We start from the raw sequence: 144,179 nt of genomic DNA, 5'->3' as shown, positions 1-144,179 counted from the left end.
TAAGGAGCTGATGCCCTCAATAAAAATATGAAAATTTCAGAGAAGCATAAATTGTAGGGGGAAGATAATGAGTCTTGTTTGGACCTGCTGAATTCAAGATGGCTATGGTACATCTAGGAGATGTCCAGGAGGCAATTTACACTAAAAGACTGAAGTTCAAGAAAGAAATTAGGTCTACCCACATATCAGTTGGAGAGTTATCTGGGTAAAGTTAATACTTAAACCCATGGATGCAAATGAGATGAGAAATGTCCTTTAAATGATAAATTGAGACAATCTTTGAAGACAAAACTATCCTCCCTTATGGGTCATCGTGGTTGAGGAGAAAATTTCGTAGTGGCACAATCCTTCAGGGAATATTCTCTGGTGGCACCCTGAACCAATTTCATCATAAAATAGTATTCAGGTTGGAATTATGGCACTATGGTATCACATTGATTGGATTTAAATCTGGAAAAGATCTTAGATATAATTATCTAGTTCAATCAGGTAAGTTGATTTGGTGGAGCCATAAGTTGGTTTGGTTGAGATATTTTTATTTTTTACAAAGGAAAATGGCAGGTAATTGGGTCATCATATTGAGTAGTGACTGAGGTATTTTTGAGAAAAACAAAGGCAAATTTTTTTTTATTTGGCATTCAAGCCCAGTATTTAGCCTAAGTCCTATATTTACATAACCATTGATTACTTTTGCTAGAAGCAATTGTACTAGGGTTGTTTGTATAGCTTTGGCCTAGCCATAGATGTCTCAATGAACTCATGCCAGTTTGGAAGCCCCCAAAGGAATTTAGCCCCTGGTAAGGGAGGGAAATGAGGAGAAAGATCAACTAAATTTCACCATCAATTTGGTTAAAATCTTCCATTTCTGGGTTTTTTCAAATATTGGTCAATTCTATCAAGGCTAAAACTGAATACAAAATCAACAATTCCACTTTCAAACACTTTTGAGGCTTCTGGGGAGACAGTCTTTTGGATCAACCACAATGTACACATACACAATGAAAACATACAAAAGGAAGTAGAAGGCACTGTTCCTGAAATGAAGTTGCTTTGTTAAACACACACATACAAAACAAACAATAACTTAGTAGGAATTCATGACTTAATAGTAAATACTGTTTTCTATTTTGGGAGAAATTTCCTCTCAAAGATGAAGTAGAATGAAAATCTAGAATTCTACTGATCTATGAATGGATTGCTTTTTAAATCGCCCTTTCTCGAACTAAGCAAACAATATTATCTGGTAAATTGGCATGAGAATGAATAAGTTGTATGAATTATACCAAGCAATCATTCTAAACCTCTCAGCACCAATAGCTTATTCACTACTAGGGACTAGGTCACCAGGCCTAACCAGGAAATAAGAGCCGTCTTAACCAAACATTTCCTGAACCAGATGCCTAGGCTGATTACCATCTTGATTCAACCCTATCTTCCTTGGTGTTTCAGAGTATGTGCCCTGATCCTGTCTTCTATCACCATGGGTCCCTTAAGTGTGAAAGCACCCACCAGTTGATACTTCTCTAATCCTAGGGTTAGCAGACCTCCTCCTTCCTTAATCCCCTTGATTCTATCATCTGCTGAGATAAAAACAAAAACCTTCCTTTACTACTCCCCAATGTTTCAACCCCATTCACTTTAGCCCTATGGCCTCTCCAGTCCCTATTTTCCTCTACTCTTGCCTTCCATGGGGTCTTAACCTTAACTAACTTCTCTTCATCTTAGACTTCTTCTTTTCCATCTCCTTATGCTCATGGAAACTGGGATCCCTCTGAAAAAAAAAAATACTGTATCTCCAACTCTCTTCTCCACTAGTTGCTTCTGCCCTCACATTCTAACACACAAAGCTAAGCAGGAAAGTAGGAATGTTTCTTGATCTATTGTCACTGCAATTTCCGGGTCTCTATCTTTGCCACTTTCACTTAGCTATCTCTCCTGTTGTCAGGTTTATTCTATAGAGCCATATGACCTAGTCTAGATCCTTGTGACAGCTTTAAAATCAATTCTCCCTCTTTTCTCAAGGAGTTCACTACCTGGATCAGTGCTCTTCTGTAGTCCAGACCCCTACCCAGATCAGTGTTCCTCTTCTCTCCAGAACCCACTGGTGCTCCTCATTAGGGCATTCAAAATACAGGTTGATGTATTTTAACCTGTAAACACTCTGGTCCCCCAATTCATCAACTTCTTCATCCTCCATGGCCCACACCTTCTTCTCTCTGCAGGTTCACTCACCTTGAAAGGGTTAACTGCTCACAGGGATATTTACGTCTTCTATCTTATCCTCACCCAAACTGTGCTATCTTCATAATTTCAAACCTTGAAATGTGTCTCTTTGATCACAACCTCTGTCTGTCCTTCCTTATTTGCTTCTCTTGTGCTAAATCTATTCTTTGTCCTTATCAATCCCTCTAGCTCTTTCTGTTTTCCTTTCCCATAAACCCTTGCTTTGGCCTCATTTTCCTTAATAGCTTTTGACCTCTTGTTAGTTGGCCACTTCTAGCTCCAAACTATTCTCAATCTTTGAATCCCTGGTCCCCTTCCCCTGTCAACACTCACACTTTGTCAAACTCTAGTTTTGGTTTTCCCTATCATCTGGCTTCTCCACCCTTCCACAAAGCATCACATAACCATTCTACTGGACCCACAACAAACGTAGGTTATCTAATAGCATACCTCAAATGGGGCCTCCTGCTTGCAACCACTTTATTCTCTCCTTCTTCATTCTTTACCACTCCCCCAGAGCAATTATTACAAACCTTTTCCCAAGATTCCTATAACTCCTCCAAGTTATTCTCATCAGAAGACATCACCTCCTATTTTGTTGAGAATATAGTGGTAGTCTGAAAGAAATCCCTCCTCTGTCCTACTCCACCCTTCACAACTCTCTTAAAAATTCTCCATTGTACTCTTGAGGCAAAATGCCTTCCACATCCAGAAAAAGTACTATGAAATTGGATCGCAGAATGACTATATTCTCTTGTTTTATGTTTTGTTTTGTTTTGTTTTATGCTTTCTCCCATTCATTTTAATTCTTCTATGCAACAGGACTAAGGTGAAAATGTATTTAATAAAAATGTATGTGTAAAACCTATATAAGATTGCATGTCATCTCAAGGAGGGAGGGGGAAGGAGGAAGAGGGAGGGGGAAAAATCTAAGATATATGGAAGTGATTGTTGAAAACTGAAAGCAAATAAAAATAATTTAAAAAAACAAAGAACTATTTCTTGCCAAAAATTAATTGTGGAAGTTAAAAAAAATTCCACATTGTCTCCTCCTTTGTTCCATTATGTGAAGAATAAGTGTCCCTTCTTCCCAAAGTCATCTCCTCTACTGGAGCTCTTATTTCTATCCCCTCCCATTTCCTCCAGGAAATTGCCCCCTTCAATCATTCCCTTTCCCTCTCTCATCTTCAATTTCTTTTTCTATTGACTTTCCCTCTGCTGCTTACAAACATGGGCAAATCACCTCTATCCTCAAAAAACCTTTCATTTGACCCTGCCATCCCTTCAGGAAATTATCCTATGCGACAACAGAAATAATATCTATCATGTTGGATCTGTTAGTTTTTCCTTTAAACATATTGAACCCATCCTTGAGATTTGTTAACTGTTAGATGGTCTACTAGTATATTGTTTAGTTCCATTGCCAAACCTGAAAGTGATAGCTAGGTCTAGTCTATAGTATCTTGTGTTTCTTATCTTTTTTTAGCCCGATTCTTAGAAATGTCATCTATTCTCTGTCTCCATTTTCTATCCTCTCAGTCACAAACACTCTATTGAAAAGACTGTTCTCTTCTTTCTAAAGAGTGATCTCTTTATTGCTAAATCCAATGAGTGCTTTTTCCCTAGTCCTCCCCCTACTTGCTATTGGGACTTATGTCCACTCCCCCCCCCCCCTCCAAATAATTTATTCTCTCTTGGCTGCTCTGTCACTCTTCTCTCCCAATCTTCCTCCTATCTGAGTAACCATTCCTTGTCAGTCTCCTTTGCAGGACAATCACTACCTCCTGAGCCAAGGCTCTCACCTGGGTCCTCTTCTGTTTTTGATCACTATATTTTTTCCCTTGGTGATCTCATGAGATCCCATGGTTTCAAGTATCATCTCAATTCATATAACTCTCAAATCTATATATCCAGCCCAGATCTCATTGCTGAACTCTAGGCCCACATTGTCAACTGCCTACTGGGCATCTCACCTGGATCTCCCATTGGCTTCTTAAATAAAATATGTCCAAACCAAAATCCATTATCTTTCTCCATAAACCCATTTTCTACCATAAAGAACTGCCATACTTAGTCACCCACAAATTTAAGTTGTAATCATCCTTGACCCTCTCTCTTCCTTACCATTGTCCCCCAATCAATCAGTTGACAAAACTTGTTGATTCTTCCTTTACCACATCTGTCTTATCTGTCTTCTCTCCATTACCATGATCATTTCCCTAATTTGGACCTTCACCAAGACTAAGGCTATATTGGTCTTCCTGCTTCCATCTTCTCTCCTCTCTAATCCACACATATGTTGACTCAGCTGCTAAATTAGTATTCCCAGGATGAAGGTTTGATGATGTCACTGCCCTCCTCAAACATCAGCCATGACTTCTCATTGTCTCTGGCATAAAATACAAATTCCTTATTGGGCATGTAGAGCCCTCTTCTGCTGTCTGACTCCCATCTAACTATCTGGACTTAACTCTTACTATTTGCTTTCATGTATGCTTTATTTCAGTCTGACTGGCCTACTAACTGGCTGACAGAGTCCACATTCTAATTTCCTTTCTAGTCTCTGCACCCATAGGCTGTCCCCATATCTGAAAAACACTCAATCCTCATCATTTAACTCTTCCTTTCAGCTATGACTCTAGTGTCAAAATCTATAAGAAGAATTTTTTGACATATGCAAATAGTGCTTCCTCCCTGGTATTTACATAATGGTGTATATGTTTTATAATTCCCCTCTACTCCAGTGGAATCCTAGTTCCTTGAAGGGAGGGACTGTTTTTATTTCTGTATCTCCTCTACCTAGCACAGTGCTTTGCACATAGAAATATTTAATAAACATTTATTTAATTAATCAAATGTTTCTCTTTGGTTTTCTTCAGTTGTACACAAGATTTTCATCTTTTAATTTTCAAGAATGACATAGGACTGCAGAGCAAGAGAAAATAGATTCAATATCTTAAAGAGAGAACAAAGCCAAAAGAAAAGGACAGCAGGGTAGATTTCATTTTTTTGTCATTTTCTTTATATTACTTTTAAAGGTATTCTTCAAAAGGACCAAGCTAAAGAGAAGCTCAAGGTATTAGAGAAAGAGAAGCAAATGTGAAGCTTAAAGCAGGGAGAGGATAAGGGACCACAATTGAAGAAAGAGGACTGGGAAGCATTATTTTGTTTCAAGATATGCCATGGATTGTGCAAGAATGAAAGTGGGAAGAAAGACAGGGGAATAGTGGTATGGAGATATGACAGCAGAGAGTAGCATTGAAAAACAATAGACCCAAAAGTGGGTGGAATGGAGGAAGGGGAGGAAGGAAGACCGAACCAAAAAGTCAGCAAGAAAAGAATGGATTCAAATCATGGGGAAAGATTTGCATGTAAAATGGAACCAGCTGGAGATTAATAAATAGGCTTTTCTGACTGTAAGAGAGTAGAGACTGGGGGAAATAATGGTCTGCAGAGAGAATGGAATGAAAATAGGGAGGGAGAGAAAAGAAGCCATCTTATAAAAAATGGGGATAGGCAGTAATTAGGGCATTTTAGTGGAAGTTTGCGGCAACGACTTTCCCTACTTTAAAAGAGATTTGGCAGGCAAAGATGTTCAGAAAAGGACAAGGTGGTGAGCAGAAGTGGCAATAAATAGCCATGTGAGAACCTACTTATCAAAAATTTTTATGAAAATATATTTACCAAAAAAATTTTTGACATTTGACAGCTGTTAATTCTGGTTAAGTATTTATGAGAGCTTTAAAAATGTACCAATAACCCAAAAGATATAAATTAATTGGAGGCAATTATGAGGACAGTGAATAAAATATTGGAAATCAGTGGCTAAAGTAATACCCCTCAACTTCAGTTTCCTCCACTGTAAAATGAGGATGGTAATAGCACCCACTTCACAAGGTTGTTATAAGGAACAAATGAAAAAAAATATGTAAAGTGTTTTGCAAACCTCAAAGTGCAATGCATGCTATTATTACTAATAATGATTAACACTAATCATAATTGACCTAAAATCTTACTTTATGGAAAAACTTTAAGTTGTCCTCACCTAATTTTTGGCATTATTATCACCAGCAACTATTTATGAATAAGGCATTGTGCTTATTGACATGGGAGATACAACAAAGTATCAAATATGATGAGAATGTCATATAAATTAAATGAGAAGAGAGAGAACATATAAATTAAATGATATTCAGAAGACTTTGGCAACATTCTTAACAAGACTCTTAGCAAAGTCCACAACTAGTTGTTTCAACAACAGCATTTTATAGCTGTAACATACCCATACACCTCCCACTCCCATATAAAGACTTGTACTCTGTCTCCTGGAAATCACATTAATCCCCCTGGGGTCTTCTTAGATCTTTGTGGAGAACTACATAGCTAGATTAGGTTAAATTAGATAGTTATGATAGATTAGATTGATATGATATGGCAGATAGACATGACAGATTAGATTGATAGGATGCGATAGATAGATAGATAGTTCCAGTACCCACTACAGATTGATAGATAGATAGATAGATAGATAGATAGATAGATAGATAGATAGATAGATAAAGAGATTAGATATAAAAGAGATATAAAGAGATTAGATTTGTGATTTCATTGGTATAGAGAACTCCTGGATAAGGAAACTCCCTCTACCACTGTAGGTCAGAACCCTCTCTGACAACTAAACCATATGTGTGATAGACATAAATTCACATTCAGGAATCTGTTACAAGAATAAATTCTGAAGTGGTATACTAAAAATGGAGAGGCAGCATAGCACTCTGGATAAAGAGTTGATATGAGACAGGGAAACCAAAGTTAAAGTCCGTGTTCCAACACATGGTGACTGAGCGACCCTGGGCAAGTCATTTTATGTCTCAATGCCCCTAACTAATTCTCCAAGATTTAGATGCAGAACAGTTGTTAATCAGTATTGGTAGATGGAATTTCCTCACAGGTCTTTACCAAAAAATTAAAATGAAAATGTATCTGTGAAGCAGAAAATGTCACTCAACTGGTTTGATTATTTAAAAACAAATACAGAGCGAAGTCTTCAAAGAGTCCACGTGGATGAATTTACCTGACAGTGAAATTTCAGATTCAATTTTACAAAAAATTAAGGATGAAACTAAGTACGTTTACAAAATGGTAGAAATAAGAATCTGTAAAATAAAATTGAACTCCAATATATTTAATAATTACCAGATACTATTTATATACATCTCAGGAGTCCAAAATGTCTACTGTGAAATAGCAGGGTTAAAAATTTCTTTTTAAGCAACAGGTGTATTTAAAGTTGTTTGACTTGTTAAATGATATTTTTTCAATAGAACAATGATTCTTTAAATCTGTCTGATGAAAACAATTACTTCTGAACTTAGAACAGGGTGAGTAGTTCCTCTTTAACTTTCTTTTAAATGGATGAATGGATAAAATGGATGAATGGATGTGTTGAAAGATTTTTTCCAAATCAATTTTAAATCTCCACTGTAGAATTAAGTTATTGGAAACTTTCCCATCATGAGAGTAAACGCCAAATTTTTGTAAAAAGAGAAACTTAACAAGACAGCAACATCCTTTGTAGAATGTGATAGAGCCATGCCCAAAGTACCAAAAACCACTTGACACAGCTGAGGCAGGCTTACAATGGCTCCATTCATTGTCCCTCTGTCAATTTGACTCTTAATTATTTAAGAAGTTTTACTGCCATCATGTCTTTGTCTGAAAACTCTCCCATCAGAAAAATACGCTGATAGTGAATCCAAATTTGGAAGCTCAAAATTTATGGATCATATATCAAAACTTTGAAAAAGCCAGCTAGGCTTATCCACCACTGCTCAATGTTTCACACATTGGCATCACTTTGAAAACGAAATTTATTCCTCTCTGATCTGTCATTTGTCTTATTACGATGCCCTGGTTAATAATGAAAAGCCTGGCCACATTAATTATAAAGTAGAATTATATTCAATGAGAGACAAATAGGGTAGAAAAAAAATTAGAACTTACTGTTTGGGAGGAAAAGCTAAACAATGTAATCCCTCATGAGCTACGGAAGACATCAGATTCTGAGGGTTTCGTAAGTTGCAGTTTTATTTATCTCACAGGTTTAGAATCTACTACAATAAAATCAATTAACCAAATATTTTTTCAGGACAAAGCTTAGGTACTTTGTTTAATCCCTGGTGGCATGCCTTCAGGAAGCATTTCTGTATTCTTATAGCTACTTTTTATTGAGAGAAAGCATAGAATATTTCATGAAAGCTATCCAGTAAGTATTTTTCATAAGATGATTTCATCTAATATTTACATGGGATGAAGTGAGGAGGAACGTTTTGTCAGAAATGAACCTAGCTCTGGGTCATTAATGCTAATGCACAAACTAAATGAAGAAGCACAAGTTCTAGCTCCCTAAGCAAAAAAGAAAAGAAAAGAAGAAAGGAAGGAAGGAAGGAAGGAAGGAAGGAAGGAAGGAAGGAAGGAAGGAAGGAAGGAAGGAAGAAAGAAAGAAAGAAAGAAAGAAAGAAAGAAAGAAAGAAAGAAAGAAAGAAAGAAAGAAAGAAAGGAAGAAAGAAAGACACTTTTATCCATTTTATTCATCCTAGCAATGGAAAGAAGTCTTTTCCTTTAGAGTACTTTCCCCTTCCTTTTGGTGAGGGGCTTTCTGGGACAGTAGTCCTGGATTCATTTTTTAAGACTTGCTCTTACGCAGCTGGCTTTGTGGACAGAGCACTAGACTTAGAGTCAGGAAGATCTGAATTCAAATCCTGCATCAGGCATTTACTAACAGTGTGACCCTGGGCAAGTCATTTAACCTTTACTTGTCTTAATTCACTGGAGGAGGAAACGGCAAACCACTCCAGTATCTTTGCCAAGAAAACTCTATGGATGGCACCGGTGTGCTATGGTCCACAGGCTCACAAATAGCACACAACTGAACAACTGCAACAAATTACCCATCACATCTCCTCTAAAACATCTCCTCTAAAATTAACAACAGATTTCCTATTGGGAGGGGGTGGGAAGCAAGCTAAGAAATTCTTTCTGAATCCTTCTATATTCTTTGGCTTAGCTGATCCAATGCTACACATGGAATCAGGAAGACCTGAGTTCAAATCCTACCTCAGATACTTCCTAACTCTGACAAGTCACTCAACCTTTTTCAGTCCTAGCTTTTTCATCTGTAAAATAAGGATAATAAAAGCAGTCTGCCTCACAGGATCACTGTGAGGAATGAATAAGATAATATGCATAAAGTACCTTGTAAAACTAAAAGAACTATAAAAATGTTAGTTACTATAATTATTCCATACATAATAATAGACACTTACCTATTTGGGGATGTTGAATTTCCAGGGTTATTTGCCCAGAACCAACTATTCCCAACTTAGTGATGCTTTGACCAGTCAGATTTTTTGGGTATCAGCTTCTCTTTATATATGTCTCTATAGACAAAGAAAAAAAAGATGGAAATCTCTAGTTCAAAAACACCCTTATTCATTCTTTGATTAAAAAATTGTTTATGAGCAATTAAAAGTGCTGTTCAGATTAAAATTAAATGCCTCCCCTCCATACATATATGTGTGTGTATATATATATTTGTGTGAATGATATATTTAAATATAATGTATAGAAATATATGCATAAAGTCAAATTCTTTCAAGTGTTCTATCATACTTTATCTTCAAAGTAACCTTGTGAGGTAACTTGAGTAGATTTCAAGGGAGGAGAATTGTATCTCAACCAATGATTTAGAGAGTACAGTAAATTCCCTCTATCAGTGAAAATCAGCAACTGATCTGCAGCTATGGTCTTAATATAGTCTTACCACAATCTGCAGCTCAGCACATTGGGCACTGAAGTGAAATGACTTACTCAAGGTTGCCCAGTCAATAAGTGGAACTTGAACCCAGGTCTTCCTGACTCTGGGGTGGGTTCTCTTAAAATTATGCCACATTACCTTTTTGTGTAAATATTCCTATTCCCATTTGACATAGGAGGAAACAAGCTGTCAGTCAAGCATTCATTAAGTACTTGTATGTGCCAAGTACTGTGTTATCTTCTAGATACATGAAGAAAGGTAAAAACGTAGGCTTTATCCTGAAGAAGCTTACATCCTAGTGGGGGAAGATAATATTTAAAAACTTAAGAATGTGCCTTTAAGAATGGGAGGTAATCTCAGAGGGAAGGCATTAATAGGCAAGGGGAGGAAGGGGTTGGGTTGAGTCTTTTAAGGAAGTCAGGAGGCAGAGGCAAAAAGGGAAAACCTACTAGAGTTGAAAGAAAGCCAGGAAAAAGTCATGAAGTTGGGAAATGAAGTGTTTTATGTAACACAGCAAGAAGGCCAGTGTTGCTGGATCATAGAATATATATGACTTGCTTGAGGTCATAACTGGCTAGGACTAGAATTCAAATCTCCTGCCTCTTAGCTGGTGTGCTTGTCCTTGGGTCATGTTTGCTCATACCAAATTGTCATGAACATTTACAGATGGCACAACAGCCTGTTTAGTCCAGAAATCTCTCCCTCATAAAAAATAACTCAGGAAAATTGTACCATTGGCTTCATAGACTGAATAATCTCTTTTTAATTGTGTGTGAAGGCAACTTAGTTACAATATGATGAGCAAGAAATAAAGTTCGTAATCCCCGTGTAAAAAATAATTTCATACTGATGCAGTATTGGCAGTCTTAGGTCCAAATTATTTTCAGATTCATATGAGTCAGATGATAATCCAGATTCTTGTGATCTTGGACATGTTCCTTAAATTCCCTGGGCTTATTTCCTAATTTGAAAATGAGTGGATTGGACTAGAAGGCCTCTCATGTCCCTATGATCACAGATCAAATAATATTTGTAAAGTGCTCATCATAGTGCCTGGCATATAGTAGGCATTTAATAAATATTTACTCCCCTTACTTCCCCCACCTTCCAGTTCTACATCTGTGACCCATAATTCTATAATTTTGGCAAAGATGCTAAAAATCAAGGATCTGTTGGAGCCGGCTTGTACTGACTCAGAAGAGCTAATTGTTCAATTGGAGATGTAGAGGGATTGTTGGATCTTTTATTATTTTATTTATGAATGTATGAAATTAAAAAGTAAGCAGAGGAAAATGAAGGAGTAAAACTTGTTCTCATAATCCTTGCTACTTTGAACACAATGATTTTCCCTCTGATCCTCACCCTAGATGTCCCTGCTGCCTCAAGCTTTGTAAGGGATGCTTTGAATGTTAGATGTAAATGTTTATGTTTTAGGGAGCTCGATACCTCAGATAACTTTTTCATTAACTTAACACTTGCCAAATTCAGGGAATCAAAGTTGCATCCTCTAGTGGAGTCCAGAGACTTCAGGTCTCTAAACTGGAAAGACTCTCAGAGACTGTCTGAGAGAGCCACACTCAATCTACACCCAAATATGGACCTTTCTAGAAAAGCCCTAACAACCTGGAGCTTCTTTTTGAAAGTCTCAAGAAATAGAGAGGCAATGAGGTATAGTGGAACGGGCACTTAACCTGGAGACAAGATGACTTTAGTTGAGATCTTGGGATCTGATACTAGCTGTGAACTTCTCTGAGAATCCATTTCATCATCTGCAAAAGCACCATTAATTATACTTGCGTTACTTTCATCACAGGCCTATTAAGTATGAAATGCTTCATAATCCTGAAACAGTAATGCAAACATTTTGTTTCCTGAGGCCATTTATTCCACTTTTATTTAGCTCTGTTAGAAACTTTTTCTTCCAAATCAAAATTATCTATAGTCATATGAAAAAAAATGTTCTAAATCACTATTGATTAGAGAAATGCAAGTTAAAACAACTCTGAGGTACCATCTTACACCCATCGGACTGGATAATATAACAGAAAAGGAAAATGACGAATGTTGGTGGGCATGTGGGGAAACTGGGACACTAATTAATTAGTGGAGTTGTGAATTGATCCAATCATTCTGGAGAACAATTTGGAACTATGCCCAAAGGCAATCAAACTGTACATACCCTTTCATCTAACAATACCACTAGTAGGTCTGTATTCCAAAAAGATCATTTAAAAGGGAAAAGAACCTATATGTACAAACAAATATTTATAGCAACTCTTCCTGTGGTGGCAAAGAATTGGAATTTGAGGAGATGCCCATCAGCTGGGAAACAGCTGAACAAGTTGTGGTATATGAATGGAATGGAATGATGTTGTGCTATTGGAAATGAAAAGCAAGATGATTTCAGAAAAACCTAAAAAGTCTTACACAAACCAGTGCAAAGTGAAGTAAACAGAACCAGGAGAACAGTATACACAGTAACAGCAGCCTTGGGCAATGATCAGCTATGATTGATGTAATTCTTCTCAGAATACAATGACCTAAGATAATTCCAAAAAATTCTTGATGAAAAATGCTATCCAGGGAAAGAACTGATGGAGTCTGAATGACGATCAAAGCATATGATTTTCATTCTTTATTTTTTTTTTTGTAGTTTTTCCTTTTGTTCTGTTTCTTCTTTTACAACATGACTAATATGGAAATATGTTTTACATAATTGTACATATATAACCTGTATCAAATTTCTTACCATATTAGGTAGGAGGGAAGGAATGGAAGGAGGTGAAGGAGGGAGGGAGAAAATTTGGAACTCAAAATTTCATCTAAAAAATAAATATTTTAAATTGTCTTTACATGTAATTGAAAAAAAATAGAACACTATTTTTAAAAAGGTTTTCTTCCATATGAAAGTCCTTCAAATGTTTGAAGAGAACTCATTTTTTTCCTTTAAGACTCTTCTGAAAATAACTGCCCCAGTGTTTTCATCTCTAGTCTCCCAAGAGGTAGTTATTCCCTTCCTCTGGTCCTGCCCTTGAGGGCTTGTGGCCTCAAAAACTCCATATACTACAATATTTATATACAGTACCTTATGTCAGCTGTAGAATTGTAGAACCAAGCAATCCTTCCAAGGAAGTCACAAGCATTTTGTATTGTCTTTCTACTAATTTAACAGGAGATAGTTGCAGATATATACTGTATTATACATAAATGCTAATATAAATATATGTTGATATACATATGCATGCTGTATTAGTTTCAACACAGGCCCCATTTTCCTCCCAAATCTAACTTGTATAAAGCCTTAGTGAGACCTATAATTAGTATTATTTTTCTGTATGTATGCTTTTTCCTTTCCAAGATATTTCACTTTAGAAGTTTAATCAATACTCTAACATGATGCCCAGTTTGTGGTACCATATTACCGTTAGTGGTGCCCAGTTAAGCTAACCCCTCTAACTCAAAGGATCCAGCAAATGGGAGGACCTGAAACGTGTCTGTGGGCTACTCTCCTTTTCTTATAACTGACATGTGCCCTAACTGGTCATTTCTAGTCAATGTGACTCAGGCTAACTAACAAGAACATCCCTTGTGTTTGAAGGGACCTTTTGTATAAATGATTATGACAACTCACATATAATTTCGGATAGTGTGCTGCCATTCTTACAATGTGGGAGATGCTGCTATCCATGTTTCTAATCAGGTAAAATATATTATAAAGGGACAACCTAGAACAAAGAACTTTATCCAAGCCACATGTTAATGCTTTCTCATTCAAATGTCCTTACTGTCAAGCAAATAATTTACTAGAATGAGGCCATCACTGAAATAATTAGGCAATAGGATTATTTATTTACCCATGACATAATATCCATCTGATTTTAATATCTACAATGAAAACTTCAAAGAATTTGAGTCATATAACCCAATTCTTTGTAGAAACCAACACATATTTCAGAATCTTCTACAAAAACGGGAACAAAGGGAATAGTTACCACAACAGCAGCAATGGTCTCTTCCTCGATGTGTTTTGTACTATGGCTTCTGATGATAAAACCACAGGTTGGCGCCTGTGTCCTTATCTGATCACTAGTCTATGCTCTTTCTGGACAGGATACTCCAGATGTAGCAAAGAGGAGCACTTCTGCTGCTGGTGATACCTTATAATGGGTTTCTGACCACAGTCCCATGCCTCCTACTGCCTGTCTAAGCCACAGTCAGCTTTAGCGCTCCCACTCTTCAACCAGCTGTGATTACTCCTACCGTACAGCCACCCACACTCAATAGGAAATATAAAAATATAAAAGTGATCAGAGGGTAAAACATATTTGCACCAAAACCAGGCTCATGTCTATATTCCATGTGATGGAGCGGTTGTCTTGAGCTACTCAACTTTCTGGATGTCATATCCTTCTCTGCCTTGATTACTGAGACCCAGTTACACCTTCCCACCTTTGCCTTGACCTCCTGGTTCCCAGATCCTTCGCATATTCCTACCGTCTCATTCTTTACATTGATCTGGCCTCTGCTTTGGCCTTCTCTTTTCTGCCTGCTCTGCCCTTGACTTCCAAGAACTTCTGAGGATCTGTTTTTATAAAACTATCAAGAGAAAAAATACAAAAACAAACAAGTAAAACTCTATCAAATTGCATCATGACATTGAAAATTCCACATACTACCTTGTATATGTAGTTGACTGACTTACAAAATAATAGGGGTTAATTCCAGGGCTCAGATAATTTATATGGAAATTAGAGTTCCCTCTAGAGAAAATGATATAGTGATGAATTTCCATGAAAGATCAGGATTGATTTTCTCGTCTATGCCCTACTATCTGAATCTGAAGACATCCCCTTCCATGAGAAGCTAGACACTGGGAGAAAATTAAAGCGATATAATAAATATGAAGTCAAAAGATACCTGGGTTCAAATCCTCATGTATCTATTACTTACAAGCTATGTGATTGACAAGAGGCAAGTCACTGAGAGCTGAAGATCAGATTTCTCACTGGGTAAACGGAAATGTAAATAATGGATGATAACTTTTATTCTTAAAACTTCACATATTTCTGGAACCAAATGTTTTCTTTTGTAGAGTTTTTAGAGATATTTAGTGACACATCAGAGTCCTATTTGGACTTTTTCGTCATCATTTGAAGGGCTGGGGGAACATTGTAGTTATACAGAAGTAACAATTTACTTTGGTTCATCTTGTAAAAGCCTGTTTGTTTTAAATATGTCAGTCAGTGAATAGACATTTATTAAGAGACCACCATGTGCTAGCACTGTGCTAAGCACTAGGGAAATAAAAAGAGGCAAAAGACAGTCCCTCTCCTCAAGGAGCTGATAGAGGAGACAGTAAGCAACAAATATAGAAAAACAAGCTAGACGCAGGATGAAGAGGGAATAATTCAGAGGGAAGTTGATAAATGTTTAGCACTTAGGGTCACCAAGAGCAGAATGCAAGAGATGGAAACCTGATGGTTCAGGTAGATATTTCACAGTTTCTTTCTCATTTTGCTCTGACCTTAGGACTGGAAAGGAGACTGACTTTGACTTACACTCCATACTTGGATTTGGGGAATTAGCAGTGATAGAAGGAATGTAGCTAGAGATATAGATACAAGACCTTTGAAGCCAAAGCAGTGTGGACAAAGTACGTACAAGCTAAATGGAAGCCGATCCCATACTACTGAAATTTATTCTGACCAAGAACCAAGGTTGATGACCATTTTTCCTCTCCTCCTCTTCCTTCTCTCTATAATTTCTATGATACTTGATGTGTTTTAGGGGAAAAATCTGGGGGAATAGAGGAAGTTATGGGGCAATTATCTCTGTTTCAAAATTTTTTTCAGCAGATATGATAAAACTGTGTTACCAATGACTTGCTTTTTTTAAAAAACAGTATGTTATTACTCAAATGCACTTGAGTGAATTATCGGGAACTTAGAGAAAAGGAAAGTGATTTACATGCTCTTTATTTGCCAAGGTGAAATTTCTGACTGGTAACTCTGAGTTAAAAAGAATAATTATCGATATTTTTTTATAATTTCCCTTCAAAAAGAGAGTATATTCACAACGGTTTCTCTCAGTATGTGTTAGCAATAGTGCCTGGGCAGGTAACTGGATAGAAAGACATCGAGACAAGCATTCACTATTATAGTGGCATGACTTGAAAAGAAAATTTTCTCCACCAGAAGGTGAAATTTCATTCTATTACCCTCTCTCCAAGAGTCACCTGACCTGCCAGACTGGAAGGTTGAGAAATACCATTGCTTTATACTCCCTCCAGAGCTGCCTTTCTGGGCTTACCTGGATCTGACTACTGGCAAAAAGTATTAGTACTTCATTGAGCTTTCTCCATGTGTCACCTGGCCCCACCTAACCTCACATTGGTACCTATCTCCTCCCCTTCCAGCTATACACTCTTGCCTAACACTGAGAGGACTGTAATCTGAGGTTGAACCTCTGGGAAGGTTGATAATGACACATTCCTCAATGATTAACAAGCTCCTATCCTTCCCCATCCCATTGATTCTGAACTCTGAACTGTTACTAATCAAACCTCATTGTCTATTTTCCCAGTGCCTGCTCCATTATTCCCTTTCCTTCATGTCCCAGTTCAAAACCACTTATACCTTCCTCTACGCTCTCTAGAATGCCTGTTCCAAGGTAATGAACTTCCTTTTGTTTTAAATTTTTCCCTTGACCATTCCTTCAGTCTTTCGGTTCTCACTGAGACCTGGCTCTCTCTTGATGGCCTAGCCTCCCTGGCTACCCTTTCCAGTACCAGTTGCAATTTCACATTGGTACATTGGTCAAGGTGGCAGTGTTGGAATACTCCTTGCTCCCCACTGCAATTTCCAGATTTTCTCTATATCACTATCACTCATTGACCTCTCTTTCTTTGAGGTTCATGCAATCCATATCTGCCATCCTATCAAAACTCTGGTGGCTGTGGTCTACAGACCTCTAGGACACTCACTTCTTTCTACAATGAATTCATTGCAATGAGTTTTCTTCTTCACTACTGCTACTCTTGTAATATTAATAGTCCCTCAAGTATCCTAACCTCCCACTCCCTCAACTTACTCATTTCCCATGATGTCCTCTTCTACCCTTCCTCAGCCACACACAGAAATGGTCATACCCTTGACCTTGATGGTCATACCCTTAATTGCCCACAAATGCACCACTTCCACTTTCATGAACTCTGAAACTGCTTTATCTGATAACAATCTCTCCCTTTGTTTGGCAACCCATAAACCCATGTTCATCCTCATCGTGACCTCCTATCCTATCCTAGAATACTGAGGATACATAAAGAAAACTTAATGAGGACTAACCTCAAGGAGCTTAAATTTTACCTAGAGGTGAGGAAAGGAGATGACAACATACACACAAACAAGTAAATAAAGGTAATTTGAGGAAGAGAAGAATATCAATCAGTTGCTAGGGAGATCAGGAAAGGCTTCATGTAGAAGGTAGCACCTAGCTGAACCTTGAAGGAAGCCAAAGATTCAAAAGAGCAGATGTGAGGAGGGAGTATATTCCAGACATGAGAGACTAGCCAGCACTCCATTATGCATGAAGCAAATGTAATGCCAAGTCTGTGGAGTATCTAGTTGGCCAAAAACAAGAGTATGTGAAAGAGAATAATAGGAAATAAATCAAGAAAAGTATGTTGGATCCAGATTCTTGAGAGGCAAGCTAAGGAATTTGTAAATTATCGTAGAGGCAATGGGTAGCCACTGACAAATTTTGGGTAAAGGAGTGATAGAGTCAGAAATGTTACTTAAGCAGGTTATTTTAGAAGCTCTAATAAGAGATTAGAGAGAGAAGAGATCAGAAACAGACAAGACAGGATCAATTAGGAAACAATTATAAGGATCCAGGCAAGAGATGATTACTTGAACTAGAGTATTGGCCATGTGAGCACCCAAGTAGACCATGGTACCATGGTTAGAGCCCTGAACCTGAAGTCAGAAAAACCAAAGTAAATCAAGAAGTATTTATGTGCTAGGTGCTATACTAAGTGCTGGGAATACAAAAAGAAGTCAAAAGAAAGCACCTCCCTTCAAAGAGTTTACATTCTAAAGAAGAAAAACTGCATATAAAAGGGAGCTGAAAAAGAGATAGAGAGTACAGCCTGAGGAGAGATGAAACACAAATTTGAATCTAACTTCAAATCTAGCCTTAGACACCTACTAGCTATGTGACCCTGGGCAGGTCACTTAACCTCTATCTACCTCCATTTCCTCATCTATAAAATAGGAAAATAATAGTGTCTACTTCCTAGGCTATTGTGAGGAAGAATGAGATGATATTTGTAAGGTGCTTTGCAAACCTTTAAGTGTTCTATAAATGTTAGCTATTATTATTGAGTGGGAAGAAGGGTACAGATAAGAAAGACATTTTGGATGTAGAATAAAACAAAATTAGATCATTGATAAAATTTTGAGGGGAGTGGGGTGAGCATAAGAGAAGAGTGAATGAATCTAAGGTTGCAGACCAGGGTGACTGGAATGTTGATGGTAACTTCAACAAAAATATGGAAGTTTTAAGGAGGGATGGGTTTAGGGGGAAAGATAATGAATTCTGTTTTGAATGCACTGTTTGAGATGCCATCCAGGTGGAGATGTCTAACAGGTAACTGGTGATACAAGTCTGTTTAAGGGAGAGAACTGGTCTCTGTACACAGAATTAGGAGTTATCTGTATAAAAATCCTAGGTGAATCCTTGGGAGTTGGTGAAACCAGAGAGAGAATGAAGAGAGGAAAAAAGGGGGGATTCCAAGACATGTAAGGCTCCAGCATTACTTGATGGGTATAAAATGGATGAAGGAAACTGAAAGACTGAAAAGCAACATTCATCCAGAAAGGAGAACCAGGAGTGTTATAGTTGAGAGGACAAGGGTCAAAAGTTAAAAAGATGTCAAGTAGACTGAGGACTGAAGAAAGTTTTAGCAGTTAAGAGATAATTGGTAATCTTAGAGAAATGAATTTCAGGCAAATGGGACATGAAGTCAGACCGCAATGCTCTAACTATGCTGAAAATGAATTCTTATAAGGAGGGCTAAGAATGTTGGTGAGGAAAGAGAGAGGAAATGGAAGCAATGACTTATAGTGAAGTATTTGATAAAGTAGCTCACGACATTTTTGCGGGAAAGACAGAGATGTGGGCTGGACCACAGTACAATCATCTGGATGCAAATCTAGTTGAATGACTAGGTTCAAAGAATAGAGTTTTAGTGGCCTGCAAGTCCCAACAGTCAATAGTGTGACATGATAAGCAAAAAAAAAAAGCAGAGAGACAGAAAAAGAAACAGAGCAAGGCAGAGACAGAGACAAAAAGGGAGACATAGAGAGCAACAGAGACACAGACAGAGAGAGACAGAGAGGATAGTTAAAAGGGCAAGCTCTCTGAAGAAAGAGGAAGGGATGGCATCAAGGGAACAAGTTAAAAAGGTTAGCCTTGTCAAGATAAATGGATATCTCAAATAATAAAGGAGGAGATAATGGAGAAATGTTGAGTTTTGATGTATAAGAGTAATAGAGAAAAGTACATAGCAGATATCTCCAAGTATCTTAGAAGTACAAGAGGCAAGGTCATCTGCTGAGAGAGGGGTGGGAAAGAGTAATAAAGAAAGTTTGAGGAGAAGGTTTAGAATTCCCCTGAAAGGAGTGCTCAAGGTCAAAACTAAATAGAGGAAAATGAGGCCAGAGCAAGACTTAGAGAAGAAGGGATGGTGGGGACCAAAAAAGAAAAGGATAGGTTTCAGAAAAGTGAAACAGAAAATGAGCTGGAATAATAAAAGCTAGCATTTATAGAGCACTTTATAGTTTGCAAAGTGATTTATATATGCTATATATCTTCATTCTCACAACAATCTATGAAGTAGATACTTTTATTATCCCCCACAACAATCTATGAAGTAGATACTTTTATTATCCCCATTTTACAGATGAGGAAGGAAAAGAAATAATCCTTTATTAAGTCTCTACTATGTGCTAAGCATTATGCTAAGCACCTTGACAAATATTCTCTCATTTGATCCTCAAAACTACCATGTGCAAGGTAAGTGCTATTATTGACACCACTTTACAGCTGGCTAAGAGATGTTAGGTGACTTGTGCAAGGTCACACAGCTAGTCAGTATCTGAGGCAGGATTTAACTTCAGGTCTTCTGACTCCAATCCCAGCACACAGTTCCCATTCTAGGAGGATAGGTGGTTATGATCAGAAAGAAATCTCAGGACACAGGACTTTAGAGATAGCACACCTATGAGTGATGTTGAAATCTAAGGTATGACCATTCCTATGGGTGAATGGAGTGGGTCATGGGGTTTGAAGAAGTTAATGAATTGGGACAGGGGGTCTGAGATGCTATCAACATATATATTGAGGTTCCTAAATATAAGGGTGTGAATTTTGGTGGAAATAAAGACTGTGGGTCAGATAGAGAACTCCTTAATGAAGGTAAAGGTCTGGAGGTGGTACAGCTGAGAAATGAACTACATTAAAGTTCACATGAAAATGAAAATCAAGTGACATATCAAAGTAAGGTATAAAAATGTTCTTTTGGTTTTTAATCAACTCATTTACTACAAATGATTTTATTTTTTGCCATTAAGTAAGGGCCTAAGCTAATTGAAATACAACTGTTGATCTAGGGGAAAAAAATATAAAAAGTATATTGTGTGCCAAGCCATATGCATTCAGCTGCCAACTGAAAAAGGAACATATCTTTCATCACAATGACTTTAGATCTTACTGAGCTAGAATCTTCCAGATTTCTTAAAATAATTATGCCATATTCTTTCCAAAGCAACCACATGTTTTGAAAAAAGCACCACTAGACTACATTGGTAAGCACTTCCCAAATAAAATATTTGTTTTAGTAAACATACATTTTCCCATGTTTTGCTTGTAAACATTGGTTTTGATGGCAAATGAAAATGGAAGCGTCAAGGATTGTGGTGGGGCAGTTAAGATGCCCATGGGTTTTCAAATATTTCCACTGACCAACTGCCACTTATATCCTCGCTGTTGGCCATTGTCACCACTGAGGGAGATCTCAAAGGACGCTAGTCGCTTTCTGATAGAAATCTTTACCCAAAAATGTCTACAAAATAAAAGCACTACCCCCAACATTTAAAAAAAATATTGGCCCTCCTTACAAGTATTCATTTCTAGCATAATTAGGACATTGATTGAAAGTATACCAGATTTGGATTCAGAAGATTTGGGTGCAGTCCCTGAGGAGGTTGGGCTAGATTACCTAGAAGTTTCCATTGGGCTCTAAGTAAATGTGCCATTTATTTTTTTAACACCAGTTTCATGTAAGATTACATCTCCCAGTAATCTACAGACATCTCACATACATAAGGTTTATCTCTTTGGGAAAAGAAAAGATAAACAGTATTTTGTTTACATTGATTCATCATTGGATTAGTCTTAGTGTTGTGCAATTGACGAACTTGAACAGAAATCAAAATCTTCAATGATGAAGGAGGGGTGGGGATCTTATATGGAGGGCATCTTTCTTACATACTTGATGGAAGAATACTTTTAATACATTTACATATAACCATCAATGAGCCTGGTGCACTAGTCTGTTGACCAGAAAGCAGGCTCCTAGAAGTTCTCAGGTATTTGCAAAGGAAAGTTCTTTTCTTGTGTTCTCCTCCCCCAGGCTCCTGAGGAACATGATTTGAACAAGTGTAGTCCTGCAGCCCTAGTAAGACAGGGGAGGTAAGGGGGCATAAACAATAAGAGAGGGCACGATAGCAATTTGCACTCATGTTGCACTTCCCAAAAGTTTTGCATAAACGCTGTAGGATGATAGGATTAGGAACCAAAATGAAATTTAGAAGGTATCTAAATCATGCCTCGGATTTGACAGATGAGGAAACTGAGGACCAGAGGAGGTTATCTCATTTAATCATCATAATGTGTGGTGAAGTACAAATATTACAATGCTCATCATACAGATAAGAAAACTGAAGTTCAAAAAGAGATGAAGTCCAAGGTCACAGCACTAGTAAGTGACAAAAGCATGACTCCAATACTAGTTTTCTAAATCTAACTGCAGCATCAAGGGGCCAAGTGTACAAATCTCCATAAACTCCAGGCCATGCAGCTATGCTATAATAAGGTCACTAAACACTTTTCAGGCATGCTTACAAACCAGCCTCCTCTTAGGAGACTAGTAGTAACTACAGCTGAGCACCTCTGATAGAAGAAGAAAAACACAGTCTCCTCTGTTTTGTGAAGGTTCACCAACTGAGAACCTCAAGCTGAATAAAGTAGGTTTGTCTACACATCACAAAAATCAAAATAAGATTTAAAATAAATCATTGTCTCAGTATTAAAAAAAATAACACATTAGCTTAGCCTATCAAAATTATGTGAAACAAAGCTCTAAAAGTCATATTTTATATGTCCTGTCAATTTGTGTGTCAGGTCAACCTTTGGTATAGGGTTAATAAAATCAAATGGTGCGGGGGGAGGCACTCTAAACTTTGGTCTTTTTAATTCCATATTTTATTCTTATTTACTTTGACTAAATGCAGAAAGGTTGAAAATAGATCTGATATTAATAGTCAACTTTTGTTTTGAAAAATAAGCACTGCTTTACACATTTTTAAACTATTTAATAGCCTACTGTGTAGAAACAAAGTCCTGCCCTTGACAGACCATTGTATTCTGTTGACACAGTGAGCAAGCCTATAATGGTTAAAGATTTGACTTACAAGTTCTTCCAGTTCTCTTAGGAGGGAACATGAACTGAAGCTATTTAAATATCAGAACTCTAAAACTATAAGCATGCTTTCACAATTATGTCCAAAATTCAATATCCTTGGGGGATTTTTTTAAGGATTTCCACAGTACTTACTATGTGCCATAGAATGTGTGGAGTGTTCAGGAGGACTAGTACCTCTGGTGTGAAGCCTTCAGGGTTGCTCATCTACCTTTGGAGTTCCCCTGATTCACCCAAATCACCGGTGGCTCCAAGATGCTGATGCTACAGTTTCTTGTGCAGCTGCCACACCCCAGTAAACCATGTTGGCAGATGGGCTAAACCAGGTTGAGAGTAACCAACAGGCTTCAAACCCATTGGTGAGTTAGGGGGATGTCTACCCCAAAGCATGTGAAGACTTTCCCCAGCATAATGGGTGGATGAGAACAATTTGTTCCAATGGCCATGAACATGGCTGAAGCAGGTATGGTCAGACATCAAAGATGCCAAGGTTATCCACTACATCCCAGGCCATCAGCGGTTGTCCTAACTTTTGTCTTATCACTGGACCTCAATAACCCAGGAAGAGAAATTAAGGCTGGTAACTTCGTGCAACTCTGCCTCTCTTAAATTCAATTTACACAAGTCAAGATATCATCCCAACATATGATTGGTCCTCTTCAATAAGAAAGACAAGAATACCTCTGTCTCAGGTCCTGCGCTAATCAGCTTTTACAAATACTATCTCATTTGATTCTCACAACAGCTCCAGGAGGTAGGTGCTATTACAATTGAGGAAAATGAGCAAGCAGCGGTTAAGTGATACAGTTCATATGTATCTGAGGTCAGATTTGAATTCAGGTCTTGTTTCCAGGCCCAGGGTTCTATCCACTATGCCACCAGCTGCCTTGTTTTCTGTTGTTATTTGTACTGTGTATAAGCATTTTAAATGAAATGTATACATTAAGTAGTGATGAGAATCATTTACATGCAACATGAAAGTACAGGCCTTCTAAAGTAACTTAAATATGCCAACCTTAGTACAAAATCATAAAAAAAAAAAAAAGCAATGAGATGTGTTTTTATTACAATAGACTATCAAGGTCTATACCCAGGTAAACAAATGGTCCATATCTGAAACATCACCTGAGTCTTGCCAAAATACCACCAGTTACAGAAAGTTCTACATAAAGGTATTCATTCCCTTGCCAACCTTAACTTTGAAATGATAAATTATCATCTCACACAGGGGCCTGTGGAGCTGATCACAGATTCTAGCTGTGGACAATGGTGCCATGGCACACTATCTCTGTATCATGCATTCAAGTTACAAATGAGTTTATGTCTATAGACACACACTGCACCTAATTCAGGCTATCACTGGAAGTTGAGTCCAAAGACAGAAACTTGAGGGATGTTTTTCTTTTCCTTTAAGGTTACTTTCTTTCTGCTAAGAGTGACAATTTACCACTGTTTCTTAGTTACTACAAAAACATTTAAAGGAGTTTGTAAATGTTCTTTTTTTAAATCAGTTGTAAATACTTCTTGATAATTTTTTTAGTTTTTAAAATATATTTTTATCATTCTATATATCTAGGGGCATTGTAAAATGCATTTTTAGGACATCTCAATGCACAACATATTTTGATCACGAAGTTGATTTTGGTTACTGAGATTTATTTCACAGGAACAACTTGCCATGTATATATCAGACTTTATTTGTCAACTTTAAACTATCTTTCTGTGAAGAATGCAAAGGTACTACATACTTGCTCACTCTCGTTTTGGTCTATCCCAAGGAGGGGTCATATGATCACACAATTGGAAGGCACATTAAAGACCATTCATCTAGTCGAAGCCTTTCAGTTTTACAGGTGAGGAAAAAGAGGCTCAAGTAGGTAAAGTCCAAAGTCATGCAACAAGGTAAGGCAGGACTTGAACTCAGGTACCCTTACTCTGACTCTACTACACATCAAATCCCTTCTCTGAGTAAAGTGTTGTATAGATATTTCATGGAAAACTCTCAAAGGAAAAAGCAGGGACTAAAAATCATAGATAGTTCTTTTTAGCTTATGATAATAGCTACCACAAGGCTGGGCACAAGAAGGGACTGTAGGGTAACTATCATCCTTCCTTCTCCTTTGTATTACCCTCTCTCCTACTGTTTGTAGAACTACTTCTAGGGCTGGAGAAGTAATCAGGCTCACCTGTCCATTCCTGAACATTTAGCAGCAAATGTTGTCTAAAAAGATGGTTTACCTGTAAATGTTCATTGACTGCCACTAAAAGATGAAAAAAAGAACACAACTTGTGAATATTCCAGCAGTGTTTATTATAGACTATAAATTTACAGCTGACTAGAGCTCAGATGAACAGTGAAATAAAGTATGAGAAAGTGACCAAGACACCACTGGGTACTTCCAGATAATGAGAACGCTCCACTTGGCTTGTAGAGGTGCTAGTTCTCCACCTTCTTTTTTCACATCAACATGAGCACCAGTATCTTTGTGCAAATTTCATGCTAGGACTTTGGCAGCAATGCAATTAGAGACTGGATTGTTCTTCATACTCAAGAAAAAGTTCTGTTTGTGACATATTTTTTTTTAATCAATAGGACCCTGCTTTTCAAGTGTTGTTTAAATTTTATTATTACTAATTGGTCAGGATGCCCATTCCTGAGCTCATGAATACTTACTGTGTGCCAGGTCCAGGTTGACCTGGGGGTGTCCTAGTTAGTCTTTTTCATCAGTCAGTTTCCATAGTCAGTTCCATCAGTCTTATTTTGATGACCATGTCCCACCTCATGGTTCAAGGTCCATCTGAAGCAGGAAAATTTTTTCTACAGAATTGAGGCTAAGTGGTAGATCAAGTTGTTGTAACTTTTTGTAGACTGGTCTTTGAATCAGCTTGATCTCAAAACACAGTCAAGACCTGTAGCTCCAACTACTGGCACCCCCTGACGAGGGAAAAAACTGCAGTAGGCTAGTTCTCCTCATTAATCTAAGGATGATACACAAGGAGTACACTTGGGAAGTGGTAATTATCCCAAGATGTGTAATCTGTTCAGCTAATAAATATCCTGAAAATGACCTTGAAAAAAACTATTACTATCTTGTGGGGTATCAGGTCTATGTATATGTGAATGAAAGGGAGGTGAGAAACAGAATTTTTTGCAGGAATGAGAAGGAAAAAAAATCTGTTCAGCTTTTGGCATGCAAACTTATGAGGTTACAAGGAGCTTGACCTCAAAGAAAACTATTAACTCCTAACACACAAGTAAAAAAAGGGGTGGGGATTACAGTAAACCATACTTAGGAAAAGAGTCTTTCAAAATGGGGACTACACTTGAAATTTCAGTCTACAATAAGTTATAATAACAACTTGATTTATCATTTAACCTCAATTCCATAGACAGAATTTCCTACTTCAGTAGAACCTTTAGACCATGAGGTGGGGCATGGCCATCAAAATAAAACAACCGATTAATGAAAAAGATTTCCTAGGACACCCCTAGTTCAACCTGTTGATGAGTCTGGCACATAGTAAAGAGATGATCATTCCTTGATGTCGCAAATCAAAATCCATGTCTTCCATGAAACTTGCCTTGATCATTTAGATTTCAGTAATCTCACAGCTCCTTTGAGCCACCATAGTCCTTTGTTCCTTCCTTGTTGCCCTTTGGTGATTTACCTTGCATTAGGATATTTGTGAAACATGGACAGTCTACCTGCGCCATGCCAAAAAACTGAATCACTTCCGTTTGAACTGTCTTAGGAAAATTCTGAAGATCGCCTGGCAGGATAAGGTACCAGACACTGAGGTCTTTACTCAACTAAACTGCCAAGCATTCAAACTGTGCTTCAGAGAGCACAACTCCAATGAGCTGGCCATGATGTTTGAATACAAAATGTTCATTTGCCAAAAAGACTATTTTATGGAGAACTCACATGGAGCAGGTGGTCACATGGTGGTGAGAAGAAGCAATACAAGGACACTCAGGGTCTCTCTCAAAAACTTAGGATTTGATTGCGTGACATGGGAGACACTGGCACAGGACTGCTCAGCATGGCATGCCCACATCAGAAAGGGTGCTGTGCTCTATGAGCAAAGTAAACTAGGATGCACAAATTTGGAGTATCCACCCCAAATGTTCACAGGGACTATTTGTACCCAATCTGTGGTAGAGCATTCCAAGCTTGTCTGATCAGCCACAGTTGGACACGTTGAAACTTGAGTTTATCATGATGATGTCATTTTGATCCTCTTTGGGAAGGAAAGACAACAAATAAATTATTGATAAATTAGGATCATGGCATATTCCTAAAAAGGGAGGGATACCTTGTGTTCTAATCACACTTGGGTGAAGACAGATTCTTTTGTCTAGATAATGGAAAGGCTGGGAGTGGCTTGGCCTGGTTGGGAGTGGTTTGGTGTGGCTGGAAGTGGTCTGGCATAGCGATATTTCCTCTATCCAAAGGTGAAATGATGATCAAGATATATAAACTGTGTACCCTCACTCCAAAATGAGACCAGTTCTAGACTGGCTCCCATGTATGCATGTTGCCCACTTTAGAGAGGTAAACATGGACACAATCTAACCTTGTATGTCTTTCTTAGACTGACCTCTGGAGGTTGACATAGCTTATTTGAAAAAATACATAAAATACATAATCAGAAATAAATTATCAAAACAAAAACAATACAAATTGTACATTTTTCCAGGAAGAGAATATTCTGTTCATAATGATGAATGTTGGTAATTTTCTCAGAACTAATATTAATATTGGCTTTTTAGGCATTTAGAAACTCCTAGTTATTTAATGCACCTGCATTTTCATTACTAGAAAGACGCTAAAATGTAGTAGAAAAAAATTTACTGATACTTTTATATTTTAAAATAGGTATGACACTTTTTTGAAAAAAACAAAAATAATATGGAGCCTATAATGGGAATGATTATAGCAGTGGAATAATATAAGCCAAAATAGAAACCTTTGCTGAAAAATTCAGATAAAAGAAAAGAAGAAGGAGGAGGAGGAGAAGGAGAAAAAGAAGAAGAAGAGGAGGAGGAGGAGGAGGGAAAGGTAGTTTCTTTTTTCTGCTTAGCCTTTTAAAGGACTTGCAAAGAGGAAACACCAGAGAAAAAACTCTCTTCATGCCTGATTTCTTTTCTTAAATATTTAAACGAGGTTGTTATACCATTAGAAAGTCTAAAGCTTCCAAAAAAGCAACACCAGATAGTTAGTTTTCTGGCAGCAACCAAAAAAAGATGTCGCAACCAAAATGTTGACAGCTGCCAATATAATGGGAAAACTTTCCATTAAACAGAATTTTAGGTCAAAGCATCTTCATCCTATGATGATATGAACACAAACTTTTATTACTTATTATTCCCAGAAAACCACTAGATTCAATCTCTCCCCCAGAAAACTAATAGCAGCTAGAATCAACTAGTAGTTCAAATTCTCCATCTTTTCCTCATAGACAATGCTCTCTTCCATATTGTCTCTTTGCTCAAGAAGTTCTCTGATAAATTATATGTGGGCAGAATTTTAGTAGAATGCAAAGATCACTGAACTAAAATCTAAGATACCTTGCTAAAGTTTTTTAGTTCTGCCAATAACTGGGACATTAAGCAAGTCACCTCTCTTTTTTCCACTCAATTTTGTGGGAATATTCATACCCATCCAAAAGCTGCTATCATTATGCAATGAAAAAATGCATATGAAAAGCATTTTTAAATTGGCGTGCAATTTTATAAGTTCCCCACTAAACCAATAAGATGAATCTACATCTTATAACTATTCATTGGAAATCCATTCAATTCTGGATGCAGTTGAAAATCCTAATACATTCAAAAATAAACATCACATCTTAGTGTCTTGGCGTTCATGTTGTATCCCAAGAAGAGAAATCAATATATATGCTTCCAAATTAAAGATTAAGACAACTGCTCCATAACTTCTATAGTAGCAGGTCTTTCTGACCAAAAATTATGTTCCTGAAAGTGAAAATGAGCCATGCTATTCAGCTTTTCTAGCACCACAATAGGTAGGAGTGAACAAATCCATATTCAAGAAAGATTTATTAAGCCCTTACTGTGTGCTACACACTCACAATAAAAAGAAAAGCATAATTATGCCTGCTCTCAAAAAGTTTATAATCTAATGTGAAAAGGACAGGAGAGGAGGAAGGGACACATAGACAAATAATCCATGAGCTTAAAGGAAATGAGGTAAATACAAAAGAGGAGCCAAGACAAAGTCTATGAGCAATGTGAGGAGGAAGAGATCACTTTCAGATTGATCAGACACTGGACAGCTCCAAGAGGTCTATTTCCTTAATAGAGTTACAGGCAATATCACATGTCCTTCAAACACTCACTACTTAATCTAAGGCAAATATATTCAGAAAAACTTGAAATTTAGAGAAAGAAGGGAAATTGTTCAAAGAATATCTCAAAGACTCTTTGGCTAAATACGATTTCTCAGAAAGTAGTCTCAATAGATGACAACAAGACTTGTCAAAACAAATTTATCCAACAAAGAGTATGAATTTTTAAAAAAAAAAAAAGATTATCCAGGACATTGGATCAATGTAATATGTTTTATTATGCAATATACATGGACTTTGTTATGGAATACAATCACTTTCCTATTAAAATTGTCAATTAATTATAGATACACTCTGTGGCATTCATTCATCAATTGTCAAATCAGAAAATTTTCACTTAAAAAAGAAGTTTTATTAAAACATTTCCAATTTGACATTTTCAAAATTATAAACCAACTAATGTCTATACGAGGTTGTAGGGGATGAAATGTGTGTGTTGTGTGGGGTGGAATATGTCAGAGGAAACAAGTGTAATAGATATGATCATTTTATCTCACATTCCTTTTTTACTAGAAATTCTGAATGATTTCCTTATTTTAATCTATATGTAGACATTATATTATATAGATATGTTATGTCTATATAACATATATGCATATATATGTTACATAGACATTTTTGAGATGTAATAGAAATATTTTTAAATGGATATCTCTTGTACCTACTATTTGTCGATTTCAATCTCATATCAACTTGAACTTATAGTTACCTTAAATCTCTAAATAGAAAAGTAAAAAACTATACTTTATATTTTTAATGAAAATGACATTAACTGAGAACAAGCTAAATCTATTTTTAGAAAATAGCTAAGACAAATCAAAGCCAATTTATTTGACCAAATTTCAAAAGAAGGCAGAAAATTCAAACAGAGGATATTATAAAATAGATAATTCTTTCAATTAGCAAATATTTGCTAAGTATCTGATTATGCCCTGTGTTAAAGATTGGAACTAGGGGGAAATGGAGAGAATAAAGAACAATGTGTGTTCAAACAAAGAGTTATTGCATTCCATTCCAGTGCCTAGTTTGAACTGAATTGTTTTCTGGGCTTCTTTGGCATCCGTATCTCCACCAGATGCCATAGCTTGTGAAACAGCTAAAAATTCCTTGAGGGTAATGTGAAGAGGCATCCAGAGGCTGCAGCCAGGCACCTGGGAGAAGAGTCAGCTAGATCTCCTTCCCTTGACCCACACACACACATACATATATACACACCACTACCACCACCACCACCACCACCACCACTACCACACCACACCACATCACATACCAAGGAAGACCCTCAATCAAAACCGTGCATTTGAGAATTGAAAATACAAACAAAAAAGTAAAATAAGTCCTGGCTCTGAAAAGAGCTCACATACTAATTGAGGAAGAAACACAAACAGCAGGTTTCAACTACAAGTCAGATGGAAAAGTCCCATGATCCTTAGAGTACTATAGCAAAACCAACGGTAATGCATCTTTTTTAACGTCTTTTCTGCTGAATAATCATATCACTTTCAGATGTTGACCTATTTGACAGAGCTAAGGACTCTGATAGTTTTAAAAAAATTGTATTTTCTCCCTAGGTTTTCAGTAGCTATGACTGTAGCATCGACAGGAGTGGTTCAAGGCTGCATCTTCGCCAGAGTTTCTTCACAAGGATGATAGCTATGGGGGTGACGAGAGTGCTGTCACTTCCAAGGCTCATGGGCTTATTTGCCAGTTGATGAGAGTGGGTAGCAGCTAGTAAGCACTTGGTGTGGTGATATTGAAAAAAGTGGGTCCCTTCTCCATAATGACTGTTCCCATCAGTGGTGGCTGTGAGGTCCAGGCTGAAGAATGGTCAGTAGTACAGGGCAGGGAATGCTGCTATTGCATTCAGAGTCCTGGGTTGTTTCTATCTGGGTCAGAGGGGAGGGGTGGTAATTTGACTTGCCTGACACATGCCGCCTCCTTATTGTCCCTTGGGGTATCTTGATGCTTCACCATTACAATGAAGTTAGGAGAAACATCTTTGTATAGGCAGATAAATGCTATGTTAAAGAAATTTTCAACACACTTCTTTCAATGATGTTAAGAATCTGATTCCAAGGAAAAATACATATGCAATGAAAAAATGGGAAAGGATCCAAGAAAAAGATGAGAGTGGTTAGAACTAAATATGAATTTTGGTCTTAGACAAATGAAGGAGCAAGGGGAAAGGGGGGAAATCAGTTTCTGAACAAACTAACTTGATTGTTTGTAAAGGAAATAAAAAATGGAACTCAAAGACCTCAGCTATGAACTTGTACTAAGTCTTTCCCTTTGCTCAGTGCCTGGAGATTTTGAGTGCTTACTAAATGATTTGCATTCATTCGCTCCCAAGTAGAATCATTTACTTATCAGAGATTCAAGAGATTCAATCTGAAGACAAAGAAATATTTTCCTTTTTCTCACAGAACAGATTTGGGATCTGAGAATCTGCTCTCATTAAACCAGCATTTGTGAAAAAATTAGACAATTCAAACCTCAGTATGATGAAAGAGATCTGCCTCCATTGGCTGTATCTCCAAATGATGGTACAAGAAATAATGGTGGATTGTCTCCATAACTAAAATTTGAATCAAGGCCTGGAACTATTCAATCTCAGGCTTCAGTGTAAGATCTTCCAATCAAGCACTACTTCCCTCAAGTGAGACAGAGGTCAGTGTAAAAGTTTTAAGTGGTCCTGTGGGGACCTACTTTGTCCAGTAGACATGTCTTTAAGGCAGGCACAGGAAACAAAGTGATGCTGATGAGAATGGATGAGTCTTTCAAGACATTTGATGATTTCATAGTCAGGGACAGCAAGGCTGGTAATATTTAGGCCCAACATCCGTGACACCACCTCCCTGAAGTCTACCAGCTGAAATAACAAAAAGAATTAAAATTATGTGGTAAAAATATGTGATAAAAGAGATCCACTAAAAAGTCAAAGAGAATAATAAGCTCTGTTCAAGGATTGTGCAAAATGCACAAAATAAATTCACTAAACAAATTTATCCCTAAAAAATTGATGAAGATAAAATTTGTTCTCAGAACATCTCTATCCTTTTTACTTATTTTCTTTTTTTTTTTACAAACTCATCTTTAGTCCAATTTTTCCTCCCAACCATCACACCACAACCCCAAATGAAAAACAAACACAAAGATGTACAGTCAAGCAAAAGAAATCTCCAGATTGTCTGTGTCCAAAAATGTGTCTCATTTTGCACTGAGTCCATCACCTCTCTGGCAGGAAGAGGGTACCATGTTTCATCATGGGTTCTCTGATGCAGTGATCAGAGTTATTAAATCTTTTTAAGTTGTTTTATTCCTTTTTTCACTGACTTTTCCCTCCCCTCCTAATTGTCATATCTTTGACTTACCATTGACCATTCAGATTCCTCTCCTAATGGACATAATGAACTTCAGGTTTTTTCTTACCATTGCAACAAGGTCTTTGCAGGAAGGCATGGGGAGTGAGTGGGAGAAAGGACTCCTGGGGAACTGCCAGTGAGAAAACACCTTCTGTCAAAGTAGATTGGCAACTCTTCTGAAATTTTACTATCTTAGTTGCCTGAGACAGTGAGTGGTTAAATGGTAGGTCACATAGCCTGTATGGGTCAAAGGTGAAAGGTGAAGCCAAGTTTGCTAATGATTATGCCATGCTGACTCTCAGGGATTTGTTAGATAAAACTGAATAAAATTATGATTTCTAGTACCTAGAAAGATTCTAGAAAAGAAAATTAAAGGAAAAATATCTGAGTACTTGGAAAGAGAAATGGTCATGGAATTAGGGCTGGAAAGAACCTTAGTGATCATCTAGTACCATGCCCTCAATTTACAGGTGAAGAAGTTGGGTCGTGGAATGGCTAAGTGATTTTCCAAAGGTTACATAGGAAGTAAATAGTTTCAAATCCAGAGGTGATTGCTACAAAGTAGCATAGATTCATTAAGAGCAAGTCATGCTAAATTAACCTCATTTTCTTCTTTTTTTAAGAGGGTTACTAGGCTAATTAAAAAACTAGTGTCTGATTCTATTTAATATTTATTTATTCAATAAGCATTTATTAAGTGCCTATTGTTGTAGGCACTGAGAATACAAATATAAAATATGTCAATGACTAGCATAGATTGAGCATTTAATAAAAGCTTGATGACTTAACTTGATTCTGTGAGAGGAAAACATGCTCCAAGAAAATAAAATGTAAAATACACATAAAGTGATAGAGAGTAGTTTCCAGGAGTTGTTGCTTGTTCTTCGTTTATGAAGAGGACCAAAGATGTCACAGGGATATCATGACTCTTACATGAACTGGATTTCAGTGAGGCAGAGTTGCACAGAGTCATCAGCCTCACTCTCTCTTTTTCAGTCATTGAAGTCCAATGGCAAGAAGGAAGTCAGGATGACTGGAGATGACCCAGGATGCAGTGCATGTCTGATCAAACTCTAAGTGCTCCAAATCACCTGCTTTGACCACCTTCATGGCCACTGGAACAAATTGTTCTCTGACCATTCAGATGTTTGGAGTAGGCACTGTCCTAACTCATTGATGGGTTTGTGGCCCATTGATTACTCTCAACCTGGTTTAGCCTGTCAGCAGAGATGCTTTACCAGGGTGTGGCCACTGCACATGCTACAGTTTCTTAGAGTCATACGTAAGAATTGAGTGCCAAGTGGACACCAAAGATAGATAAGCAGCCCTGAAAATGACTCAGAAAGCCCTCATGCCAAAAGTGCTAGTTCTCCTTAAATACCCAAATACCCTAATTTTTCCAGGTTTCCAGGAGCAGGCCACTAGCGACCAAGAAAATCATAACAGGCTTCCAAGTCTTATTCATTCTTCTTCCACATCTCTTGTATCTGTCCCCTTCTCCCTATTAATACCACCCTCACTCAAGCCCTAATCACCACTCATCTGGACTTTTGGACTAGCCTCCTAATATGACTTCCTGCTTCAATTTTCTTCCATCTCCAATTCATCCTCCATTCAGTTGCCAAAGTAACATTTTTTTCTAAAGCAAGGGTAGAACCACAGACATTCTCTACAATAAACTCCAGGGACTCTCTATTATCTCTAAGATCAAGTACAAACTACTTCAGCCTACCTTTCCAGACTAATTACTATGCATTACTTTCTTTCACACACTCTACAATCCAGCCAAAGTCATATTCTCACTCTTCTCCATGAATGACTTTTCACATTCCATTTCAGAGCCTTTGTACCAGCCTCATGCCTGGAATGTATTCCTTCCTCCCATAGTCTTCATAAAATCCCTTGTTTCTGTCAAATCTAAGTTGGAGTCCCATCTTCAACACGAAACCATTTGTGATCTACCTACTTCCCTAACTTTTTCTAAAAAAATTACCTTCTGGGGTTTATACACACACTCACACTCACACATACACGCACACACACATATACATATAATACATATTTGTATATATGTCTATTTGTGTATATAGATAAATTCACACATACTATATATGTACATGTGTGTAAGTGTATACATGTATAGAAATATCATGTGTGTTATGAATATGTGTGTATTATGTATGTTTATTATGTGTATGGATATTGTTCAGTTGTTTCAGTCATGTGTGACTCTTGGAGTTTTCTTGGCAAAGATACTGGAGTGGTTTGCCATTTCTTTTTTCAGCTCATTTCACAAATGAGAAACTGAGGAGGAGTTAAGTGACTTATCCAGGGTCACCCAGGTAATAAGTATCTGAAGCCAGATTTGAACTCAGGAAGATGAGTCTTCCTGACTCCAGGCAAAGTACTGTATCCACTGTTCTACCTAGCTGCTCCTTGTATATTATGTATGTATATAATATGTATGTGCATGTCTATTATGTATCTGTGTACATGTAATTTGGCTATCTGGGCCACTCTCCTTCCTTATGGTGTAGCTTCCTTCCTAGCCTTTCCTCAGCTCCTTCCTTTCTCGTTTCTTTTTAAACTAGCCATGTGGCAAAGAGGTAATAGCTTATCCAGCTACAACTCCCACACTGTCATTAGTTCATTTTGATGCTCAAAGAAACCCTAAGGGATTCATTCTCTCTGCTCTTGGAAGCTGTTCAAATAAGTTGATAACTTTTCTCCTTCAAATATGAGACCTCCAGAAATCTTACTCTGGAACATATTGCAATCTTAAATCTCTTTTCCATCTGGATCTTTTCCAATTCACACTCTCCACCCTGTATCCAAAGCACTAGTACACACAACTTAACTGTTAATCAATATTTTAATAACATAAAGATTAAGGCAATCTATGAAGACTGGCCTATTGCTAGAAGTGACTCCATGTTTGATCACTGATTGACCAGCCTATGTATCAGAAAGTTTCTATGTACTCACAAAACTGGTTTAATCAGCTTTATTTAAACAAGGAATATTGGGCTCTCTTGGTTATAATCAGTTTAGCAAACTTCATCTAATCAGCATATGAAAGGTGAGCAAAGTTTCCTACTCACAATGCCCTTGTGATCAATAAGGGGAAAGAGGGTTGCAATTCCGGTCTCCTACTGATTGTTTCTAAGCTCCCACCCCCACCTTGGGTCCTTGAGAATTCGCCCAGCAACCATAAACACATCTAACAACAGAGACCCAGAGTCCTGCACTGTTGATTGGGGGTTCACATTTCACCATATGCCTATACCACAGCCCATGCTTGCTTGAGGGACTGAAGGGTGCAGGAACCAAAGGCCTGCATGTCTGTGAGTAATAAACTTCCTGACCTGTGATCCTTTGAATGCTTGTGTTCCTTCTGGGTACCTCACCCATGATATTCTCACACAAACTTATAAGAAAGAATGGCCAAAGACTTGTGACTTAGCAAGCCACTGAGAAAGAAAACAAGGTTCTCATTCCAAGAACCATGGGAAAAAAAAGGGGTATTAAAAAAAACTTTCCCCTTTGGATAAAAACAAGCATCCTCCAGAGCAGACACCTTTCTTTGCCCTAGATAGCTGAGCACCTCCATATCCTAGCTCTGTCCAAATACGACCACCAACTCTAGTTCCCCAACGTCCCCCCCTACAAAGAATGCAAATCAGTCCTCTGCTTGCACCTACCACATGCCTGTCAACAGCCTCTTGCCCTGCCTCTTTTCCAGTAGCACTGCCAAAGTCATGTTGGAGGACCTCCTTAGTTTACCCAAAAATTACTGTGAGCCAGGAGAAATATATCATGGCTGCTTGATGAGATGATAGAATCAACTAAAGGTAAGTTTTTGTTTTTTTTTTAAGGATGAGGTAATCTGGACATGATTGTGGACTAAATAACGAGAAACTGTATAAATTTAAAACTGGAAGAGGGGATGATTGAATGGGCAGATTCATAGGAGACAGGAATGGCTAAAGGATAACAGCAGAGAGATTGATATCACAAAAGAAACAGGCCAACTTATCTAGTTATTTAGATGGTATATTTATCACACTTGTGGATGAGATGGAACTGTTAGAGATAAATTGGATGACAGAATAAGAACCCCAAAAGGTAGCTACAACTTATAACAAAATGGCAGAACTAACAAGATAAAATTTAATTGGAAAAAATGGAAAGTTCTGCACTTAGATTTATAATTCTACTGTTAGAGTACAGAATGGGAAAAATACAGCTAGAAAATAGTTGTTAAAAAACTAAGGGTTTTGTGGACTGAAAGCTCCATATGAAACACTAGATAATGGAGCAGCCTATCCCAATCAATAAGATAAAGTCCTATGCCAATGCCTCATTTTGCCATTGAGATAACCCTGGGTTCCTAAAAGCTAAATGAATGGAACATAAGTTACAGCAAATTCTACTAAAGTGGAAAGGTTTTCAATACAGATGTTATAACAATTTGTATCTAATGTCTAAGGGTCAACTCAAGTAACTACAAAAAAGGCATATCCCCAACAGTTGGTGACCCATAGAATTCTATCTTAGGTTGCATCCATAGTACTATAGTATCTATAGTACAAGAGGTGATAGTTTTTCTGCATTCCATCTCTGGATGGTCCTCATCTAGAAGAGTGTTTGTTTCTGAGTACATTTTAAGAGATAGACAAAATGGGGCAAGACCACAGTGATACAACCAGGGTGACAAAAGGACTCAAAACTCCGAGATAAAATTGTTTAAAGGAACTGGGAATGATTTAGCTCTGAGGAGAGAAGATTTATGTAAAGCATGATAGCTCTCTGTTCAAATACCTTAAGGGCTATCATTTAGAAAAGAGAGATTAAACTTGTTGTTTTGGTCCCAGACAACATAGACAGTTGCATATTTGATGACATAACTAAATCTGACTAGGAATAAGAGAGGGAATTATCTAAAAAGATCAATGAGAATATGTATGTGATATAGCAATCTTAGAATATTTTTAAGATAAATACAGAATATGGAAATAGGCCAGGTAGCTAAATATGAATACAAGACACTGGCATGGTACCATAAGAATCATGTCAAGAAAAATAAGACAGAATAATTTGAGGCTATTGAAGAATGCTAAAAATAAGAAAATGGATTTTTATAACTGTATGAAGACCAAAAAGTGATAAGAATACTTACCAAAGTAGACAGAATGATTATAATGAAGAGTGGAAAGAAGTCTGAACAACTCATCTCCTATTTTACTTCTATTTTCTATACAAAAGAAAACAATTCTGAGACTGGAAGAATAGCAAAAACAATTAACAAGGCATTAAAAGTCAAGTTGGTCAAGGGATATGTAAAACAGTATCTAGGTGCCTTCAAATCATCAGGTCTAAATAAATATCTGAGGCGACTGAAGGAATAGATTAATGTGATTGCTCAAAGAGGTGCCACAAGATTGAAAATGTTGACCTTATTTTCAAAAAGGGAAAAGCAAAAGTCACTTTAAACCATAAGCAGATGAATTCAACTCAACTCAATTTTGATTCTTGAAAAACACATAGAAGGTATTATTGAAAAGACAATTACTTAGTATTTAGAAAGGGAAGCGGTGACAACTAGGAGCCAAGATGCTTTCATCAATACAATAACAGTTCATACCAGACTTAAATCATTTCTTTTTTTGACTGGATTACTATACTGATGAAACTGTCATAGGTATAGCATTCCTAGATTTCACCAAAACATTTGATAAAATTTCTCACAGTATCTCACAGATAAGATGAAAAACGATATGGACTACATGATCAAGAGTTCATGTAAGTGTATTTGAAACTGGTTGCCTGGATATGAGAAGAATGGTTAATGGATAGATTATCAAATGTTTTGGTGTGGATAGTTAAGTTAGTTTTTCAGATGAGTAAGGATCTCATTTAAGAGGCTTTGTAATCTTCCTGGGCTTGATTTAATAATCCTAATCTTACTTCACAGTAGTAGTTTCTGGAGAAGCTCAACAAGGTTGAGGAATTCCTCTTAAACTTGAATTCTCTTGGAACTTCTCCAGTCTTTGGCAAATAGATGTCTCCTCATCTTCCATCTTGCTTGACATTAATAATCAGAACAGAGCTATTTTCTGCTATTTGTTTCAAGAAATCCTGTTTAGTTTTGACATATGCTTGAGTTATACCTTGTTGGAGAAAAGTCTTTAAAGAAGTGTTTTGCTCTACCATACCAGGTCTTTTTTAATAGTCAAACAATAAACATAGTGGGAGCTTGTAATCTCTACATTTCAGCCACTCATATGATGGTAAGTTGTGTCCATTGTGTAATATCACTTATAAAATCCTGTCTCTTGCTTTCAAATATCACTCAGAATGTCCTCATTGTATGTATACATTTTTATAATAAAAATTTTATACATGAAGGAAAGCAAGTGCATGGATTAGCTACTATTGCTGTTCTCTTGATTGCCTTTTTGTTTGTTTGTTTAAAAAAAAAGTGAGATCTTTTTTCTTGCATTTTTTATATCTTTCCCTCATTCAAATACCTTGAAATTCACTTCATCAATGACCTCAAACTTGTCACACTTCCTCTGTATATACTTGGTTTTGTCGAGATGTTTTTCCCTTCTTTGTTTTCTATCATGCCAATTCTACCTCTCTAAGAACTACATCTGGGACTGTAATGTAAGAGCACAATGTGATGGTTCTACTGTTCTTGATGGTCAAAGTAACAATTAATGTGGGAAGTTAAGGCACCATAGTAACCCAAAAGGGGAGACATTTGAAAAGAAAGAACATTTACTCCATCTACTATCGAGGGCTTGGTCTTATACAAAACAAGGCAGAAGCAAACAAGCCAGAAGGATATGTGCCAATTATACCTAAGTTTCTGTGAAAAATTAGATCATAGATTTTAGAGCTGAAGAGATTATTTGAGCTAATCTATTCATTTCCAGGTGGAATAACTAGGGTCCAAAAAATCAAAGGGACTTAACATGAAATGTCACAGTAGCTAAAGATCCAAGAAGTGAACTCAGATATATTCATTCAAAGTGTAGGGTTATTTCCACTTTGCAACACAACCAGGATTTTCTGGGGTAATTTTTTATTTAACAGACTAAATATCCATTAGCTAAGAAAAACTCCTACCCACAATTCCATCCTTCCTATAACTTGCTCTCAAGTGCTGAGCTTGAAGTTTCAGAAATATAGATTCTTCTTTAGTACTTAATGTCAGGGAAGAAAAAAATCTTCCCTCAGATTCTTCTTTTCTGTTCTTAATGTGGACAGTGTTCTATTTCTGTTGTTTCCTTTCCTCTTGGACAAGCCATAAGCTCCCCCCAACCCTCCCCAAAAAGCCCTCCAGAATCAGATGGATTTACAAGTGAATTCTACCAAACATTTAAAGACTAGCAGTTCCCACACGGACACATGAGTAGGAGCAGAGCCAGCTAAGATGGGGAAAGAAAGCATTAGGCTCAGTGTCCAGTCTATGCCCTAGAAAGAGAGAGAGATGAAAGCCAAAAACAATGGGGGTCAGGCTGCCCGGTACATGTTTCTTTATGAGACTGACCTTCTGATGTAGCTGCCAGATAAACTCTACTACTTACAACTAACAAATGAATGACTCTTTTTTTTAAGGTGTACATATGTGCTTGGTTTTCCATCAATTTTCTGCGCCACTGTTTGAGTCAGTTTCCTTCAACAGATCCCTGTCAGAGATAAGTCCCCTCTCTTTATGCTGGGGTACTGGTTGACTTTTTAAAATCCTAAGCAATAGCAAGAATGATGCAAATGGTGGAGATCGTTGTAGACAATATTTAAGTTTGCCCAAAGGCTTTACTCAACTTTTATAGGGTTCACATTACCCTTCAGAAAGCACTTTGTGACTCTTAAAGTTTTAAATTTGAGTTATATTTCCTATATCTTAAGGTTGTCTCTCAAGCACTTGTAAATCTTTATGGAAAAATGCATTTTTAAATTAGTACTCCCAGAACCTCATGCCATGAAGACATGGTAAAACCTCTTGGCAAAGGAAAACTTTTAATGCAAAAAAGACAAAAAATTATGAGAAACATAGTCGACTAAAGAGCTAATTAATATGATGAAGCTTTTGCTTCCTAAGAGGCATTCTCTCCAAAAAAATGTATACATACCTGCTTTTCTCTTTTGGTTGTTTCTTCCAATGTGCTCTTCAGTGTCTTCATTTCATTGGTAACAACATCTAGCATGTTTCTAGCCCTCTCTTTATCCTCTTTTGCTTCATGTTCAGTTATATCCAGCTCTGACTTAACAGATATCAACTGTTTCTCCACTTTCTCCTTCATCTTCTCCAGTTTACCCCTGGATTTGTTTAGGTTTTCTATGGTTTTGGTCTGTTCCAGGGTTTTAATCTATGAAATCAGAGATTTTAGTCATTTAAGTCATTAAAATTGAATAAACAAACCAAAGCAGGACTTATCAGGACCCAGTTAGTAAAACGTTTTAAGAGACCAAAACATGCAGTAATAATGAGAAACAAGAATATAATTCCTAAACTTTTTATACATACTTTGTGAAGTATGCCTGCCACACAGCCTCATTCTAGTAGAGTTATTATCTCATTTAAAAAGCATGTTAGGTTACTATTGATTACAGAGTCAGTGAAATAAGACAGGAGACAATTTGGTTCAGAGATTGGGTAATAAAATGGAAATTATGCCAATACCTTCTTGTAAAATTTTAGATGTCAATGAAAATCACTATACTTCAACTTCCTCATCTGTAAACTTTCAAGATACCTATGGTACCAAACTCATTATGCAAAAATATGTATACTGTGTTGTTTTCTTTCCCAGTGGGTAGACTCTGCAAGGCATACTAGAAAATAATCTATACAGATAAACAAAATGGTACATGAGACTCATTGAACATCTCAGCCTTGAGGCTAAAGCCAAATTGAAATAACGAGGGAGAAGTGCCTCAGCAAGAACAATCAAAGTTTCCTTCGCTTGAACTTATTATAAAATGTCTCACGTTGTCTGTCAACGTCAATTCCTTTCTGGAAGAAGCAGGACCACATCAATAGCTCATTCACATTGGATGATGTGATAGTGTATTCTGCATTGTGCCTTTAGGAGTTTAATACGGTTTTCTAGATTACCTTCTCTTTCAAAATTAAACATTTGATCAGTTATTTTTCCTGGACCCATTGCTCCAGGACTCATAGGACCATAAAATGTGTGTTCGTCCTTCGTTGCCGAAGAAGACCATGCCATTAGAGAAATGATGATATGACTTGCACTTGACTTTGTTTTTGAGTGAGGGAGGGCTGTGCAGGTCACCAGCCTCACTTCTCCTCCAGAGCCATCTGAATCCAGTGACCAGATAACCATCAGGATGACTGGAGATGACCCAGGATGAGGCAGCTGGGGTTAAGTGACTTGCTCAAGGTCACACAGCTAGTGAGTGTCAAGTGTCTAAAGGCCTCTAAAGAATAAATGAGAATACAAAGACAAAACTGAAACAACTCCTACCCTTATGGAGCTTATAATCTACTGGAAAGATTATAATATGTATAAAAATAAATAGTTACAAAATATGTGCAAAGTAAATTCAATAATAGCTAATATTTACAAAAGTTTACTGGGTCTAGCTCTTTGCAATTATTACTGCATTTGATTTCCAGAACAACATCACAAGTAGATGTTATTATTATCCCCATTTTACAGATGAGGAGACTGAGGCAACAAACACAGGTTAAATGACTTGCCCAGGGTCACAAGGGAGGGAGAGGAGGGAAGGGGGGTAGAGAGGATAGGGAAGGAGCGTAAGGAGGGAGGGAGTATCTGAAGCCAGATTTGAACTCAGGGCTTCTTGATTATAAGCCCAGCACTCCACCCACTTTGCTGCCTTGGAAGATAGAACTAACAAATGGAGATATCAGACCTTGTAGAAATGGTGTCACCAAGGCTGAGCCTTGAAGAAAGCCAGGTACTTTAAGAGGCAGCGGTAAGGAGGAAGGGAATTCCAGAAATGCAGAACCACTTATGAAAAGATATAGGGATAGATTAAGAAATGACATGTTCAGGGGACAGCTAGAAGAACAGTCTGATTGGAACAGGATATGTGTGAAATGAAGCAGTATGAAATAAGACTGGAAAGCAATCAAGTTGTTCAGCATTTTAAATGCCAAGAATCGATGTTTTATCTTAAGAGGCAATAGAAGGCAATCTTGGAAGGATACTCAGATTTCTTCTCCAAGCCAATACACTAGGATTGCAACCTAAGACACTGATATCATTGTGAAATCCTGAGAGGCTGGATTCTTGAGAGTTCCTGATGCCTGAGGTATGGAACAAACATCACTAGTTCTAGAACACATTCATCATAGAACTAGGATGTAAACTATGTCAATGCACCCCCATAATTCTAAACCATTCCAAGAATAGCCTTGAAGAATTATCTCCTTAAAGGACTTCCTGGGAGATTGCAGATAAGAGAAGTCAAGGAAGCTACTTCTGCCCTCATAGATCTAAAAATCTTCTTATCCATGCTGAAGTATATATTTAATAATTTTTTTAAACCCACAAATATAATTTATTTGCTAGTCTTAACAGTCAACATAATGAGATTAAGACAGACTTCACATTTCTGGACCATGCCAAGAAGAAAATGACAAAAGACATCTCAAATTTATTACTTAAAACATTATGCACAAATGACATAAATTCTTCTATTTAAAAAAAAGAATTATAAAAAGACTCAAGCTACAAAACACAGCATTAAGTTGCTTATGTAATGTAAAAAAAACTATAGCTAGACTACAATTAAAAGGTTGGTCTAAAATAAAATAAGTGATTACAAATTTCAAACAACAAGGGTGGCAGTAATGATAACTGATAAAGAGAAATTCAGCTTACAAAAGACTGAAAGAGAAAAAGACATTACATAATGGTGAAAGGAAAAAGTAACATACGTAAAATTCTCAATTTCCAAGTACAAAACAATTTGACAGTTGTTTTAAAAAGACTATTAGCTGTATGACAAGAAAAATATATTTTTTAAATGTAATGATACTAAGGAATCCCAACACTTCAGAATGTGGCAAAGCAAATAAAAATATTCTTAACAAGAAATCACTTTTTGACTGCTCAGTATGTTCAAATCATTAATTATATGCAGAGATCTAAAGAGGAGAAGTAGAAAATACAGTCTTTTCAAGTATACATGGAATGCTCACAAAAACCTATTATGTTATAGGTAAAAGAGAACATTATATACAGTAACAGCAATGTTGTTTTAAGAACTTTGAACAATTAAGTAATTTTGACTATTATAAATACTTGAATAGACTACAAAAGACATACAAAGGAAGATTATCTGCATCCAGAAAAAGAATTAATAAGTAGAAGTATGTATAGAATGATTTTATATATATGTACATAATTGTACAGAATGGTAGCCATCTCTGGGGAAGGGGGAAGAAAAAAGCAGAAAAAAAGAAATTTACATAACTTTATTATATATTTAAAAGGAATAGAAAATTGTATATAATTGATTCGTAGTTTTAAGTGCATAATTTTTTTTATTCTACTATGGTATAGAAATGCTTATTTTATTTCATAAATTACAAATAAAATTTTAAAAAGAAACACTACATAAATTCAAAAATGGCAGAAATTTTTCAGACTACAATGTAATCAACAGGATTAAATAATACTAATAATAAATAATATCAACAAGAATTATAAAATACGTGGATAATGAAAAATAGTTTCTTAAATAATGGTGGGATAGTAAAAATCAGAAAATGATAGGTTATTTAAGTCAGTGACAACAATAGTGCCACATAGCCACATCTCTAGGTTACAGACAAAGCAGTTTTTATAGGCAAATTTATATTACTTGGCAGCCATATTAATGAAAAGAAACAGAGAAAATAAGCAAATTAAGATTAGATCTATAAAAATTAGAAATGGTTTTCAAGCAGAAGCTAGATGACCACTTAATGGAAATATGATAGGGATGAATTTTTGATGTAAGAGTTGGACTGGTTGGATAATGATGAAGTCCCTTCCAACTCTAAAATCTCATGATGGAACAAATCAGGAATTCAAAAGAAAGTTCAGAAGAGAGACAAAGAGATTATTAACCTAGGAGCCAAAATAAATATACGAGAAAATAATGTTGGACAATTGAATTGGTAAATAAAACCAGAAGTTGGCTCTTTGAAAAAGCCAATAAAACTGATGGACCATTAACAAATTTCATTTCAAAAGACAGAAAGAAAAATTGAAAACCACAAAGTCACAGATGGAAAAATGGAGGTCATTAAAAACAAAAGAAATTAAGAACATTATTAGGGAATGGTACAGACAACCATATTCTAACAACTCAGAGAATTTTGTAGCTGAGTAATTAAAGAGATCAATCTTAGAAGGGGGATAAAAGTCATCAAAGAATTACACACACACATACACACACACACACACACACACACACACACACACATTCACTCACTCATGAATAAAGTTTTGGGCCAGATAGTTTCACAAAAATGATAATGAAGATCATGATCATAGTAATTAACATTTATATAGCACCTATTATGTGCCAGGCACTTTGCTAAAAACTTTTTACAAATATTATCTCAGAATATTATTACAAATTATTATTACAATATTATCCTCAGAACAACACTGGGAGATGGGTAAGGCTCTTTTCTTATTTTAGAGTTGAATAAACTAATGCAACAGAAATTAAGTGACTTACCCAAGATCACACAGCTAGTAAGTGTCTGAGTCAGATTTAAGTTCAGGTCCTCCTAACTCCAGCCCCAGAACATTATCCACAGCACCACCAAGCTGCTCAGCTGCAAAATCTTTTAAAATTTTTCAAGAATGAAATAATCTCTATGGCATATAGATTAAAAGAGAGAAATGTGGAATATTATCTAATAGCTTCTCTGAGAAAATTTTGGTATTGATTAAAACAAATTTGCAATTTTTCCTCATGTCTATCAAATTGACAAAAATAATGAATAATGAAACTTGGTGCATGTAGGATTGTGGCAAAACAAGTACACTCAGTCATAATAGGTGGAATTGCAAACTTGTAGACTCTTTCTGCAGCACAAACTTGCAGTATACAGCAAATATTTGAAAAATAATTATATCCTTGGAACCAATAATGCCTTGTTGGAAATATGCCCTGTTTAAAGCACACTCCTCTTTCACCCCCACCTTTATAAATTAGAAGGGGTAGGTGACAAAGAGGAAAAAGTACAATGAACATAAATATACAATTAACAGTCACTACTATGAATGTGAATGAGATTAAATCATCCAAAAATAGAGGAAGGTAGCAAAATGGGCCAGAAATTGGAATCCAACAATGTTGTTGAAAACAAACACATTTGAAAAAAATAGATTCATAATTAAAATGAGGATCTAAACTAAAACCTACTACAGGAGTAGTAAGTTTGATCTCAAACAAGGTAATTGAAAAAATAGATTTGATTAAAAGAAATAAGAAAACCATATTATGTTTGCTTAAAAACACTACAGATAATGAATTAATGGTAATAACACACATGCAATTGATGACATAGCAATTAAGCATTTAATTTAAGCATTAAAGAAAAATTTAACCACATTACAGGGAAAAAATTGACAGTAAAACTTTAATAGTGGAAGAATTAAAGGCACTCCTTTTAGTTACAGACAAATCTAACTAAAAAATAAAGATGTTAAAACGTGCACATAATTTTAGAAAAGTTATATATGGTAATTTTTGGTTAAGAATAGAAAGAAGTAGTTCTTAAATATACATAGCACCTAGTACAAAAACTGAGCATCTCAATTTTAGGGAATAAAAAATTCTCAAATAAATGCAGAAAAGAAATAATAGGAACATAATTTATCGACCACAATGCAATAAAAGTTATAGTCAAAAAGTGGTCTTTGAAGAAAGGAATTTAAATTAATTATAATTCTAATAATTAATGGATAAAAGAACAAATGATAGGAACAATAAAAATGTTCATCAAAGAACATGACAATGAGACAATATACCAAAACTTTTGGGACAAACTTAAACCTCCTCGGAGTTGAGGGATATATCTCTAAACACTTTCTTCAACAAAAGAAGTTAAAGATCAATGAACTGTGTGTGCAACTAAAAAAACTTTGAAAGTACAATTTGCAAAAAAGCTAAACATCAAACTAGGGATTCTAAAATTAAAAGGCGTAACTAAGTTCAAAGTCAAAAAAAGTATACTGAATTGATCAATAAAAAAGCAGTTTTTGAGAAAATAAAATAAACTTTTAACGTATGACTTTTAAAGAGAGAGAAAGGAAAACCTAATGGTGCCAAAAGGAAAATTAACAACTGAAAATAAAATAAAAGAAACAATTAGAAATTACTTTCCCCAATTACATGCCAAAGTTAGATAACTTAGACAAAAAAAAATTTGCAAAAATATAAATTACCTAAATTAACAGAATAAGAAATTAGAAAAAGAAATCAAACAAGCTATAAAGGAACTCTTAAAGGAAGAAGAAAAAAAAATAGGACCAGATGGATTTACAAGCGAATTCTACCCAACATTCAAAGAACAATTAATTCCAATATTACATAAAATGCTTTCACAAAAATAAGAAGAAATTCTATCAAACTTCTTCTGTGGTCTTTTTTTTTCAATTATTAAACATTTTTCCCTTCCTCCCACCTCCTATTATTAACTGAAAAAAAAGGAAAAATATAGACCTTCTGTTTTATATAAGCACAATCAAGCACTACAAATTCCCACACTGGTTGTATCCAAGAATGTGTTTCTTATTCTGCATATTAGTCCATCATCTCTCTGTGACAAGACAGTCACTGTTTTTAATCAACCAACCAACTTTGTATATATTTTGCATTTATTTTAAATGTATAGGTGCTGCTTTTCTGATAGAATATGAGGTCCTTGAGAGAAAACCTAGGGGGTTGCTTTTGTTTTGGCCTCTCTTTGTATCTCCAGCTTAGCACAGTTCCTGGGACATAGGAGGTCCTTAATATGTGCTTGTTCATTGACTGATACAAAGAAAGGCAAAAAAAATCCATCTTCAAGAAACTTCAAGGGAGGTAGCATATAAATAAATAGGTACATACAAGGTACATTCAAAGTAAACTATCAGTGCTCTAGTAGTTAGCTGACAGTATGAAAAAGGCTTCCTAAAGGGGTGGGGGTGGGGGGAGGAAACATTTATGAGATTGATATATGACTTTTTCATTTCTTAGGGGAAATTTTCTGGTAAGAAGTTCTAGCTTATTCCTCTCTCTCTCTCTCTCTCTCTCTCTCTCTCTCTCTCTCTCTCTCTCTCTCTCTCTCTCTCTCTCTCTCTCTCTCTCTCTCTCTCTCTCTCTCCCTCCCTCCCTCCCTCCCTCACCCCTTAACCTCCTTCCTTCTTTCTCCTTTTCTTTTTTGGTGGTTATTCTTTTGCTGCTTTTGGTATATATCTTGCTCTCTTAAGATGATAAAGGGGAACCAGGTATAGACATAACCACTCAGACATCTTGAGGAAATTCTATCCACAATTTTGCAACTTTTTGGTGACAACCTGCTTCAGGGCCACTAAATGAAACGTGAATAGAGCAATGGCTCACACTGTTAATACTTTGCTATAATAAAAAAAAAAGCTGCTGAAATATTTTTATACATGTGGGCCCTTGTCTTTTTTATCTATTAGGGGTACAGACCTCTTTACAGATCTACCAACAGTTCATCTCCTTATATATCAAGTCTCTCCCCACTTCAATCTATCTTTGACTCAAGTTCCAAGATGACATTCCAAAAGCATAGGTCTGATGAGTGCCAGTCCTTATTACCTCCAAAGATACTAGAGTAGTCTGCCATTTCTATCTCTGCCTCATTTTACAGATGAGGAGACTTAAGACAAACAAGGTTAAATGACTTTCCCAGGGTCACAGAGCTACTAAAAATGTCTGAAACCATATTTGAACTCAATTCGCCCTGACTCCAGACCCAGCACTCAAAAAAACACCGCGCTATACAAAATCACAAAATATAAACCATAGAGTTTGTGGGGGGAAAGTGGGATTAGGGAAATAAGCTCAAAAACTTCACCAGTAACACATTAAAAAGAAGAATACATAAATGTCAAAATAAACAGTAGGAACAACAGCATCAGGCAGGATGCCCAAACAAGATGGAGAGACTGTATGTAACTTCAGGTCCTGACTGGATGCTATGGGGGGAAGGTGGGGGTTTGGGGCAGCTCCTCCCTCCATAGTTTCCACCACACCAGGAAATAGACAATAATAATGGCCCTTTACCTTGACAATGACCTGTGAAAGTGGATATCTTTTCCACATTCTTGCTGCTTCTCACAGGAGAAATCAAGGACTTGTTTTCCCTATTAGAAACTAAGGTTCTTAGGAACAGCGACTGTTGCTGTCTTTCTTTGTAGCATCAGTGCTCAACAAAAAGCCTGGTACATAATAAGCATTTAATAAATATTTAATGACTGACAGAGTGCAATGGTAATTTAAGATTAATGGTGGTTAGGGGGAAGAGTTAAAGATCTTCCCCACCCTTTAATAGGCCTCAATATCTTTTGCTAATTTCTACTGATGCACTGGATTAGAGGGTCCTGCCCTCCAGCTCTGAAAAGTGTACAAATAGTCTGAAGTGAGGTTTTACTTTGGGGCTTAGTTTTTGGAAGAAGGTTTGTGTGCCAGATGAGACTCTGGGAAGCAGCTACACAGACCCCCAGCTTTAAAAACCCAGATGTTGGTGCTTCTCTCTCTGGTAACTATGTATCTATGTAATGGTCAGACAGTTGGATCTGTCTGTTGATCTGTGATGTATGTGTTGCTTGTGGTCAGATAGCTGGAAGCCCTAGTTGATCTTTGTTTCTTTGTATTTGCTCTGAAGTTCAGGGTGCTGATTTTTTCCCCTGAACTAAGTGAATGATATATGTGCTTGATTAAAGTGATTGTTGACCCCTCGAAAGTTGCTTTCCTTTTAGAAATGCAGATCAAATAACCTGTACAGTAAGCCCTTTTGTGTATGCCAGGGTCCTTGCTGATACACAGAACACCCTAAATTAAGAACTGTTCACCAAACTAATCATATAATTGAAAAATAATTTCACTAATAAAAAGAGTAACATTGATACAACTACCAAAATTTGTGGCAGAGAAGGAACATCAGTCCTTAGAGGAAAATGTATATATCTGACACATATATTCACGAAAGAGAAACATAATGATCTAGGCACATAATTTTTAAAATTATAAAAATCAACAAATTAACAATCCTCAAAAGAAGTAAAAAAAGAAAATGTAAAAATGAAAGGAGAAATAAAAATTGCATCTGACCACAACCTCCTATCTCCCTCGGTCCACCTCCTACAAAATCTATTCTTCATACTCACCCTCTAGTCATTTACACCCTTCCCAACTTGAGATTTGCTTTCGTCCTTTTACAACTTCTATCCTATCTATAATCAACCAGTTTAATTATACATTGTCCTCAACCAGTCTGGAGTACAACTTGGAAAGGAATTACACATAGCTGGCCTAAGTGTCCTCCCTAGATGAAGGTTCTAAATGAAGCCATCCAATCACTCAAAGGGAGAGACCATAGCAGAGGGTACTTCCAATTCCAGGGCTGGGATAAGAGGTAGGATGTGATAGAGGAGTACTAGTACAGCTGAGAAAGGTATAAGAATGTAGTCTCTTGCCTTTTTAGCTTTGTTAAACCCTAATCCTAGACTATACCCACCATCTGCTTTTTTTGATTATAGTTACATGGCACTGACTACTGGTAAAGGAAATCTTACACCTATGACAGGCAGGTCCAGGTTTACAAATTTATGTTAGCTATTCTCAACTGTGCTGTCCCACTGTGACTGTTGTAAAACTTTTCTGCCCTCTAGCCTTCAAAAACACTTGCTTCTTCCCCTCTCTCCTCTCCTACCCTTTGTAGCAGAAGACCTTGCTTCTAACTTTATCAAGAAAACAGTAGCACTCCCCTTTATAAATACCCTCTTCTCCCCAATTCTACACCTCAAAAACTCACAAGATTATCTGCCACTTTCTTTTCCTTTGCACCAGTCACCAAGTAAGAAGCATCCCTTCTCTTTGTCAACACCAAACTTTCTGTTTCCATTCTTGATTCCATATTCTCCTGTGCTCAAAACTAGGAACTTGCTCTATCTACATAGGTTCTTCCATTTATCTTTAAGCATGGTACTTTAAAGTTCAATCTATTCCTATGTTACATAAATTGTTCTCAAATATAGAGAAAATAAAAGCACTTTTATCAAAATTCCTTTTATCAGACTGGTATGGTTATGCTTCCCAAATCAGAAGGGAAAAGACAGATAAAGACTATATCTCAACATCACTAAGTAATATTGGTGCAGAAATTTTAAATGAAATACTAGGAAAGAGACTACAACAATACATCAAAGACTATTCATTACTAAGTTGGATTTATGCCAACTATTCAAGGACAATTCAACGTCAGGAAAATTATTAACCTACTTAATTATGTTAATAAACCACACAAAAATCACATATCAAAAAATACTGAAAAAAACTTTTGAAAAAATATAGTATACATTTGTATTAAATATCCCTAAAAAGCATATGAATGAAAGAACTTATTCTCAATGTGACAAAAGCATTTATCTAAAACCAAGAGTTAATATTACTATTAATGTAGAAACCCAGGAAGGTTTCCCAAAAAAAATCAGGGCCCAATAAGAACCAAGACTGGCGTAATTCACACTATTATTTAACCTGTGCTAGAAATGGTAGCTAGAACAAATAGGAAAGGAAGGAAGGAAGGAAGGAAGGAAGGAAGGAAGGAAGGAAGGAAGGAAGGAAGGAAGGAAGGAAGGAAGGAAGGAAGGAAGGAAGGAGGGAAGGAGGGAGGGAGGGAGGGAGGGAGGGAGGGAGGGAGGGAGGGAGGAAAGACAAGTAATTTGCTTTGGCAAAAAGGAGGCAAAATTATACCTCTCTGCAGAAAATTTGATAACTTGTTTAGAAAACCTTAGAGAATTAATGAAAATGATTAAGACAATAACTTCAGTAAAGTACTAGGACACAAACTACTTCCACAGAAGGCGTCAATATTTCCATATATTAACAAAAGTCTAGGCAAAAAGCAAAGACAAATTCCACTTAATACAACTATAAATTACATAAAATCTGTGCGTTAACTTACCAAGACACATATAAGATTTCAATTTACATGCTACAAAACTACAAAATAATTTTTAAAGAAAAAAACTAGATTTAACTAATTGGAAAGATATTGCATGTGCACAGCTAGACCACTCCAATATAATAAAAATTATTTTATTACCTAAGTTAATTTGCATATTTAGTACTAAAATTATCAAATTACTAAGGAAATGCTTTATAGAATTAGATAAAATAATAATTCATATGTTGGAACAAAAGGTCAAGAATATTAAGGGAAATAATGAAAAATGTTTGAATGAAGAGGACCTAGCATTACCAGGTCTCAAACTACATTATAAAACAGTAATTATCAAAAACAACTTAATACTTTTTTTAAAAATAGAAAAGGACATCAGTGGAAAAGACAAGGTGAGCAAGAATTAGAAACACTAGTGGCAGAGATGGCAGCAGAAAAGGGAGTTGCCATGGCCAAAGAATTCATAACCAAGTAACCAATCACTTGATGATGCTTCTCTGTGTACTTAGTCTAAACCCCCCAAAAGAATCAACTTAGTTTATTGCCATAATCATGAGTGAAGACTTTCCTGAATGAAATAACCTATCAGTGCTTATGCACTATTGATATAACCTTCAAGAAACCACATCATCTCTGTGCCATAAAGCATCAGGGAAAGTTATTGCTGAACTTGTGGGACTTTTTAATTTAGTCAACCCACAATACTAAAGTGGGATCTTGTATTTGCTAAACTTGTCAATCAATTGTATGACTATGAAAACCACCTCTTCCCTTCAAGCCTTTTTTATTACGCGTACATTTAAAAAGCAGACTAAGTATCCTCATATCTTATTGAGGTATAAAGGTAGACCTATGAACAAGTGTTTGTTGATTTTTCAGTTTCCCTCTTTTGTTAATCATTCCATTCATTGAATATTTCCCCTTTTTCTGAATATCATTCCCCTCTGAAATATCTTCAACATAAATCCCAGAGTGCCTTCAAGATTGTGTTGCTTCCAGCATAGATTTCTTCTATGTGTCCTTGACATGGTCCAATTGCTCTAGCAGATCTCTTCTTCAGTAACATTTCGACTTCATCAAATAACAAAGCAAGCATTCCTTCACAATATTACTATCCCAATGCCTCTTTGTGGCATGGAGATCACCATGGGTTCTTGATAATATGCCAGCCAGAGCATATGCTCTGGGAGGTTTCTGCCATATTGGAAAGACTTCAAATACTGTCTTTATGAAAGATTATCCCTAGCTCATTGAGGATGAACCTCACCAAGTGCAAAGGAGACTTACCAAAGACAGACTAGCCACAGGTAATTTTTTAACAATGACAACACATGAAAGAACAATAGAAAAATGACCTCATTCCTGACTGGTCCTCTTCTGGTTCTTTGGTAATGGTGACAGGATGGAGGTAAAGAGGGCAGAGAATGCTGTGGTTCATGTAAATTTAAGACAATCTGCAAACACCAATCTAATTAATTTACTACTAGAGAAAATGAAGGACATCAACAATGACATTCTCGTTAAAAAATGAAAACAAAACTAAATGGTTAATTTAAATTTTTTCTCTTGTTTTTTAGCCATTTTTCATCTCTTTGATGTTTCTACTTATTATGTTTGTAAGCAATGTGAGAAATCCTACTTTCCTTTACTCCCCTGATTCTAATTCCTAGATCACTTCATATGTAGCAAAATAAAAGAACAGCTCGGGGTTCTCTTTGGAAAAACAAATACAGGAAGTGGCAAAGCTGGTTCCAAAATGTATACAAAGCAATAAAAAAAAAATAGCTAGTACTTAGATAATGTTTTAAGGTCTGCAAATTACTTGATAAAAATTATCTCATTTTATCTTCCTGATAACTTTGGGAGATAGGTGCTATTATTATTCTCATTTTACAGATGAGGAAACTGAGGCTTAAAGAGATTAAATGACTTGCCATGGAACACCTAGCTAGTAAGTGTCTAAGGGAAAATTTGGACTCAGGTCTACATTGTTTCCAAGTCTATCACACTCTCCACTGAGCCACCTCGCTACCACATAAACACCATCTGACTGTATACCTATCTAATCTTGCAGTGTTTATGATGAACATGAACAAAAAGATTACTGTGACAAAAAACTAAGGCTTATGTGTAACTGTCACAAAAGATGAAATCCATAAGGAACTTGATGAAATCATGCAAACCCAGTCACATATTTCATATATTCAGGGACTTCAATGGGAAGTTGAGCACAATGGAAAATGGCAAAAAAAAAAAAAACTTGGAAAACATATCCAAAGGATTGTAGACCATTCAAAAATCCCAGTCCTGTATATTACAAATACTTTCTTCAAGTCAGATGGAGCCAAACTTGGTGAGCAATAAATGGCATCACAAAAAAATAAAATTGACTACATATTAACAAACAGAAAATGATCTGTTTTTGTGTGGGAATCATTTCTGAATTGGTTGCCCCATGCAGTCAGAGCATCTACCAGTTAGAACATGAGTTAAAAATCAACAATATATTAGAGTGATATAGATGAAAAATGGGGGGGGGCACTTAGGGGATACAATGGCTACAGTGTTGGGCGTACAGTCAGGAAAACTCATCTTCCTGAGTTCAAATCTGGTCTCAGACACCTAGAAGCTGTGTGGCTCCAGGGTAAGCCACTTAACTCTATTAACCTCAGTTTCTCATCTGTCAAATGAGCTGGAGAAGGAAAAGGCGAGCCACTCTAGCATCTCTACCAAGAAAACCCTAAATGGGTTAACAAAGAGTTGAACACAACTGAAGTGATGCAACAACAATAACAACAAAAATGAGAAGAGATTACATGCAAGTAGTAATAGAGGAGAATAGCAAACAACCTGAGAGTAATGAAAAGCACTGGATAAAAGATGAGATAGCTCTAACCCCACCCATTTAAATAAGCTATTGACTCTGAAAATGGGAGATAACAGTAAAGACATTGATACTGATTTTGATTATCATCATTTATTTGAGGACATTAGCCAGTATAAAACAACCACCAGAGCAAGAGGGCAAAGAGAGATTTAAAAGCACTTTGGTCAATATTTATTCTCATTCCTCCCAGTTCCCCATCATCAGCTCTACCATCTAGGAGATGAAAAAGCAAAGTTTAACATCTAAGTGCTTTTACAAAACAAAAGCTTACATGGAACTGAAAAGACAAAAAATGGTGAAAAAAAGGTAATTGATTTGCCAAGAATTCTATAACAATCTGTTTTCATCAATAATAAATGCTGAAGTTTGTATATATGCACGCACGCGTGCGCACACACACACACACACACAAGACATTTAACACCTATACTTTCTATGGCAATTTCACTCATTGTTTGAACAACCCTCTACCAAACCATCTATTAAAAACTCTATTAATTTGGAACTATGCCCAAAGGGCTATAAAAATATGCACACCCTCTGACCCAGCAATACCACTTCTAGGGTTATATCCCAAAGAGATCATAAAAATGAGAAAACGACCCACATGTACAAAAATATTTATAGTAGCTCTTTTTGTGGTGGTCAAGAACTGGAAACCAGGGGGATACCTATCAACTGGGGAACGACTGAGGAAGTTGTGATATATGAATGTGGTGGAATACTATTGTGCTATAAGAAATGATGCACAGACAGACTTCAAAAATACCTGGACAGAATTATATGAACTGAGGCGGAGTAAAGCGAGCAGAACCAGGAGGACATTATACACAGTAACAGTCACAGCGTGCAAGGACTGTTCTTGATAGACTTAGTCCTCCACAGCAAGGCAAGGACCTAAAACATTTCCAAAGGACTCATGATGCAAAATGCCATCCACATCCAGAGAAAGAACTATGGAGTTGGAATGCAGAGCGAAGGAGACTATTTTCTCTTTTGCTATGTTTGGTTTTGTTTAGTTTTACTCATGTTTTCTCCCATTCATTTTAATTCTTCTATGCAACATGACTAATGTGAAAATGTATTTATTAAGAATGTATGTGTAGAGCCCATATAAGATTGCATGCTGTCTTGGGGAGGGGGGGGGAAAAATTTAAAACTTACAGAAGTGATTGTTGAAAATTGAAAGCAAATAAATAAATTTGAAGAAAAAAACCCTGGTAGACAACCAAAACACTCTTTTCCTTCAAAAGGGCTTACCAACCAATCCCACACAATGTAGCAGTTATAATCTTCATGACTTAAACTTTACCAGGTTGTGTTTAATCTTTCTTTCTGGATCCTCAGGAACTGTTTTGTTTTTGTTTGCTCATTGGGAAGGGAGGGTTTGCTTAATTAGTTTTACTTTGGTTTTATAATCAAAGATTTTTTTTTTTAATTTAGGGAAATTTCCAGGTTCATAGATATTCTAAGACTCTCAGAGTTCCTGAAAACTGGTCTCCTTAAAACCATGGCATATTGTATATTATAGATAAATAATACTTCCAGAACCTCTCACACCATGCTGACTGCACTCAGCTCTACTGGAGCCATCTTCTTTACTTGTTCCCCATCTGAAAATGGAATCTGTCCATACAGCCACCATAGGTTATGATAGTCTAGCTTCAACCTCATCTTGTTTGGTTTCAGGCCTATACCACAAACATTTCCTCAACATCACTAGTTATACTACTTCATATATAATTCCAACCCTTGCTTTCCAGCTCCCCAGATCCTATTCATGTATCATCATCCCACACTAGAATGTAAACTTCTTGAAGAAGTTGTTGTTGTGTTCATCCTTAGTTTTCGAAGAAGGCTATGACATCAGAGAAATGATGACATGACTGTGCAAGGTCACCAGCCTCACTTGCTCCTCCAGAGCCATCTGAATCCAGTGACCAGATATTCATCAGGATGACAGAAGACAGCCCAGGATGCATTGGGAGACCTTGGCCTTTTTTGGCAAAGGCCTGTTCAGGTGCTCACTTAGAGTGAGGTGATGCCCATTCAGTGAGTAGGTCTCTTTAAGAAGTAGTCAGGGAATGAATGGCCTCTTTAATGAGCAAAAGAAAAATATATAAGTAAATAAAGCTGGGAGGGAAAGAGCAACAGTTACTATTGATAATCACTCTGAAGCCAGGAGGGTCCAGAAAACAGCCATTAAGTAAGAGTTTCAGCAAGGACCTATTGTGCAATCCATGGGTTGCAGAGAAATATTTTGTATATGTATGCATGTATGTATGGGTGTGTATACATACATACATACACACACATATCACAGCAATAAGACTACCAAAAATTGCAAGAGTAATAGGCAAAGAAAAAACTAAATTACTACTTTCTGCAAATGATATGATATTATATCTTAGAGAATCAGAAAATTAACTAAAAACTAATTGAAATAGCTAATAACTTTAGTAAAGTTGCAGGATCAATCTATATGGGCCACTTTATCCTGTTGCTGAATCCATTTCTCTCCAGAAAGTCCAGGATGGCACAAACAACCTATCTTCTCAGATGGAGTTGTTCAGTAGTTTTTGGTGATGTCTGACTCTCTGTGACCCCGTGTGGGGTCTTCTTGAAGGTGGGGTTCGTACAGTGTCTAGTAAACAATAAGCACCTGATGCCTTAAACAGTTGAATAATATACATTTGAGCTATATACCTTATTATATGTATGCGATAATATATACCAATCATAGCAGCAGAAATATATATATATGATATTTTAAATATTTTGGTTATGTTCATGTATATTTTTATTTTTTTCTTTACATTGGAAAGGCCTTGAATTACCTTCAGACTCATAACTATACCCATTTTAGGCATAACATTAAGACATTACCTCCTAAAAGCATCATTAAATTTTTATAACTGAACCATAGAGTCACCATGCTCACCAAGTTACACTATGTACCAAGTTACACTATGTATCAAGTTACACTATGTATCAAGTTACACCATGACATCACTAAGCCAATCATGTGACATCAGGGCAGCTCATCCCCAGTTCCCATCTGACTAAAGATATTACCTACCTGAAAAGCTAGCGTATCACTTCCCTCAACTCTGTTCCCATTGAACTATCAGCCCTCTGTAACATTGTTTCACCTAATGCCATTTTTTAACGGAACTAATTCACAATGATATGGATAGGAAGCAGTACACCTGCATCATTACACACACACAAAGGGATTTTAGTAAATATTATTACTACAGTGACTGACCCTTCTCAATGAAGAATTGTATTCATTTTCTCAGACTTGCCTGCGCTGATTAATCCAGTCAGAAGTGATTTTTTTGACCTCAGCACCATTGTAGCACTTGGTTTTTTGCCTAATTGTATATTATCTACATGTATATTCCGTGAAAGACAGAGTAGTGTTATGGATAAAGAACTGACCTCTGAACCAGGAAGTCCTGCTTCTGACATATCCTAGCTAGGTGACCCTGGGCAAGTCCCCTAAGCTCTCAATGCCGTTGTCAGCTCTCTTAAGACTATAAATTGTACTCAGTGGACAGAATGCTGGTTAAGGAGTTAGGAAGCCCTGAGTTCAAATTCTGCCTCAGACACTTACTAAACATGTGATCCTAAAACAGTCATTTGACTTCTCAGTAATTTTATCTATAAAATGGGGATAATAATAACACCCACCTTCCCAGGGTTGTGAGAATCAGAGACGTTCAAAGTGCTTTTAAATCTTCAAGTGTTATATAAATGATAGCTACTGATATGATGATGATGATGATGATAACGATGATTATACACTTTGCCACCTAGTATCTCACATGGGCTTTGGACGGACACACACTTTTCCTGTGGTTAGCAAAATATCAACACAGACACATAAATTTGGCACTTGCCTTGAGCTCATTGGTATCTGAGAGTTTGGCTTTGAGCTCAGTGTTAGATTCCCGGGCCACTCTCAGATCCTTCTGTAACCTTTCCACCATCTTCTGTAGTTTCCTGATGGTAAGGTTGGCCTCATCCTTCTCCACAGCCAAGGCTGTGCGAACTTGCCTCTCCTCTTCCAGTTGAATTATTTTCTGCCGTAGAAGGTTCATGTGCAGCTCTCGACTCTCCAGCCTTTCTTTCTGAGCCTTTAGCTAGTTTAAGAGAACAGGGAATTTTCTTTATAACTGAACACTCAAGAAATATAAGTGAATTACTGCTATCACAAAGATCTTTATATTTCAATAAGACTCATTTGTACCAACCAAAAAGGTTATTGGACTTCTTTTCCCTGATTGCATTTTTTATTCATTTTTTTCCAGGATTTAATTTCATGAGCTACGAAGCCCTAGACAAAAGAACCACAGAAAATGTGCAGAGGAGGAAGGCTTTCAACTCTGATTCTCCCTAGCATTAGGTGCATCATAATAAAAATGTGAAATTGCATTTAAGACTACGAAAATGGATTCATCAAGGACAGACTATAACAAGACACTGAGAGGCTCAATCCTCTACAAACCCAATGGCAGCCAACCCTGTACTGATTAATCTCAATCACAAAGTGTTGAGTTTAGTTGGCTAAAAAAAATTAGAGTTATTATGCTTTTGAATTATTTTTTTTTTAAATCATCTTGTTCTTACTTGAAATGCCAGGGAAATTATTTTAAGAAGCCTTGGATTTCATTTAATCAAAGAATCAAATCTAAGAATTGAAAAGAACCTGAGGAGTCATTTAATCCCACTCCCACCAGATGGGTGAATCCCTCTACAAAGCTTGATCATCCCCTTCTCCTTGAAAATCGTTCCCTTTACAGGCAACCTATTCCATTTCCAAGCAGCTCTAAATATTGGGAAGTTCTTTATTTTGAGCTGAAATCTGGCTCCCTCTAACTTCTCCTTGTCTGGTTTTGGTCTGTATAGAGCCAAAAAGAAAAACTCTTAGCCCTCTCCCACAAGACAAGCCTTCAAATGTTTGAAGTTGTCAGTCCTTCTAAATTCTTTCTTCTTTAAGATAAACATCTGCATGATGTAATAGAAATAATAAGCTGAGAGTCAGAACGCTCTCAATGAAATCACAGGTCAGGTCCATATCTCTAACTGTACTCTTACCTTGGAAAAGATTGAGACGACCAACACAGCCCTAAAGGCAATGGGTTGGAATCGCAAAGAGACACAATAACTATGCTAAAAGGGAAAAAAAATTCTCACAAATTAAGGACTCTGCAAAAAGAAAAAAGTCTTTATGCAAAAGACATGCTCTTTCAATCATGTATGTTGAGGAGAAGATGCCTGTTCAGTTATGGGTTGGACTAGATAACTACTACTGTCCTTTTCAACACTGAGATTACTGTGATGCTAATACTGCCTGAGAGGAAAAATTATTTCAAACAAGGGAACACTGGGGAAGACTGCATAGGGGCAGTAGATTTTGAATTAGACTTTGAAGGATGAATAGGAAGTCAACAAGTTAAGAATGGTAGGAGGACATTTCAGGTATAGGCAATAGTGTGAACAAAAGCACATAGGATTGGAAAGTTCAAGGGTTGTTCAGTAGTCTAAGTAGTAATCCAAATTGTCTAGAGCATATAATATTTGAAGGATAAAGATAATGCTGGAAAGGGAAGGTGATGCCATATTTGAAAGGCATTGAACAATGTGCAAAATAGTCTGAGTTTAACTTGTACAGAGCCATTGAAGATTGTTAGACAGAGAAGTGACATGACCAGATCCATATATCTAAGAAAGATTAGCAGAGAATAGATATGAGAAAACCCCTCAGAAAGCTATTATGATACTCCAACCAGGTAAAAGAAGAAAAAAATACCAAAGGTGTTGGTCATGTAAAGAAAAGGGGGAAGAATCATTCTAGATAATGTTTTGTGAGGAAATCAACCCAGACTTGATGACTGATTAGATACAGGAGGTGAGGAAGAGGGAAGAGGCAAAAAAAGTCAATTTCAAAGCAGGTAAACGATAGTGCCACTAACAGAAAATCAAGTTGAAGAGGCAGACAGAGTGTTTAAGAGGGAAAATGTCACTCAATTTTGGATGTGTTGAACTTAAGGTAACAATAGGATATGCAGGTAAAGATGTCCTGGGGAGTCAAGGGCCTGAAATTTGAGAGAGGGTAGGATTGAGATACAAATTGAAGCATCATCTGAATAGAGCTGGTAGTCGAAGCCTTAAAAGTTGATAAGCTTACCAAGGGAAATCAACCAAAAACAAGTATTTATTACTTGTCTACTGTGTGCTAGGCACTCTCATTGGTGCAGGGAAATAAAAGAACAAATAATAAAGAAAGCCAAGAACAGAATCTTGGGGAATGATTTAGAGAAGATGAGGAACCAAGAAAGAAGACTGTTTAGGAGTGGTTGGAGACGTAAGAGGATAACCAGGAGACTGTGATATAAATCAAACCAAGAGAACAGAACAGAACAATGAGGGGGTCTTTATTAAGCACCTACCACATGCCAAACACTGTATGAGGCAATGAGAATATTAAAATAGAAATGATATTGTCCCTGCTTTTTCCCCGGTCCCTATCAAGGGAGGCAACATGTGCATATACATGTTTGTATGTGTGTATATAGGTATTGCATGCATTATAGATTTGTGTTCATATACACATGTATATTGTACATTGTGTGGCTACATGTGTTTCTTATGAACATGTATGTATATATGTGCCCATGGGTGCATATACCTGTATTATGCATATATTTGCGCATTATGTATACACTGTGTGTATGTATACATTGTGCATATATGTCCATGTACATGTGCATATTGTGCATTGTGTAGATACATGTGTTTCTTATGAATGTGTATGTATGTCTATATACACGAGTATTGTGAGCATGTCTACACACAAAATACATTTAAAAATAAATATAAGGTAGTATTGAGGAAGAGGCACTAGTAACCACAGATATCAAAGAAGACCCAATTGGGGGCAATGCTTGAGCTAAGACATGAAGGAAATCAATGTTTCTTTGAAGCATAGGTGAGGAGAGAGTGCCTTCCAGGCATAGGGACAGGCTGTGGAAATGCAAGGATATGGAAGACACAATGTTGTATATAAGAAACAACAAGGTCAGTTTGACTGGACCATTGGGGGTATTACTGGGAAGCATCATATAATAATTCTGGAAATATAGGCTGGAGCCTGGTTGCAGGGGACTTTATATAAAAGTCAAATAGTATAGGATTTATTCTAGGGCAAAAGAGAATCAATGATGCTTTTTGGAGCAAGGAAGTGACATAGAGTTATGCTTCGAAAAGGTTGTTTTGGCAGCTAAGCAATGAGGGGAGAGACAAGGGAGGGAGTTCAGTTAGGGAACCATTGCAATAGTCCAGGCAAGAGACGATGAGGGCCGGCATTATGGTATTGGCCTTATGAGTAGAAAGACAGAGACATATCCAAGAGATATCATGGAGGCAAAATCAACAGGACTGGAATTTATTGGATATAATAGCTAATTATAATTAACTAGTTAATAATAATTAATTAGTTAGTAATAGCTAACATTTATATAATGCTCACTATGTGCAGAGCACTGTGCTAAGCACTGAACAACTATTCTCCCATTTGATCCTCACAACAACCCTGGGAGGTAGAGGTTTCACTCTCTACTTCACACTTTACAGATTTACTTTACACTTTACTTTGTCACTTTACAGATGAGGAAGCTAAAGCAGAGGTTAAATGACTTTCCTGGGGTCACACAGCTACTAAGTGTCTGGGATCACATTTGAACTTGAGTTTTTTCTGACCTAGAGCTCTGCTTACTGTTCCTCATCTACTATTCTAGCTGTAAAGAGTCAAGGAGAACTCTGAGGCCGTGAATTTGATTAATAATGGTGACAACAACAAGAATGTAGAAGTTTGGAAGGTAAGTAGGTTTGTCTTAAAAAACAATGACTCCTAATCATCATCACTTCCTTTCCTAAAAGCTCATGATCCACTCAATTAACAATTTATACCAGAATTTTGCTCTGATCAACTTAAAGTTCCCTATCTGTGGTTTGCATTGTATATTTTTTCCTTTCAAAAACTACTCCTCTCCACTGTCCTTTCTTCAGGCACCTCTCTATTTCCCATGATTCCTCAAAGACAGGGAGTCTTTGAGGAACCACTGCTAGATGGTTCAACAATAATACCTCCAATTTTTTCAGTACCTGTAGTGTCAAGTAAAATAGGATCTTTTGCTGTTTTTGTTTTGGTATGATCAAGAAGTATAATGCCTCTATTTGAATGTGACTGAGGAAGATCTTTCCCACTCATTGATGGGCCTGCCCATTGTGGGAAGCTTGATTAGGGGAGTGGTTTTGTAGGAGGGTCCCAAGTACCTTTAATTTTTTCTGTTGGGGCACTGGGTCAAAGGGTTATGCTCTCTGGCTCTAAAAAGTATATAAATACTCTGAGGGTGAGGTTTTACTTTGGGGTTTACTGACTAGAAGTGTTTGTTTAGCCAGAAGAGGACTCTGGGAAACCTCTAAGGTGTCCCGCTCCTTTGAGAAACCCAGATGTTCCCTCTCTGGTAAAGACACATGTATGTTACTGGTCAGACATTTTGGAAGCCTGTCTGTTGACTTTTAACTTCTCTGTATTTTCTTTGAAGTTCGGGGTGCTAACTCCCCCGAAATAGGTAAATGATATATGTGCTTGGTTAAAGGGTTGATACATGTGCTTGATCAAAATGATGGTTAACCTCTCAAAAGTTTCCTTTCCTTTTATGAATGCAGATCTAAGAACCTGTGGTAGCAGGTCCCCCTGTGTATGCTGGGGTACTTACTGATACAGTACCCTATAGTGTAATTTATACAGTTCATGAGATCTGAAATTTACTTAGAGTCAGTAAGCAGACACTCACTACTTCCTTGCCTCTCTTTGGCTCTAAAACTTTTGTTCTATCTTCTCAAGTCCGAAGATCATTCTCCCTGACACAGAAAGAAGCAAAATAGCATTTGATTAGTTCCTCTTTCTGTAACGTCCAACCCACCCTAGGGGCCTGTCTTTTCTTCTTCCTCTTCTTAATCTAAAAATAGCTTGTAAAAGTCCTTTTTGTTTTCCCTATTACTTTTTTCACCATCCTCAGTTCATTCTGGGCTTTATCTTTCTTGATATTATTTTTTAAGGTTTATGAGAACACTACTTATGGAGCGGGAAGGGGCTTCAAGGGTTATGTAATTGATTGGCTTACAATATCTACAGACTATGCTCTCTCCTCTCATAAAAAAAATTATTATAAACCATTTGTCATTTGCAACTAAAATTAGTGAATATTTAATTCATTAACATGAATTAATAAAATTTTGGTTACTTCCAAAGAAAGTATAATCATTAAGAAGAAAGAGATTGAGAAGACTGAAGAAAGAGATTATTGTTATTATTGTCATTATAGTTAATGGTCTTTATCTCCTTCATTGGGATCCAAGTAAAAAGAAATGGATGCTGAGTCTAGAGAAAGATTGATTATCTGGATAGAACCTAGGAAGAAAATGTAATCTAATTTTCCTTTCTAGAGGAAAATAATATTGTAATATAAAATATCCCTAACATTACAATAATTGTGGTATAGAAAAGGTGCTACTCCATAGTTTCCTTGTAGATTCATTCATATTTCCCTATCTTTTTAAAAAAATAACCACCAAGTTTTTCTCCCTTTTTTCTTTTCAGGTCTGAAATGGGCAACTTTTTTTTTCATTATGCACTAACATAATAATCATCATCCTTCCAAATTTAAGATGAGAATTATATTTTAGAATTAATTTACTTAATTAAAACAAAACTGGCAACCCCAGTAAATTCCTACTCTGTTTCATCCCAGTAAGGAAGCCACCCTGGCTTCTAAAAAATGAAAACAAGGTCTGACAGACCCTACACAACTGGGAAGATTTCCAGCACAAGGCTCTTACTACTCTAAGTGTCTGCTATCCATGAACTAGCTTCATTAATTGAGGAGAGACTCATCACTAGCATACTGGGCAGTAGGTGATAATTTTTTCTTTTTTCACAGAAACTCATGAAGACTATGTAATAACTATTACCCATCTCACCTGATAACTACTACCCACTTCTATGTTTCATGCAAGAACAAATGAGAGTGCCAAAAGGAATCTACAAAGCATTACTAAGGATTATAAAACCATGAGTAAAACTTCAAGTTCAGGATGGCACTTAGGAAGCCCTTAGGACCACAGGTGATATTTTCATTAATGTTGCTGATCAAAGGCAAGAGCTTCCGACAAGAAAGGCAGATTTAAGAAATTAACAGCTGGTTAAGAAGATGGTATCTGAGGAAAAGGTTTGGATTTCTGAGCCATGGCTTAAACTATAAGACTGATGGGTTCTTGGCCCAGGAGGAAGTATGCCTAACAAACCACAAAGTATAAAAGAATGATTTTACATCAAAGTGTGAAGCCATATTTGATTGAATGAGTGAAAAAAGCATTTAATAAGGGCTCATTTGCCAGACACTGTGCTGAATACTGGGGATACAAATGCAAAAGTGAGGCATTCCCTATTATCAAAAAGCCTTCATGCTAATGGAGGAAATAAAACATTTAAGGGAATGGTGGCCAAGAAAGGGAGTCTGGGAGGTCACAGGAATGGTGAATACAGCTATAACTATTTTTATCTTTTATGGAAACGATGGTAGTATTAGTCTGATACTGTTTCCAAAAGAAGAAGTGGTATGTGTGTGGTAAAAGGGAAGATGGTAAGATGCCAGATATGAATGAATGAATTGATGGATACATGGATGAATGGATGGGTGGATAGGATGTAAAGCATGACCTGAAACTAGCTAGAAATAGGTGATTAGGTAACTTTCCACTCATCCACTATATCCAAATCCCTGTCATCCCTTGGGCTCTACAAAAGGCAAATGAAGCACACTGAAACTTCAAGAGCCAGAATGCACCACTTTTACAGAGATGTGAAGGATTTCCAATCTATCAATGGAGGTAGTATTTATAGTAAAGAAGTATATCTCAGCCAAAACTAGCAATAATTATGGATAAATGTGGACTTAACATTTTTCTTACAACATTTGGGATCCCCCAGAAATTGATTTTTTTTTTCCAACAAGACTGAGACAGGCCACTTTCTTACCTTTCTCTGTAAGCTATGGGCCATGGTCTTGTTTTCAATAACTGCACTGCTCTCAAGACGGACCAGCTGCTCTGCACGAGCTAAAACTGCATCCAACCGCATGTCAAAGCCAAGTTCAGCAGCCATCTGGTCTAGTTTCATCTTCTCTGAAAGCTGATCTACAAATTTAAGATACTAAGCCCCAAAACAAAAATGAAATTGATATAGAAAACACAGTTAATAAGTGAATTTGTCAGGCTTTCCTCTTTCTCTCAAGCAGAGAACTAACCACTAGTTACTTTTCAATGCTTGGACTATGAAGAACATTCCTATATTAACATATTCAACAAGAAATCAAAAGGATGGAAACAAATAATAAGTATGTTTTTTTATTTTAAAAGCTGAGACAGCTACAGTAAATATATATTTGCAGTTATTCTTTCAATACTATCAGAGTAGACCAACTATGTAATAAGGACAGGAAAAATATATGGGCAGTCTGGAGTGCATACATATGTGTGTGTTATAGCATATATACACACACATACACACACATATATGTACACATACACAGAAAGAGAGGAGAGAGGGAAGAAGGGAAAGAGTGACAGGAGGGAAAGAGAGAGAGGAGAAGGAAAGAGGGAAGGGAGAGAGAGACAGAGAAACAGAGAGACAGAGATAGTGACAGACTGAGATGACTGAGATAGTAATTAGAGGGACAGAGTTGGAGGCTAGGAGACTCAGGGCTCAAATCTGGTCACTAGCCATTTAATCAGGACAACTCATTTAGCCTTTCATTGTCCCAAGGCAATTCTGGTCTCTAAATCCGTGAGTTTCAAAACAGTAGCCAACTTGCATCAACTGAAGAGTCTTGAGGGAGTTTCCAAATGGGAATTCTTTATATTGATAAAATAACAGATCTGGACCAAATGCATGTATACATATGTAGAATAGTCAATAGTCCTTAAGTGAAGGCACAAGGGATGTTGATTTTAACGAATGAATTTTGTGATAGCTCATTTCTAGGTCTTGGTTATTCTAGAAAATTACTATTGCTGGAAGCCTCACCCCTGGATAATTGGAGCATTACTGTATAAACTGCTTTGTTTACATGTTCCAACACAGGCTCAGAAGATCAATAGACAGAACTTGGACAGGACATTGGCAGTCATCATCGGCAGCCAATACAGATAATGTCTATGACAATGTATGTGGAAAGAACGCAACAACTGAAAATAAATGCTATGAAATTATGATGACTAAGTGCAGCCCCAGAGAAAGGATATGAGAAGCCACCTCCTTTCCTCTTTGCAGAAGTAGGAGCACAAAGGTTATGAAACATTAAGGGTAAATGTCACAATTTTTCAATATGTTGGTTAATTTTGCTGAAATAGTTTTCTTTTTTCCTCTCTTTTATTCTTTGTTATAAGAAGTACTCTCTCAGAGCAGGAGGGAAGAAAAATAAATTGGAAAATATAGGTGATGTTAGAAAAAGATGTCAAAAATTATTTTAAAAATAAATAATAGGCAGCATGGAATAATAGAAGGAAAAATATGTCTGCTGATAAAAAAAAAAAGAAAGAAACTGAGGCCCAAAGGGATTGATTGATTTGCCCAAGGTCACAAAGACATTAAACTATAGAGCTAGTAACTGCACCCCAGAACTATAACTCCAAAGGCAACAAGATTCTTTTTACTATTTCATTACATGATCAACATTTTTTTTTAAAATAGCTCAACCATGGTATCTCTATTTAGATATGCAATCTGGGGACTTCCTATACACCCAGAGAAAGCAACACTCTATCTTTAATGCTAGGGAGTAGAGAATAATTCTGGAAAGTTCCAATCAGTTATCTTTTGAGGGGGGAAAGAAAATTGAACTTAAATTTTAACTAAAGATGTTTATTTAGCCATTCAAGGGAGCATAAGCATTTAAATAAATATGTTCAGCATCAAAATAAGGTACAACTTTCCTTCATATTTTCATATGCAATTCTACTCTCCTTAGATCATAGGTTTCATGAGTAGCCTAGAACCACAGATCTACAATTAGAAGGACTTTTAGAAGGCATTTCATCCAACCTACTCATTTTATTGATGAGGAAAATGAGACCCAGATATAAAGTGACTCACTCAAGAGTTAAGTAACTGAATTTGGATTTGAACTCAGATCCAGTAACTCCAATTTCACTATTCCTCCCACTGCATATTATTTGAGAATACATATAGTTTCTGAGAACCACTAGGATAGAGCGTTAACTAAAAAATGTTTTTAACTTACTCTATCGTCACAACACCCAACAGGAAAAATTAAAACAATTCAAATGAAATCCTTGCCTCTAAGCCTTTTTTTTTTCTACTTTATACGGTTAATAGTAACTAGTATAGATCTAAAACAAAGAGCCAGTATTATATGTAACCGGGATAAACCAGTGGACTTTTCAATAAGATCAAAGGTAAAGTATGCCCATTGGCACCACTATTATTTGACATGGTACAATAAATGCAAATATATATATATATGCAATTGCTAGAGAGATAGAGAGGTTATATTGCTATATGTACAGATATGGGCATCTAGGTGGCACAGTGGATAGAGTGTCAGGCCTGGAGTCAGGAAGATTCATCCTCCTGAGTTCAAATCTGGCCTCAGATACTAATTAGCTGTGTGACCCTGGGCAAGTCACTTAACCCTATTTGCCTCAGTTTCCTCATCTGTAAAATGAACTGGAAAAGGAAATGGCAAATAACTCCAATATCTTTGCCAAGAAAACCCCAAAAGGGATCACAAAGAGTCAGACACAACTGAACAACAACATAAATGTAATTCATATATATATGTATATATATACACACACACATACATATACACACACATATATATACATGCATATGTGTATATATAATTGCTATATATAAAATTATATTTCCACATATAAATATTTTGTATATGTGTCTATATATATGTGTGTGTGTATACATATACACATAGCAATAAGACTACCAAAAATTCCAAGAATAATAGGTAAAAAAGAAACCAAATTACTACTTTCTGCAAATGATATAATATTATACTTAGAGAACCACAGAAAATCAACTAATAGAAAAAAACTAATTAAAAAAGCTAATAACTTTAGTAAAGTTGCAGGATAAATCTACATAGACCACTTTATCCTGTTGCTGAATCCATTTCTCTCCAGCAGGTTCAGGATGGCACAAACAACCTCTCTCCTCAGATGGCATTGTCCAGTAGTTTTTGCTAGTATCCAACTCTCTGTGACCCCATTTGGGGTTTTCTTGGCAAAGATGCTAGAGTGGCTTTCCATTTCCTTCTCATTTTACTGATGAGGAAACTGAGGCACAGTGTTAAGTAACTTACCCAGGGTCACACAGGTCATAAGTGTCTGAGGCCAGATTTGAACTCAGAAAGATGAGTCTTCCTGACTCTAGGTCCAGTGTTCTATCCACTGTACCACCTAGCTGCCCATCTCCTCAGCTGCTGAATGGAAATTATCCAGAGTGACTAAATATTTGCCAGTCTTGAGGATTCTTCAAGATTGACTAAAATCATAGAGTGATACTGCTTTTCTTTCATACTGAAAGGAAAAGAGATGAAAAACAGGAAGAAAAGGAGAAGATTCTGCTAGAACAGCTTCAAAGAGGTTATGGTATGAATGAAACAAGGACGTCAAACTGGTTGCTACCTTGTTTCTGCCAGTCTCCATGATGTCTGTTCTGCTCTCAGATATTCACAAAGAGTGAATATGGTCATTTCTGTACCTAGGTAATAGGTGATTCTGCACCCAGTGGCTGATTAAACTCTGCTAGTTGTGCAGAAATTCAGAAATCATTCTATGCACTGATTGTTCAATAATTAATAACACAAGCTTCAAATGTGGAACAGAAGACTAGCAGCATGCTTTCCATTTCTGCCCCTTCCAATAAAGACAACCTGGTACAGACGAGAACTAGAGTCAAAGGACCTGAGTTCAAATCTCAGCTTTACTACTTATAATCTGAGTAACACTGAGCAAATGACTTCCCATTAAAACCTCTCCATTTCCCTACCTGTAAAATGATGGGCTTGGCCCAACTACAAAACTATGACCAAATCTAAAAACCCTGTGGAATCTCCCCTACACCCTATTCTATCACCCTCTGACTTGTCCAACAGAATCTTCTCTTCCCCTAATCCAACAATCTGGAAGAAAATCCCACAATGCTGTTTCCTTTTCATTTAATTCAACAATAACATATACACTTTATAATAATTTATTTGACCTTTCGGAAGTAAAATAACCACCTGGAGGGGAATTTTTCTATTTCTACATGACAAAATTCATGTTAGTACTTTGTGTTTGGGAGCAATTTTTTTCTTGCTCCATTTTTTTTACTAGAAATTAAGCTCTAACTTTGTTATAGTCCAAAGAGTTCTGAAAACCCAGAATTTCCCCCTTCTCCAACCATACCACCTGTTGCTTGAGATTTTTCAGGTGAATTAGTATTTAAGACTCAATCTCTAAGTACAGTATATGATGGATGATTTTTCAAACATATTTTTGTCTTGTAACAGATGTTTCCATTAAATGAAATACCCCTAGGTTATTACCTTTTGTTTCTCGAGACTCAAACTGTCTAGCAGAACATCTCCAGACACCAACTCCCCCTCTAGGTGTGTCAATTGACCCTGAAGATTCTCAAAATGCTTTTCTGCTTTCTGGGCCCTTTGCAGAGCTTTCTGGTGAAGTCCAGTCTCATTCTCCAATTGTTCCGTCAGTTTAGCTATCTGGGCTTCAAGCTGGGAAACCATCTGGAAAGAAAGAAACAGAATAGGGCTGAAACTTCATTTGAAATGCAAGTAAGTGTTTTTAAAAAAAAAAAAGAGTGCTGAACTGCTCCAGCAAAACTATTTATATTATCACCTTACAGATTCAGATCACTTGATTTCTTTAGATGAAAAAAGTTACCATACAAAATCTAAAACAAAACACTAATCATATTTACCTCTGATGCGAAGACAAACTCTGTTTTCACTATCTGACAAAATCCATATTATCTAACATAGTTTGACATTTGGCCTAAGACACTGAGTCAGTTAAGTGACTTAATCAGGGTCACGTAGCCAATAATCAATAGGCCCATGCAGTGACTCAGACCTGTAATGCCTTCCACTAAGAGAGGCAGAGGCTCATGGGTCACTTGAGTTTAGGAATTCTGAACCACAGAAGCTAAAGCTGATCAACCAGGTATCTGTTACATCTGGCACCAACATGGTAAGTGTTGGTGGTATGGAGATAACCCTGAGTTCTTAAAGAACAAGAAGATGTAAAACTGGATCATAAAGATCAAGAGAGAATGTGGGGCAGTGGAAAGTTCACTTGCTCTGGAGTCAGAGGGCCTGAATTCAAATCCTGCCCTTGATTTTTTACTACCTGTTTGACTTTGTACAAGTCACTAAGTCTCTCTGAGCCTATGTTTCCTCATCTAGAAAATGAAGGGTTGAATTGCATGGCCTCTAACAATTCTTCAAGTCCTAGATCTGTAGTCTAATATAACCCTCTTATTTTACAGATGGGAAAACTAAGGCACAATTTGCCCAAGATCATAGAATTCATACCCAGGTCCTCTGACTACAAAGGCTATGCCAGAAGAACTCAAGCTCTGACAGGTTCTACTCTTATCATTTCCTCCACTAAATGAAAAATTTCAAATATAAGCCTGGTGATTGATTTGAAATCTGCCATCCTAAGACCCAGTTAGATAAATTAGAGAAGCTCATCACCAAAGGGTTGGCTGAAAGGAAGAAAATAAGCATTTATGAAGTACCTGCTGTGTGTCAGGCAAGTGCTTTACAAATAATATCTCATTTGATCCTCACAACAACCCTGGAAGGTTGGGGCTATTATTATCCTCAATTTACATTTTGGGAAACTGAGGGAGACAGAGGTTAAGTGACTTTCCCAGAGTCACACAGTTCATAAGTATCTAAGGCTAGATTTGAGCTCAGGTCTTCCTGACTCCAGACCCAGTCTGCTTCTAGATAATGAACTGTTTTTGCTACAGCAGCTCAGTAAACAGCTGACCAAGGTATGGAAGGGCTATAATCCACCATCAGTGGATATTGTACACAGATGAATGAAATCACTGTCCTTCCAGCAATGAAGCACTTGAGATGTCTCTCATGTGCATGCAGGCTCTCCGTGAAGCTCACTGCAGAAGGTCATGGTTCACTTGCTCTTGGCAGGAAGAGCAATGGACAAAGCCAGGTTCACTTGAAAGCCACAATGAGCCTTCAAAGCAGAGCTGTGTGGGAGATCATAACACAAGACAAATCCTCTTCCATTCTTCTTCACTCTCCCCCACCTCTACTCCTCCAAAAAAAGAGTTGACACTTCAATGCAATTACAAGTTTGGGAGACCAGATCCCAAAGTGAACACAATGAGAGCAGAGAACAGAAACTCTCCAATAGAACACTAAGAAAATGAGATTCTCTCCCACACACACAGTGAGCCCTGCCTCCTGAGATTTATAGAAAGAAAATCAGGTTTTAAGGTCAATTGAATGGTCTCCTTATGGTCTTGTCAAAGAGTTTCATTAAAGTTAATTAAGGGTTTCCCCAAAGACAAATGATCTATTTCATCTCGAATTCAAGTATGCTACTCAAAAGGTTCTGGGCATCCTGGAATTCCTAGTAAGAATGTGAGCTTTTCTAGCAGTAACTCTTAAACATTTAATTTTCTCTTTTTAAATCTTACTTGTTTTTAAATTTACTAATTAAAAATAACTTAGTTCACTCTAAAAGCAGGGCTTCTTTTGATGTTTACCTTTTCATCTATGTGCTTTGCCCAGGAGCAGAAAGCTCCCCATGAATCACATCTTGTGTTTCTCTGTATCTCCCCACAGCGCCTAACATCACACTATATATTTATACAGACACTCGATGAATATTCATTTAATAAGTGCCAAATCACCATCTTTATTTTGCACATTAGAAGCAGAGTACTTCATTTTTCTCCTACATATTCATTTGATTCAATGACAAGACCAGAAAAGGAACCCAGAACTCTTTAGGGGAAAGGCTATTACATAAGAGTGCTCAATCTTTGAATATTAAGAAAATGTAAGGAATGAAAATAATAAATGTCAGGAGTTTTTTCCAGTGTACCCTAAGTAATTTCACATAGCATAGCATAGGGGATAGGAAGCTAACTTTAAAGCCAACAAGACCTGGGTTCAGTTCCTTCCCCTGACATATAGTTGTTGTGTGACCCTAGGCAAGTCACTTAATGTCTCAATGATCTAAGTAAATTCAAGACTTTAAGCTGTAGGGAAGGTAACAGACTGAATTCATTGGTAGAGTTGTTTGGGTTTTTTTTTTTTTTGGTTGTTTTTTAATTAAGGCATTCTATAGAATAGTAGTGTCAAACTCAAAAAGAAACAAAACCAGTAAATTATACATAAACATCCCTGCCAATCTCCCATTAATTTACAAAACCACATAGAACACATTATCTGCATTCTATTGTATTTTAATTTATTTTATTAAATATTTCCCAATTACATTTTAATCTGATTCAGGCTATACACTCATATTGCCTATGGATCACATGTTAGACACTTCTGGTATAGAACTATGAACTCAAAGGTCCATTTCCTCTCCCTATCTCTAAATACTTTCCCACATGATAGTTATGCCAGGCTATTACAGTCTTGGAGATAATTTATTTAGAAACTGAAAAGAAGGCTGAAGAAATCGTACTGGAGCCAGCTCCAACTGGGTTGAGAGTCAATTGTTAAATTTTCAACATGAGCATTTTTACTTAGAAATTGGCAAATAATGCAGATCGGGGCTTGATTTATCATTTTGTTTATTGTCAAGAATAAAAAGGGATGAAAATGTTAGTACTATAGAATAAGATTAAACTTAAATGTATCAGGTACACATTTTTTGGAGGGCCAATTGTTACATACTTACCAGCATTTACATATCACTACCATGCAACAGCTACCAAATTTATATTGCTAGTTCTCAAATGGCAGACTTAAATTCGATCCTCATTATTCACGGGTTCCATATTTGTAAACTGGCCTACTCACTAACCTTTACTGGTTACCCCAAAGTTAATACTTGAGGCACTTTTGCAGTCATTCAGGTACGTGAGCAGAGTAGCAAAACATTTGAGGGCATGCATGTTTCCAAACGAGGTCAAACAAGGTGATGCTCTTAACTATTTTCACTATTACAAGTAAGTGAGTTCGGAAATCATCATGGTATAGAAATAAAAAGACTCAATAAGACTTTTAAAAAAAAGAAGAAATTAGGGATAGGATTCAGACCACCCATTCATCATTCGATGGGAAAGGACAAAATAAGTTCATGAAAACAGCTCCATTAAAACACCATCCAGTGCAAGTTTTATAGATTTGTTTTTAACTTCAGAGACGACAAAGAAATCACTATCTGTGGTTTCTCAATAGCATAAACCATTTTCAGCCTGGTTGATTAGCCGTTTTAAAAACAACCAAAAGGGGAGGAAATATTCTCTCTAGATAATCTATACTTATTTCTGAAGGTGTTGCAACTTAACACCTCATGTCTCACTGTACAAGAGGTCATAATTTCAAAAACAACTGCTACAGGTATCCTGAACTTTCAAGGTTAAACAATACCTAAGACCCAATTCAAACTCATGGTAACCTAGTACTGACTGTTATAAGAAAATAACCTTAAAAAGGGAAAAAGAAAGAATATTTGCCATGGGCAGAAAGGTAATGAATATGCTAAAATAATTTCCAGGAAAAGTGAGGCTCTCCTAGGTTCTACCATAAATTCTTAAGGTGGGATGACTAGCTTGCTGCAAAGGATAAATAAAAGGCAATGTTCTGCACATGGAAGCACACCTAAGTTGATTTCACCAGGCCAAGTCTGACTCTGCCTTTCGGCCTTCAAACTGCTATTCCTCACCTATTTACAGTATGTTTTGCTACATCAGCTGGAAGTCAGCCATTGCCTCTTCCACAAATAGATTTATCGAGTTGTAAAAGTACCAATTTTCCAGAAATACTTTTAAAACAATACAGGAGACCTATTTTCTTCCAATGTTGCCTAAGCATGAGTCACACAAAAGAGCAGTAACTATATGCTTGATTTTGGTTTTTAGAAAGGAAAAGAAGTTATTGAAAAAGATTACTGGGTAGGAAAGTGAGATAAAGGCATGAAAAAGATTGAGTCATTCTCATTTTTATGGGGGGAAGAGAGGGCGGAACCAGCCGAACCAATTTACATCATTTGCTTTAGAAAAACAACAAATATATCATGCTGACAATTTTATGTTGTTTCACATGCTAGAATTAAAAGAGTTTCAGGCAAAGCATTTGGAGGGAAATAGGGAAGGGAAACAATAACATGGATGCAAGAACAAGCCATTAGCTACTGAAGGCCATCCACTTCCATTTAAGGAAAAGAATTAAATCATTTTTCACCATAAAGTTGTTTTTAAAAAGAAAGCTTATGTTTGTTAGTACCATAAATCTGTCTTAAAATAACTTCCTTTATTCAACTAAACAATTATATGAAATTATGCCATAGGCAAATTACTAAATTGCATATAGAATTGTAACTTCAATAATGACATCACATGATGTCTCATTTCACCTCATTGACCTCCTTGTTGTAAGTTTATACAACTACAGCATTGCAAAAGAAAACAACATTGAAAGATTTAAAAACTCTGATCAATGTAATAAGCAATCACAACTCCAGAAGACTAATGATAAAGAATTCTTCCAATCTCTTATAAGGAGATAATAGGTATAACGAAACTTACACTCATATGTGACTGATATGTGAATTTATTTTTTGTGAATTTATTTTGCATGATTTTATGCTCATTTATTATAGGGGGTGCCCGTTGGGTTTTTTTGTGGGAGGAAGGGTTGTAGGAAGGAGGGAAAAGAATGATAATGATGTCAAAAAAAGAAGAAAAGAAAGAGCATCAATTAAGCATTTTAAAAATGTATAGAAGAGAGCAAAAGGAAGTATAGAAGAGCACTCAGACAAGCAGAAGAGTGTCGGTATTATGTTAAATTTAATATGTACTTTTAAAAAACAAACTGTGTGCAGGGAAATTTCATGGTTTTATATACAATCCTTTCTTCCATTTATATAAAAATCTGGCTCCATCAAGAAAGGAAGACAGGAAAGAAGAAAAGAAGAAAGGAGGAAGGGAAAGAGGAAGGAAGGAAGGAAGGAAGGAAGGAAGGAAGGAAGGAAGGAAGGAAGGAAGGAAGGAAGGAAGGAAGGAAGGAAGGAAGGAAGGAAGGAAAGAAGGAAGGAAGGAAGGAATAAAAGACAAAGAAGAAAATATGCTTCAGTCCACAGTCTAAGTCAATAAACTCTCTAGCTGGAGGTGGATAGTATATACCATCATGAGTCCTTTAGAACTGTATTGATCATTGTGTTGACCAGAGTTACTAAGTCTTTCCAAGTTGATTATTTTTACAATATTGCTGCTATTGTATGAATTGTCCTCCTGGTTCTGCTCACTTCAGATCTCATCAATTCATACAAGTCTTCCAAGGTTTTTCTCAAATCATCCCCTTTATCACTTCTTACAACACAACCATATTCCATTGTGTTCATATACCATAATTTGTTCAGCTATTCCCCAACTGATGGGTATTCCCTCAGTTTCCATTTCTTTGCCACCATAAAAAGAGCCACTATCAATATTTTTGTACATTTTCCTCTGTCTCTGATCTTTTGGGATATGGACCTAATAATAGTATCATTGGGTCAATGAGTGTGTACACTTTAATAGATTTGAAGACGTAGTTCCAAATTGCTTTCCAGAATGGTTGGCCACCAACAGTGCATAAATATACCTGTTTTCCCACAGCTTCACCATCATTTATCATTTTCCTTTCATGACATCTGAGCCAATCTGGTGCATGTGAGGTGATATCTTAGATAACCAACTCAGATTTTAAGAAGTCATACAAAAAATGAAAGCAAAAGCAGGTAACTGAGAATGATAGGTTAATAATGACAGATGATGGAGGAAACGCAAAATAACAACTCATTATATTTTCTGTTTTCTTCTCCAAAGAACCAGAAAGTGTATTAGTCAGCAAACACAGATTTAATTGCTAGAGAGAAGTGGGTGCCAAAGGCAACCAAGTTAGAATATAAATTCATCTATAAAATCATATAAAAAAGAATGATCAATAGCTATGAGCAGTATTATAAAGTCAAGAGAAGTAGTAAAGGGAAAGACTAGTATATAGACAACTTAGCAAGACATCCAACTAAACAAAGCTACCCCAAGGGTAGTCAAGGATGAAAATGGAAGGAGTACATAGAGAAGAAAAAAGAAGAAAAGATTTGAAAAAAAAATGTTACAAAATGTTTCTTCCATCAGGGTTAATAGAGCCAAATACTTGGACCCTAATATCATGGTCCCTGAGGCACTTATTGGAAAGGTAGGAATGATAACAGAGAGAACAAAGACAGAAAAAGCAACCAAATTGGACCAATTATATATAAAGGAGATCAGTGCTAAAGGTAATGAAATTACGAGGGCACTGAGGGAACCCACATGCCAGGTGTCTGAAGGAGATGATACCAAAGCCATGAAAAAGAATTAATACCTCCCACCAAAAAAACATCAATAACTATCAACCCATATGCCTTCTCTCATCTATACAAAATCTTCATGAGAGTCACATACAAGTTAAGAACATCCTTAATTAAAGTATTAGAAGAGAATAAATACGCCTTTGAAAATTATATACAACACTGGTCACATCTTAAAAATCTCAGTTAACTGAAAGCTGTAGGGGTCTATGAGATTCTATTGTGCTTATTATTTATTAATTACAAAAACAGAGAAAAAAGGAGGGGGGAGTATTTGATTCAGCAGAACATCTCTGTCTCCCATCCACATATCAAGATCTTTTAGGATTCCTTGGAAGATATAATAAAAGAAATAATGCTATTCAATGACCTTTTGATGATAAACATTAGGAAAGGTATAAAACAGGCAGATATATATGATTGTCAAAGATATCTGACACTGCAGTAGAGAAAATCCAGCATAGAATTCAGATCAAGAAGGGCTTCCCTGTGCCTGATGAAGTCCTCCACACACTCCTGTTTGTGGATTAAATTGAATAGATTGCAGTAAGCCCCAGGACATTTCAGAGACTCCTGAAATATATCTGCAATTACTCAAAGAAGTTTGCTCTTTCCATCCATATAAGAAAAAGTGGATAAAGATGTGGCTAGTTTATACAGTTGGTAGAGAGCTAGACTTGGAATCAGAGAGACCTGCATTCAAATTCTGACTCAGAAATTTACTAGCTGTGTGACCTTCAGGCTATTACCTCATCTGTAAAATTAGAATGGCCTGATCAGTTCTTTCCAGCTCTAAATCTCAGATTTCAATATGCATTTGGATGGCTGTCTCACAGAGTTTATCCAACACTATGTACATCTGGAATAAGTAGTACAAAGCGACAGTGAGCTGGGTCCAGAGTTGGAGGGGAGGAGAAGGGTGGGCTAGATTGTCTTAAGGAAATTGCAAAACTCTTCTACTGACCTCAAGTTTACCATGAAAGCAAAGACCCGTCTTTTCAATCTTATCATTTTGTCGATTTTGACATATGGTGATAATACGGAGCCCCATTGTTTCCAAATACCTTTCTAAGGAATATTAGCTCACAGAGGATAATGGAGAGGTACATCATGGGTGTGAGTAGGCTACAGGAACTCCAAAGAACAGTGGTAAAGGACATCCTCAAAGAATATAACAACAAGAAAAGAAGACAGTCAGGAGCAAGAGATGACAAGTGCCCAAGTGCTCCACCAGCAACCTTGTGATGTTAGGACAAAGTGAGGAAGACCTCTAGCACCTTGAGAAGGACCCTTTTGCAAACTTGTAGAAGGTCAGGGACCTTCTCAAGTCCTCTGTACCACCCTTCTCCTTTCTTAGCAGATGACCTCATCTTTTCTCTTAATGACACAATTGAGATCATCCATCATGATCTCCTTTTCTTCTCTACAAATCAAAACTCCTCTAGGTCTTCATCCATACTCATTGCCTTGGCTGTAACCTCTGAGAAAGAAGATGTGTTTCTCTTTCCCAATGCTAAACCCTCCACTTGTGTCCTTGATCACATTTCCTTTCCAAGTTGTTACTGCTCTCTCCCTCTTCAAATTACCTTGCAGTTGCTTACTTTTGTGTGTCATATCCTCCAAGTTAAATGTAAGTTCTTTGAAGACAGAGATTGTTTTATTTTTGTCTTTGAATGCCCAGAACTTATTATGGTGCCTTAAATATAGTAGAAACTAGGTAAATGTTTCTTCAGTTGAATTTGGAGGGAAGTGCCTAGTAGAGAGCCACCAGGCTCTATCCTTGACCAAATTCTTTTTAACATTTTTATTGAGGACTTGGATGAAGGCAGAAATGCATGTGTATAAAATTTGGGGATATTGTAAAGCTTGTAGGAATAGTTAATACATTAGATGAGCAGTTCTCAAGGTATTGTCTAAGGATCCCTGGGGGTCATAGGATCAGCAAGGACAAAACTATTTTCATAATAATACCAAAATACTTAATCTCTAATACAGCAAATAGATATGCTCTCATAAACAAAAGCTCTTTGGGAGAGAAGGAAGTTTTAAGAGTTTAAAGGAGTCTTACTAATACATTGTTGTAGACTTGTGAACTGATCCAACCATTCTGGAGAGCATATTTGGAACTATGTCCAAACACCAATCAAATGGTGCATCCCTTTGATTCAGCAATACTGCTACTAGGTCTATATACCAAAGAGATCATTAAAAAGGGGGAAAGGACCTACATGTACAAAAACTCTTTTTGTGGTATCAAAGAATTGGATATCGAGGGGATGCCCATCAACTGGGGAATGACTGAACAAGTTGTCGTATATGGATATAATGGAATATTAATGTGCTGTAAGAAATAACAAGCAGGCAGATTTCAAAAAAACCTGGAAAGACTTACATGAGCTGATGAAAGGTGAAGTGAGTAAAGAACCAGAAGAACGTTGTACACAGTAACAGCAACATTGTGTAATGATCAACTATGACTGACTTAGCTCTTTTCAACAATACCTGGATCCAATACAATTCTAAAACACTAATGATGAAAAATGCTATACAGATCCAGAGAAAAAAATGATGGAGTCTGAATGCAGATCAAAGCATACTATTTTCACTTTACCTTTTTTCATAATTTTACATATATCATTGATGTGATCATTGCAAAATATTCTTCTCCAATGCATTAAATGAACCTGAAAAAGAATATTAATTGATGCTATCCTAGTTTAAGCTCTCAAATGTATGTGAAAGAAGCAAGGTTACATATTTAAACATCCTTCCAAACCAGAATTTTTTTTACCAATTAAGGCTAGTCTTCACCCACTCTGACTCCAATCTCACCCCAACTAGTACAAATTAGTAAAGCTTTATTAAATTATATTTTAAAATACTAAACAGAAACAACTGTTCACTTACTTGTTTCCTGTTTTCTTCCTGTTTGCTCATTTCCTGTATTCTGTCCAATACATCTTCCTTTGAAGGCTTAACCATCATTGAATTTCTACTCAGAAGGTCTGCAATTTGTTCCATGAATAAACAGAAACGGCTCTGAGAGGTCTTTGCTTCCTCCATACTGTTCTTCAAACTCTCCTCTATTTCACAGGAATTTTTCTTCAGGCGGCTCAACTCCTTCTTAGCGGCATCCCAGGCCCTCTGGCCAATAGCTAATCTTTCTTGTAAGATCTTGATTTCCCTCTCAAAACTCTGTTTTGCTTCTATGGCACTGGTCAGGTCCTAAAGAAAGATAAAATGGGGTAGTGTAGGAAATGATGTCTTTGAATAAAGAAGACAAGGCAGAAAGCAAATATTAGGTGATATTTTAGATGCATACCCCCACACAAAACTGTCCTGAACAATGTCATTTCTTATTAACTATCCTCATGAGATGTAACATCATTCAGCCAATGGTGTGATTGTTCCTCCAGCATTCCTCATCATCTCTCGCTGACCAAATTCAAGCTGTTGTCAAAGTCTATCAATTTCACGTTTCCAACATCTCTTAAATACACCCTCTTTCCTCCTCTGATACTGCTATCATCTTGGCGAAATCCCCCATGACCTCATGCTTGGAGAGCTACCATAACCTGCTCGTGGATCTGTCTGCCTCAAGTCTCTTCCCACTTCACTCTATCGTCCATTCAGCAACTAAAATGATTTCCTAAAATTCAGGTCAAATCACGTCATCCCCCTACTCAATAAACTCCAATAGCTTCCTATTCCTTCTAGGTTCAAATACAAAATGATCTTTTTGGCATTCAAAACCCATTAGAACCTAGACCTTTCCTATCTTTCCAATCATCCTACACCTTTCTCTATAACATACTCTTCAGTCCAATGACTCTGGGCTCCTGGCTATTCCATAAACAGGACACTCCATCTCCAGGAATTTTCTTTGGCTGTCCCCCATGCCTGAAACACTACCTTCTCCCCTGACTATAGATCTTCCTGATTTCCTTTAAGTCCCAAATGAAATCCCACCTTCTACAGTAAACCTTCCATGACCCCTCTTCCTTCTTTTTAATGATTTCTTATTTATTCTGCATATTGCTTGTTTGTACATATTTGTTTGCTTGTTGTCTCCTCCATTAGATTGTAAGATCCTTAAAGGCAAGGATAGTCTTCTGGCTCTTTTTGTGTCTTCAGCACTTAGTATACTATCTGTCATATAGTAGGTACTTCATAAATGTTTATTGAATTGAATTACTTGTTGAAAATACGAAACTAACTAACCCTAGGAATGTGGTTTGATCTGAACTCACGGTTTCCTGCAAACAAATGGGGAATGGAGGTACAATGTGCATGTATTAGGTGCACCAATTCATTTACTTTGATTATTAAGGACAAAAAATTTAGGGTGAGAGTTTTCTTCTATCCCTTATCCAAATTAGTCTACCTTTTCTTCCTAAAGCACAGTTAATATTCCAGATGCAAAGAATATGTCAGGTAAATTAGGAATTAAAAAAAAGAATCAAATCAAAATTAACAAGCATTTATTACTATGATAAATAGGGCACTGGGGAAGAAACAGTTTTAGATAGAAAGTGGTCCCTACCCTCAAGCAACTTAGAGTTTCAGTGGTGGTTGTTGTCCTTCATTCTTGAAGAGGACCAAAATGACACCATCAAGACAAAGTCAAGATTCAAAGTGTCTGACAGTGGCTCATCAGACCAATACAAGCTTGGAATGCTCTACCACAGACTGGGTACAGATAGTCTGTGTGAACATTTGGGGTGGATAATCCAAATTTGTGCATCCTACATTTCCTTTGTGCTGTCTCAATTCTGCTTTGCTCATACAGCACAGCACCCTTTCTGATATGGGCATACCATGCTGAGTGGTCCTGTGCTGGTGTCTCCCATGTCACACAATCAAAACCAAAGTTGTTAAAAGAGACCCTGAGAGCGTCCTTGTATCACTTCTTCTGACCACCATGTGATCAGCTGCCCCCTGCAAGTTCTCCGTAAAATAGTTTTTTTGGCAAGAGTACATTTTGCATTTGAACAACATGGCCAGCCCATCGGAGTTGCCTTCTCTGAAACACAGTTTGAATGCTTGGCAGTTTAGGTTGAGTAAGGCCCTCAGTGTCTGGTACCTTATCCTGTCAGGTGATCTTCAAAATCTTCCTAAGAGAGTTCAAATGGAAGCGATTCAGTTTCCTGGCATGGCACTGGTAGACTGTCCATGTTTCACAAGCATATAACAATGAAGTCAGCAAAACAGCTCTGTAGAACTTCAGTTTGGTAGTCAATCTAATACCTCTTCTCTCCCAAACCTTTCTTCTGAGCCTCCCAAACACTGAGCTAGCTCTGGCAATGCGTGCATCAACCTCATTGTCAATGTGTACATCCCTGGAAAGTACGCTACCAAGGTAAGTGAACTTATCCACAGCATTCAAAACTTCTCCATTTGTTGTAATTGATGGTTCCACATATGGATGGTGTGGTGGGGGCCAGTGGAGCACCTGTTTTTGCTTGGTGTTAATTATTAGGCCAAAATTAACACAGCCAGCAGAGAATTCATCCATACTTTGTTGAATCTCAGCTTCAGAAGAAGCTGCATTGAGTGCACAATCATCTGCAAACAGAAAATCAAGCACCAACACTCTTCCACTTTGGTCTTGGCTTGTAGCCTTTTCAAATTGAAGAATTTACCATCAGTACAGTAGCTGACCTTGATGTCTTGTTCATCCTCATTGAAAGCAATTGACAACATGGCTGAAAATATTATGCTAAAAAGCATGGAGCAAGCACACAGCCCTGTTTCACTCCATTGGTGACTGGGAAGGCACAAAAGCATTGTCCACTATCCAGAACCCTGGCAAACATGCCATCATGAAATTGACGTACAATACTGATGAACTTCTATGGGCAACCAAATTTTGACATAATTTTCCATAAGCCCTCACAACTAACAGTGTCAAAGGCCTTGGTCAGATCTACAAATGTTGTGTATGGACCTCTGTTCCACTCCTGGCATTTCTCCTGGAGTTGTCAGGCAGCAAACACCACATCAATTGTTCCTTGGCCCTTTCTGAAGCCACACTGGCTCTCAGGTAGATGACCATCTTCCAGGTGAAGGATCAGCCTATTAAGGAGGACTCTAGCAAGAATCATGCCAACAATGACCAAGATAGAGACCCCCCCCTACAATTGCTGCAAGACAATCTATTTCCTTTACCTTTACAGAGATGGACAATGGAGGCATCCTTGAACTCCTGGGGGTAACCTCCTCTTGCCATATAACCTGGAAAATTTCAATCAGCTTTTGTATGAGCAATGGTCCCCCTACTTTGTAAATCTCAGTTGGAATAGAATCAACACCAGGTGCTTTCCCACATGAAAGGAGCCTAATGGCACTCAAAACTTCTTTTTCAGTTGGAAGTTCAGCTAAGGAGGGATTGACTTCAACCTGAGATAAATGGTCAATGGCCTCAGCATTGACTGATGATGGTCTGTTGAGAACACTACTGGAATTGTTCAGTCCATCTCTCTAGGATCATGTTCTTATCACTTATCAATGTTGTTCCATCAGCACTGTGTAGTTGTGATGCACTCATAGGTTTTTGGTCCATAAATAGCTTTCAGGGAGTCATAAAAGTGCTTCGGACTGTTACTATCAGCACAAAACTGAATTTCGTCTGCCTTCTTACTGAGCCAGGAATCCTGCATCTCCTTAAGCTTTGTTTGTACTTTGTTTTTGATGGAATTAAATGCTGCCTTCTTAGAGATGGATGAATTATCCTGCTGATAAATCCTCAGAGTTCTTGTTTTTCATTTAGCAGCTTCTGAATTTCCCCATCATCTTCATCAAACCAGTCTTGGTGTCTGCGAGTGTTGTGACCCAGAGGAGCAAATGCAGTGCTGTACACCAAATCCCTGAAGGCTGCCCACTACTTTTCTGCTCTACTACTTTTCTGCTCCACTGTTGCCAACTGTGTGTTGGCTCAACTTTCCTGCCAATTTAGCAACAAATTGTTCACGCTCAGAGAAGAGCTCTAATTTGTTGACATTAATTCTTCTGGTATTCATTTTGTATTGGGGGCAGCACTTTTGATGAATGTGAATATTTAGCTTAGAAAGGATAATATCATATTCCAAGCCCTTCAATCCCTTAGTGTAGAAGCTGCTAAAACCTGTGTTATCCTGATTGTATTTCCACAATATTTGAATTGTTTCTTTCTAGCTGATTGTAATATTTTCTCCTTGACCTGGGAACTCTGGAATATGGCTACAATATTCCTCAGAGTTTTCCTTTTGGGATCTCTTTCAGGAGGTGATTGATGAATTCTTTCCATTTCTACTTTACACTCTGGTTCTAGAATATCAGGGAAGTTTTCCTTGATAATTTCTTTGAAGATGATATCTAGGCTCTTTTTCTGATCATGGTTTTAAAGTAGACCGATAACTTTTAAATTATTTCTCCTGGATCTATTTTCCAGATAAGTTGATTTTCCAGTGAGATATTTCACATTGTCTTCTATTTTTTCATTCTCTTGGTTTTGTTTTATAATTTCTTGGTTTCTCATATAGTCATTTGCTTCTATCTGCTCCATTCTGATTTTTAAAGAACTATTTTCTTCAGTGAGTTTTTGAACCTCCTTTTCCATTTGGCCAGTTCTGCTTTTTAAAGCATTCTTCTCCTCATTGGCTTTTTGGACCTCTTTTGTCATTTGAGTTAGTCTATTTTTAAAGGTGTTATTTTCTTCAGCATTTTTGGGGGTATCCTTCAGCAAGTTATTAACTCACTTTTCATGATTTTCTTGCATCGCTCTCATTTCTCTTCCCAATTTTTCCTCCACCTCTCTTACTTGATTTTCAAAATCCTTTTTGAGCTCTTCCATGGTCTGAGACCATTGCATATTTTTTTTGAGGTTTTGGATGCAGAAGCCTTGACTTTTATGTCTTCCTCTGATAGTATGCTTTGTTCTTCCTCATTTGAAAGCTTAGAAGAGAATACTTTTTCACCAAGGAAGTAATCTTCTATAGTCATTTTTTTCCCTTTTTGAGGCATTTTCCCCACTTGAGTGTTTTGAGTCCTTTGTCAAGTGTAGGGTATACTGCCCTGGGCATCAGAGGTTTTGTGCAGCTGTTCTCTGAGATATCTCTAGGGACCTGTAAGTTCTTGGTTCCTCCAAGATGGCACAATCAAGGGAGAGGAGTTTACTTCTCTCCTGGCCTGCACTCTAGTCTATGAGCAACCACAAGTACTCTTTTCTGCCCTGGAACCGCGAGTAGGGTTTCCTCTCCACAACCACCACCAGCTCTATCATGCCAGCACCAGTGCTCCTCCTCACCCCAGGACCACCACTCAGGACTGAGGTTCAGATCAACTGTTCAATTCCCCCAGGGTCTTTAGACCAAGGGGTCCAAAAGTGGATATGTTGCTGCAGTGTCTGCCACTGCCCTGGGGCCAGGGCCTTACCATGTTCCCCTCTCACCCAAGTGAAAGAGCTTTCTTACTGATGCTTGAACCTGTCTTTGGCATTTCTGGATTGAGAAATCTGGGAAGCACAGCTGCTACCCATGATTCTGTGCCCTGAAGCCTGCTCCAGTCCTCTCTGTGCTGCAGGGCCCAGACTGGGCTATACTCCACTCCCAGCCCAGTGTGACAGACCTTTCCTGTCAGCCTTCCAGGCTGTCTTGGGCTGAAAATCTGTTTCACTCTGTCATTTTGTAGCTTCTGCTGTTCTAAAATTTGTTTAGAGTCATTTTATAGGTATTTTATGGGCTGTGGGGGGAGAGCTAGAGCAGGTCAATTCTTCTACTCCAACATCTTGGCTCTACCCTCCCATGACTAGACAATCAAGGCCTGACAGATCATAGCCTGTGATTTTCATCATCTGCCCTCCTACTTTATAGAAGTAGGTGTCCACTGGAGAATTTGATGACAACTAACATTTACAGAGTACTTTATAAAGTTTCCCTCATATTCCACCTATACTAGCTTCTTTGCACCTCAGATCATCCCCTTCGGTGTAGCTACTACAGGTGTTATCCCCATTTATACAGTTGGAAAAACTGAGGTTCAGAGAGATTGTGTGATTTATCTATTCACAGACATGCAACTAGTGAGAGTCATGCACTTTAAACCTAGGTCTTCCTCACTTCAAACCTAGCACTATTCCACTACAACTCATTGCCTCTCTTTGAAAATACTTTCCCCATACTAAGAGATTAGAAAAATAAGAAATGATATGTGAAATAAATTGGTTCAAAGTAGGAGATGTAAAAAATTTGTTCTGAATATTATGGGAGATAGACTATCAGATGATTTACTGGACTGATATATATTTCTCTCTCTCTCTCACACACACACACACACACACACGCATATACATACACTCAAATACACAAATTGATTTTTAAGTCAACTAAATTCTATATGCTGATGTAAAAGGAAATTCAAAAAATAGATGAGCAGTTAAGGTACCTGCATCCCAGGGGTAATAACTGAACTAATTATAGAATCCATTTCTAAAAATGCCTTGCCTTCATTTCCCCTTTGCCATTCTAAAGCAGTCCTCTCAGAGAAGTCCCACTGTGACTACTAATTAAATTATGTGTAGTAAAGTAAAAAAAACCAAGGATACTGTTTCACAATTAGAATATTTCAACAGTTTGCAGATTTAGTTTCATCAGGAAACATGATGGATGGTTTATTATAGTCCCCAGCTTAAGCAGTAACAAATTTACTGAAATATACTAAGATAAAATGGGGGAGCAGGAGAAAGTGATCAGAATATTGAGATTACCAGTTAGGTAGGCTAAGAAAACAAATTTACATCCAATCACCCTAGAGTTTCAAATACAACATCAGTATGCAATAAGGGACTTTTATTAAGGGGAGAAAAAAATCAGTTGGGATACAAAAATGGGCAGTTTTGTATGGTCACCCAAGTGATTCACTCAACAAGTCTGAGTAACCATAGAAAAACATATATTAAGCTTATACTATGTGTCAGACATATTTCTATAGCACTGAATAGTTTTCAAAGAACTTTAATCAAACAACTGTATAAACTAAATAGAATAAGGAATACCCCTGTTTTACAGATGAGGAAAGGGAGGTTCAGATAGGGTAAATGAATTATCTGAAGTCATATAGCTAGTAAATGGTGAAACTACAACTCAAACACAGGTCCTCTGACCTTAAATTGGTTGCTCCTTCTACTTGATTTATTTTTTTTTCTTTTCTATTCAAAGGGGCCATCCCCTGATGACTTCTTAAAGAGACTTATTCACTGAATGGGCATTACTTCACTTAAAGTGAGTACCTGAAAAAGCCTTAGACTAAAAGGCTTCCATTGCATCCTGGGCCATCTCCAGTCATCCTGATGAATATCTGGTCACTGGATCCAGATGGCTTAGGAGGAGAAAGTGAGGCTGGTGACTTGCACAGCCCTCCCTCACTCAAAACAAAGTCAAGTGCAAGTCATGTCATCATTACTCTGAGGTCATGGTCGTCTTCAAAAATGAAGGACGAACATAACAACCTGTTCTTTCTGCTATATACCTCATTGCCTTTCATCAGACTAATGATGCTATTTACAAAAATCCCACAGAATATCCTAGCATCTAGTTTAATGTTGTATGTTATAGACTCACCGATAGTTAGAAGCTTGATCAACAAACAACCTTTACTAGAAAAATAATGAATATAGAAAAAATTTCAAATCCCAAATAAGACAGTATGCTGTTATTTGACTGGCTTAATGACAAAGGCCTATGTAATCCTATCAAATCCTGTGCTTGGTTCGGTACATGAAAAGATATGAATCCAAAGCTGTATGATCCTCACAGAGTTGCTTTGACAAGTGCCATGTAAATCTCAGTGTTATAGAAATGGTTATTGGGGCAGGTAAATGGCACAATGGATAGATCACCAACCCTGAAGTCAGGAGGACTTGAGCTCTAATCTAGCCTCAGACACTTGACACTTACTAGCTGTGTGACCCTGGGCACTTAATCCCAATTGCCAGGGAGAGGGAGAGGGAAATGGAGATGGAGAAAGTGAAGGAATGAGGGAGGGAGAAGGAGAAAGAGAGAGACAGAGAGAGATAGAGAGAGACAGAGAGAGAGAGAGAGAGAGATATGAGTTATTACTGTTAACCCATACTACATGCGGCCACCAATCCCAGACATGGTAGACTCAGATATAATTTGAGGCTCTTGCCCCCAACTACAGAAATTCTGGAAATTTCACTGTCTGGATTATTTTGCTCCCACCAAGGTAGCTCTTAGTTTTCCATTAAACACTCAGGATGAGTACAGGACAAGTTTTGTTCAAGCCAAGACTAGATGGAGACTAGATATGCACTAGAACCTATGGTCATAAAAATTCTTCCCTCAACTGATGGACTCTGAATGCAGATCAAAGTCTATTTTTTTCACTTTATTCTTTCTCATTTTTCTTTCTCCTTCTGATCTATTTCCTCTTCCACAACTATAATGAATATGGAAATACATTTTACATGATAGCATATGTATAAACTATATCAAATTGCCTACCATTTTCAGAAGAGGGGAGGGGAAGGAGAGAGAGAAAAATTTGGAACTCAAAATCTTGCAAAGATGAAAGCTAAAAATTTTCTTGATATGTAATTGTGGCAAAAAATAAAATACTATTTAAAGCAAAAAAAAAAATTCTTCCCAAAGAAATCTCTATAGATCTTCCAACTTATAACACTGAGTAGTTTAGAGTTACTCAGAGTCATTTCTATCTCTTCTCTCAGTGAGCCTCACTTTTCTCACAGGAAAGGAAATAAAAGTAACTAGGAATCAGCCTCTCTAACCCAGACCTTTATAATTCAAACAACTCAGAGTATCCATTAAGGAAATAGCCTCGATTTGTTCTTTCACAACATTTTGAAATTCTTCATTGTGCCTTGGCACACATTTTCCCTGCTGGGCTAATCTCCCTCTAGCCCAGCGAGGGATGACAGGGTCAGAACTATGAGATGATAGATAGATGGATAGATAGATAGATAGACAGACAGACAGACAGACAGACAGATATACATATATTTATATACCTAACATACATATGTATATGTGTATGTATATATATATAGATATAGATATAGATATGTTACTCTAATTAGAATGCAAGTTCCTTAAGAGAGTTATCTTAACTTCCTTGGCAATGCCTGATATACAGTAAGCACTTAAAAAATGCTTTTCTATACATGTATATCCATGCATGTATCATATTAGCATACTGTGTGACTATGTATGTACATATATATATATACACATACACACACACACACACACACACACACACACACACAAATATATCCCTGAGTCATTGATAGATTAGAACCACCCTCCTGAATGATCAATGCCTGCAGCAGAGTAGGTAGAATATTCAGTTATAACGGATGAAGAGGGTGTAATAGCTATGCTGGAGATGATCATACAAATGGACATTCAGGGAACAGTGATGTAAAACACATCTTCCTACTCCAGAAATGATCACACAGTAACAATAAACTCCTGCTTCGCAGGGTTGTGGTGAGGATCAAATGAACTAATGTGTGGATCTCTTTGCAAACCTTAAAGCACTATGAAGATGATGGCTATTATTAGTGCTATCATTATTATTATTAGTAATTATTATTATGCATCCCTTAGGATCAGGGCATACTACCTTTGGAGTAAAATCACAGTTTCTACTTTGAAGACCACTGTTCTAGGTTATCTTCATATCAAAATAAGGCATTGAAGTGAGGGGTTCATTTATAAATCCATTACATTTTAAATATTTTTAAAACAAGGTATAACCCTAATACAACATGAATCATTATTACACAGGTCTGGATATGCTATGGGATCAAATTATGTCCTCAAAATATGATGACTATATAAGGTAGGGTTAGATGGAATTTGGCCTTTGGAACATTTTCTAAAATTGTCTATCAGTTGACCACTTCTTTCCCCATAGTTAAGATCAACAAATAGTACTGTGTGTACATTCAAAAGTTCCCAAGGCAAGATGTAGGTCCAGATGTCCTTCATAGGTCCTTGGGAGAAAACTCTAGGCAAATTGTTAGGAGGTAAGTTTTGGCAGTGAAGTCCATGTTTATAGAATGAAGCCCTGAGCACCTAGGCAGGGATGGGGAGAATGAGTGGCAGGGAGTCAGGACAGGTGATAGAGAAAAAAGCTATAGGACTTACATGTTTTAAAATGTTCTTTAAAATGTTCTACTTTTTAAAAAAGACAATTAAATAGAAAACCATGTTAATGTCTCTTTTAACCATAACTATGAGAGGCCATAACTTGGGCATCACTATTTACCTGATATAAGGAAATCCTGATTGCAGGCAAAATCCCTATGCAGAAATAAACAGCTTCTGGAATAATGATCTTGAAAACTTTAAAGTAACAGGAAACCTTGCCCCCATAGAAAGAAATTCTTAAGCCTCCTTTACTAGCCAGTTCCATTATCTAACCTAAATAAAAGTGCCAGAAAATTCTTCCATATGCCTTATCTACTCTCTTAAAATGTAGTTCACATTCAAAATCTCTTCATCCATCCTCAGTGAGGATAGGCAACATCTAGACAGAATTAAGAAACAGTATGATTGACAAGGACATGTTTGAAATCAAATATATCTAACTTTCTGGTCTATTGATTCTGACTTCCAGAATCTATAGAAACATGCATAGCTCCCATCAAATAAATTATTTTCTCAGTTTTAAGTTATCTTTAAAATAGGAAAGTATTAGCAATACTTTATTAATACATTAGTAATATGTATTCAGTAGTTTTATGTCTTTAATAATTATTTTCAAAATGTTTCATTATGACTACTGAAGCTATTTTTTAAAGAACAGCTTATTGTATCTTTGGTGTATTGTAAATAAAGTATCAGGGTTTAATAATTAGTAACAACATAGAAATGAGCTTACAAGAAACAATAAAACACAGGTCTGAAATTATTTCTAGGGCTGCTTTTGCTGCTGCAGTCACAGCACTTAGCTCATAAAGAAATTTTTTCTACCTTGAAAACAGAGCATTTAGAAAGACCTTTGAACACTCTCTCTATGAACATTTATAAGTCAGCCAAACTCTTTGATTATACTTTTTCTTACCGCCTTAACTCAGTGAATGAATGAGTACTTTAACATACAACACAAGTTTCTAGATGCTTGTAAAAATGCTTTTTTAAAAAAAAAAAAACAGATACTTTGGCAGAAATATCATCTGCTTGGACTCATCCTAAAGTCAAAAGTATTTGCAAAGCTGATGCAAGGTTGTATCACTCATTTATAAGCAAAGCATTGAAAGGAAAAAAATTGTGACTTTTTGGAAAGTGAGTTATTGAGACACTCTTTAGTAAGCACTTCATGCAGGCTGGCCTCCAAAATTGCATGTTTTTTGTGCAGTATAGAATACTTCCAAATCTGATAGTGGGAATAACTTAATAAATAAAAATAAATGAATAATCAAATAAAGTATTCATTGACTGGGGGCTATTTACTGGGTTTGCTGCAATGAATGGGTATTAAAAAAAACTGGTCAGTAGCAGATTTCTATCACCTAATGGCAGCAAAATACAAAGTTGGTTAGAAATCTAGTGACTATTAAAATTTCAAAATTTCCTAAATCAAATCTATAATCATTCAGGAGAATTGGCCCTATCTACATAGGAAAAATCAAGTGGATGAGAGGTGCAGACCATAATAAGTAACATAATGAACAGCTCATCAAGCTGGTCTATTAGTGGATATATCTTGGATAGGCACTGCAATTGGAAGATGAGCAGGGACCAAAATTGATGAGGGAGAAGAAAACTAGCTGGACCATCTTAGGAAAATTATACAGCAATTTTGATGACCCCATCTAGCTTCTTCCTAAAATAAAGACCCTTTTTTTTAACATCAATATTCTTCTATTGATGCTTTATGACTATGAGTCATAAATACCAATGTTTCTGAAGAATTAAAGTTGTACATCACCTAAAGGGCAATGGAGAATCTACAACACACTACTAATAAAGAATTGCATGGGAGGCATATTCAAATATTTATTTATTTTACAAGAGAAACAGTCCTGGCCCTCACCCTCCGTAAGGGTGAAACAACACAGATAACAGAAGCAAAGTAACACTAAGTAATTTCTAATAGGGAAGACAAAGGAGGAGGGATTGGGATGAGCTGAACCTTGAATGAAAATAGAAATTCCCTGAAGCAGAGAGGATCAAGGACCGTTCGCCAGGCATAGAGTCAGCCTATGCAAAAGCACAAAAGCTGAAGACAGAATTTTATGTATGGCAAAAAAGCAAATAGGTCAGTTTGATTGAGAAAATATGAAAGAAAGAAATATACAATAAGCTTGGAAAGTAGGCAGGAATCAGACTGGAGAAAGTTTTAAATAACAAAAAGAAGCATTAGCATCTCGTCCTAGAGACATGTGGAAGCCACTGGAGCAGCACAAAGTATGTCTATTACCAGATAAATGTATGACTGGAAAAGAAGATAAGTTGGTAATGTAGTGAGAGATAACGCATGGACAGTCCATGGAATCCACTGGTATCCACACAAGGTCAAGACATCCAGAGGAAGAACCTCATCATGTTGGAAGGACACTCTATGGAGGATTTATAGTGAGACATGAACAATATCTCATTGGACAGGATGAGAAGATACAATGAGATGCAGTCTCTACCATCGTAAAGAACGTACACACTAATGAAATCAGAGCTCCACTGAAGCAATGAATTTGAATTGAATATTGAAGGACCTTACTGAAAATACCCGTCAAAATCAACATTAATTGCCCATGGGGTAGGGGTGCAGGGAAGGATTAGAGATGCACAAGAGGAACGATGGTTGTAATTTTTGCTCACTTTAGGTCAAGTAGGACCAATGTCTACTTTTAAAAGGATTGAAATAATGGCAAAAAGCAGGCACAATCAATGTTAGAATGACTGTGGATTGGTAGAGCTATGAATTTATCCAATCATTCTAGAAAGTCATCTGATATTACACTAAGATAATGATTTAAAGTGTCAACATTCTTTGACCCAGAGAGTCCATTGTCAGCAATATGCCCATAGGAGATTAAAAATTAAAAGAAAGGTCCCATCTACACTAAAATATAAATAGCATCATTTCTTGTATTGGCAAAGAATTGGAAACAAATTAGATGCACATAGATTAGAGAATAGTTTAATAAATTAAGATATGAATGTAATATTGCTGTACCATAAGAAATAAGGAATATGAAGAATGTAAAAAAGCAAGAGAAAAATTAGGTGAAGGAAGCAGAACCAGCAAAATGATAGACACAGAAACTATAATGATGTAAAAGGGACGAACAATAACAATAAATCAAAAATACACCATGTAGAAGTGTGACCCTGAAGAAGAGATAAGAGAATGTACCAACCATTTTTCTTTTTTTTTTTTTTTTTGCATGGTTGGGTTGGGGGGAGCTATAGATGCGGAATATTATGTATGCCATTGGACTCAGTTGTTGTATTGGTTCACTTTGCTGAACTGCTTTTTTTAAATACCTTATTATCCCCATTTGCCCCCAGAGAAATTAAATTATTTACAAGGGTCACACAGGTGGTGGTAAATGAGAGAGGCAGGAGGATTCAAGCTCTCCTGACTTCAAGCACAGCATTCTTTCCATCATACCACATTGCATTTCACACTGCCCCTACTAAGCATCCATTGTGTTTGATGGAGTCTCATGGCCCCTGCTAGACCTACGATCCACAAAAGCAAAGGTTGTGCCCTATTCTTCCAACCCTCACAGCAGTTAGCACAGTGCTTAGCACACAGTAAGCTTTGTGACTAAAGGGCCAAAAGCAAGTTTGTTAGAAAGGGTGTGACATAACAGGAGTAAGAATTACTGATGAATTTTTATCATTCTATTAAGCAGTTAAATCTACAGTGATTTATAATTCCTTCTTTAAAAATTATTATGACATAAAATTTTTATTAATTTACATAAACATGCTCTTAATGCTTCAATGGGCCTTAGAGCCCAGACACCACATTTGGTGACTAGGTGAATACAAACTTACTTAGTCCCTTATGTCTAGCTGGCCCTAGGCCTCAAAACATCAAAGTTTCCCCTTTGCAATTTATCCATCAGTCTACTGGGAAGTTTTGCCACATGTCTGATGTCTCTATCCTATGTCTCAGTCTCTGTAGAAGATACCCAGAATACAAATCCCGTCCCTAGAAAAGTTAAATCCACGCATCTTTCTAACCCCTGCCTTAGGACAAAGCTGGCTTTATTGGTGAGTGAATGAATATGTTTACCTAATTTACTATGTCTAACAGGCAAAATCCCTCAGATAATCAGACCATGCTTCATTTACCTTCTCATCTTATCCAATCATTCAAACAGACCATCTTGTCTTCTGCCTGTTGTTTTGTACCTCTCCCTACTCATCTCCTGTCCTGCACACTTAATACCAGTTTATATGTATTGTCCTACTTTATTAGAACATAAGCTTCGTGAGGGCAGGAACTGTCAAATTTTTTGAATTGGTATTCCCAGTGTATAATACACTGCCTAGAATTTAGTAAATGCTTCTTTTTTACATACACACAACTATTCATTCTTTCATCCAATGGAGCTATGATCTCATCAACATGTGTATTCTTTCTATGGGTATAGATCAAAGCCCATTCATACCTTCTCATCCTGTGAGATTCCTTTCATGTTCTCCCAGAGATCCATTGTGCTAGAGCCCTTCCTCTAGGTATTTTCATACTTTGTGGTTATCAGAACAATCAGTCAAGAAGCATTTATTGTTACTATGTGTCAGACACATAGTAAAGAAAAACAAAACCATAGTTCCTACCCTTTAGGACTTCACATTCTAATGGGAAAGATAATGTGTGAATAACCAGCTAGGTACAAGACATGTACAGAGTAAACAGAAGCTCTCAGAGCAAAAGCTCTGGGAGGAAGGGGGTAATGGAAGGAACAGCCTCCTTCAGAAGATCAGATCTGAGTTAAGTTTTGAAGGAAGCCAGAGAATCAAAGAGGAAGAGGACAGGAGGGAAAGATTTCTAAACAATGAGGGGCAGTCAATGAAAAGAAGAATCTGGACATGAAGTTTCATATGTGAGGAGTATTAAGTCAACCAGTGTAGCCAGATCATAGAGTTGATGGAGGAGAGCAAACTATAAGAAGACTGGAAAGGTGGAAAGGGAACATACGATGAAGGATTTTAAACATGAAACAGAGGACTTTATATCTGATCTTGTGAGTAATAGGGAACCTCTGGTATTTACTGAGGGGGTAGGGAGAAAATGTTATACTCACAGTTAAGGAAGATCACTTCAGCAACTGAATGGAGGATGGATTGAAGTAAAGAGAGGCGAGACCAAATAAAAGACTATCAAGGGAATTCTGGGTCACATGAGTAACAAGATGGAGGACTAGACATTTCCTCGGATCTCTACAACCTCTCAAGCCTCTCCAAAATAGAAATCATATGCCAAAGATAAAGTGATCTTCATGGTCTAGAACAAGGATGGACCTGTGACCTCAAGGACATATGTGGCCTTCTAGGTCCTTGGGTATGGTCTTTTGACTGAGTCCAAGTTTTACAGAGCAAATCTTTTTATTAAGGGGATTTGTTCTATAAAGTCTGGATTCAGGCAAAGGACCGCACTTGAGGACCTAGATGGCCATATGTGGCCTCAAGGCTGAAGGTTCTACACCTCTGGTCCAGGATACCCAAAACCCAAAAGAAGGTTAAAAAAAATTAATCTAGTCCTCATTGACTCTAAGTTAATTTAGCACCCCCACACACACACCTTCCATACACTAGTGAAGCTAGACTAGCAGACCCAAGTAATTAACACACAGACCAACAACAAAAACTACCACCCCTTCATATCTTGGTCACCCTCTCCCTCTTTCCAGCATCACAGAGAATTCAGTTCCTTGGTATGGAAGTTTGCTCAGGCTATGGCAAAAAGCTAGCACCACAACAAATAACCCTGTGGCTGGCAAAGCACTGACCTTCTGGGAGGTAGGAGATGGAGGGAGACAACCCAGTATTATCAGTGCTGCGAAGCTTTCACCTGCTAGCACTGGAATGGAAAACCCCACCACACCAGGGTGGCAGCTCTCTGAATTGCTGGTGCCAAGTCAGAAAACTTAGGAGCAGAAGGAGCCAGATAGGACACCAGGACAGGATATTGTGTGCTGGGCAGGTGGGGAGAGGCAGGGACCAGTGGAGGAGAGATACTGTGAAGCACTTCACTGGGTAAGGGGGAAAGCACATTATCCAGCTGGAGCCACTTCTGACCACCCAAAGCATCACTTGGGGCAGAAGCTGGTGAACAATGAATTGCCCAGCATGGAAAGAGCTTTAGATGTTTCCCCAAAGAAACCACCATCAGAGGAGACACAGTCAAAAAGTGAATGGAGGATTATTAGAGGAGAGAAAAAAGAAAGATTGAAATTACCAAAGACCTCAAGAAGAAGAAAACTCAAAGAACCTGAACATTAAAAAGACAAATCACCAGGGAAAACATTAGCAACAGAAGCATATGTGTTCTCCAGATCTAGTAAATAAGTTCAGATATCTATGAAGAAATGTTGCAAAACAAAACGATCCAATACTTGATGAAAGAGAAGACCCTATGGAATGTAAGAACACAGAATCACAACACACTATTACTGAGTGGTTCAAAAGAGAAACGGAAAATATGAGAGCAGAATATATGGCCTGCACAGCCAAAATAATGAGCAGAATAGAAAAAGAAAAATCTGCAATGGCAAGTCTCATTGAGATTGAGAGAGAGAGAGAGACAGAGAGACAGAGAGAGAGAGAGAAAGGGACGGACAGGGAAAGGGAGAGGGGGGCAGGGGGAGGGAGACAGAGAGAGAGAGAGAGAGAGAGAGAGAGAGAAAGGGACGGACAGGGAAAGGGAGAGGGGGGCAGGGGGAGGGAGACAGAGAGAGAGAGAGAGAGAGAGAGAGAGAGAGAGAGAGAGAGAGAGAGAGAGAGAGAGAGAGAGAGAGAGAACAATAGATTGGAAATTCAAATATACAAAAGTGAAGGACAATCTAACAAAAGAAACAATAACATTAAAAGAAACTATGCTAACTATGCAAGTAAAACACGTTAATCTCAAAGACAGAATGCAGAGAAATAATTTAAGGATCACAGGTCTCCTAGAACGACAGGACAGGACAACAAACCTTAACATCATAATGAATGAAATAATACAAGTAAACTGGCCAGAATTTCTGGACACAGAAAATGAAATACTAATTGAAAGAATTCATAGATCACCTCCAGAAAAAAAAAAAAACAGTGGTTAAACTTATGATAAAATTCAGAAACAAGCTGGATAAACAATTAGAAGAAAGACGACGAAGGAAATGAAATTCAAATAATGCTAGGCTATTCTGCACACACCAGAAAATGCAAGTGGAGATAGAATAATGTATTACAAAGAGCAATGGAAGTCAAGATGCAGCTTAGGTTGACCTATTATGCAAATCTAAGCTTAACTATAAATGAACAAAGATGAATACTCAATAATAAAGAGGTGCCTGAAACATGTTTAGAGAGAAAACCATAACTGAAGAGGTTATTTACTTCTTGAACAACCCAAAAAAGATTTTGCTTTGGTGGGAGTGAGGGGAAAGTTCTGACCAGCTTCACTGAAGAACCCTCCTAGAAAATAGATGGTCTGTTAAGGGAAATGGGAACCTGGTGCTGGGTGTGGCTTAAGGGATTTGGGGCTTGAAAAATCTATTCAGGAAGGGAAGTGTGGAACTCCTGGGGGCAATTGAAACTTGAGGGAGTGGTACAGCATGAACCCAAGGAATAGATTTTTGAGGCAAATGAGGGAAAAGGGAGGGGAAAAGGAACCAGAGGAAGGTATAATAAATAATGAGCTGCCTAATCAGAAATACTGAGAGGAAAGGACCCTCCCATGCATCAGTATCCTCTCTAACACTTGAATAATTGGCTTTGCTTTGGAAGTGAGGCACAATGGAAAATAGGAATCCATGGGGCATCCATCCTTTCTAAAGGAGAGAGCCTAGAACAAATATCTTGGAAGTTCTGATTACATGAGGAATATAGAAAAAAGAGATCAGATAATTATCGGAGTCATAAATCAGAGAATGAAATTCCAGAGTAAATAGAAAGAAAGAATGGATAATGAAGAATGTTAGAGAAATCTTTTTGAAAAGGGGTGTAAAAAAAACAACTTTTTAAACTTATGAATAGGATTCGTTGAACAGGAGGAAAGGAAGGGAGAATTGGCCTAGACTGAGAGTGGGAGGGAAGGGTGTAAAGAAATATATAACCAGATATAAGTAGGAGGGGACAAGGAACTAGCAAAAACAAAACCAAAAGGTAAGAAATAACAAAAGAGGGAATAAGAGTGAGGGAAAGAGAGCCAGTGGGAACAGATACCTTTAAAAAAAAATTAAAGTAAAATAACTGAAGGAATATAGTACTATGTTTACAGCAGTAAAAGGGGGGGAATACAGTAGAGGCAGAGAGAGGAAAATATACCTTATTTCTATAACTTTAAATTTGAATGGGCTAAATAGTACAATAAAATGAAAAGCAGTTACAGAATGGATAAGAAAACAAAACCCTACAATTTGTTGCTTACAAGAAATACATTTTTTTAAAATAGTTTATATGTTTGTATGTTTGTGTGTACGTGTGTGTATGTGTGTATACAAAATTAAAATAAGGGGATGGGAAAACATTTACTATGTACCAAGTGAATATAAAAAAACAAGAGTTGAAATCATGCTATCTGATAAAGCAAAAATAAACACCTAAAAAAATAAAAGGGGGTAAATAAGGAAACTATATTATACTAAAAGGAACCATAAAAAAACAAACCAATATCAGGAATAAACTTAAATGCTACAAATGCTTTAGCCTTCAAGTTCGTAAAAGAAACATTATCTGACCTACAAGAAGACGTAAACAGCAACACAAAAGTAATAGGAGACTCCAATATGCCTTTCTCAGTTTTGGTTAACTTTGACAGAAAGATAAACAAAAGGTAAAATATGGAATTGAACAAACCATGGAAGAAACTACAGTTAAAAGACATATGGCATCTTCTAAATGAACAGCAAAAGAACATATGTATTTCTAAGCATTACATGAAACTTTTACAAAAACTGACCATGTATTAGGGCTCCAATATATTGTAAACAAATGTAAAAAGTCAGAAATAGCCCTTTACAAACCATAGCACAATAAAAATTGTAATTGATTCAGAGACCACAAACAGAAGACACAGACTCAAATGGAGACTTCACTAAGAAATCCTAAATGAGTGAGTCAAAGAACAAATCATAGAAACAATGAATAACTATATAAAAGAAAATAATAATGATGAAACAACATACCAAAGTTTCTGGGATACAGCTAAAGTCGTCTTTAGGGGTAAAATTGTATATCTACTACTAACATAGATAAAGAAAAGATAAAAAGAGAAGATTAATTGAATATGCATTTTTAAACATTAAAAAATCAACAAATACACAAATCTAAAATAAGCACAAAGAAGAGATAATCAAAATTAAAAGGGAAATGGGTAAATTAGAACAAAAAAGTCTTGAAATTGATTGATAAAATTAAAAGCTTGTTCTTTGAAAAAACTAATAAAATGTATAAGCTTTTGTTAATTGGATTAAAAAGAAGAGAGCTGAAAATCAGATCAATAAAACAGCAGTTGAAGAAGGTAAAAATCACAGTAAAACCAGAAGAAATAAAAAGAATAAACATAATATATTGTGCACAGCTATATGCTAACAAAACTAAGAACACCAAAGAAATAAATGAATACCTTCAAACATATAAAATACCCAAAATGTCAGAAGACCAGATAGAGATCTTAAATAGCCCAATCTCAGAAAATCAAATACATCTAGCTATAAAAGAACTATCAAAGGAAAAAAGAACTGGTCCTGATAGAAATTCTATCGGACTTTTAAAGAACAGTTATTACCTATACTTCACAAATTATTCTCAGAAATTGAGAAAGTAACCTACCAGAATTCTTTTATGAGACAAATATAGTGCTACTAACAAAATCAAGGAAAGATAAACACAGAAAGAAAACTATAGGTCAATATCATTAAAGAATATTGACTTAAAATTTTTAAGCAATATCCTGTCAAATGGACTACAGTGATTTATCCAAGAAATTCTTCATTATAATCAAGTGGGATTTATGCCAGGGATTCAAGAATGGTTCAATATTAGTAATACAATCAATATAATTAATCATATCAAGAACCAAAACATCCAAAACCACATGATCATCTCAACAGATGCAGAAAAGGACTCCTACACAGTATACCACTTCTATTCTAAAAAAAAAAAAATCTTAAAAAGAATCTGTAAAAATTACAATAATATACATAAAGGGGATAAGACTAATATTTCATATGCTGTAAGGGGGAAAGATTATTAGGTTTGGCAACTAAGTGAGTAATGTTTACTGCAGTAAGCTGTTTCAAGTGAATGATGAATTAAGAAATAAGACTACAGAGCCTTCAGATACTAGTAAAAGGAGAAAAAGAGAAGACACCTAGTGTAGATGGCTTTCTCAAGAAATTCAAGTGAGAAGGAGAGAAAAGGTATAGGACAATAACAGGAATGGTCTCATCAAGTGAGGGCTTTTTAAGGTTGAGAGGAGACATGGGCATATTTGTAGAAAGCAAGGAAGAAGCTAGTAGATAGAGAGAGGCAGAAGATTAGAGAGCAGGCATGAGAAAAAGAGAAATCTTCTGGAGAAGATAGGAGGGAATGTGGGATGTCATCAAGGATGGATTTGGCTTTGCAAGAAAAAGGGCTACCTCTTTAGCGATAGAGGAGGTAGTGGATAAATAAGTCTGCATAGTGCAAGATGAAAAGGAACAAGGAAAAGTGAATGATCTCAGTTTTTTTGGTGAAGTATGAAGCAAGGTTCTCAGTATGAAGCTGAGAGGGGAAAATGAGGGGTAAGGACCAGGAATCCTCACATTCGCTTTGGGGTCACACTCAAACCTGATTCTTTGGGATTCACAAACATACTATATAACCAGAAAAAACATTTGTATTATTAATTATATTAGTAAGTTCAAATAACTAGCATCGTGTTAGTTGGGTTTGTTGATATACACATCATTATTATGTGGGAACCAGTTCAAGAACAGTAGACAAGGTAACCTGCTCAATTCAGAGGTTATCATGTATATCATCAGTTCTCAGCCATCTTGAATCCCTTATCTGTAAATTTACAATAATAAGAAAAGAGGAAGTGCTAATGTGTTGTAGAACAATTCTTCTCTGGCCTACATCACACCACGCTCTACTTTGACTATCAACTCTACCTCCTCCCCACTGATAACTTGGTCTCTGCCCCTGGGTCCCTCAGTTCTGATAGGTAAGCATTTGTTTTATCTTGCCAGCTTCGTAGCTTCCTTGTCACTTCCTGTCTAGCTTCACATCACACCAATTGGTGGGTATCCTGCCTCTTCCTCCTTCCAGTTTCCCTTTAGGTTTTGCCTTCCTTCCTAGAATATAAGAATATAAGTTTCTTGATGGCAGAGATTGTATTGCATACCTTGTATTTGTATCCCACTTAGCGCAACACCTGGAATATAAGGAGCTCTAAATAAATGCTTCATCTGTCCAACTATCAATGAGTTATACTATAGCTAAATCACTGGTCACCACTGATCATCCTCTCACAACTGAATATCACTACTCTGAGTGGAAACAATCAAAATGTTTAGTCCATCTTGCCTGTGGATATCCTTGTCTTTATCCTTCACCTAGCTTTTGAAATATTACCTCTCTCATAAAGTAGAACTACCTCTAAGTTCTCCTTATTTCCCATAAGCATTTATATTTATACATGGCCTCTTTTGACAACAATTTAATTTTCTCTCTTTATGGGTTCAAGGGTTCAACCCAGCCTATTTTTTGCTTTGTAGAAGCTAATCATTTTAATAGTACGCAGTTATTGGTTTACACAAAATAATTTGCTGTCCTAAGATTTTAAAATTCAGCGCTGAAGATAAAGAGTTAAAATACAACACATATTTAATTCTCATTTTCAAATAGATCAGACAAAATGGAAGTCTGGTAGATGAGATGATTTATTTTGCCTGGATAATATTTAGAACTAAATATTCTTTCTCTACAATGTCGCTAAAATAAAAAACATTTTATCAGAAGCATTTACTTTTCAACGATACACATTAGTAAGAAAAAAATGGTACATTCAGTTCCATCAGGCCATACAGCTCCCCAAAGCTGTTTCTAAGGAGAGGCATGCCTTTTTTTCCCTCATTGAAGTCAGTCTCCTCAGAACAACGACCCTGCTTCATTGGCCAACTCTACTTTACAAATGTGAGCCCCAAGAGCACACATATGTGTGCACGTGCACACACACATATATACACACACACACACTTCAAATACTGTACCGTGTTCAGCATTTCTTTTTCTTCAATACAGGAGGCAGTTTTTTTCTGTTCTTTGTTTACTTCTGAAACCAGTCGCATGATGGTCTGTCTGCTGGCTTTTGCCTCCATCTCATGGACATTTATAGTCTCTTCAAGAGTAACAATCTGTTCTTTCTTAAGTGTGTTTTCCTTATGCAGCTCTCTAACCTGAAGAAAATGATAAATAAAAATGAACAACATTTTACACTGCTTTCAATGAGCAAGTACAATTCACTGGGCTAACAAATCCAAGGAGCAAAAATGACAAAGTCTACATTGGCCCAAAATAACACATTTTCTAAATTCTGCAGATATGAGTCTACTAAGCAGTCAAGTTAGTATTAATCCAAGAGCAGACTTAGGGAAATAGAGTCACTGTGGCATTTTCCAAATTGCGAAATAAAGCATATATTCATTGAATCTGGCAGCAGTATGATAGGTGCAGAAATGATCTTAATGTTGTGAGGTAAGAGGAGGGACAGTAGTAGGAATGAAAGTCAAGTATTTGTAAGAAGATTTTTAATTGGAAATTGCACGCACCCCAGCACTACATGCAATTTTCATATAATAGTAGTAGTGGCAATAGTAGTCGTAGTAGTAGGGTAGTATTACTCCTACTACTAGCATTCATATAGCACTTTATGATTTGCAAAGTTCTTTACAAATACTATCTCACTTTATCCTTACAGCAACCCTGAGAGATAGCTGTTACTATTATCCCCATTTTACAGAAGAGAAAATTGAGGCAGAGGTTAAATGACTTGCCCAGGGTCCCACAGCTAATAAGCATCTGAGGCCACATTTGAACTCGGGACTTCCTGACTCCAAGTTCAGAGCTCTGTACACTGTGCTACCATGTCAATCTTATCCATGTGAAATGTACTTTGTTGTCTTATTTCAGTAGGAGGTACTTTTGAAATATCAATTTTTTTTCAAAAAAGCTTCTAGTTTTTTTTATTAATTTAAGGGTTTGTTTTTTTTTCTTTTTCCCACTCAATTCTGTTCATCTCTTCTTTGATCTTCAGAATTTCTACTGAGGATCAATGACAAAGAATGCTACCAACCTCTTAACAAAAAAGCTTGACTCAAGATGCAGGATAAGTGATACATTTTTGAACACAGCCAACGCAGGAATTTGTCTTACTTGACTATGATTCAAAGCACTGGGTTTTTAAGACTCGGGACCTTAAAGTTATAATAACTAAGCCTGGCCTAATGAGAAAATGCATATCTCTCCCTTCTTTGTGGAAGTAATGGAGTACAGGTATGGTACCAGCAAGTACTGGTTAATGGACAAGTGGGAGATTCTCCTTAGGACACGTAGAGTGCCTAGACTCCTGATAGAGACCAAGGTCAAAGAAAGCTTGAAAGAGACAAGACGCCATTTCTCCAAGGCCCAGTGAATGTTAGAGACTCTTACCAGGGAATGTTATATATATTAAGTTATTTTAAGTTTTCTAAATAAATCCTAAAGGACCATGTGAATTATTTATTTGAAGTCAATGATCTTTCATTTTAATTATAGTAACCATGTTTTGTTTAACATCTGCAACCTGGTGTTAATTATATATATACATATAAAACATACATGTTATATCTGTGTATATATATATATATACATATATATATATACATATATATATATATATATATATATATGGCTCAGGCTAACTTTAAGCAATCTATACTCCTATTTTTATAAAGATCCAAAGTGAAATGTTAATATCATTGAGATCAATTTTTCCTTTGGTTTTTGTTTCTAACTAGAAGGGTAGGTGATGTAACTTTAAAACACATGGGTAGCCAAATACATACATACATACATGTATATATGCATGCATATGTTATACGTATGTATATATGTACATATTGCATATACCTATTCATTTACATGTTATCTCCTACACTAGAACGTAAGTTCCTTAAGGAGAAGGAACTATTGTTATTATTTCTTATTTGTGTCAAGAGTGCTTAGAACAGTAGTTTGTTATTTGTCCTTCATTCTTGAAGAGGACCGTGGCATCAGGGAGGTGATGCCATGACTTGCAAGTGAATTGGATTTAAGTGAGGCAGGGCTATGCAAAGTCACCAGCCTCACTCTCTCCTCAGAAGCCATCTGGTCCAGTAGCAAGATATAAATTGGGACACCTGGAGATGGCCCTAGATGCAATATCTTCCCCTCCCAGACTGACTTCTTTTCTTTTCTTTTGATTAGGTAAAAAAGACCATTCTCTGTTTCACTTCTTACCTAGCCTTAATCACTGAAAGGGCATTGCCTCAGTCAAACTGAGACCTGGGAAAGACCTTAGCTTAACAAAGCCAAGGTCTCCCACTGCATCTGGGGCCTGACATAAAAAACACTTAATAAAAGCACATTGTTTGATGGATTGCTGATTTAACTTACCAACCTACATATATATATACATACACACACACACACACACACACACACACACACACACACATATATGTAAACAGTCAGCATGATGTCACTAAAGTCAAGTGAGCTGGAAAAGGCCTTCAAAATCACATTGTCTAACTCCTTCCTTTAACATATGAGGAAAATGGAGCCCAAAGATAGAAAGTGACTTAATCAAGGTCACTCAGCTGGTTAGTGATGGGTCTTCTGATCTGAGTCCAATTTCCTTCCCCCATCATTTTTTACCATTTCCATAGAAAGTAAATTTTGTTAAATTTGCAACAAACACCTTTGAAATTACGTTCTCCTGAAGTTCCTCTTCATTCTTCATGTCCATTTCTAAGCAGTCGGAAAGCTGGATTAGAAATCCCTCGAGTTTCTTGCTGCTCTCAGCGGCTCGGTCTTTGCTTTCTTCATTTTCTTTTAGACACTTTCTAACCAGCAAATAACAAATATACCAAGATTAACAACGCTGGAATGCAACGTTCCGCAAGCAAAATTGAGAATCGTAAACACTTCTGCATGTGCCAGTTTATGGTTCTCCTAGTGGTTTCAACAAGAACGATCTTTGCTAAAAAAATAAAATGTTAGCTCGGGTTAGGAACCAGCCTTTTTTTTTAAACTGGCAAATTGCATGTTTTGACTAGAGGCTACAATCCAAAGTGATGCCTGGAAGAACAAAAACAATTAAAGACATGCATATTCTCTTTCCCCAGGCCTTGTTACCAAGTGTTTCTCACAGGTACTTTCCCCCATCACTAATTCCTTTCTGTCATGACCAGGCACAAAATCCGTAGTGAATTTGAGTTCAATGACGTGCACTTAAAATGTGTTTAAAATAAAATACCCATTATTGAGTAACTATAACATCACAGACCCTAAAACAATGCATGTTTTCTCATCTTAACAGCCTAGAATTTGCCTCTGTCTTTCTGCCTAGAAGGCTAGAGGAAGGAGCATAAAACTCCTCCTAAAGCCTCCCTTTAAAGAGGTCCAAGAAGTTCAGCCAACTCGTCGTGCTTCACTCTACATCACCGTGCCACTGTCTCGTGTCTTCTGTCCTCCACCTTTCCAGCTTTCTTTAGTATGCACACTTCCACCATTACATTGTAAGCTCCTTGAGGGCAAAGACTTTCTTTCTTTTTCTTAATTATGTCTCCAGAACTTAGTACGGTGTTTGGCACATTGGAGGTACTTAACAAATGTCATTTTATTATCGAAATGTAGAACTTAACACTGGAAGAGATCTTAGAAACCATTTAATCTAGCCTCCTCATTTTAAAAATTAAAAAAGCCAAGGTCCCAACAGATGAAGTGAGTTGCCCATGATTACACAGAACTAAGATAAGAACCAAGATATTCCCTCTCCTCTTAAGATAGTTTAAAATAAATTATTTTAAATTTTTCAATATTGTCTGCTGTTTTTTTTCACTTTAGGTTTTCATTAGAATAGCAATAAATATTTTGGGGAGCCAAATGAAAAGTTGCTTCTTTGTATAGGAAAGCAGAGATATTTTGCACTGGTAGGAATAAAATATAAAATTAAAACCTTTGTAACTGGAATAAAGGGCAACTAAAGTGGTACAGTGGATAGAATGCCTGGAGTTAAGAAGACTAATCTCTGTGAGTTCAAATTCAGCCTCCAACACTTACTAGCTGTGTGACCCTGGGCAAGTCACTTAACCCTGTTTGCCTCAGTTTCCTCACCAGTAAAATGAGCTGGAGAAGGAAATGGCAAACCCTCCAGTATCTTTGCCAAGAAAATCCCAAATGCATCACAAAGAGTTGAACATGATTGAACAACAACAAGTTAAAAGAAATATGTGGTAAAGGCAGAAGTGTAGGTCTAAAGCTTGGAGGACATTTAATTTTTGTTCTTGCCCAACTTCATTTACATTCACATACAAGAAGACTATGAGAGTAAAGTGGCCTTCCAAATACCTCCAACCTCCATATAATCCTGTGGATTATTGTATTTGGGCAGGGGGAAAAATTAGGGGGCAGGAAAGCAGGGAACCATAGGGATCTGGTTGTGGAGAACTGGATCGCTGCAAGGTGTTTAGAGAAAGTTGCAATAAATCTCTAATCCTAAATCAGATAGCTGTCTAGGACCACAGACTTTGAAGCAGATCTAAATACAAGTGGTTTAAAACACACACACACACCACATACACACACACACACACACTTACACACACATACACACATACACACACATACATAGCACACAAACACTCACACACACATACATACCACACACACACACACACACACACACACACACACACACACAAACAACTTTAGCCTGGGATTTGCTGGCTGATTTCTGTAGGCTGCCCTTAGCCAAGTGCAGTGGTTCACTACTACTTCAGCTATGGACTAAGGAGTTTTGTCAGGGACAAACTTTTCTAGTCAGTGCCAAGAACCTAAGAGATGACCTTGGGGAACTGAAAAATAATCATAATAGTATTATGTAGCACTTTAAGGTTGGCAAAGTGCTTTATATCAAATCTGCTCTTCCCAACATCCCTGAGAAGTAGCACAGAAGATGGTAGCAGAGGAAAAATTAATGACTATGAGACTAGAAAAGATGTCTAGCTGAATGGGGGAGGCTCTATAGCCCTCACATAGCATAAGAAAGTGTGATCATCAGAGGACATCAGCATCTCCACAGCATCAGGTAGGTTAGTTATCCTAGACAGTCCCATAAAAGTGCACCTTCCACATATGTGCTCTGAACATACAAGTTCTTAACATGTGTCACCTCATGTATGTCCCCTGGATTATGCCTTCAATGTGTGTTACCTATTCACTTGTATTCTATATGTGTCCCTGTATGTGTTCTCCGCCCCTGGTAGGATCATAACCCATGGACAATATACCTCACATGTGAGAAAAGTCATTCCTCAAATCCCTTTAAATATAAAAGGATCAGGAATGGAGCTGAGTAGACAGACAATTATCTCATCTACTGTGTTTGCTATTGTCTCTGTGCCTTCCCCGCCCTCTCAACTACATAAAAGAAAGGAAAAAAATTAGGGTTTGAAAAATGGGAAATTTCTGAGCTGTTTGGTAATTTGAGGACAAATAAGTAACCCCTGATTTATAGCCTTGCATTCACAGTTTAAATGGAAAACTCATCAGTAAGTAAGGCGAGATCTCTGACAGAGGAACCCAAACCTCTGGATCAGGAAGAAAAATGCAAAGAAAAGACCAAGCCTGAGAGCATTAGTTAATGAGAAGCCCCTTTTCTTTGAACCAGATGGTCTTTATCTTTTTTGCATCGTGCACTTCTTGGGCAGTCTGGACCTGTGGGGGCCTATGGACCCCTTTTCAGAATAATGTTCTCAAATGAATAAAATAAGCTACACAGCACTTCAAAGAAAACCAGATATGTTGAAATAGGAATTTTTTTGTCTTTTTTAATTTAAGTTCAAAATTAAAAAAAAAATAGTTATCAAAATATTTTTAACACAATCTATGGCTATGTGACTCTGAGCAAGTCACTTCAATTCTTAACCTCCAAGAGACAGCCTCTAAGACTGAAAGTTTCAGGACAGTTAAAAATCTACATTAGGAGAGGTTTCCTATAGAGACAAAATCAAACCTCTTCCCCATAAAACACATGGAATGCAATATTTTAAAACAAGAACCAAAGGGGAAAATGTTTTAAATGATAAGAAGCCTTCACTACTTACAGGTATGGAAACCTACAGTTTTTCATCTTTCTGGGGCCCAGTCCACACAATTGCCCCTTTTCCAGGCTATATGCCATGCAGGTAACCTACTCTCCCTTCCAACACCTTATGTATATCATCTTTCCCAATCATAATGCAAGCTCTTTAACTATAAAGACTGCCTTTCTTGTTTGTCTCAGTGCTTAGCTGAATACCTGGCACCCAGTAAGTCCAAAACAAATGCTTTATCATTGAATCCCAGCACCTAGTAAGTACATACATAATAAGTGCTTTATCATTGAATCAATCAACAAGTATTTATAAACACTTACTATGTGCTGGATGTTAGTGACACAGAAAAGGGAAAAGACACAGTCCCTTCCCCCAAGGAGCTCACATTTTGATGGGAGAGACAAGAGGCAACAACTAAGCATGCAGACAAGAGCAATACAAGTATAGATGTCAATATAAATGCCAGAATGAGGGGACCAGGAAAGGCCTCTTGTGGAAAGTGGGATTGGACTGAGTCTTTCAAAAAGTCAGAAGGTGGGAAGGCGAGAAGGGAGAGCATTGGGTCATGGGGCTAATGAAATGGCTACCTCAACATTCCCATGTTTCAAGAAAGAAAGTCATCTTAGGCCATGTCCTCACTAAAAGGAATACTTTCTTCTTGTTGCAAAGAGAACAAGCTTAATTCCTGGAAATGAGAGTAGCCAGACCAAAGTCCCAAACTACAAGTCTTCAAGAAGCATAAAGATGGGCCAGCCAAACAAAATCATTCAAGTTCACGTAAGCTCCAATATGGAGTTTTCATTTCAGAATTTCAGATGAGCTTTCTAAAATACCAAATACTCTAAAAGGCCATTAAGAAGTATTTTAATGGCAAAATGGACTCATTACTGTAATTGGTACCATTTTTTACAGACAGTGGATGGTAATCATGATTACTGCTTTTTCTCCTTACTATGTTTATTTTTTTCCTGCAAATTCTTCTACTGTTCTCCATGTGAAATAAACCATATAATTACACGCCCTCAAAAGCATATCATATTTCTATTTAGAAAAACGTAGAACAATAAAAGATTTGCTTTGCTATGACTCATTTAGCTGTTCCTTTTTTGAGCCTATAAGAATTGTATTCATTCTTTGGGACCCACCCCACCCCTAGATACTCTATTTTCACTCTCAGCTATGCCACCAGAAAAGTGCCTAAGAATTATGTAGAATGAGGTTAAAAGGCTGGAAAGAGTTGAGGCCATCTAAATATTCTTAATAAAAGCAGGAATCTGAAGCAAAGCTGATTGAGATGGAGAGCCATCTCTGAAGTAATTCCTCCTAGAAGGTTTAATTCTTTGCCTTTTTTTCTCCCACACTCATTCGCGTGGATGTGCCATTTATGTGATCAGTCTCAGGCCTTTCTAGGCTTCCATCCCCTCGCTCTACTTTTTATCTTATGACCTCAATCTTACTTTCACCACCCAAAAAAGGATTTACAAACTCTGTCTTAGTATTTTTTGGTAATTTACTAAAAATAATAATGGCTAGTACTTATATAGCACTTTGCATTGCAAAAGTGTTTTACACATGCTAATCTACTTCATTTAGAGGCAGGTGCTCTCACAATCCCCATTTTACAGATGAGGAAACTAAGAAAGAGAGAGGTTAAGTGACTTGCCCAGGGTTATACAGAGTTAGGGTGTGAGACCAATTTTAAATTCCTAAATCCAGATCCAGGTCTCTATCCACTTCGCCACCTAGTGGACTTAAAAAGTCTTTAGTGCAATTTGTGGGGTAAGGATGTTTTTTAAAGATTTAAATGTTTCAATGCCTTATTTAGCTAGCTCCTCCCTTTTACAGGACAATCGCAAATTCAGTTCAAGGTCATTTACTAGTCTTTGCCAGAATTCAGCGGGGTTGAATGAACCCTGCTTACAAATAGGTTCAAAATGCTGAGTACACCCCATTGTTAATATTGGAAAAATGGTAGCTATAACTCACAATTATTCTATACTTTTAATATTTAGAAGGCATGTAGTATAAGAATGACTATCCCTATAAATCAACCAACAAACATTGATTAAGTGCCTGTTAGTAACACATCCCATTAGGTACTAGAAATAAAAAGACAAATTTTATAGGTAAAGAAACTAAGGCATCCAGGGGAATTACTTGATTTGCCTAGGACTGTTTTAGTAGCAAAAATACAGCCATAGGGAGATTCCTACTTTAATTTTCTTTACTCCAAGTCCAGTTTTCCTTCTACTACACTAGGACTCCTTAAGAAATATACAGAGTAGCCTGAGTCATGACACCTCTCTGAAAGGGTTTATAAATGAGTGTTGTCTTTCTACTCTTACCTTTGACTCAACAATTTAAATTATTGATCCAAGCAGAAGTTCCAAAATGTGATTTTGCTATTTAATTCAGTGTTCATTCATGCTGAATGAATACTAAAGACTATTGAATCTGTTGAGGTTATTGTTGGTGTGTCGGAAGAAAAGACTTGTAAAATTTTTATAGGATTATAAAAACATTTAAGATCCAAAGACTTTTGAAAATTGAATTGCAAGGCCACAAAAAGGTGAGATGCCTATCACAATGCTTTTGTCCCCTCAGACCATAGTCTGATGACCTAATATCAAATGACATGACATTTTATTTTCACTTGCTTACTTTAATTTAGCTTCGAAGTCTGTGATTTTCTTCTTCAATTCCTGGTTCTCCTGGGTTGCAGCATTAGCTGTTATTTCTGTCCTCATTTTGGACGTGGCAAGTGCTGCAGATTCTTTCTCTGTCTCCTGAACCCTGTCTCGCAATGACATGAGAAGAGAAGACTGTCTTGCATTGTTTTCTTTATAACTCTCCATTTCAGCCTTCAACTCCTGGCATGAGACTTCTTTAGAAAACATCTTAGACCGGAGATCCAGAAGCTAACCAAGAAACAAAGAAGTAAAAAAGAAGAAACTGAGAAACTTAACCAACTGAGTGGAAGGAACAAGTATTTTAGTATCATCATTTTACCTATATTTACATTATTCTCTCCTATTTTTGATTACCCTTTCACATTGAATCATCTTCTATATCTGAAAGCCAAAGATTCTCAGATCCTTACTAGCTGTGTGACCCTGGGCAAGTCATTGGAGAAGGAAATGGCAAACCACACCAATATCTCTGCCAAGAAAACCCCAAATAAGGTCACAAAGAGTCTGACAAGACTGAAAAGTGACTCAACAACAATAACATCTATATCAGATGTAAAATGGGGATAATAACAGCACCTACCTTTCAGGGTTATCAGGAGGACTAATGGAGAACAATTGTGAAGTCCTTAGCACACCGGGCACATGGTAAGCACTATATAAGCATTAGTTAGTATCATTATCATCATCATCACCATCATCATCATTAAAAAGTGTTCCTGGTTCTTATGCAGAGAAAGTAGTTTGGGACCAGGGGCAGCGAGGTGGTGCAGTGGATAGAGCACCAGTGCAGGAGTCAGGAGAATCTGAGTTCAAATCTCACCTCAGACACTTGACTAGCTGTGTGACCTTGGGTAAGTCACTTGACCCCAATTGCCTCATCCTGGGTCATCTCCTGTCATCCTGATGAATATCTGGTCACTGGATTCAGATGGCTCTGAAGGAGAAGTGAGGCTGGTGACCTGCACGGCCCTCCCTCCCTCAAAACAAAGTCAAGTACAAGTCATGTCATCATTTCTCTGATGGCATGGTCTTCTTCAGCAACGAAGGACAAACACACAGTTTGGGACCAAGGCAGGCCTTCAGAAACAACTGAACATCTTTTAGAATTTGTGAGGCAAGACCCCTGGATTTGGAAATAAGATTTGGGTTTAGATCCTGGGACTGACACCTCACTAGCTGTATAAGCTTGGATAATTTACTTCATCTCCTCAGACTCCAGTTTCCTCCTCTGTAAAAATGAGGGGGTTGAACAAATAGCAAGATTTCTTCCAGCTCTTAACCTCTGATACAATACTTCTATGCTATGACCCACCATAGACTTGAGTCAGGAGCCTGAATAAAATCAGCACAATTAAATTAAGGACAAAAAGGAGAAACCTTACCTCAGATTGAACACACTCAAATTTGACCAGAGATGCAGCAAGTTCACTACGGGCATCTTCTGCAGCTTTACGATAGTGGTTTAACTGCTCACGAGTGACAGGGACATCCAAAAGATGATCCTGGAAAGTCTCCCCCTAAAAAGTAAAACAGAGAATTGTGCCGGACAATACTTTCCTTCCCAGGGAGTTAATGCCAAATAAAAATTCAAATATCCTTTGTACTCCCAATGTGTCCAGTTGTATGCTGTTCAGATTCTATCATTCCCATTTTCTGAAAGCTAAAGATAGTAATACCTTTTCAAATCAAATGGAAAATGCGAATTTTCTTTTAGGGAATTACTTCAACTGATTAATGCTTGTGTCCCCTTCTATTCTGTTATTCCCTTACCCCCAAATGAAATTCTATTTTACTATTATTCTGTCTCATGCTCTAGTCTACATACTAGCCAAGCAAATCAAAACTAGATAGAGCAGGTGTGTGAAACCTGCGGCCTCGAACATGTGGCTCTCTAGGTCCTCAAGTGTGGCCTTTTGACTGAATCCAAACTTCACCAAACAAATTCCTTTAGGACATTAGTTAATCATCATCATCATCATCATCACTAAAGGGGTTTCTGGTTCTTATGCAGAGAAGTAGTATGGCACCAAGGCAGGCCTTCAGAAATAACTGAACTTCTTTTAGAATTTGTGAGGCAAGACGCAGTAGAAAGACCACTGAATCCTTTAAGGATTTGTTCTGTGAATTTTGGATTCAGTCAAAGTGCCACACTTGAGGACCTAGAGGGTCACAAACAGCCTTGAGGCCATAGGTTCCCTACCCCTGAATAAAGCATATAAAATGCTTTGCAAAAGGGGCGAATCTTGAGCAGTAGTATTCTAAAACAGATGGTCAGCCTTGGAGACAGGAAGACATGGATTCAAAATCCTACCTCCACACATACTGGCTGAATGATCCTGGGCAAGGTAATTAGCCTCTTAGTCATCTAAGCAGTTCTTTAACACTATCAGTTGCAGAGAAGATGCCAATCTAAATTGGTTATAAGAGTTTCCTCACCAGAGAGTGCCCAACCAACGGAAGGCTAGCTCCATATACCAGCTGCTTGTGTTTGTATTCCCTGTACTTAGCACTTAGCATGTACTGGCACATAGTAAGTGTAATAAATGTTTGTTGTCTTGACACAAATGTGAACTACTGTTGCTGTTGCTGTTAAATCTATAAATATATCATCTACCACCACTAAGCCTTCATATGGACCATTCCCCTAACACTACCTTCACTCTAACCATGTCCTTGCTAAAAACTACCTTCCTCCATGGAGACTTTTCAGAGTAGATCAATCAAAAGGCACATGCTCTTACACTGGCTCACAGAATCACAGAATAGAAAGGAGACCTAAGAATCGATCCAATCTAACTCACACTTGAACAAGAATCTATCCCCTTTACAATATCCCCCACCAAACAGGCATCCAGACTTGGATGAACCACTACCTTCCAAAGTATTCCATTTTGGGGGTTCTAATTGTTAAGTAGTTTTTGTCCTTACATAAAGCCTAAATCTCTCTCTTCCTATTGCTCCTGGTTCTGCCCACTTGGGTCAAGCAAAACAGTCTAATCTCTCTCATAAGAAACAACTTTTTAGAAATCAGAATTCAGTAACATAGCCCCCTAGTCTTCTCCAAGTTAACTATCCCCATCTGAATCAGCCAATGTTCCTACGCTATAATCTTCAGGTCCCTCACTATCCCACTTACTCTTTTCTGGAAATTTTCTAGTTTTGTCAATGTTTGTCCTAAAATGTGGCATCCTAGGACTTGAGATACAGATTGACCACGACTAAGATAGAACATAGTACGTCTATCATCTCACTCATTCTACCTCTCAATGTAGCCTAAGAGGACATTAATAATTATTAGCTGCTATATCTCACTGTCAACTCATAATGAGCTTTTGATCAACTGAAATACTTTGATCTTTTTCACAAGAACTATGCCTCTCCCACCTTATACTTGTGAAGTTAATTTTTTTAACCCAAGTGTACAATTTTATACCCCTGTTCCACTGACTTCTCCCCAGTCCAATTGATAAAATTATAAAAAGTAGGGGACAGGTAACAGGAACAGGAAATGCTCAGGTCTTAAAATGAATTAAGAGATAAAAAATAAAATTCTACTCAAAACAACTACAGAACATACAAAATATCTAGGAGTCTCCCTACCAAGAAATATACAAGAATTTTATGAATACAATGACAAAATACTTTCTTGCATGGTCTACTGCCTTCCACTGCCTTTGGGGGAAGCAGAGAAACACCAGTCCCTCAAGCAGGTTTCCCACCTGACTTAGGAAAAAAAAGAGAAACACCATTCCACATGGGGCAGGTCTTTTGACTTCAAGGGAAGGAGTAAAATGCCATTCCATCAATTTCATCATTAATCCCCTTTCCTAAGAAGACTCCTGTCTGAGACCAAATCTCAAGGGAAATTGATAACCTACATGAACTCATTTCTCAATGATTAACAAATTCTATCATTATTTAATTATCTCTTCTGATCCATATCATAATTCCTTGTAGCACAAGCTACTGCTTCTTCCCAAAAGATCCAACTTTCTCATAAGTCAGGTAATAAGCATTTACTAAACATGTATTATGAACCAGGCATTATGCTAAGCATAAAGGATACAAGAAAGGTAAAAGACACTCCCTACCCTAAAAGAGCTAATGGGGGAGACAATTTGCAAATAACTATGTACAAACAAGATATATACAAGATTAATTGGAGGAAATCAACACAAAGAACGTACTTACATTAAGAGGGATCAAGGAAGGCTTCTTGTAGAAAGTAGGATTTTATCTGAGACTTGAAGGAAGCCAAGGAAGTTAGGATCTGGAGATGAGTGGGGAGCGAGTACCAAACATGGCAGACAGCAAGTGAAAATGCCAAGAGTCAGGAAATGGAGCTTCTGGCATTTGACTAATTACTACAAGACAAGGATTACTCCTTCCTTCTCTTCCTTAGCAGCTCTTTCACCACACTATATAATAGGATTATAGAACCAAAGTGGAGGTTCTTAAATTAATATCCCCCCCCATAGGTTTTAGGGGGTCTATGAACCTGGGTCAGAAAAAAATTACATTAGTATTTTCTTCAATTATTTAAAAATATTATTCTGAGAAGGGGTCCATAGACTTCACCAGATTGCCAAAGGAGTCCATGACATAAAAAAAAAAAAGGTTAAGAACTGATAATATGGAACTAAAAGGGATCTCAGAGGCCATCTAATCCTACATTCTCATTTTCTAAATAAGGAAACTAGGGTCCAGAGAGCCTAAGTGACTTCCCCAAAGTCACACAGGTAAGTATTATGTGAAAAGTGGGATTTGAACTCAAGTCACTTTGGCCACAGTTGACAATCAAAAAAATTATTGTTAATAGTACTAAGATTATGACAAATTTAACATGCAGTGAAAGGACAGGATAGGAAAAAAGGTATACATGGAAAAACACTACTTCTTTGTAGGATAATGTTGCTATCACAAACAATAAGGTTCAGTACAGAACATTACCATAAAATTCACATGACAAAACCCTGTGTTAGGGTAGTACATTAAGAGTCCCCCTCCACCCAACTTAAAATGCTTATTAAAAACCTCTGCCTAGCTTGGTGTGGGGAAGAAGGGAAGGGATAAGAAGGTGGAAGTCAAAGAAGTTATAGTGTTGTGATATGACATATACTTTAATTTTTATAATGTAAAGACTAGAATAAGGTCATATACTCATCTTTCTAATTAAAGTTTTTCTATAACCGTCAAGATGACCAGGTGGCTGACTTAAAAGTCAAAGATTGTCTCCTGAATAATGAATCACCCAAGGTCTTTTACTAATCTATTTCATAATCTTTCACTCCCATTCTATTGAATTGACCTCAAGAAGTATTTATTAAGCCCCTATCAAGTACAAGAAATCCTGGATTAGATACCCTCAAATTCCTGCCTTTGTCAAGAATCAATCCTCTACTTAGGTAGATACTTAAAACTGTACCCATTAAGTACAGTTTGGTCTAATTGTGAAAGATGCTCCATCAAAAGGCAATTCATTTTCTCTGGATCTGAAGGTGGTCTGTACAAGATATGTAGGGGAAATATCAGTAAAACCTGCTCTGGGATAGAATAGTCACTCAGCAGCTGAAACTTCTACCTGGGAGTCATGAAAACAAGTCACCTGCCAATCCTCAAACTTTCCCGTGGGAGTTGTCATGACCACTATGTTTCAATGTACATAGCCCCCAAAACAAATCTTTCAATGAGCTTAGTAACTATTTACATTCGTCATTCAGAAAACATTCAAAGAGGGTGGTAAGTATGTAACCTTGCACAGAAAATATGTAAGATTTAACTGACTCTTCCACACAAGATAACCACATCCTGCCTCACTCAATGGCCAAAGGGAAATTTTATTACTGCCCTAAGCACTATGGTTACATTTTCGAAAAAGGGTCCTACATTTGCAGATCTCTTGTGAGTGGTTTGAACAGCAGTCTTTTTTGCCTTATATTTTCCCCCCAAAATTCATCAGGAAAATTGATTCTTTAAGACCACAAATATTTCCTTAGAGGTTTAACTTCCTAAAGATGAAAAGATAGTAGCCATCTTCCTATCTTATATTTCATCATCATTATCATCAGCTTAAAAACGAGTATTGATTCAGCCTCTGTGTGAGCAGGGCACTAATTATGCAGTACAAATCAGAAGTAACCCCTCCTTTCCATATGAGTAAAAGATAAGCTCTTTAATGATGGGGTAGAACATGTTCCTACATAAGTACATACAAAATAAATAAAAGAGAACGGGGGGTGGGGGTGGGGGGGTGCTATCACTAGAAATCTGTGGGTAAAGGCATCAAGAAGAACTGGCATTTGAGCTGAGTTTTTTCAAATCTAATCAACAATTACTTATTAAGCACTAACTACACACCTAGTGCTGAGCACTAGGAGTATGAATACAATCAGAAAGAAAGATAGTCATCAGCTTCAAGGGACTTATATTTTAATGTGGGAAAACAACATAAAAAGAACTTGAAAAGTGGAATCTTCAGGGCATAGGAGAGAAAAATGAAAGCCTGAGAGTCAGTAATAGAGGAACAAAGACATGACCATGACTGGCCCAGGTGCTCTCCTTAAAATGGAGGTTCTGGGAAGAACCCCCCACTCAAAAGGAAATGACCACATGGGGCATGAGAAGTCTAGGGATAAAACGACTGCTCCTGGAACCATGGGCTCTAATAAATTGAGTTTATCTGTCCTAGATACAGGCCTCCAAGCTACTTCCCAGTTATCTCCACATCATACTTCTCTTACCCTCTTTCTAGGTCCTCTTTCCCCACTAGAATATAAGCTTCTTGAAGGTAAAAAAAATATCATTTGTTTGCACTTGTACCCCCAGGGCTTAGCATAGTGCCAGTCACATAAGTTCTTAATAAATGCTTTATTTATCTATCTCAGTAGTTATCATCTGAATTGAGTTGATAATTATAAGGAACAAATAAGATAATATTTGTAAAGTACTCAGCACAGCGCCTGACTTAATAGTGCTTAATAAATGTTTATTCCCTTCCCTTATAAATAAACATATCTTAAAACATGAGTTGATTAAATGACCATATGCCGTCAATGCCGTCAAATACTATTCACAGACCTCATATGTATGGCATGGCTATCAAACCCATATAAAGCAAGTTAAACAGACAAGGTCTCTGCCCATGAGCAAAAGCACTTATACGCCAACCACAGAAACTTTCATTCAAAAATTTCCTCTCTGTTTTTTGCCAAAAAGAAGAGCACTGTTCATTAGCACATGTCATCCATTAATTCCCGGATCAGTGGAAGAACTATAAAAGTGCATTTTGTGGCCACCATGATTCTTTTTAGAAAAGAAAAGCTGTCAGATCAAAGTTATCCTACAGTACAGCTTCCTGTGGTTTTGTGGAGAGGAGTAAAAGCAATTTGGCCAGTTTTACAAAGAAGAAACCAGCTGGGTGCCGAGTATGAAAAGGCTATCTATCAATTACCTTAAAGAAATTCGGCCTCTATTCTTTAACAAAATTTAATACATCCACACTATCCTGAGAATAATTCACCTATAGATCATCTGATCTATATTTGAAATTGTTTTCCAATCTTAAGTTGTTTCCTAGTAGGAACTTAGTTCAGTGGTAAAAGCAGTGTTGGAGAGTGGCAAGAGCATCTGAAGTATGGTCCAAAGAGCTGAGTTTAAATCACAGATTTGCATTTCCTGCGCATCCAAGAGAAAGTCACTTTTCATTCTAGAGCTCAATTACCATATATGTAAAATAAAGACATTGGACTCCCCAAGGTCTAAATCAATGATTCTTTGCTCCTAACAAAGCAAATCTTCAACACACATTTTTAAAAAGAGACATAAAGTATTGCATTTACAGAACATCCCTTGGTGATTTGATTCTTGGATTCAGTGCAGTATGAGGGAATGAAAATATCCAGAAGCATATTTTATCAATCTTCTTGCAAATTTTTTTCAAACAGAAGAAGGAAGGAAGGAAGGAAGGAAGGAAGGAAGGAAGGAAGGAAGGAAGGAAGGAAGGAAGGAAGGAAGGAAGGAAGGAAGGAAGGAAGGAAGGAAGGAAGGAAGGAAGGGAGTCATGCCAAATCACAATTTACTCTTTAAAGGAGCATGGGAATTATAATCACCAACACTCCTAGGCAGCATATTAACTAAGGAAAGTAGGAAAAGAAGTAATTTTTAGTTTAAACTAAATAATTAGGTTAGCCCAGGATGGACAATAACAGATCAACATTCAGGTGTTCACTCCAAAAACGTAGACTTCCATCACATGAGGGAAGGTACTAAGGTTAGGGTCAGTCTTTTTGTGGTGAACAAATGCTCCAAAATTTCCCTAACTTTTCCTTTAAGAAATGTGGCGCCTTTATAGGGTTGTGAGGGGTTTTTTGAGAGTTTAACTCCACACAGAACGCCTTACTAGAAAACTCAAGTGTTTCCTTTTTTCTACCAGGGAGGACTCAATCTGTCCTATACTTTACAGTTACCACCTGAAGCAATCTAATGTTAATTTACAAAAGACTGCAACATAGGATTTGAGTCTGTGACTGATTATAGGAACTGTGGAAATTGCTGCATAGGGTGACTCAGTCGAAACCTTCTATAAGAAAAGGATAGCGGAAAGCTTAGAAAAATAGAGATAAGCTGGCTCACAATTGAGTGCACAATGCCCCCAGGCCCACAATGCCTTGGACAGGCTCTGGCTCTGCTTCTATGATATCTAGTTGTCTTATTATCCCATGAATAGAAAATAAGAAAATGAATGTCTGCCTCTTCAACACAAAAGATCTTAAATTCTACTTCATATCTCCATTTTTCTATAACTAAGCTCTTTTTCCCTGGTATTATTCCAGGTTCAACTATACAGCAAGTCCTTCTGTGGAATTTCTCTCTCACTTTTTTTTCCCTTTCTCCCTTAATCTATTCAAAATTCTGGTCTTGTTACAATTACCAATTCTTCTCCAGCTCTCTAATTTGTTTTTCCCCTCCAAATCCAAGGTTCTCATCTTACCTACACAGTCCCATTGCAGTCTAAAACTTTTACATGTCCTCCTTGTCCCTGGGTAGTTTCTCTCCTATCCAAATTTTTGCCTGGACTTTCCTAGAATTCACTTTTAATTATTTTAAGGCTAACACAACTTCAGGCCACACTAAAAGAAGCTAGGAGTAGGAAGAAATATACTCTCTCCCGGATCATGTGAAATAATTGATTCAATTGAACTTATCACATTTTAGCAATAACAATGACGAGTCAGGAAATATCCAGAGGATGGTGCCCAGGTTGGGGAGGGTGCCTCAAGGTCATAACATAATGAGGACTTGGTTGATGGGGAAAGGAATGTATTAGAATAAAAGATTTAGGAAGGACATGAAAACTATTTTTAAACATTTCAAAAGCAAGAACTATTATAAGAACAATGAGGGAAATCTCCAGAGGATGATTTAAGCTTGAGGTAAGGAAAAAATTCCTGATAATTAAAGCTATTCAAAAGTAGAATATACTGTCTGAGCAGATAAGGAGTCTTTAGGATTGACCACTCATTGAGTATGTAGTAAAGAGGATTACTTTTCATTTTTATTATTTAGACTCTCTCACCTCTGAGGTCCCTTCCAATTTTGAGATTCTGTAACTCTATTTATGGATTAATTGGTCCTGATTTTTAAGAGGGATAGGGGTGGGAATAGAAAAGGCTTCTGAAAGTTCTTGCTTCTTGCCTTTGCTTTTTCTCTGAACAGCATCTCTACTGGAGGATAAAAAAGAGTGAAGCTTAAGTCTGACAATGATGCTTTTTGTTAGAAGCTATGGGAAAAGCTTGAGAGGAGAATATTTTGAGATAAATTTGGCTCTTACAAATCATAACTTTATTTTTCAAACTCTTCCTGCTTCTCACTAACGCAAATGATCAAGAGTTGTCTCCTTTTCCTGACTTTCTATCTGATGGTAGCTCTGCCACAGCTGTCTCCCATTCACCATGATTAACAGGAAAGTTAGGGAGGTGAAGCTAGCTCTCTAAACCCAAGTTTAAAAGCCTGAGCCCTCCCAGTTCACTAAGGAAAAAAAATTGCCCAGGGCTCTTTGTTATAGTGCAGGACCCCTCCTCTGAATTTGCCAAGTTTCCTGTCTTGTTGATTTTCTGCATTAGCCTTCCTCTCCTAAATCCCCCTGCCGCCCAGCGCTATAAGCCAATTCCTCATTTATGTGGATTTGACCCTTTGCCTATGACTATTTTGGATACTATTGTGACTGACTTGCTACCAGCCTCTTTACAACTACCAAGCTTCTCCTTCTGTTTCTTTCTCTATGTGATATCATTCCTAGCCCCATGGTACTGGGGCTGTTCATTAAGCCACCTCAGCCAGTAAGTAACTGCAAGGTTTTCATCTGGGAGTCTCATTCCTAAAAGGTCAGTTATCTCACAAAGCCTTTTAATGACACTTTTCTATAAAAAGAGATCCCAAATCCATTCAAAGCTTAGGAAAAAGGGGTATTGGGAGTAGCGAAGGGAAATGGACCTGTGATTTCATTGCTATAGGCAACTCCCAGATGAAGAAACTCATGACTCAATGCACATTAGCACCTTCTCTGCAACTTGAACTCTTAGGCAGTTCACTAAAACACTAGGGTCATACAGCCAGTAGGTGTCAGAGGTAGGACTTAAATCCATATCTTCCTGGCTTTGAGGAGAGCTCTCTATTCACTTCCCCAATGTGTATTTAAAATTATTGGGGTCAGAGCCAAGATGGTGAATCAGCATGAAGAAATAAAGCCAAGTTCAACCTCCCACAACCATACAACTCCTTCAAATGCACCAGATTGAGTCCTGACTGGTGGTACACCAGTACCACCAAGAAATAAATTATGGTGAGTCATTTTCTCAGACTAGGTCAGCATAGGGAGAAAGATAAAAATGGTCTGTGGACTCTGTAGAGAGGATTTATCCAAGAATGGCTGCATAAAGTATTCTAGAATAAGGAGAGACTATTCCCTTGGATAAGAAGAGGTCCCAAACCTAGCAGATAAGGAGCCAAAATTTTGCAGGGGGCAAGACGAAGTGAAAACTGGTAACTCTATAACTCAGTACCCAGTTCTAGGTCACAGATCAAGGATGGAGAGAGGAGGGGCCCTGTACCTAGAGTTAGCAATCCAGAATGAAGAGTGATTGTGGACCTCCAGAAAAAGAACTATGAAGTCTGAATGCAGATTGAAGCATGCTATTTTCTCTTTTTTTGTTGTTGGGTTTTTTTTTTGTTTTTTCTTTCTCATATGTTTTCCCTTTTGTTCTGATTCTTCTTTCACAACATAACTAATGTGGAAATATGTTTAATATGATTGTACAGCCAGTATCAGATTGCATACTGTCTTGAGGAAGGGGTAGGAGAGGGGGAAGGGGGGAATTTAGAACTCAAAATCTTATAAAAGTGAATGTTGAAAACTATCAATAAAGAAATGAAATGAAATTTTTAAAAAGAGTAGGTATGAATCCTAGTTAGTAAACAGCATTTATGTAGCTCAGAGTCCAAGGACAGAGAAGGTTCTCAAGTTTCAGCTTCGAATTCAGGCTTAGGCATGCAGCAGAATAACCTAAGCAGGAATCTCAGACCAAAGTGAAGCCTGCAGTTCTGTGACTCTTAACAGTAGAGCTTTCCAGTGGGCTAATAACAGCTAAACATAGCAACATTCTACTGGAATTCCAAATGGGTAAAGTCCACAGGTATGCTGCTCAGACCCAAGCCCAGATCAGGAATTTGAAGAGCCCAGATGCAGAAGGGAATGAACAAACTCATCCTTGGATCAGACCACTTTGGGAACACTGAAAGCTTTGCAGATCCACAGCCTGAAGTGTCTCTAAAATCCTGGAGTAACACAATATTCAATACCCCCAAGAAAATCCCAACAGGACCACTCCTAGACATTCCCTCCAGAAATGCACAAAGCCCAGCCAATCATAAAGTCCAAAATAAAGAAGTAGGCTGGAAAAATGAGCAAACAATAACAAAAAAAAAGAAGATTCTCATTATTAAAAAAAAAAAAAAGCTATTAATGGTACAGGGATGCTTAAGATAGAAACCTAAGACAGGAGAATGACTCCAAAACATCTACAAGTAAACTTTCAAAGAAAAAACATAACCTGGGCCCAAATTCAACAAGAATTCCTGAAAGAGACAAAGCACAAATATTTTAAAGAACTGTACAATATTTTTCTGGGACAGATAGAGTGGGCCTGGAGTCAGAAAGACCAGAGTTCAAATTTGATCCCAGATACTTACTAGCTATATGACCCTGAGCAAGTCTCTTAAGCCCTGCCTTTATAAAACTGGAGAAGAAAATGGCAAACCACTCCAGTATCTTTGCTAAGAAAATGCTATCAGCAGTTGGCTCATGGGGTCATGAAGAGTCAGACACAACCAAACAACAATAACAAAATATTTATATAGAAAAATGAGAATACTGAAGGAACAAGTCAAGAAAGAAATGACATCTATGGAAGAAAGAAGTGAAAAGGGAATTAACAGTTTAGCACGAGATACAAAACCTTTACCAAGCAACAAACTTCCTAAGAGTTAGAAGTCAGAAAAGAATACACATACATAAAATTGGCTGAAATCTTTAGGAATCATACTTCTTTCTGGAGTTTATTTCAGGTATTTGTTACTTTATACTGATTTACATCTCAATAAAATTCCAAAAGGCAATAACTTTTTTGTATCCTATCTAACAATGTTGTTTAAATAGACTCCTTACTCTCACTGACCCTACTTATCTAATCAGTTGCTAAATCTTGTCATTTTTATCCCCACAATGTGTCTTATAAATAGTCCCTTCTCCCCACTTATACAGGTACTACCTCTGGTTCAGGAACTCATCTCCTCTACAGTGAGACTTTTAAAATAGTCTCCTAATTGGCCTCTCTGACTCAAGTCTCTTTCCCACTCCAATCCATCTTCCAAACAGTGCCAAAGTAATTTTCAAAGAGCATAGGTTTGGTGATACTTAAGTACTCCTTACTGAATAAACTCCAGTACTGCCCTATTATATCTCAGATCATGGACAAACCCTTCTGTTTGACATTTAAAGTTATTCATCAACTGGCCTCTTCCTACTTTTCTACTCATCTTACCTTTTACTCCCAAGCATTCTAGATTGTGCCCATAATGGCCTATTTTCTCTTCCTCACACACTCCATCTCCCATGTCTATGCCTCAGATCTTAAAAATCATAGATTTAGAACTGGAAAGGAACCTAGAAACCATCTCCCTCATTTTTACAGATGAAGCACAGAGGTTAAGTGATTTGCCCAGATTAGTGATTCCCATAGCTTAGTTAAGTATCTAAGGCAGGTCTTCCTAAATCTAGAAGCAAGGAGGGTGCTGCTGCTCTTGTTGGGTTCACTGACATGCTGCTTCCTCATGGCCTCCTGGGCCATGTCACAGGTGATTGTGCCATGAGCAACCTGGAAAGTTCCTGAATGCTCTGAGGATTCTGATACAGTTGTCATTAATGAATGACTTGACTTCCCAAAGAAGAAGCTTGCCCACTACTGGCCTGGTCTCATTTGGAAAGACCAGGATGGTGAGGGATCACTTCCCTAGAGTGCTCAGCACTTCCACAAGAACTGTTGCTGGAAGTAGAACACAAACACCCAGTAGTAGTCATGGGATGTTACAAGTGAACCACTGGACAGGATTGCTGCCATGTTGTTTGTTCTTGTGATGATGTAAACTTTAATGGTGTCTCCCGAGCAGTCCCTGTCAGGCAGTGGGTTGCAGCTGATGATCACAGGTGACCTGGCTGGGGGGTAGGGGGCAGTAGGCCACAGAGCCCATTTGTAAAGGAGATTATGAGAGGATATTCCACAGCAATGAAAATGAGAGAGTTCTTTGGATTTTTCCAAATCTGTTGTTTTTCTTATGAGATGTTTCACTTTCTCTTCTATTTTTTCATTATTCATATTTTGTTTAATTATTTCTTGATCTCTTATAATTTCACTGGCTTCACTTTGCCCAATTCTAATTCAAGGTGTCATTTTCTTCCTTAAGTTTCTGAATTTCCTTTTCTAATTGATTGACTTTCCTTTCATAATCTCGTTTTTCTTGGATTTTTTGTATTTTTTTCTCCATCTTTCATTTGATTTTTAAAGTCTTTTTTAAGATCTTCCATAAATTCTTTTGGGGCAGGTGATCATTTAACATTACTCTTTGGAGGTTTCTTTACTTCAATATCTTCCTCTGAAGATGAACCCTGATCATCTCTATTCCCATAATAGCTTTCTATGGTTGGATTCTTTCTTCTTTGCCTGTGCATTTTTTTTATGGTAATAATTTTTGTAATTAATTACCTCTAGCCCTGGGGTATGGGAAATGGTGCCTCTTGCCCCAGATCTTCAGTTCTTCCCTTGGAATTTGGAACCAAAGCCAAACCTCCAGCCTCCTGTAAGTGCCCGCAGCAACAGACTTTCAGCCCCACTGCCTCTGCAGTCACCAGCATGTGCTGGATCCTTCTCGCCCCGACGCTCTAGGCAACCCAGCTGGGTCTGGTGTTCCTAGTCAGCAGCTGTTCCCTTGAACGTCCAGTGCTCAAATGTTCAGCTCCCCCCACTATCCGGGGGGAGGGGGAGTTCTTTTAGGGAGTTCTTTTGGGGAGTTCTTTTGGTTGGGGTTGAGGCAGCCTCTCAAACCAAATAACCCCAGGGCTTGCTGCTAGTTGTTTGAGACTTGTTAAACCAAAACCTAGCCTGGAAGTGTTTATTCTTCACAGGGACCAAATCTCATTCTGAGATTTTTCCTCTGATCTTCTTGAATTGTCCCAGGAAGACCCCTGTTGTGCCTCTTTTCTTATTTATTTTCACCCACACTTTGTTCACCCTAAGGTGCTATTTTAATTGTTTTGTAGGGGAAGATCTTGAGAGCTTGGAATTTTCTGACCTACTCCACCATCTTCCCAGATTCTTACTCTTACTCAAATGTCTGTGCGATCATTTAATTTAAATGACCATTTGAAAGCATATTTAATGAATCTGGGTGCTACAGTGGATAGAATGCTGGACCTGGGGTCAAGAAGACTCATCTTTCTGAATTCAGATCCAGTCTCAGATACTCATTTGTGTGACCCTAGACAAGTCACTTAACCCTGTTTGCCTCAGTTCCTCATCTGTAAAATGAATTAGAGTGGGAAATGGCAAACTATTCCAATACCTTTGCCAAGAAAACCCCAAATGGGGATACAACTGAAAAATGACTGAATGCCAAATTTTACAATTTCCATTTTCCACACACTGGTCTCTTTATCCTAACAGGAATCTGGTGTATTCAAAGTGTGGTGCTTGTCATATCTTTAACAGCTACAGCAGTGACTGAAAACCTTGACCTTCAACCTTGAACAGCAAAAGGAAAGAGAAGGTATCATTGAATTTCCAACAAAATATCTGAGTTGTGTTTGTTTTTCAACTATAAAATTTTCTTAGCCATTCAGCTCAGTGGTACATAAAAAATCTCCTTGACAAATTCTTACATGTTTTATCAGTTATTAAGGCTATAGCACAACTTTTACCAAAAAAGAAAATTGACATCTGTGGAAAAGGCTTACACTAACTGATGCTATTAATAGGCAGAAAGAACAACTTGCCAGAATCACTTACTTCTTTGCACTTAATTATAATCATCATGAATGTTTTGCAGGATAGAACAAGACCTGGATGTAGATGATCCCTATTCAAATGAGTCTAACAAACTCAAAATCCTGAGAGCCAGTGAGATTAAGTGAGTTGCCTCAAAATCACATAAACTATTAGTAGGAGGGCAAGAAGGAGAACCCAGATTTCCTGACTCCTAGTCTACTGCCAGTCTGTCCACACTTTCAAGCTCTCTGCTATGGCTTTGTTTGAAATGATGCCATGGTCTTCTAAGCAGCTGTGACATTTACTAGCCTGACATCAGTGTCAGCTATGGTTCACATCCTCTGTATTCTTATAAAAAGTAATGTCTCAACTCAGCTCTGTCTCTATGTGAAAGTCACTTCTCATCCTAGATACCTAATCTGGTCTATTTGGTTCTGCTAAGGAAAGTGTCCCGAGATGACCATACACCCCACAGGATTACTGAGGTTCTACAACAGAATCCTGGTCCCTGGGGTCATTTACAAAACATCCCTTTCCTGGGGCCAATAGCTAGAGCTAGACTTTGACCTTGGACATGGCACAGACAATTCATAAGGGTAAAGAAATGGACAGAATGCCAAAAGGCACCCCAGTCTGGTCCAGCACAGCACTTAGTTATAATTCTCCTCCTATACTGGAAAAACTAGTGAACTAGGAGGCTGTAGCACCAATGCAATAGTCACAGTACCTACAGAGCCATGAATATCCTGTTCCAATTCTGAATCACGAAATACAACAGACTTTCCACATGGAAGACAGAACCAAAACATTTATTCAGAGACCAGAAAGCCAAGTCCCAACACTGGAAAGCCAAATCCATCATAGTAACAAAAATCTATACACAGTAACAATTCAGAGAGCAACACCATCCCCAAGCCATCCCCCTGCTCAGCTTCCCACAAACCAGCTCCATTGAACAAATCACAAACAAGCTCTTTCACTGACACTAGCCATCTGCCTGCATCCTTCCTAGCTCTGACTGCTCTCATGACTAACTTCCTCTCAGCTCTGCTCTAGCTCCACCTCTTCCTGTTCTATCCTTCCTGCTCCACCCCTTCAGCAAGCTGCTCCCACCACAGACTCATGTGATTTAGGCTTCCATGTGACCCCAGCAGATCACATGGACCTGTTAATGAATGGGAGAGATCTTCCCATTTAAATTACCATTACAGAGGTCAGAAATATAGAGATGAGAACAAGTAGGGAATTAGACTGGAACTTTTAGGGACATTTAGGCCAGTAAATGTCACAGCAGCTTAGTTTAGCACCTAACTAACCAGATAGTGGTAAGCATTTTAAATCGTTGGGTACTCTAGCTCTCCTCTCCTCTGACACTGCCATCATCCTGGTACAGACCCTTATAACCTCAGCCTGGACTATCACAAAAGCATGCTGATTGATTGGTCTGCCTGGCACAAGTTTCTCCACAGTTCAATCCATCCTGTACTCAACCAGCAAAATGATTTTCTTAAAGCAAAGGTCTGATCATGTTACACCACTCCCCCTACTCAGTAAACTCTAGGGGTTTTTTATCACCTCTGGATAAAATACAAAATTCTGTTTAGCACTCAAAGCCCTTTGTAACCTAGCCCTTCCTCCACCTTTCCAGTCTTCTTATACTTTACACCATCAACCCTGACTCTTCCATCCAGTTACACTGGTCTCCTTGCTGCCCCACAAACAAGACAAAGACTCTCCATTTCTCCATTTTCTCTGGCTGTCTCCCATTCCTGGAATGCTTTCCCTCCTCTTCTCTGCCTCCTGGCTTCCCCAGGTTCCTTCAAGTCCCAACCAAATCCTAGCTTCAACAGGAAGCCTTTCCCAGTCCCTCTTAATTTCTGTGCCTTCCCTTCATTAATTATTTCCTACTTATCAGGTATGCAGCATGTTTGTACATATTTGTTTACATCTGCTAAAGTTAGATTGTGGGCTCCTTGGAGGGAGAGACTATCTTTTACCTTTCTTTGTATCCCTAGTACTTAACACAATGCCAAGCACATAAAAGGCACTTAATGAATGATTGTTGACTGACTGATTAGTGGTCTGTCTCCCAAAACTACTTCCTATTGATTTTGCACATATTATATGTGTATGGTGTTGTCCTCTGCATTGTTATTGTGTATAGATTTTTGTTATTATGATGGATTTTGATTTCTGGTGTTGGGACTTGGCTTTCTGGTATCAGAATAAATGTTTTGGTTCTGTCTTCCATGTGGAGGGTCTGTTGTATTTCATGATTCAGAATTGTACTGGGATATTCATGTATATGTGTGTGTGTGTGTGTGTGTGTGTAATTTTGCATATATTATATATGTACATCCTACATAAATGTATGTTGTCTTTTCTGATAGAATATAATATGAAAATGGAAACTGCTTCATTTTTGTCTTTTTATCCCCAATACCAAGCATGGTGCCCAGCACACAGTAGGGGGGAAGGACAAAGCGAGGGGAACAAGCATTTATTGAGCACCTACTATGTGCCACATACTATGCTATGGCTTTATAAATATTAGGTCATTCAACAGAAAGGCACTTAATAAATTCTTGTTAATTAACTGATTGTCAAATCCTACCCTTCACTAGCTATGTGACCATGAACAGGGCTCAAAACCTCTATGAGCTTCAGTGTTCTCATCTATAAAATATCCTCATCTGTTATAGTACCTATCCTTCCTTCTTGTTATAAGGAACAAAAGCAATAATACATGCAAAAGTACACAAAAAAAAACTTAATGCACTATATAAATGTTAGCTATTATTTATGTATCAGGGTGAAGTTTCAATCCCACCTCAATTAATGCAATCATGAAGGCCTAGACACCTTCAAAGAATCAATCACCCAAAGACATAAACTAGGACTTAATAAGTCCCTAAACAATATGAAAGTCATACAGGAAACATCTTGTGGTTGAATGAAAAAATCAGACTCATCTTAAGGTTTTTGTTCAAAATGCGAGCTTAGTTTAGGGCTACGCAGTCCAGCAATCTAGTGATGGAGAACCTTCATTCAGGCTGAAAAGGAATCACTTGTGGGGGGAAAGGGAGAGAGAAAGAAACTAAAAGGACTTCAAGTACAGCTGACCCCTGCATCCCCACCATTCATGGACCAGCCTCCCCACCACCATAGATAAAAGAATGGCAACAGCCTTATTTCTCACCTAGTCCCAAACTAATCAGTCCTCATAGCCTGACAGTTTCTGATTCTCAAAATCAAACTTCTAAGCCACTAGATATTAAAGATTTCAACTCAGAGGGACTTTGGAGCATCTGCAAACTGAATGGACTTCTCCTTGTCCAAAGAGAACAGGTTGCCCTAGCAATTCAACATCCAAACCACGAGAGTAGGAAAACCAGATCATGTCTTTCTGTTGTGTAATGGCCCTGGAGTTTTCTAGAAGATAGTTTCTTAAAAACAAAACAATCCCCCTCCCCCCAAAAAAGTGTTCTTTAAGAAATTAGCTGATAAGTGGACTGTTAGTTCCTGCATCAGGGACACCCATCTAGTTTTGTTTGTTGTTTTAATCTTTTGATACCTCAAATGGTACCAGATCCACAGTGGAGATTTCACAAATACCTATTGACTTGGTTTAGGATTACACCTTGAAGTTACTTTTCCCTCTGATTTTCCTTCCATTTTACCCCGGAGAGGAAAAAAAATAATGACTTATTGTTTTCTTTAAATGATACCATAAAAACAAACAGAAGGAGGAGAAGGAGGAGAAGGAGAAGGAGGAGGAGGAGGAGGAGGAGGAGGAGGAGGAGGAGGAGGAGGAGGAGGAGGAGGAGGAGGAGGAGGAGGAGGAGGAGGAGGAGGAGAAGCTAATGGACTTAGCATTTCAAGACTTGCTAGACCATAGAACGGTTTATCTCAATGACGTTCTCTATCTCTTGAATTCCACCTCACGTACCAATTGATGCAGACCATCACCCTGTGCCTACGCTAGTACCAGTGATTTCCTATGTTGGAGAAAAGAAAATTCCAGAAGAAAAGAGAAATTATGAGTTAAAGGGGAGTATCAACAGGAATATCCTTAAGACATACTATAATAAGGGTTCCTCTTCATGGGCAAAAGATCTATAGCACTTCTTTGGTTTCAGGAGATATTATCTGATTTTCCACACTGACTACAACTCTCTAACCTGTTCAAATACTTCAAAGTATTACAAAGGGGACCAAAGGCAGAAGTCTACAATGATGTGAAAGGAACCTCAGGGCTCATTTAGTCCAATCCCTTCATTTTACAGATGAGCAGACTGAGAAGGTGAAGTAGCTTACCCAAGGTGGCACAGGTAATAATCATCAGAAGCAGGATCTGAACCCACATCTTTCCCCCTAAAGCTAATTTTCCTTCTGATTTCACTATTTCTGTCACTGTAGTGTCACCACCATTATTGCTTCATCTCTGTTTGAAACCCTGAGGACATCTTTAACTCTTCTCCCTTTCCTCTCATATCCAAGAGTTATCCATTCTACTTCAGCAACATCTTTTGCACCTCTCCCTTCCTGTCTATTCCCATGATCACTGTAATTCTACAGGCCATCATTACTTCTCACTTCTACTACTTTGATAACCCCTTAATTCTACTTATTTCTTCCCTTAATCTCTTATTCACATAGCTCTCAGAGAAAAAGAAATTTTATTACACCTGGATATAGTCATGTGGTTCCTGTTCAAATATCCTGCCCTATCAGTAGAAAGTACCTGTACAGTTTTCAAGATTTCAGCAGATAAGGTCCTCTCCCCTTTCCCAAAGCCTCAAGGAATCTGCACTTTCAATCTGTACTGCCAGGGAGCCCTTTAGGGCTTTGTACTGAAGGGATTAGAAGGAAATTTCTTTGAAGAAATTCAAAGCCCCAAAGAGCCAGTGGAGGGACAGTTCTGGTTCCTTCACTGACCTGTGTGCCTAGGTTATACATAAAACTTGAGGGATGGGTCCATAGACCTTTATTCAAATCAAAAATTGTTATCCTGGTGTTAACATCCACATAAGCTAGAATAGTATGATCTCATGATTCTAAGAAAAAATAACATAAGCAAAACTGATGGGTATGATTCAAAAAACACTTTATTTCCTTGATAAATTAAGCTTCAAAAGCTTATTTTGATACTCCCATGTATTAAGTAAGTGATTTATACCAACAGTACTTGATTTTTTTATGTAACACTTGAGAAAATTCAGTCAAGCAACATCTGAACTATATGGCAATAACTATACTAACAGTTAGCTTTGGTGATAATAAGAAAAAGAGGGAAGATTTCTAAACCATGTCTTTGAACTCTTTTGCCTTAGATCAACATCACTAACCTACCAGTTTCAAAGGAAAAATTGGAAGGAAAACAAAGGAATAAGGAAAAGGGAACAAAGCATACTGTAAATAATTCTTGGTGCATCAAGTTACTCCCTTTTTCAATTAAAAGAAAAAATTTGTCCTTGAACTTGCAAAAGGAAACCTTTGTGATTAGCCTAACAATTCAAATATAAGCTAAGTAGCAATCTTTACCATTTATAGCAAGACATAACTATAACTACAGAAGCCAAAAATTGATGATAATTTGTTTTCATTTTGATCACTGAAAAACTTGTTTTGCTACCTATTCTTGGATCCTTCATCTTTTTTTGGAGGAGGGTGAGGATGGAGTTAAAAGGTTGACATGATTTGTTTCCACTGGTACAGGATGGTAGCTCCTCTATAGTTTTATGGTCACAGAGAAGTGGGGTTGGGGAATGACTTTTCCATGATCACACAGCTATATGTATCACAGGTATGATTTGAACTCTTGCTAACTCCAAGGCCAGCCCTTACTTCTCTTGTGTTACCTTATTCATAATAGTGCAAGTGGATACAGGCAGCAATTGTGAAAGAGTAGTTAAAATAAGTAGAAACATCTATATGGAATTAATAAATTGTCCAAGAAAAGTGGCTTCTGTCTGATATGGCATATTGTGAATGGCATTACTATTGAAAAAGCATAGCTATCCACATAAAATAAGAGCCCAGAAGAAGAAAACAACCCAATAGGTTATCTAGCCCAAATCTTGTCAATACAGTCCGCCTTCCAGGACTTCCCCTAGTTGATTATTTCACTCATGCTCAAAATGATGAGATTTCTGTAACACTGTTATTTTGCTGCTTTTTATCTTAATGATTCTTCTCTATTTACTACAAACATTTGTGCAGTATTTTTCTTATGCAATACTTTCTCAAAGCATAAACATTTAGTTCCTTTAATGTTTTCCTAGTAATTTCTCTGACTCATTATGAGATCTCTCTAATTTGTTTGCAGATTTCCAGGATAAACAACTCGTAAAAAGAATTGCTTTATTTATCTTCACAAAAAAAGGCACTTCTAGGGAAAAACTGTGAATTCTTAAAGAAAATTTTCTTTTATAATTAAAATTAACTAAAAAGTATGAGGAAATTGGTCTATCTCAACATCCCTGCCCCACCCATACACTTATGCAAGTGACTGTTGAAAACTGAAAGCAGACAAATTAATTACTTAAAAAATTTTAAAAATCAAACACTTAAAAAAAAAACCCTGAAGCCTAGACAAGGTCAGTGACTTGTCTAAGGTGACCCAGGTAGCAAGGGGATGAGCTGGAATTGTAACCCAGGTCTTCTAACTCCAAATCCAGCCCTCTTTGCACTATTCCCCCCTGAATTAGTGGCCCCATGAATAGCAGCTCCAAGCTCTTGGTCTTTGAAACAAGTAATAAATTTTGAAATAATCCTCATCTTCAGGCAAAGAAAAGTGCTAATATCAAGGGAAAAAATACAGAAAGAGATATGAATATGATTTAAGTGAATCAGTTTACTCCCAGATAAGAAATTCATAACTAAGAATATTCACTCAGAACACTGTGAAATGCATAAACACGCCTTAAAATGGAGTCTCTCCAGTGCCTAAATCATTCCTATTAGTTTACATATACTGTTACCTGCTTGAATGCAAAAGTCATATTCCCTGACTCCTTATATCATTACAGTTCTCCCTGTGCTGGGATAAAGTGCAATGGAAAAAGGATAATTCTCTTACTTTACTTGAGATTGGCACAAGAACACTACATAACAAACCAGAGAGAATGGCTTCAGTAATGGATTCTTGGAAGAACTAGGAATAAATGAAAGTTTTTGTTTATGGTTCTTAGTTTGGGGTATTTGACCTCAGCAGAGAAGCCTAATGGGTTAATTTTTGTCATTTGAGTACATTTCAAACTCATTCCCTCAAGTGAATATTCAACTACTACTGTCTTCTAGCATAAACTATAATTGTAACCCCAAAATCTGGTCGGTATTGAAGTTATTCTCACTAAATTTCAGACTTTCTTACTGGCTAGACCCAAATCTTTTTTTTTTTTTACTGGGGTGTTCTGCAGGCTACTGAGGGACCTACCGAATTTTATCCATTTCATAGATTATTTTCTTTTGAACCTCTTCCTATTTTTTTAGTCCCAAATTGAATACAGACCGGACCTGTGATTTTCCAGGTGTCGGGAACTCCCTTTAATAATGCAGATCGGACCCTTTCTTGGCAATTGAGGAAGTTGCCTAGAACACTGAGAGGCTGAGTGCGTTAATAGTCACAAAGCCAGTGCAGGTCAAAGGAAGCTTGAACTCAGGTGTTCCTACCTCTCTGGTCATTTTCCCTTGCAGCTTTCTTACCTCAACAAGAACTGATTTTGTTGTGTTAGGTTTATTATTTATTATTATTTCAAAAGGAAAAAAAGGAGGGAGGGAGAGAGCTATGGAGATAATCTGATAATGCATCCATTCGCTCCTCCTGAATTTTCCACCAGCACCTGCACCCAGTTAGTGCCTACTGTGACCACTGATACCTCGGGCGCAGCTCCTGGAGAGAAGGCGCGGAAGGCTGCGTTGCTAGTCATCTCAAATAGCCTAGAACAGGTGGAGGCGGGCCGCGAGCTAGCCCCGCTGCTGCTGCTGCTGCCGCTGCCGCCTCGGCTCATGCTTGGCCAGGACGCTAGCGCGCACCGCCTCTCCGGGTATCCCGGCCCTCGTTCCGAACTCGAACCTCCTGCCCAGGTTGGGTTGCGGTTCCGCAAGCGGTCTGCCTGCCTGGGAGTCTGACGGTGAAGATTCTATCTTCTAAGAGCCGTCTTCCCTAGCAACGTGTAAACATGCGGAGACGGTGCGCACTCCTGTCAATTCTCGCGGGAAAAGTGAGCTTGTTTGTAACCCCGTGAGGAAACATCAGCTTGCAGGCCTGCAGCCTCGAATTTGTGGCTACAGTGGGAAAAGGACGACAGCTCCGCAAATCCCTCGGGAGGACCAGAAGGCGGTCAAGGGGCAGTGACCGTGACAGTGGCCCGAGGCTGACCTTGAGAATGCTAATCCTTCACCAGGAGGGAGTTTAAAGAGGATACTTAAAATAAAGGACCCGGACTCTTGCTCCCGACTTTGACCAAGAGCTCCCGTGGTCATCGTATGGACACCCAGGGTAGTTATAAGGAAATCTGATATCCTCCAGGCACAAGTTATCTACAAAGTGCAAAGTAAGCTTTGAGTGGAGAACCCAGACCCTCTCACCTCAGTCATTGACTGCTCCCTATTCACACCAGACCACGAGCTGCTAAGATCCGAAGATTCTACCACGCAGTTTCTTACTCACCCTTAATTGGTCTCTCTGATAGAAGCCAATCAAAACCTCAGATTAATCTTCCTAAAGGCGCAGTTCAATTTACGCATCCCTCCCCTTTCTGTTCCAATGAAGGACCCCCCTCTTTTTTTTTCATCAACTGCCTAATAGAGTACAAATTCCCGTCCCCGGCTTTCAAAGCCCTCCCAAACTGGCTCCAAAGTGATCTTCCACTGTGCTCCCAGCAAGCGTTCTTAAAATCTAACCAAGCTGAACTACTAATCCAGAAGTGATTTAGCTCCTTCTATGCGTACATGGCTTAGCTCAAGCAGTTTTCTCACCAGGGAGTTCCCAATGCCAGGAAAACCACAGCTCCAGTTCCTAGAACGAAATGCCTTCCCTCTGATTTCATAGTGCAATCTGTAGAAATCCTTGCTATCCTGAAAGGTCTTACACACAGTAGCAGCTTCCATTACTTTGAATTGTTTTCCCTAGTCAGAAGTAAACTCTCCAGTGTGTCTCATAAGACTTTATTCTCAAATTCTAATTTGTCCTGTAATTATTTGTGTCCTTACCTTCAATCTCCTGTTGACTTGTAAATTGCTTGGGGCCAAAGGCTGTATCATTTTTATTTATTTTTACATAGATCATTGCTTAGCACCATGCATTTAGAGTCAAAGGTGACAAGTTCAAATTCGAACCTTGCTACTTACTCCTTTGTGACCCTGGGAAAGTCATCATCTCCAGTGTTCACTTTCTTCTTCTGTGAAGAAAAGGACTTAGATGATCTCAGTGGTACCTTCCAGCCCTAATCCATAGAGGGACAGTAGATTTACAGCTGGAAGGAACCTTAAAAGCCACCTAGAACAGCTCTCTCTCATTTACAGAGGAGGAATCAGGATTAGAGAAAGTGACTTGCTAAATGGTACATCTGGGACTCCAACCTATGTCTTTTGGCTTTCAATCCAGCCCACCTGCTTTTGCACCATGAAGACCAGAGTGGGTGCTTAATAAATGTACCACACAAGAAAATAGAAATTGTTACTAGACATATACTCAATATATATTCAGTCTGCCAAAAAAATTTTTTCAGAGGTATAGCAGATCCTTCTGAATTCTGTAGAAACACTACTTGCTTGGGAACTTTATAAATTAGATCTGCTAAAGTTTGGGGAATTTATGTATCATAAAAAAGACAAAATCATAATATCTCCCCATTTGCTTTACTTTCAAAATTGGGCCCTATCTCTGAAAATCCTCTAAAAGTTTCTTAGAAACATTAGATTTTTATAGTATTGTAAATAATTTTAGGTTATTTTCTTATTGCAAACATGATATTAAGATGGGAATTTTTAATGAACCAACACAGCTGGGGGAAAACAAAAGTTGCTAAGACAACTAATAGAGAACTATCCTAAGAGACAATGTCAAAATACACTCACAGTAAAAATATTTCAGAGGGCAGTTCTATGGAGCATCTCTTTCAAGGTTTTGTGAATGGCTAAGAGTTTCAGTTCATCGAGGCCATTTGCAAACAATACATCAAAACAGGCCATACAAGATGGGAAATAGGACTATCAACTGAATGTGCTCCTCAAAGATTCCTGAAGTGGAAGGGTAATGCTCAGGGGGTGGAGAGGACAGTGAACCTAGTCTACAATCAGTTGGACTAAACAAAAAGTAGAGATGCCAGATTATTCCAGCAGAGCATTTAAAATCTTTGTATTTTAATTTCTTTATTCATTTAAAAAATAAAATATGAATTTTCCAGGATTGTAGAAAATATTGAAGATGAAAAGAGATAATTATTTCAGGGAAGACAATAATTGCATATAAACAAGCAAAACAAAAAAAATTTGGAGAAAAATTTGCATTAAATAAAGATGTTTAGCACTTATCTAGTTAAATCTTTCTTCCAAAACAGTGAAATTTCCTTCAGAATATGGGACTTGCATATTTGGAGATCAAGAGGAAGAGTTAAGGAAAAACATGAGATTAAAGATGGTAGTGAGTGTGGAGATGCTGTCATTATGGGAGTAAGGCCTTGAAGGAGGCAGGACATGGAATTTAGAGAACAGATAAAAAGATTAATTTTAGAAAAAGAAGAGGAATATCTCTTCCTCTGAAGCTGAAAAGTTGAAAGAATAATTATAGAAATATTATTCCAGTTAGAAAGACAAGTGTAGATGCTTTCAATCATCGCGTTAAAGAAGGAAATTCTTTTCCTTCTTTATGATCGTCTGGTCGTAAATGTGACAAAATTGTCAGTAAAAGAGGAGTTGTGAAACGTGCAGAAACAGAATATGCTAGAGAATCAGTAAAAAATAAAAGTTGTGTGAGTGAGCTGTAACAAAAGTCTGATTGAAATAAGATGGTACAAGTTTGTAGTGAGCAAGATTTCACAGTTGAAACGTGTCATTTAGTCATGTGCAGCTTTTCATGACCTCATTTAGGGTTTTCTTGGCAAAAATACTGAAGTGGTTTGCCATTTCCTTCTCCAGTTCATTTTATAGATGAAGAAACTGAGGCAAACAGGGTAAAGAGACTTGCCCAGGTTCACATAGCTACTAAATGTCTGAGATTGAATTTGAACTCAGGTTCTTCTGATTGAAACAAAATACCAGGGAATCAAGTGTAAATTTGCTGGACATAATCTATAAATTCTGTAAGAGTTCAGAGAAGGGAAAGGTGATTCACAGAGGTTGAGAAAATCAGTCCACAACAACAACAACAAAAAGAAGCAGTACTTGATAATTATTTCCCTGCTCAAATAACTGTGTTCTTGTTGCTTCAATATTTGCTTTGAATAATATTTGTTGTACTAAAATCATTGTACAACCATAGCCAGTGTAGGATAGAGAGAACCTATTCAGGGCTACAGTAGTGAATGTTTAACAACTGGTTCTCTGGGGGGAAAATCTCTGGTTCATTGTTTCCCATGACCTGGAATTTCAATCTTATAAATGTGATGTTTTCCAGAAAAAGAACAGGTGGAATCCAAAGGCAGATTGAAGCATACTATTTTCACTTTATTTTTTCATGGTCTTTTTTCCTTTATCAAACTGCAGGGGTTTTTTGCAAATTGTTTCTTCTTTTACAACATGAATAATGTGAAAATAGTTTTTACATTATTACACATATATAACATATCTAATTGCTTACCATCTTAGGGAGGCGAGAAGGAAAGGAAGGAGAAAATTTGGAACTCAAAATTTTATTTTAAAAAAAGAATGCTAAAAATTGTCTTTACATGTAATTGGAAAAATTAAAATGCTATTTAAAAATAAAAGTGATGTTAGACTAGTGCAAGATAGTGACAGAACAAAAATTAAATTAAAATAATAGTTAACAATTGGTTCTCTGGGGGAAAATGTATTCAATACACCCTTTTAAGTTTAATGTGCATTATTAACATTTTCTTTATCACTTGTCTGGAGAATCAAGAAAACAATAAATGAATCCCTGAGTAGTACCATTTGCCAATTTCACAAGTTCAACAACTGGCTCAGCTATACTCATGAATATATTTGACTTGAAGTCAAAAAGCCTGGGGTAGATTCTCAGCTCTGCTAATTATTAGCTATGAAACCGTAAGAAATGTATGTACCTTCTCATTTCCTCAGCTGTAAAATAAGGGCAATGATTTCTTCCTTCCTCAACTTCTGTTAGCCATCCTCACATGAATCCTGAAGTTGGCATACATAATAAGGTCAAGTTTTTATTGCTTTTGGCCAAGAGCCACGGCAAGACACGTGAGTTAAATTGAATGATAGGGTTGGTTTTTTTTTTAATGTGTTTCACGCTTATATAGCCTAAGCTTCTTGAGGGTAGAGACCATGGCAACACAATGCTTTGCAATGAATGTGATCTGGCTGGAATAAATGTTGAGTTGCAAATCCATCATATGTTTATTGCAAATCCGGAATGTTACAAAATAATTAAAAGCAAAACAAATTTAGCAAAATTCTAAATGTAAAAATAAATGTTTCAGATAATTTTATCAGATCACTTGACAGAAAATAACTCAACATCAATATGTTGTTTTAGCTGTACTGTCTAATTTTAGCTCTTATTTTTTAAACAAGCAGTGCAAAAAAAAGGAACTAAAAGTTACAAGGTGGTTATTGTGGCTCACCCTTTGTTTTTTTTAAAGACCAGTGATGTCACAGGGGGATGTCTTGCTTTGCATGTGAATTAGATTAAGACTCAGTCAGTCACCTACCTTTTCTTACATGGTTTGCTTATATATTTAGAGCTAAAACGAACTTTAGAAGTTATCTACAACTTCCTTGTTTTATAAATGAGGAGGATGACCCAGAAAGACTGGATGATCTACCCAAGGTAACATAGGTAGAAACCCAGGATTCAAACCCTAGTCCACTGACTATATAAATCTAGGGCTATTTCCATTAATGTTGCCCCAGAAACATTATCAAATTCAACACATATGTATTAAGCACTTGTCATATACAAGATATTCTGTTGGGTATTGGGCAATGAGAAGCTAAAAAAATCACCATCTCTAATCACAAATATTTGTATAGAGTAAATACTAATTAAAGTCATTCACAGAAACTTATGCAGTTCCAACTACAAAAAGCAAAACAAGAGACAATATGGGTTCTAACACAGGAATTCCACGGTTATTGATTCCATAGTTAGGGGAATTGAGTGACATCTGCTTCTAATCAAAGAAATGGGTCTGTTTTGGCAACTGATTTCTATCAAAGCTTGTTTGCATGAAAAGTAAAATTTACCACTTAATGATTTACTATAATATAATCACTTAATCTTTTAATACCACTTGGGACTTTTTTTCAAAATCTAAACTAGCCCGTCAGATAAAACATTGTAGCAAAAGATAAAAATCATGAAGACTGGTGACTAAGAAATGTCTGTAAGTCTAAAAAGATTAAACAGTTGAAAGTATATAACACTTATAAACTCTGTCCTTAGCATTCTGTAGCCGAATGTGGGAAACTATCGCAGATAGGCCCCAAGGCAAATTTTAAGTTTCTTGAAATATTTGATTATGGTTTGTGTAAACAGGCTATGCTTGAGGGGAGTTCAGTTTACTAGAATAGAGCAGCCAGGATCAAGAGCAAATGTAAAAGGTCTTTTGGAAAATTTTGCAAGTTTTCCAGATTTTTTACCTGTCTTTTATCTCAGTCTTAGCTTCTTTCCCATAAAGATTTGGACTGCAGTTATATTAATGTAGTATGTTACAAGCTCTGGGCTCATTCTCCCAACCCTAGATCCATTTGCAAGTTAGGCTCCCAGAACAAGGCTACTTCTTCTCAGGGTTCTAGAGAGGAATTGTAGAACATTACTCTATTGCTGTTCAGTCATATCTGATTCTATGTGACCCTATGGACTTTGCACATAAGGTTTTCTTAGCAAAGATACTGGAGTGGTTTGCCATTTTCTTCTCCAGTGTGTTCTTATTTTACAGATGAGGACCTGAGGCAACCCAAGGTCACACATAGCTAGTAAGTGTCTATGGCTGGATTTGAATTTAGATCTTCCTGACTTCAGGCCCAGTGCTCTACCCACCACATCAGCTAATTGCCCATCACTCTACTACTATCACCCTTGGACAGAGAAATGATCTCTACTCAGACTACCTGCAGCACTGAGCTGTCTAGACAAAAGGATCTGCTTCCACCCAAGCTTGAGAAGAACAAAATGGGCCTAAATTAAATTCCTTGTAAGGCTGGGTAGGGTCTGACCCAGATCTAGGAGAGTCAATGCAATCTCACTATCAATAATGTCCTCCAAGAAAACTGAACTTTTTTAAATGAGGAATTTAGAAAAAGGGGAGACCCCTAAATCTCCCCACGACATTGGTTATTAATAATCATTTCTCTCAAAGGTCATACCCATGTCCATTTTTCTCCAGTACTCATTCATCTAAAACCAGGAAAGAATGAACACAACAGGAAAGAAGAAACAGAGGTGGCCAAATACATGGTAGCCTGGGTAGAGGGAATGAAGAAAAAAAGTATTTATCCAGTATCTGCTATGTTCCAGGCACTGTGCTAAATGCTTTACAAATATTATCCCACTTGATCCTCACAACTCTGGGAGGTGGGTGCTATTATAATCTTCATTTTACAGCTGAGGAAACTGAGAGAAACAGAAGTTAAGTGACTTGCCTAGGGTCACTCAGCTAGTAAGTATCTAAGGTAGATTTGAATTAAGACCTTCCTGGCTCTATTCTCAGTGCTCTATACACTCTATTATCTAGTTCCCTCTTTGGAAGTCTTGATTAAAGATGAGACTATACAAGAGATAGCCACTATAATGAATAGGGTAGCAAATGGATTAGGGAGATATAAAAGGATTTCCTTGCTTCAGTGAGGGCCTAATTGAAATGATATAATATAAAACTGCAGTAAACTTAGTCACCATGATTTCATTATTTCCTCTGGTTCAAATAAGCAATCAGTGAATAGGATTGAAAAAAGTGAATGGAGGAAGTAATTTAAGGCTGGGGTGTTGGCAAGGTGAGAAGGGAGCAAAGGATTTAAGTATAAAGGATAGGGTAGAATTGAAGTGATTCACCAAGGGGTCAAGATAGGGAAAGGAAGGAAATAGAGACAGTTGGAGGAAGGGAGGAGTGGCCTGGGAAAGAACTAAGGCAATGGAATGGGAATGATAAAAGATTATGATCAGATAAAGGAATTTCTGAATTCATGAACATAAAACACTCGTGATTGATGATAAAATCAAGGTTATGACCAACTCTGTGTTTCATTAAGATGGAATAGAGGAGTATGACATAAAAACTGAGTAGCTGGAGAAACTGGGAGGTTAGGGTATTTGAGGAAACAATATGTATGTTGAAGTCCCTAGTGATGAATTAATATTTAGGATTTAAGGTGTCATCTCAGCTGATGCTCAAAAAAATCATATAAAGTAGGTGCTACTATTATACTATTTTACAGAGAAGGAAACTGACAGAGGTTAAATGATTTGTTCAGGCTCATACACCTAAGTTTCTAAGGAAGGATTTGAACTCAAATCATATTGACTTCAAGTCCAGCTCTCTCTCCACTGTACCAACTAGCCATCTCTGTAACAACAGAAGTTGTGGTGGAAAAACTGTGAGTCATGTTTATGAGTGAATGGAATGAAGTTAGTGAAGACTTCTCAGTGCTTAACAAAAGGCTTTTAGTAGATGGTTAGGCTTAAGTTTCAGTTTCCCAGAAATCATGTGACTTTTGGGAATACAAAACTTAAGCCCCCCCCCCCCTTGGATTGCCACAACACAACCCCCTTGGGTTGCCACATCAACATAATACCTGCCAAATAAGGTTAAAATTATTTTAGCTTTCTGTTGATTATTCCACTGCTTCCTTATCCCCTATTCACAGAGTAGACTGTCGAGTTTAGATTGTGAACCTGTCTTCCAGCCAATGGGAGTAAAAGGCAGAGAGGTGGGATCTGCGTTAGGGCTATATAATCTCTATTTTTGCCTTCTGTAATTGTCTCATTCTCCTGACTACCTGTCAGAGAGGAGATGCCCTTTCTCAAGAGATTGTAATAAAATCTTTTTACTTTGCTTCTACCTTGACAAGTCTCTGATTTTTATTTGAGTCAGTGGTCTCTGACCAACACATGAGGATCAAGAGATAATAGCCACTAGCATCTGGGTGTAGTAATAAAGTTGTAAGATGAGGATAATAGCACTTATCTCAAAGGCTGCTGTAAAGAATAAATGAACTAACATGTAAAGTACTCTGCAAGCTTTAAAATACTGTGTAAATATTAGTTATTATTATTATTTCCCAAGGCACCAGAGTAATCTCTTATAAAAATAAAAAGAGAGGTGGTAAAGCATTTTGGCAAAACTAACTAATACATCAAAAAAAGTCTGGCATTATACCAAATGTTCCACCTCCCAGAGTTGGCTTTTCATATGTCTTCTTTGGGGTCAAGCTTTGTCTTTATAGTCTTATAGTATTAAATTTTGCTATCATTCTTTCCATTAACATAGCTATAGTCACATATATTGTTTTCCTATTCCTGCTTTACTTTGTATTAGCTTTTATGTCTTCCCACGATTCTCTGTATTCATTATATTAACTGTTTCCTACAAAACAGCAACATCCAATTGTATGCATGAATCACAACTTGATTAGCCATTTGCTCATTGATGGCAATCTACTTTATTTTCTTTCTGGTTTTGCTACTACAAAAAGTGATCTTTGGACATTTTTTTTTGTTACTGATTTCCTGGAGTTATATGCCTAGTAGGTGAATGTCTGGGTGAAATGGTATCGACAGTTTAATCACTTTCTTTGTATAATTCCCAATTAATTTCCAGAATG

The 144,179-nt window shown here is 37.3% G+C and overlaps 1 protein-coding gene across 4 annotated transcripts; it reads right to left on the bottom strand.

The window, feature by feature from the left end:
• Positions 1 to 29,370: 29,370 nt before the first annotated feature.
• Positions 29,371 to 136,152, bottom strand: CCDC170 (coiled-coil domain containing 170). Of its 4 annotated transcripts, XR_011974658.1 has the most exons (12): positions 135,086 to 135,842; positions 112,995 to 113,129; positions 111,584 to 111,840; positions 105,523 to 105,667; positions 102,797 to 102,982; positions 80,260 to 80,577; positions 70,326 to 70,526; positions 65,735 to 65,908; positions 58,530 to 58,772; positions 40,675 to 40,911; positions 37,713 to 37,787; positions 31,962 to 32,040 (listed from the first exon to the last, which is right to left on the bottom strand). XR_011974658.1 is itself a non-coding variant. In XM_072643713.1 (11 exons), the coding sequence occupies exons 1-11, from the start codon at positions 135,804 to 135,806 to the stop codon at positions 31,840 to 31,842; spliced, it is 2,106 nt and encodes a 701-aa protein (XP_072499814.1). In that variant the 5' UTR covers positions 135,807 to 136,152; the 3' UTR covers positions 29,371 to 31,839. The 4 variants fall into 4 exon arrangements, 3 of the variants coding, with proteins under 3 accessions (XP_072499814.1, XP_072499816.1, XP_072499813.1); XM_072643713.1 differs by lacking the exon at positions 37,713 to 37,787 and having other exon boundaries at positions 29,371 to 32,040; positions 135,798 to 136,152; XM_072643715.1 differs by lacking the exons at positions 37,713 to 37,787; positions 135,086 to 135,842 and adding an exon at positions 135,880 to 136,149 and having other exon boundaries at positions 29,371 to 32,040.
• Between the last annotated feature and the right edge of the window lie 8,027 nt (positions 136,153 to 144,179).

Source organism: Notamacropus eugenii, chromosome 2, assembly GCF_028372415.1.
Source record: "Notamacropus eugenii isolate mMacEug1 chromosome 2, mMacEug1.pri_v2, whole genome shotgun sequence".
In the NCBI taxonomy this organism is placed as follows: Eukaryota; Metazoa; Chordata; class Mammalia; order Diprotodontia; family Macropodidae; genus Notamacropus; species Notamacropus eugenii.
Note: the sequence above shows the minus strand (reverse complement) of the source record. Positions and strands in the feature narration are given on the sequence as shown.

What these genes read in the sequence shown, in the direction of transcription:
- CCDC170 (XM_072643712.1), bottom strand. Translation starts at nt 135,217, where the DNA reads ATGAGCCGAGGCGGCAGCGGCAGCAGCAGCAGCAGCGGGGCTAGCTCG. An exon ending in AGGAAGAAAACAGGAAACAA is followed by an intron (nt 70,527 to 80,259) that starts GTAAGTGAACAG and finishes CTTTCTTTCCAG; the next exon opens with ATGGTTTCCCAGCTTGAAGC. An exon ending in CCCATAGCTTACAGAGAAAG is followed by an intron (nt 58,773 to 65,734) that starts GTAAGAAAGTGG and finishes CTCTTAAACTAG; the next exon opens with CTAAAGGCTCAGAAAGAAAG.